The sequence below is a fragment of the Schistocerca serialis genome, chromosome 7 (genome assembly GCF_023864345.2).
Source record: "Schistocerca serialis cubense isolate TAMUIC-IGC-003099 chromosome 7, iqSchSeri2.2, whole genome shotgun sequence".
In the NCBI taxonomy this organism is placed as follows: Eukaryota; Metazoa; Arthropoda; class Insecta; order Orthoptera; family Acrididae; genus Schistocerca; species Schistocerca serialis.
In genome coordinates, this window is record NC_064644.1 from 161662301 (window position 1) to 161806479 (window position 144179).

Consider the following 144179-nt stretch of genomic DNA (forward strand, 5'->3'; position numbering starts at 1 on the left):
GTATTTCTTTTGCCTGTTGCAGTTATTCGCAGTTCAATACTCCCTTTGAGACTATGAGCAAACTCTTATTGTTTTAACTTATCCAGGTCCGGTCTTAATTTTCTAATTTTCAAATTTCTTCAGCTTTACTCTGCACTTCACAACCACGAAATTGCGACCAGAATTCCTATATGCTCCTGGAAATGTTATGCAGATTGAAATCTGCTTTCTGAATTTCTGTATTACCGTCATATCATCTAATTGAAATCTCAGGTGTCTCTAGGCCTCTTCAAGTGTACAACCTTTCTTTGTGATTCTTAAATCAAGGAGGGTCTTGCAGTGATTAAACTGTGCTTTATGCAAAATTTTCTACCAACCTGCTTACCCTTTCAGTCCTGTCCAGCAAGCCATGTTCACTTACTCGTACTTTTTTCTCTTTCTTTTTCTACAATCGAATATAATCTACCATTATGATATTTCGTCTGCCTTATCATAATGAATAATTTATATTACGTCATCATATATTTTTTCAATCACTTCCTCATACACAGAGCTAATAGGTATGTACACTTCTATTACAGTTGTGGATCGTAATTTTTTGTCATCTTTGGTATGATAATATGTTAACTATGTTGATCATAGCAGTTCATTCGCATTTTGATTTTCTTGTTCATCATTATACCTTCTCCTGCCATTACTCTTATTTGGTTTTGCTTTAATAATCCTGTACTCACCCGACAACAATCCTGTTATATCTGCCACCAGACTCCACTAGTTTCCACTATATATAATTTCAACCTGTCCATTCCACTTTCAATTTTCTTACGTACTTACCCGATAAAAAATCTACCATTCCACACTCCAGCCTGTAGCACGTCTGATTTGTCTTTCTTCTGATATTATCTCCATGAATAGTTCCTGCGTGGAGAACCGAATGGGGTACTGTTTTACTCCCAGAATATTTTAAAAAATAGAATGCCATCGTCAATGAACCATGTGGTAAGGCAGCATGTCCTTGGGGCATATAATGGTAGTAGTTCTCCTTTGCTTTCATCCGAACAGTAGTACCAACATACCATGGCCATGTTGGCTAATGGTACAGTCATCCAGGCTGATGTCCCTGTAACTACAGAGAAGGCAGCGACGACCATTTGTTGCTGTAGTCTCTCAACGGATACACTACTAATGTGGTTCCATTTACGGTTTGACTGTAATATTTGTATTTTCGAAGGGCGAAAGCCATCCCACTTGAGCAAGCTCCATGATGGTTGCAGAACGTTGACTAGTACTTCGTGATGCACCGAGTAGTAGTAGGAGTAGTAGTAGTAGCTTTATTCTTCCGTAGATCTCTTTTTACAAGGGTATAGGACATGTCAAAGTATTTACAAGTTTAGGCCAATTTAAAATAGGCTAATTCGTACACACATACATTTACAGACTTCTAGTTAGAGACAATCATTAGATCTACTTTTACAAATAACTTATTAAATAATGAAATGCACACTGTTCACTCATATCTCACTATCAGTCACTGCACACACTATTCACACATCGTTTCATAACATTTCACTCACTTCACACACAAACACACACACACTGGTGATCTCTGGGCCATTTTCTGTAGCACAACTTCCCATTTGATATCCTGAAAAACTGAGTCAACGTCCTTCTATAATGAGTGAGATGTTGAGCTCAGAAAGAGGAAGAGGTGTTAGTATTGTGCTATGCATAACTCTGGGGTAAGTTTTTCTAGAAAAGGAAAAAGAAGCAATAAAACGTAGTATGAAGGTGTTATGTCCAATGTTGGATGTTTTATGATCTTTATTATTATTATTTATTTGTATAACATTTTTTTTATCAAATTTTGCATTTGTTATACAGTCTATAGAGGTGCCATCTACATTTAATTTAACATTGTCATTTTCTCTCTTCAAGCCTAAATTCATGGCTTTACTTTTTTATGTTCTGTATTACTTTATCGCCTATTGACCAATCGTAAACTTCCTTGAAAGCTTCATTTGCTTTCTCTGCAAGGAGTTCTCTTGTTTTTGCAGATGCTACATTATTGCTGTCATCATCGAAGAGAATTTTTTCACCTTGAGTAACACTACTGGGAAAGTATATGAGGAATAGTATTGGTCTTAATATGCTACCTTGCAGAACCCCTATATTACTGTATTTTGGTTCTGATAAGTGTTTTACTAAATGTTTAGATCTATTTGAAGTATGTGTTATTTCTACTCTTTGTACCCTGTTTGATCGAAACCAGTCATCAGCTACCTCTCTTATTCCTAATGCTTCTAATTTATTTAATAGAATCTTGTTGTCAACTGTATCAAAGGCCTTAGAATGATCCAAAAATATGCCTGTGACACATTCATCTTTGTCAAGAGCATCAAGTACAACTTTTGTGAATTTTACTATGGCTGGCTCTGTATTTTTGCCACTTTGGAAACCAAACTGTGATTCGCTTAAAAGATTGTATTTATTCAGGTAATTCATTAATCTGTCTTTCATAATTGCTTCTATTATTTTTGAGAATGGTGACAGCAGGGAAATGGGTTGGTTATTTTCTGTGTCTTCTGCATTACCTTTCTTAAGCAAAGATACAACTCCTGCCTGTTTTAACTGCTCTGGAAATGTCACTGATGTGAAGGATTCATTTGTTATATTTTTTAAGGGGTCTTGTATAATCTCATTGGTACTTCATCGAAGCCTACTGACTTTTTATTTTTTATTTTTTGAACAGTTTTATTGACTTTATTCTCTGTGGTTGGAAGTAACATCATTGTATTTAGTGCAACATTATTTACATGTGTTATATTTGTTTTGGAAAATGTTTACTGTAACTTCTCTGCAATACTTGAAAAATGCTTGGTTTGAAGAACTACAGCTTATGGACGGAATATTATGCACGAAATGCTGGACTATGCCATAGTATACCCACTGCCTTATTTCACAGCGTTCAGATGCACTCAGGGAAGGGACTCACCTGACAAATTCGTGTCAGTTTAACTATCGCAAGGTTATATGGAATTTTTCATCCCACATTTTGCTCGTCCACTGCTCTAGAATCCAAAGCCGATGCGTTTTGCCCCACTTTAACAGCGGCGACTGTGTAGTTTCATAATTAATAGTCATTGTGCTACAGGTCGTCCATGAAACCAAAAAAGCACTCACGGAAAGCTGAATGGCATCCACCCTCAGATTTCTACTATACCTCACCAGATCGACTCTTGCATATACACTATTTCATAAAAAATATCCTGATACCACTGTGTAATACGGAACTGACCGCTAGATGTCAAAAGGGGCAGCTTCTCCCGCACATAAGAAGGCGGGGCGTATTGTGTTGTCAGTACAGAAGCGGTAACAGCACAATGGCTCGGTCAGGAGAGCTCATTGCCTTCGAAAGTGGGCTAATCATTGAATGTCATCTGATAACAAATCCATCAGAAACGTTTCAACCCTTCTAAAACTGCCCAAACCCACTGTTGGTGATGTGACTGCGATTGGAAACGTGAAGGAACAACGTAAACGTTAACTCCGTTCACAGACTCTGGCGGACCCAGCGGGACCGACCGGGCCCCGTGTCATCCTCAACCCACAGGCGTCACCGGATGCGGATATGGAGGGGCATGAGGTCAGCACACCGCTCTCCCGGCCGTAGGTCAGTTTACGAGACCAGAGGCACTACTTCTTCTCAATCAAGTAGCTCCTCAGTTTGCCTCAGTTTGCACCCCCCTTGCTAACAGCGCTTGGCTGACCGGATGGTCACCCATCCAAGTGCTAGCCCAGCCCGACAGCTCTTAAGTTCGGTGATCTGACGGGAACCGGTGTTACCACTGCGGCAAGGCCGCTGGCGTGAAGAAAAAAAGAACAGCTAAAGCAAGGCCAGACATACTTGATGTATTGACGATCAGGGACCGTCGAGCATTGCCGAGCGCGTTTGTAAAAAATCAGCTGGAAGGGTCACCCTGAATTCCAAAGTGCTGGCACCTGTCCAGCCATTACAACGGTTGTGCATAGGGAGTTAAAAAGAATGTTGTACAATGGTCGAGCATTTCCCCATAAACCACATATTTTTGCAGTCATTGCTAAGCAAAGCTTGAGGTGGTCTAAAGAGCAACGCTACTGGACAGCGGATGGCTCGACACGAATGTTCTGAAGTGATGAACCACGCCATACCCTATGGCAATCCGATAAAAGGATTTTGGTTTGTCGAATACCTGGAAAACGTTATCGGCCACCATATGCAGTGCCAACAGTTAATTATGGTGAAGGTGGTGCTATACAGTATGGATTTTTTTGTTTCGTGGTTATCGTTGCCGAAGGATATGAATACAATTTACAGCTTTGCATACTGCGTTCAGTAAAGGAGTCGTTTGGAGACGACGATTATTTGGATCAGCACGACAGTGCACTGCGTCATAAAGCGGCAACTGTGAGAGAATGGTTTGTGAAGAATAACATTCCTGAACTGGAGTGGTCTGCCCAATACCCCGATCTGAACCAAATGGAGCACCTTCTGGATGAGATAGAACACCCACTTCGCTCCATACTCCAGCGTCCAACTTCACTACCTTCTCCAGTTTCTGTTCTGGAAGAATCGGCTGCCATTCTCCACACACACACACACACACACACACATTCAGACACATCTTTGAAAGTGTCCTCAGCAGAGTTCAAGCGGTCACGAAGACGAAGAGTGGACACACTCCATATTTATGTCCATTAATTGATCTCCAGGTACTTCACATCAGATAGTGCATTAAGACATCAGTTCTTCCCGTCTGATAACGTCTATGGCGCCCCAGTTGATCTCAGGGTTTTGTATCTTTCTTTTGTACATTTCACGCCAATATCTCTAACTGCTGAACGTGCTGCCCTAATCTGCCGAAAAATGCAATTATATCTAGCCGGATCTCGACAATATGAGTTTAGGGGCAAAGACTGGCAATTACCTGCTACTGTAGATAAAGTCGAAGTTGTGCACTACATGAAACGTAAAAGAGTGGGATTTTTTGACTACAAGCCTATTTGAGTCACAGCTAGAGTCACTCAAGTTGTACAGATATTTGGAAATACAATGTATAGATAGAGTAAGTGTAGCAAAATAACCCTGGGTTCGGTGTGGGGCGGCGGAGGGGTGAAGTGGACTCTGCAGTAGTTGTCGTGGGGTTGTGGAACACTGCGGCTGCGGCGGGGACGGAGCCTCGCCGTCGTTTCTAGGTCCCCGGTTAACATACAATAAAATACGATACAATACAAGTGTAGCAAACGACAATGCCAAGTTTTATGTAAAACAAATAACATGCTACGATTCGTTGGTAACACCGTGAAATTTTAGTCGGTCCATAATAGAGATTAGTTACAGAGCACTTTTACGCCCCATACTTTAATGCATACGTATTAAAAAAAAAGGATGTATGTAGATATACAGGTATGTATATATGTTCCACATCTCCTTCTAAACCACTGGACCGATATCAACCAAACTTGATACACGTATCACTTACTGTCTGGAAATCATCGCTATGGGAACAGAACCACCTACCTATCAAAGGCGTGAGCGTGAAACTGCAGTGTAGCCCACGACGCGCAATTACTATACTTTAGTAATCTAGTGTTTGTGAATGAGGGCACTTAGAGACTTGCGGCAAGATTTACACGTGATGTCAAACCTTTACACTTTACCTCGCTTACGACGCCCTCAAAGAACGGGGAAAAGTTCGTCGCTTACAACATTTTCACTGTTCATGTAATAAAACTGTCGCATGGAGCATGACGTTTTAAATTGTTACTTTTTTACTACTAACTGTATTCGTGACACATTTTGCAGACAGAATTCACATATACCACTGAAGGTACAAGAAATATTTTATCACTGTACGACACATAGTTCAGGAGATATGGTTTCATAAACGCTGATGCGTGGAAAATTGCTCCGTGATGCCAACAGTAGCCACATAATTATGTCGGTGAGTGCATGCGCAAAAATATTTCATTGCACGACACATAATTTAGGAGGTATGAAACCAAATACTTGAGTCGCGAAAAATTGTAGCACCATGTATGACGTTTTAACGTATTACTTCTTTACTACTAACTCTATTCGCAAAAAATTTCGCACACACTATAAAATATACTACTGAATAGACCTGAAAAATTACTGTATATTATTTTACAGCACATAGTACAGAAGATATAACGTCATCAAAATTGAGTTGGAAATTCGATAGACATACAGGCGAAATATGTGTACAAATATGTTGAATATATGTGAAATATATTTGACTTGTGCACGGGTAGTGCCATGGTTAATAGCTCATCCTAAACCCTTGGAATGATTTCAACTAAATTTGGTACAATCGGGAAAGAAATATTGATTGTGGGGATAAGAACCACCAGCCTCATGTTGGAGTTAGCGTGATTACGTTGTGAGGAAAATAACGGGGGTCTGGGGAGGGGAAGGGAGAGATGCATAGAGAGCGAGAGGGAAGGAGAAGAAGGGCACAGATAGACGGGAAGAGAAGACAGAGAGAGGAGGAGTGCGAAATTGACTTATACAGAAAGGAGGAGATTGACAGAGAAAGGAAAGAGGAGGACGTGGATAGAGACCGAGGGGAGGAAGAGATAGGGAGAAAGGAGGTGAATAGGCGGAGAAGGAAACGAACATAGAAAGGGAAGAGGAGATGGATAGAGAGGGGAGGAGACGGACAGATGGACAGAGAAAGGAAAGCGTTGAAAGAAGCAAATGGACAGAAGGGGGGAGAGGAGAAGATTGATAGAGGGGAAAGAGGAGATGGGCAGAGAGAGGGCAGAAGAAGATGGACGGAGAGTGGGTGGAGGATGTGGTGGGCAGGGAGAGGGGGTGGAGGAAGTTGAAAGAGAGTGGGGAAAGAGGAGATGGACAGAGTGAGGGTACAGGAGGGTGGTACGAGTTGTCACAATGCTTGTTTGACTGACGAGATAAAATAAAAGAAATCCTAAAATTTCCTAACTGGCGGGCACTCCAAGAAAGACGCCGCATATATCGCGAGAACCTGCTAAGACAACTTCAAATAATGTTTATCTGGGCATAAACTGCGAATATTCTTGTTCGCTATCTACTTATGACGAAAAAAAAAAAATTAAAGAAAAGGCTTCGCGGTGGATAATCGCTTCGCCTGCGAAATCTGAAGTTGCACCTAATGCCAGGACTGAACGGTAACTTCCAGTTGTGGCTCCAGTCCAGATGGTATTTTCCGCGTAATATACATGTTACGGCGCTTCGTGACATTACAGGGAAGGCAGTTAAAGAGGAAATGTACCGGGAACGCCGGCGGATTCGGAGAACCAAAGCATAGTGCATGTCGCAAGGGCATCCCGTCTCGCAGAAGCCGTGTGCGCCTGTGCTGTACGATTTCCCATTGTTATTGGAGGAGAGCTGATTCTGCTTCAAGAAGCGGTTATGAAACTGGCCAGTTGTTTAGGAAGCACTCAACAAGTGGGTATTTCTCAGAAGTATTCACAGTAAACGTGATGAGTGAAAGCCACTAGTGAAACGGCTTATGGGGCCAAAAATCAAGGTCAATGCACATAGAAACAAGTGGATAAACAGGGGGTGCAACAAAGTCCTCCCAGACCATGATATACCTGACTTCCATAATAAATGTTCACAGGGAGCCACAGTTCTTAAAGTATTATTAAATATTTACAGCAAATCATAAAACAATATTTAATGCTGAAAATAAAAGCAAAACAGTCTGGAAGGTTATAACACACGAAACAGAAAACAGAAACACAATGACAATAATTTACAGAAGAAAGACAGTGGTCGGCCGCGATGGCCGTGCGGTTCTAGGCGCTTCAGTCCGGAACCGCGAGACTGCTACGGTCGCAGGTTCGAATCCTGCCTCGGGCATGGATGTGTGTGATGTCCTTAGGTTAGTTAGGTTTAAGTAGTTCTAAGTTCTAGGGGACTGATGACCTCAGATGTTAAGTCCCTTAGTGCTCAGAGCCATTTGAACCACTTGAACCAAAGACAGTGGTAAATCTTTAAATGATCTGCAGAAACTAGAGTATTTTGTGAATGAATATTTTTCAAGTATAACAGAGAAACAAAAATTCCCAGAATCGAATGTTACCCACTACAGACTATGAAGTCAGGAAAACAGTACAAAAATTAACGACATGAAGTCAAAATACAAGCCAGTTAACTAACATAATAAATGAGCCTTTCAGCTCAGGTTACTTTCTAGAGTATCTGAAACAGGCAAGAGGTATGCCTCGGCTAAAGAACGGTTAAGCAGAACATACAGAAAACTAGTGGTCAGTTTCTCTTTCTAAAAAATAATATAATACATTATCGAAGACACACAATGAATTACTCGAATAAATATAATTTCATCACTGAGGAATAATTCGGTTTCTGGTGCAGCAAAAGTACAGAATCAGCTATCGTAGAATTTATAAATGTGGTACTCGATGTGGTACAGAAGGATGAATGTGTCAGAGATATATTTTTAGCCCTAACAAAAGGTTAACAACATTCTACTAAAAATTAGAATAATTGGAAATAAAAGGATCTGTGAATGAGAGGTTCTGATCATATATGAAAAAGAATGTGCAGAGATAGATGTAGCACAAGATTAAACTAAAGCATAATTTTACTGAAACATTTGTCAATTCGCATGTATATTAATATAGGAATCCCTCAGGGCATCATCTTAGAACCAATGTTGTTTTTGGTTTACATCAGTGACAGACATGGGGAAAAATTCTTTTTGCTGATCCAGCAAAATCGTAATTACCAATAAAATAGTAAAATTCTTAGTGGAAATTGCAAATGAAACCCTTGGGGATGCCTGTATTTGATCATAACGCAATAACGTTACAATGAGCATAAATATGATAAACAGCATGTATTCCTTCTTAAAAATGGAAAGTAATTCCGTAAAATTAAATGTGAACTATTATTTCATATATTACATAGCAAATACAAAAGTTTAGTAATTAACATTGAAGGTCGCCTGAAGTGGAATGAACACACAAATGCACTAGCAAACAGAAGCGTCATCAGCACAATTTAAAAAGTCCTGTCATCAGTACGTCACAGATGCCTTATACACAGTCCAGTCACAATAATGTGCCTACCACCTGTGTTAGACGTCAACGATTAACAATCACTCACAGACGGCAGGTGCAGCACTAGCAGTGGAGAGTATATAAAACGTTTTGTAAAATGCGTTTTAACCATCATCCAGATCCAGGATGTAGGGTCCAACAGATTAGTTAAAAGCACCCCATTCCTATAAGGCGTGTCTGTGGGAAGGAGAGGGACAGGGAGGGGGGGGGGGGGGGGGGAGGGAGATGCGGCAGACACTGAAAATAGTACAATCGTTATCGTATTGCAGAAACAGAGTGACTTACCTGACGTGAAAAAGGGGTATGATCTTTGGCTTTTGGGTCAAAGGTTAAAGCAATTCCGAAACCGCTAACTGTTCCTGTGCCGCCATGGTTAAGGTATATCGTGAATGGCAAAATGCCGCTATCCAAAACCGGCGCTATGGCAGCTGTGGTCACGACTGGGGATAGATGACAGACGGTAGCGGTGACGTGTACAGGCGAATAGGTGTGCAACTGTTGAGCAACAAGGCGCCCCGATGAACCAAGGGGCTACCAACAATGTGTCCGCAACTACCGCTCAGCGAACGTTGCTGCGTATGGGCCTCGGCAGAAGGCGCCTGGTTCATGCACCCATGCTGATTGCTGTTCATCGGTGACGAAGGCTGGAATTTGCTCGCCAGTACCGCAAGTGGGCGTCCTTCTGAATGGTGACAGGGGGCCTTTTCAGATGAATCACGTTTTGTGCTCCATTGGACAGATGGCCATTGGCGTATACAGCATGAGACGTTTGAAGGCGACCCCCGTCGGAGGTTTGAGTTTTCCTTCGGGCATGAGTATGTGTGTTGTCCATAGCGTAGGTTAGTTTAAGTTAGATTAAGTAGTGTGTAGGATTAGGGACCGATGACCTCAGCAGTTTGGTCCCATAAGACCTTACCACAAATTTCCAAAATTTCTGAAAGCAAACATCTGGAACAATCGTCGGAAGATTCCAGGCCGGAGGAAGTAGCGTTAGAGAGTGTTTTCGCGGCATGGTCACGATGCTATCCACCAGCAGCACAATGCAACGTGTCACACAGCTCGCAGTGTACGTGTGTGCTTCGAAGAGAACTAGGATGAATTTAACATACTCCACTGACCACCAAACTCTCCGAATTTAAGCTGAATCGAGAATATGTGTCACTACCACGATCAGGCTCTTGGAGCCATGGATCCTCAACCGAGAAATCTGGCGCAGCTGGCCAAGGCACTGGAGTCGGCATGGCTTCACATCCCTGTCGGTATCTTCCAGTATCTTACTGAGTATCTTCCTGCATGTCTCGCAGCGATCCGCGCAGAAAAAGGGTGTTATTCACTCTTTTGACAGGTGGCCACATTAATGTGACTTGACAGTGTGGTTACATGCTACTCCTATATCCATTCCCTCTTTACCTACGGAATCATTAGTTAGGGTCTCATACACAAAACAAGGACACAAGTCATCAACCTGTAGAAAAAGGCTGCTATAATAATAGCTGAAGATAGTAACTGAGTTCCCTGTAGAGCTCTGTCTCGTCACGCTATGTGAGTATGTCTACCAGTCTGTTTATGTATATCAAGAAGAACATCAGTGATTAGTTCATAAACAGCAAGACTCAAGATCACGGAAGAAGAACCGTATTACTTTGAGTTCACCATGAGAAAACAAATAAAAAACACAATACAATATTTTGTTGCACGGAATAAAATTGTGCGGTGAATTACCCAAGAAGATTAAATGGACAACTCAAAACTCAATATTTATGATGCTGTTAAAACATACTTCTTAAATAATACACACATTACAGAGTCAAGGCTCTCGTATTTAGATAGCACAGAGTAGGAAATGGCAAAAATTAAAATTATTTACTAATACACAACTGTCATAGTCTATTAATCTTAATGTATAATCTTTTCTTGAGCTCAACATCCCATTCATTGTGGTAAGGCACTGACTCAGCTTTTTGACAGAGCGAATGAGACAACACCAAGAATTCAATAGGGCGGCGGAAATATCGTCAGAGTTCTGATGCCATCCGAAAGCGTGAGTGTGAGAGTATGTATGTAAGTGTGTGTGTGATGTGGTGTGTGTGTGTGTGTGTGTGTGTGTGTGTGTGTGTGTGTGTGTGTGTTGTGGCTGTGTAGTATGGCCACTGACCAGTGTAGTGATACAAATAAATACTATAAAAGTGTTTTTCTAGATAAATTTGAAACTTCTTTGTAATATGTAAATACAGCTACGTGAGTTAATATTTCTCTATGCAGGAGTTGCTTAATTTCTTAAAAAATTGTTTCCTTTTTCAATGGGGATGACATACTTGATATGGTTTCGTAAATATCTATGGATGAATAAGTAAGTAATCAACTAACAGAGCAAATGTCTGACTGGGCCATGTCACAAAAGCTGTTTTCAAACAGGTTCGGCTAGATAATCTACACACGCGCCAATGGTCGCTGGTGTACTTTAGTGTGACGGCGTTTAGTCTATATTAATCCGCCGGGCTGTCTAGTGGTACAAGAATTTTCCTTACTAACAAAAGGGAGAAGAGATTGTTGCGTACCGTTCCTTATCGCCAGACCGTGCAGCCCTGACATTGAGTAAATACTATCCCACTCTACAGTGCCTCACGGATTGAGACAAACTGCTGCTGATCATTCGTAAGTGCTTGTGCACTTAAGTAGAGTCGTGCACGGCGCAGGTTTCTGCCTGCTCAAACCGTGTCTCGTCCTCTGGCCTGCAAGGGGCCATACACCAGCCCGACGGGATGGCGAACTGATTTTCGTGCAGCCCATCACGTCAGCGGTTTGACTGACCAACTGGTTGCGCTGTATACGCTTCTCCCAGCACCCACCATTCCATCCCATCCACTGTACTGCGGAGCGCACTGCGTCTAGCTACAACATTAAAATTTATGGGGAAAAGTTATGATTGTTTGATGACGTATACTAAGTAATTCCTACAACGTCTCAATGGATTTTTACGTAGTGATTATCAGCGATTCCACCCTACAAGTTCCTACGCTTTTAATTCCTGCAGCACAAGCCCTATGATTCATTTGCGCTACTTGGAAATTCAGATGTACAATTAGCAGAATATCTCAAGACTGATGACATTTTGTAGTTGTTATTGCTATCACATACATTCTTCTAAACTATAAAAATACCTATGTTGGTATTGCAACTAGCTGGAGGTAAAAAATGGATAAACTGGCGCTAAAGTTAAGCATGCTAATTTGTGCAGCCAATGAAAACGTTGACAACCATCCCGTGCGTAGAAAATAGAAATGACAAGGAAGAGGATAAAGGCAGGTCTTTGCAGACAGGCGTAGAACGTAGAGATCTATGCACGTCAATAACAGCCGCGCGTTTGCTTGGAGCGTCAAAAATTGTTTCAGTACACAAACGGCGACATCGCAGCGACGATTGCACTGCGCCACTAGATTGGGAGGCCATCATTATGAACGTAGGAAGAAGAAAGATGTAGTGTGGCTGTTGGATAATGAAGCAGTGATCACAGCGAAGTGTCTGAAATAACAGAATATAATCATGTTAAACTGTTATTATCCACTGATGATTTGTGCATTTCTCTCGCCTGGTAGCAAAGCATTTGCTAGTTTGGGTGCATTTTAAGTTCTGATTGGCCACATTCTACCAAGAACAACACGACTAGAGCACAAACACAAAACAGTTTAACAGAGACACTTTACGGCATGTTGAAAAAGAGAGAGACAGGGAGAGATGGAGATATATACTTGCATGTGATAAACCACTTCCCTCGACAATTTCTCTCCTTCATATCTCCTCTGTGTCACCACAGGTGACGTGTCACTGATCTCATTTGTACTAAGATTGCAGTACACGCGAAATGCCTATTTGCTTTCACCGCCCTGAGTGGAATGCATACGTTCTAACTAATATTCACCGATCTTCTACAGTTGTAGGTCGTGAATCCGTTATCTTGAGGTTTGTAATAGACTCTCAGCGATATTGTATGAATAATGAAACTTTCTACTCGCCTTTTATTGGCAGAATACAAGAAACTGCACAATTATATTCCGCTTCATGAAACAGAAATACCGAGCGAGGTGCCACAATGGTTAGCACACTGGACTCGCATTCGGGAGGACGACCGTTCAAACATGCTTCCTCTCATCCTGATTTATTTTTTCCTTGATTTCCTTAAATCGCTTCAGGCAAATGCTGGGCTAGATTCTTCGAAAGGGCACGGCCGACTTCCTTCCCCGTCCTTCCCTAATGCGATGGGACCGATGACTAGCTGTCTGGTGGTGGTGGTTAGTGTTAAACGTCCCGTCGACAACGAGGTCATTAGAGACGGAGCGCAAGCTCGGGTTAGGGAAGGAAATCGGCCGTGCCCTTTCAAAGGAACCATCCCGGCATTTGCCTGAAACGATTTAGGGAAATCACGGAAAACCTAAATCAGGATGGCTGGAGACGGGATTGAACCGTCGTCCTCCCGAATGCGAGTCCAGTGTGCTAACCACTGCGCCACCTCGCTCGGTAGCTGTCTGGTCCCCTTCCCCAAATCAACCAAAAAATCGCAAGTCATTCCGGAAATCACAAATAATTTTCAATCTTCACACTTTCATAAAAAATAATCAAAACAATGAACCGTGTATTTGCGTGATTACTATCAAACTCTTCTGAATTACATTTCCAAATAACCAGAGATTGCTGTTTATGTCCTTAACTGACACCGACTATGGCAGATAACATGTTTGTCCTCTGAGACTGCGGAGCCGAACCACTTCGCCCGCCACCCAAGATAGGCGCGATCCGAAGAGCTCCGAAGTACTTCGTCTGCCTTTTTATGTAGAAACTGTTTACTATTCTACTTTTGAAATAATGGAATGATCGCCTGCTATTGAAAGATGATTTTATATGAAATGCAATTTAATTCACTGTTTAGATTACGTATTATTATAATCATATCCCCAATGGAGAACAATAAGCAGGTGATTTTCAGTCTTTCTTAGAGCTCTTCTTATTTTCCCAATATTTCTTCATTTTCTACCCGAAGGCCTCATTTCTTTCTTCGGTCCACTTTGGCCGGTATGGCATAGGTTCCATCTCTGGAATAAACTTCCACTTATCAATTTGCTTCTTAGTGTATCCCGGTCTAATGTGCTTGTTACGTCAATTTTTGCTTTTGTCAAATCCTTGTTAACTTCAGTTACCCAAGGTATCAATGCTTTAAAGGTTGTCATAGTCCAATAGACGTTTAGCTAGTCTGTTTCCAGGTAATCTGTTTAGGTGTCCATAGAACTTCATTATTTCTTCCTGATGTCAGTTTAGAAGTTTGACAGTTCTTCTGTTGTCTCGATGGTTTGCAGTTTGTATCAGTCTTGTGTATATCCTGGTCCCAGAATTTTTCTAATAACCTTTCTCTCTACTTTCTTAATTTCTTGTAAATCTAGGTTTCGATTCAATGAGAGTGTTTTGCTTGCGTATGTGACTGTCGGTTTGATTACTGTGTTTCAGTGTCTGATTTTAGTGCCTTTTGCAGGCATTTTTTGTCTGGACGCTTTCTTGATTTTCTGCAACCTGTTTTTTGTGCTATTTTTTCAAGTCCTGTTGTTTTCTTAGTTACAGTTCCCATTCTTTCATCACTTTTTCTAAAACTATGTTGAATAATACTGGCGAAATCCCATCTTCTTATCTTACTTCTCATTTTACTCCTTGTTTTTGACTAAGAATGATTCCGAAACTGCATCTATGAATTTAATTTTTGATTTGGTTTCTGACAGTGTTTGTTAGATCAATTTTCGAGTTTTGGTGTCTAGTCTGCGTTCTTCTAGAAAATTTCGTAGAGATTGTCTATCTATAGAATCGTATGCTTCTTCAACATCAACAAATGTGCAGACGGTTGGTTTCGACCTGCTTGCTTTAGTTTTTAAAATATTTTTAAGATTAAAGATTAGATCGCAAGCCTGCTTGGTAATCTGAAATTGTATGTTCTAGCTGTTCCTGTGCCTTCTTTTGAAGACACGCGGATAAAATTTTGTAAGTGACCGGCGAAAGTGAAATGTCTCTGTAGCTGTTTACATCTGATCTTTCTCCCTTTTTGTGCAATGGATGAATTACGCACATTCCCAATCCGGAATTTTTTCTGGCTGCAAATTTCTTGGAAGTTTTGAGTAATCTCTTTTAAGAAATTCTGACTAAGGTTCTTCTCTAGTCCAGCTACAGTTCCATCTTCCCCCGATGACTTATTATTTTTGAGCTTTCTAATGTGACTACAAATTTCTTCTTGAGCTGGCGGTAGTGAAATTTCATTCGTGTGTTCTAGCTGTAACCTGGGGAATCTAGTACTTGGTTGTGAGCAATTTAGAAGTTGTGAGAAATATTTGGATAATTCTTGACAATTTTCTTTGATAGTTAGTGCCAATTTTCCATTTTGTTTCCTGAAACAGAGGTTTCGTAAAGTGTATCCTATGATTTGATTTCCAAACCTTTTCGTAAAAGTCGTATGTTTTGTGGTTCCTAAAGTCATCTTCAATTGAGTTTAGATGTTCATTTAGATACTTTCTATTAGTTTGTCTAAGTGTTTTAACTGTTTGTTTTCTAACTTCGAAAAATTTCTTTTGTGCGGTTTCTGATTTGTCACAGTTGTAGTTTACGAAGGCTCCTTGTCTCTCTGCTATTGCATTATCACAATTGGAATTCCACCATGGGTGCTCGGATTTTTTCTTTAATGGGGTCATTCCTCTTGTTTTCAGCATAATTTTCGTTTGGAAAGATGTCTAGTTGCTTTGATTCTTGGATTTTTTGCAAAACGAATTTGGTAATTAGTGGTGTTTTCTTCGGTGTATCCTTTTTGGTGTGAATTTAAATTTGACTTTGGTAAGATAGTGCTCAGAGTCTATATTTGCCCCACTGCGGACATGAATTCCTTTTTGGAAATCATGGGAAATCGTAGCGTGGTCTATTTGAAATTCACCTACCTGAAGGATTAGGGATCGCCAGGTTTTTTGTTTCTTAGTGTTCTTTCGAAGCGTTGTTAACATGATTTTTAGATTATTTTGTTGGCACAACTCGATGTACTTGACACTGCTCTTGTTCGTGAATTTGTGTGCAGCGTAATTGCCCACTGTGTTTTTATATTTCCTCTCTTTACCAATTTGTGCGTTGAAATCACTGAGAAGAATTTTTATGTCCTCTTTCAGAATTTTGGACATTTCAACCTGAAGTTTTCCACCATTTTTTTGTCTTCTCGAGTTCTGTTTTGTTGTCAATGTTGGTATATATTTTGTTCGTGTGCTTAATTCGCATGGTCGTTAGTTTGTTGACGATCGGATTTACATTTGTAACAGATTCAAGGATGTCCTAATTCACATTAAGGGCCATGCCAAAGGATGCAGCTCCTTTGTATGTTTTCTTGTCTGTTTTGCTTTTAAAGATACAGTAGTTGTTGTAGTACGTTGTTCTCGAATCTGTGAATCTAGTCTCCTGAAGTGCAAGGATTTGAATTTTTTGTCTGTTGAGTTCTGTAGTAAGATTCTGAAATCTGCCAGTATTTATAAGTGTTTAGATGTTAAAAGTGCCAATATATGTGAGATTTTCGTGGAAATGTACCAGAGGACTCCGACTTTCTCTGTCGTACGAGCCCAAGCTTTCCAGAATCCGATAGCTTGGTTGTCACCACAGGGCGAGTGAACTGACCACCTGGGGTAATGTTAATATTACTTGTACGAATCATTCTGCTTGTAATTAGGTTCCAACTAACGCTGGTTGGATAGAACCATGGATTGTTAGTTCCTGGAGCTCAGTGTTCAGCTGCACCTCACACGGTGAATAGACGCTGGCCAGAGTACTGGTGGTTACCACACAGGCGTGTCACGACCTTTAAATATGCTTTACCTTTATTATAAAACTTGCCTCTTCTACCAGTTCCGATGATCTGCTTCTCCGCTTTCACTGCCACTGAGATCTTCCTCGTTATACTGGCAAGCAACCCTTACAAGTTACTATCAACCGGGCAAGGTGAACCAAGGTTCTTTAACAATGTGTTACTCCTCCCCCTCCTCCTTTTTCAACAGGACTTGTGACGGGCTACGGAAGATATTTAATAATAGAATTCTATCTTTTGGCACGCCGCTTCCGGACGCCGCAGCCAATTGGGGAGGAGGACCACAATATAGGCGGTCTTTCTCGTGAAACCCTTACCGAACAAACCATCTGTCATCGCTACCTCACATCACATTACTTCATTTCCCCATTTCTGCCTTCTCACCTGCTATAGGAAGGGCTTCTAGTAGTTGAATGTGATGGCTGCAAAGCCAGAAATGTTGCAACTTGCTTATACAAGGTGTTAGCGGTAGAGATACAGATATCGTAATAATTAGTACCGTAATACTCGTATGTATGCACTTCAGTGTGTTAGTTGTTTTTTCGCTACATCTAACAGTCTTCCCACAAACAGATCGCATAGTTTCCATCTTGAATCGTACCGGGGACCTAGAAACGACGGAGAGGCTTCGTCCTCGCTGTAGCCCTCAGTGGTTCACGTCCCAACAGGCTACAGCATTCCACTCACCCCACCGCCGCCCCACACCGAACCCAGGGTTATTGTGCGGTTCGACCCCTAGTGGACCCTCCCCGGAAATATCTCAGACCAGACGTGTGTAACCTCAAATGTTTGCATGGTAGAGTAATTATAGTGTACACGTTCGTGAAGCTGGGTTTGCGCAGCAATCGCCGACATAGTGTAACTGAGGCGGAATAAGAGTAACCAGCTCGCATTCGCCGAGGTAGATGGAAAACCGCCTTAAAAACCATCCACAGGCTGGCCAACACATCTAAACTCGACACTAATCCGCCAGGCGGATTCGTGCTGGGGACCGGGAAGCAGCGTACTAGACCGCGCGGCTAACCGTGCGGGCTTCACACAGTTTGCTACCTAATGCTTCCAAATGGTTCAAATGGCTCTGAGCACTATGGGACTTAATATCTGAGGTGATCAGTCCCCTAGACATAGAACTACTCAAACCTAACTAACCTAAGGACATTACAAACATCCATGCCCGAGGCAGGATTCGAACCTGCGATTGTAGTGGTCGCGCGATTCCAGACTCAAGCGCCTAGAACCACTCGGTCACAGCGGCCGCCTACCTAATGTTTTCTGCACAGTCGTAGCTGCGCCACGATGTGGACTATGCCTGTCAATATAGACTATCGTTTTGCAATCTTTTCCCCAGAGTTCAGTACCTGACCTGCTGCCCAGGAGAAAATAAGCATTAATGCCTTGCTTGTGCCAAGCGTACTAGGAAGTCTAACTAACATAAAAATATACCACTCGAAATAGCTATAATTATTAGTCTGCAAATTAAACGTTGGTCAGTACATTGTACTCAGTCATTAGTAATAATATCAGCACCTACACACCTAACACCCTATATGGTGTCTCTAGTGAACTTGATTCGCAGGGAATCTCTCACAAAACTTTTTACTCATTTGAAACCATGTGGCTCTCTTCTTAATCTCTGCGAGACGTTTCCAGTATTTCCCGCTATTTCTTCGCGTCTTCATTAAACAGTTCCACATCCAAATTGCTTACATCCATGACAGGCTGGCGACAGCTATTGCTGGGGTTGTGATGACGTGTTCATTGCCCAATTCTTCCACGCCGGTGCTGCTTGTCGGCGATCGGAGAGATAGCTTCGAACGGCAGTGGTTGGCGGGCGCTATCCTCTGGCCATGTCTTCGCAGCTTCACTGCTGTAGTGTGGCGTGGCTCCACTCTATCGCATGTACAGATGAAACGCGAGAGGAAGTGACGCTGTGAGCTCGCGACAGTAGTCGCTTGTGTGCAGCAGACGCGGTAGGCTGGATCGTCTAGTAACCAACGCTTCAAGATGGCAAAGCGAGGGGCTGGCAACACGGCCGGTCTTGTCCAACGGGCTGCGCTCGAATGTGCAGTCTGTAAGTGGGCACTGCTTTGACGTTGTTAACTTATCTTTGACCAACAATGGCAATGTTAATGTAGTAAGATCTTGGCACGTATGAAAAAGAAGTTGGGTGAAGGATTTTGATAACAGCATAAGTTAATTATTTGCAATCCTGTTTTTGGAAATTTATGGTAAGTTCCTATGGGACCAAACTCTGAGGTCATCGATCCCTAGGCTTACACACCACTCACTCTAACTTAAACTAACTTACGCTAAAGACAACACATACCTATGCCCGAGGGAGGACTGTAACCTCCGACGAGGGGAGCCACGCGAACCATGGCAAGACGCCCAAGACCGCTCGGCTACTCCGCGCGGCGCCCAGTGATTGTCGTGATATTAACTGAGAGGCAAATAGCCCTACAGAAGGGAACACATCACACCTGTGTCAGAGGTGAAAGCAGACTGTTCACTAAGCTAAAAAGAAGTCTTCGCAGTGAAGCTCGAAGTAACTGAAATGTTATGAAACAACTCTAATTTTCCTACACATCGTCTCGTAGTTGCTCCTCGATCTCATCATAGTGTTGTAGGCGGCTGAAGTGGCTGCAGAATCAGTAATTGGTGGCACCAACGACCTTCCCCAATGGCAAAGTGCAAATCAGCCATAAATTTCTCTAAATCCCTCTATACATCAGCTCTGGTGCCAGCAGGCCGTCGGCGGCTCTTGGCAGTGTCTGAAGTCCAAGATGAAGTAGAAAATGAAGTGTGAATGGAGTGATTTCTGATTCCATGTTTTGTATAAGGAAACCTCGCATGCCACATTTCGTGTGTCTTACTGTATTCAGGTTGGCTGGGATTCAGATCTTCAGAGTGCCAACAGAAAAAATTGGTCCTCAGCTCTATTCGGTTAACCAGTAATGTGCATTCTGTCATATCACACAGAAACAAGTCGTCTCACTCCCTCTCCGTGACCAATGAGGCGATCTTCGTCAGAGCATCTTTGTCTAACCTCTTGTTTATTTATATTAGCCAGTCCCTGTGATTCTCATACTGACGAAAACATATGGTTCTTGCAAAGTCAAGACGTCCAGCGTAATCTCATGCCTTCAACGCCCGAAAATTGCGAGCTCCATTCCATTTTCGAGATGTTTATCTGTGACGTACAATGCTTTGAGAGAAAATTTCTACTTTCTGCTTTTATGCGCTGTAGTGCCTTCTTCTGAAAACTTCCCTCGGCTTTCCCTTCTCCTTGGATGTAAAATGTTTTGTGGGAGGGGTCTTGCATCACAGGAAATCCTATCTCCGCCGTGCTTTCGATGTCCAAGCGTGGAAATACAAAGAGCTATCTGACCTGTGCGTTATTGACCTGCGTCGCCCTTAGACATTCTTCTGCAAATTGCTCTGATAATAGTGGTCTACTTTTACTCCTGTGGCAACCCGCGTGTTTCTGCACTGTCCAGAATGCTTTCAACGTTCTCTCTTTTTTCCTCTCATTTACACTGAGGTGACAAAAGTCGTGGGATACCTCCTAATATCGTGTCGAACATCTTTTTGCCCAGCATAGTGCAACAGCTCGACTTGGGATGGACTCAACAAGTCGTTGGAAATACCCTGCAGAAATATTGAGCCAACCTGCCTCTACAGATGTCCATAATAGTGAAAATGTTGCTGGTGTAGGATTTTGTCACGAACTGACGTCTCGGTTATGTCCCATAAGTGTTCAATGGGTTTCACGTCGGGCGATTTGGATGGCCAAATCCAGAATGTCTTCCAAACCAGTCGTGAAAAATTGTGACTACCAACTGAAATCGGGACTGATCTGACCAGGCCACAAATTTCCAGTCGTCTAGGGTCAAACCGATATGGTCAAGAGCCCATGAGAGGCGCTGCAGGCGACGTCGTGCTATTAACAAAAGCACTCGTGTGTCATCTGGTGCCAATTTCGCCGCACTGTCCTGACGGAATTTGGTAGTCTTTGCACACTCTTGACACTGTGGCTCTCCGAATATTGAATTCCCTAACGATTTCGGAAATGGAATGTCCCATGCGTCTAGCTTTAGCTACTATTCCGCATTCAGAGACTGTTAATTCCCGTTATGCTGTTTCCGGAGAAACAGTCGCGTCACAACTCCTGCGGGCCCGGGGTACACTGTACGCAGCAGAGGCAGACCAAACGGTTCCCGGCGTTTGTAAAGCACGCAGTCCAATGAGGCACCGCTTAAGGACCGAGGAGAGATCGAGGGCAGTTGTGTGCGGCAGGCCTCTGGCACTCATTTTCCGCCTACTAGTACTTTTAGTTTATTTTGACTTGAGATTATTTTAGGAAGAAGACTGAGCACTTATTTGTTATTAAAACTGCAAAATTATGAGACTGTTTATCCACTATTTTTAGTTTAAGCATATTTAAGGCTGATCACACAGAACATTGACTGTAATCGTTTAGTTAATTAACGATTTAAAATACCCCACTAACTATATTTCTAGTTAAAGTAGGTAGTATATCTGAAAATTCACTTAGGATACCGGAAGGTTCCACCTGAAATCCACTTTTGCGCATAAGAACGTACTTCCGGACTCTCTCAAAGCTTGGAACTGCAAGAAGTAACTCGGCTGACCATGAAGGGTCACCTGTCCTGACTCCTGGAAAAAAAAAAACCGCTACGAAAGACAATCTCCGCCCCGACACACACAACTTTTTACTTCCCATGTGGGCTGCAGGCCGACTCCTCAATTTCACTGGCGCCAGACCTCTTCAACAAAATAATTTTACATTCAGGCGTTCCAGCCGACCAGAATCAGGAACAGAAAGTAGGTATTTTCATTGGCCAGTTGCTATTCAGCCTAATATAGCTTCTGTAATGAACTGATTCCTGGCAGGTCCTTAAAGAATTTTTCTGTAACAGGTGTCGGAAAACAGCCCGTTATGGGGAATTTACTCGTCCTTTAAGTCAGCCTATTCAGCTCCGACTGACAGCTGTTTAGGAGGATTAGGGAGGGAACGGTCCACCATGTTCAGGCCGAATCATAACTTCCTTTTTCGGAAAATGACCGAGGCGACTACAACAGTGAACAGGGCTAGCGCACATGGCCGACATGAATTGATATGTTACAAAATTCCTTTATTTTCTATCCCTACTGTTGCTGTGATTTTAATGACCAACAGTGTAGTTCGAGAGAGTGTATGTAAGTCACCTCCAGGCACCCTTCTTGAAACTTCCTGTGTCTTTTCGAAGTGATGTGTTCTGGCGTGGATTCTTCGACAAGTCCACAGCCAATCACATTCCCCAGTCTTGTCTGGCTGAGCTGCTGCACCGAGGCTGATGGACATGGGCCGCTAAACTGTAATCTTTCGTTTTCTCTACAAATTATCCCAGGCTCAATATATACAACACTGGTCTGTGCAGCTAACCATTGTCTACTTCTCAACTCCCACTTGTACTCCAGTTTAGATAGTACTTACAGGTGTCAAAAAGCAACGGGCCTCATTAAAAAGCTCCACGCATTTTATGGACCTGTAGCTCATAATTATGTCTTTTATAAATAACACCCGTAATTTACAAAAATTGAATAAAGTGGGCTCTCAGATCATGGCCTTATGCACCTGTTTTTCAAGTTTTGAGGGCAGCATAAGTTGACTGAGTTGCAGAGACTATAGATTTAATCCAAGCAAGAAAATGTGCCACTCTCTCGGACTTGCTGACTGATTCATCAGGAACAGCAAACGGCTATGTGTGGAGTGAGGTCGGCTGCAGGTACTGCCGCCTATTTCCTGCTGCACCGCACCCAGTTCCATCTGCAATAACAATTCCGGGATTTGGTTCCGTGTCCTTTCCATATATGGATTGGAGACCAGTATTGGCAAAGTCTCCGAAACCGAAACGATAGGAGGAATCGGGACAGAACAAAGGAAGAAAGGGTGCTGTGAGACACACTTCGTCTGACTCCTCCACAAAGGCTCTACCAGCTTGGCCCGTTAGCTACGCTACAGCCAGCATGTCCTTCCACATTACGGAAGCACAGACCTTCTCTCTCTCACGGATAGCGCTCCTGGGGAGTATTTACTAGGAGAACACCTACATTTGCCGTAACTTCAGGTGTAACTCAGCAAAACGTATTGGGACCATTGCTGTTCAGGTTGTTTATAAATTATGAGAGGGGTTTAAAAGAAAAATTACGTGGATGAAAGTCTTTATTCAAAAGTAATTTCCAAAGACCTGAGTACAACTTCTCCCACTGTTTACCGAGCCGGAAAATTCCCTGTTCCCAGAATTCCTATGGCTGTGACAGGAGCCAGGAACGTAATCAGTTTTCACAAACACTGTTGTTTACAGATAAACTTAAACCTCTTTTTCCCTTTTCAAAGGACGGTTAGCTTTTTGTATCATTGCAAGTAAGGTTCGATGTGGCGACCAGCAAGTTCGGTGCACACATTGTGCTTATGAATGGTGTTGTGGTACAAACGCTCTGTCACATCTGGTATCTCAGCAGTCTGTCCTGCAGCAATCACAACTCGCACCACCAGATCTTCTTCTGTCTCTATAGGAGGCTCATAAGCCAAACTCTTCATTCGACCGCGAGGAAAAAGTCCAGTATAGTCATGCGACTGGACCAACTCAGCCTATCCATTTATATCCTATTCCTTGGTCAAGCTGTTCCCGAAGATGACGTGAAAAGTGAGCGGATGTGCCGTCATGCTGAAACTACATGTCCTGATGGACGTTCAGTGGCACAGCATTCAACAACATGCCAAATACTTGCTTTAGGGAAGTCAAGTAGATGGGATCCGTGAGCTTGAGTGGAAGTATGTATGTTACAGTCACATGACCACCCAAATACCTGCCCACGCATTGATACCAATTCTGTGATGGAATCCCTGGACATGCGTGGCGCGTGGGTTTTCGTCTGTTAAAACGTGATTGTTTCGCGAACTTAGATCACAATCTCTAGTAAATCTGCATTCATCTGAAGATAATGTGCCGTTACTAAGGCTCGTTGATGCAACGACGCAGAAACTACATACAGAACCCAACTCGTGATGGGTCATGCAGAACAAACGAGACGGTGCTGGGAGCAATATCCACTGCACGTGCAATTGCTCGTGTACTCGTTGACGGTATTCTCTTCAACGTGATGCAGTACGGCCTATTCCAGTACAGGTGTACGGCGCCTCATTGGAACACCAAGTCACCCCTGCTGACGAGAAGGTACCCTTTTCTCGAAGCCATTACGTAATTGTGCCATAAAGAGCTTGCGATGGAGTCGGTCGTTGTGGATAAGGCGACAAGTAGCTCTTCCATTACCAAGAACATAGTCGCACAGAAGGACGATGTCAGTGTATTCTGCAAACGTGTACTCAACCATGTTGCTCTATCACTCAAAGACATGTGATAGAGGCTCAAACCAGGGCACAGAGGTAGGACAGATGTCAAATGACATCAGCCGATCTGTTGTAAGCTGCCCCCACCTCAATGCTTATATTGTGCATTTATGTGTAAAAGTAATACACACAAAATTTCATCAACAAATATTTACTTTCAGAGGTCGATCAAGGGCACACAAGTTTTATAATATAAGGAAAAAATCATTCCCTTGACGAATTTGGGAATTTTGCCATTATAGCAACTTTTAAAAAAGTAAGGATCTGTTCTCGATGTTTGGATATAATTCGAAGAAGAAACTGTTTCTATTCCTCATCTTTAGTCACTGTTGCATTGCAGTTTTGGATCACGCAGATGACGCGTTCTGCTGTCATTTACTTCTTTCATCTGAGAGCAGGGGTGACGAAGTTCTTTGGATACTGAATGATCTGACATTCTGTGGGAAATAACTGTAGAAAGATGTTGATTTAAATCTTTCTGCTTCAACCAACACATCGAAAAAGCAAGTGGTCTGTTCTGTTATGGTCTGTTCTGTTACAAGATTCTCTAATTTCAAGTCTTCCAACACTTCCAACTGATTCATTATCTTGAGTGAACGAGGAAATCAGATAGCCTAGTCGTTGCAAGTTTTTCACCATGTTTTCCGTGTCCATGTTTCTACTCTATCATTAAAGATGGCCATGGCAGCTAAGTGCTCAGAGAAATAAAAATAATGCTTGAAAAGAGCCTTACATACCTAATTAACTACAGTTTTGATGGGATAATTCTGTGCAATAAGCCTGACATCATCGTAAGGACTTCTGATAATAATAAGCGCTTAATCCCGCTCTTTCACGCAAACAAGACTGACAAATGAAACCAAGTCAGTTATATTTTGGACTTCTCGTTGTTTTAGCTTAAAATGAGGTTAAAAAGAAATATTTTGAATGCATAAATGCCTTTCGCCACCCTGTGAGCACGATACGTTGGACCAGGAGCTCGTAATGCCTCACTAGTACGACTTTCACCACCAAGAATCAATAAAGATAATTCTAATAATTCTTTATAATCATCTCTTGGCTGTTGTACTTGTAGAGAATTTCTCAAGTAATCCAGTATTTCATCCGCAATTTTTTCATTACTAGAGCGTTGAATAGTTCGTCTAGTACTGCAGAATAATTACAGTGGTTAATTGAAGACCATTTTTGTTGAAAACGTTTGAACAGTGTTGTTTCTGGACTTGTAGAAGTACCAAAAGCAGAGGAAAATCCGTCTGATAACATTATTTCGAGAGCATGGTGACGGTAAGCAGCCCAGAACAACTCTGCACTGATTTCTTGGGTCTTTGTACGCGCTCCTACGTGAAGCACCGTGTTGCTTATAGCTGTTGTATCGAACACAAGTCTTTTGATTTTCGACATCAGATTCGACTCTTTAATTAAATTTGTACAAACTTGAGCCTGAGATTCACCAGTGCCCCGTTCTAATTTTGGAACTCATAAAAGCTCTGCTTGTCCATTTCCAGCAACAAAGACAGAAATTCGGTCAACATTTTTGCCTCAGCAACTGGTATAAGGAAGCATTTTGCTATCCCAATGTAAAAGAAGTGGGTCACATATTATTACCTTTCTCTTCCTCTCCTAAAACTGCTTATCTAGTTTACCTTCTTGATCTCCTGATCGAACTTCTAGGGATAGTTAAATCAGAAACATTATGACTTGGCCCCTGTGCAATGGCTCCAGCTACAAATGCTGCTCCACGATCTGGAAAACTCTGTCCAAAGCGCTAACAATCTTACGTGACTCGAATGTGTTTACATGTATATTTGGTGGTTCGGGAGGGAACATATGGAGCAGATGATGTTGAAGGTGTACTTAATGGTTTGGATGGTCGACATTCTTCTTTGTCATCAGCCAAGCAGATGAACATGATGATGATGAAGTAGCAGGAAGGATGATTGCAGCTTCTTTCGTGGATAAATTCATTTCTTCTTCATACCAAGCTCGCGTTATTCCATATCTTTTCTCTCGCTCCCTCTTCTTAGTTTTGCTGCTGTCTTCAGATCAACTCCTGCCATAGTACAAGAAAAGACATTTTCTCTTTGCCTTTGAAGAAATTGCTTGTCCACTTCATTTATAATCTCTTTTACTGTATTTTTCGTAGCAATATCAAATAACATCATTTTTTGGGTATATTTGTGTCTTTATTTCAACTTTTCTCTGTCTGTTTCTGTTCCTCTTTAACATCTACATCTACGTGATTACTCTGCGATTCACAATATAGTGCCTGGTAGAGGGTTCAATGGACCAACTTCAAGCTGTTCCACTCTCGAACGGCGAGCGGGAAAAACGAGCGCTTAAATTTTTCTGTGCGAGCAATGATTTCTCTTATTTTATCGTGGTGATAATATTTCCTTATGTAGGTGGGTGCCATCAGAATGTCTTCGCAATCGGAGGAGAAAACTGGCGATTGAAATTTCTTGAGAAGATCCCGTCGCAACGAAAAACGATATTGTTTTAATGATTGCCACTCCAATTCACGTATCATTTCTGTGACACTATCTCCCCTATTTCGCGATAGTACAAAACGAGCCGAGCTCCCCTTCTTTGTACTCTTGCAATGTCATCCGTCAGTCCCAACTGATGCGGATCCCACACCGCACAGCAATAGTCCAGAATACGGCGGACAAGCGTGGTGTAAACAGTCTCTTTAGTAGAGCTGTTGCACCTTCTAAGTGTTCTGCCAGTGAATCACAGTCTTCGGTTTGCTTTGCCCACAATATTATCTGTGTGATCGTTCCAATTTAGGTTATTAGTAATTGTAATCCCTAAGTATTTAGTTGAGTTTACAGCCTTCATATTTGTGCGACTTATCACGTAATCGAAATTTAGCGAACTTCTTTTAGTACTTATGTGAATAACTTCACACTTTTTTTTCAGGGTCAATTGCCACTTTTTGCATCATACAGATATCTTATCTAAATCATTTTGCAATTCGTTTTGGTCATCTGATGACTGTAAACGTTTAGATATTCCTCATTCAGCTTAAATAGTTTCCTCGCACATGAATCTATTCGCTGTGTTCGAGTCATTGCACAGTTTCACACTGAAACTGCACATTCATAGGTCAATTTATAACTATCTGTATGTGTCTTATGTGCCTGTAAGTGATGTAATTGAACGCTTGTGCGCATGTCTAATGCACGAGGTAATCTTTCTGTTGACAACTGATATACTGCATTTCCAAGGAGCCAGTTCGCAGGAGAAGATCTGAGACTAGTATTAGTAGTGGCGATATTCAGTTATTCGTACGCCTGAAAAAAAAAAGGACTTGAGCGACCACTCAATATAATTTCTTAAGCTCAAATTTTACGCAGCAATTATATTACCCTGAGGGATAAGAATAACGTATGTGAAGCAACAACTAGAACAGTTTCATCGTTTACCGTGCTATTGTGGACCACACTAATGATACAGTTATCTACAGTATAAGGAAGTACTTTTACTGATTGAAAGCAGCTGTACAATTATTTAGTCAGGATGTTGGGATACAACGTGTGTTTGGCCTTTAGTACGATGTGTGTCAGGCCGCTGTAGCCGAGCAGCGAGCTTTTACTCGCCAGACCATTGTTGCCAACTACGAGGGTAAGTCAATTATTATCCGCAAAGTAGTTATAAAATTTTACTGTAACCAAATAGGAAATTTACAAGAACATAATTTTTCGACATAGTCTCCTTGCGTTTCAACGCACTTGGTCCATCGTTGTACAGGCTTCCTGATGCCGTCATAAAAGAAGGTTCTCGGTTGAGGTGCGATCCAGAAATGCTCCTGATGAGACCCATGACCTCGCTGTCTGGTCTCCTCCCCCAAACAACCCAACGACCCAGGAATGCACCGCTTCTTTCACTGCTTCGTCCGAGTCAAATCGACGGCCCGTTAGTGCCTGATTGAGTGGATCAAGCAAGTGATAGAAGGGGCAAGATCGGAACTATATGGACGATGATCCTGTATTTCAAATTTGAGTTTCTGGAGCGTTTCAGCAGTGTGGGCAGCAGTACGCGGGCGGGAATTGTAGGTGCAACAACACAACACATTTTGACAGCAATCCTCGGCGTTTGCTCTGAACTGCAGGCTTTAGCCTGGAAGTAAGCATCTCACTATAACGTACACTGTTTATTGTTGTGCCCCTTTCCCCATAATGTTCCAGTACTGGACCCTGTGCGTCCCAAAAAACCGTAAGCATCAGTTTTCCTGGAAACGATTGGGTCTTGAACTTTTTCTTTCCCGGCGAATTTGGATGTTTCCATTCCATACTCTGCCGTTTACTCTCCGGCTCGTAATGATGGAGCCATGTTTCCTCACCTGTAATGACCCTATCTAAGAATTTGTCCCTTTCGTTACCATAGCAATCCAAATGTTTTTTGCAGATGTCCAAGGATGTTTGTTTATGTAACTATGTTAATTGTTTTGGGACCCATTTTGCACAAACTTTTTGAAACCCAAGTCTGTTCTGGATGATTCCGAATACAGAACTGTGACTAATTTGCAGACGATGTGCCACTTCGTCAATAGTTAATCGTCTGTCTAAGAGAATCATTTCACGTGAACGCTCAATGGTTTCTTCACTTGTGGCGGTAAACGGTCATCCGGCTCCTTCATCGTGCGTAACACTTTTGCGACCATTTCGGAATTTTTCAATCCATTAGTAGACACTCCGTTGTGGCAAAACACTATTCCCGTACTGCACCGAAAGTGTTCGAGGAATTTCGGCCGCTGATACGCCTTCCGACCACAAAAAACGGATCACTGAACGTTGCTCTTCTTTGGTGCAAATAGACAGCGGAGAAGCCATGATTAACAGCAAGGCAGCCATAACGAAACTAACATAGCAGCTTGAAAATTGCAAAAACATAACAACAAATAAACAAAGCATGCGTCATCAACATAAAACTACAGTACTACCAAAATAAACAAAAATATAACTAAATTGCCGATAATAATTGACTTACCCTCGTATATTCTAAGTATTGAAATTGCGTTCTATGATGAACTATCATTATGATTGTGGAGTTGTATTCTGCATGTCTAAACACCCCAACAGCCGAAGATTCTTGCATTTGTGAGTGCTAGTAGCGGGACTACTGAGCTGCTAACATTTTATCGAAATTTTATTGCAACTGAGATGCGATCTGGATTAAAAGCTACGAACATAATTTGGTATGAGGATGTAGCTATACATCGTGAGGTTGATGCCGTCTTCTGATCAGAATACTAGTTACTGAGTTATTCATGTTTGTTCCTTTTTTTGCTAGTGTCATCGTGAATTACCTTTTATCAATTTTAGTCGGAAGTTAAAAATATTAATTGTGTTGTGTAAGACAGTTCAAATGAGGAATCCGTGCCAAGTTTGAGGCCCTTCAGAGGGATAACACTAAATATAAAATTTTTTTGAAGGATTTAGTCATAAAAACAAAATGTTGTCAGTTCCAAAAATTCCTACTAGCACAGCTGTATAGATTGGAAGATGCGCTTTGCACTGTGTGGAAGACAAGTGGTCTCCTTTTAAGAAAAAATTCAGAGGTTAGATAGATGCCCGAGTGAGGTTAGAAGGAAGCATTTGAACGCTTCATTAGGAGAAAGATTGACCATTAAGACATCTCTGGAAATGTAAAAATCAACAACGATTTTTGCATGCGGTTCCTTCCCTCCATACGATCCAACCTAGAATGCTGCTCAACTTGAGGAATACGTGTCAGATAGGACTAAGGGATAGTGAAAGTGTGCAAAGAACGGATTTGACGGAAATGGCGAAACACCTCAACTGACAGAAGCTTGAAGGTACCAGGTGGTTATAATTAAAGTACAGATGCTCAAAAAGGTCCATTGTGTAATTATCATACGACAACAAAACTTTGTAGATATGCTAACGTGTTAATGCGTAATTGATTTTGGCTGGAAAAAATTAGTTCTAGTTTTGGACACCAGATGCAAATCTGGCGCTGTGAATGCAAGAAAGACAAATAGAAATTTTTCCGTAAGTAATGGATTAGGAATGGGACGTGAGCAGAATAGGTCAAACAAGTGAGAAAAGCATTGTGTTGATTCTACGAGGGTAAGTCAATTATTATCAGCAATTTAGTTATATTTTTGTTTATTTTGGTAGTACAGTAGTTTTACGTTGATGACGCATGCTTTGTTTATTTGTTGTTATATCTTTGCAATTTTCAAGCTGCTAGGTTATTTTAGTTATGGCTGCCTTGCTGTTAATCATGGCTTCTCCGCTGTCTATTTGCACCAAAGAAGAGCAACGTTCAGTGATCCGTTTTTTGTGGTCGGAAGGCATATCAGCGGCCGAAATTCCTCGAACACTTTTGGTGCAGTACGGAAACAGTGTTTTGCCACAACGGAGTGTCTACTAATGGATCGAAAAATTCCGAAATGGTCGTACAAGTGTTACATACGATGGTCCACTCAAACAGGCATTAAGGGGCCGTCGATTTGCCTCGGACGAAGCAGTGTAAGAAGCGGTGCATTCCTGGCTCGCAGCTCAACCGAGAACCTTCGACGAGATGCTGCATCCGTTAAATGACGTGATCACCAGTTCCCTGCAGCAGTTCCGATGGAAACTGAGCGACGTATATTGGACTTCAGATCAGTTCGAGACCCAGCATGTCCATGGTAAACACGTTCTTTCAGATATCCCCAGAGACAATAGTCACATATACTCAGATCACGTGATCTTGCAGGGCATGTGTCTGGAAAACCCTTGGAGATAACACGTTAGTGGAAGGCAGCGTTAAGCGGATCTTCTGTCTCCATAGAATATTGCCTGGTCGGATGTAATAGACTTCGATCCGTGCCAGAAACCAAAGTGCAAATTCAGAATGTTGCTGCGGGTCATGACGTTTCACTTGCTGCTGCGTCTGGATCTTGTACGAGTACCAGTGTAAATATAGACCGCAAAACTTTCTCACGATGGTGCACGAGTGCAAGCACTATTCGGAGCAAGTGCTGCATGGTCATTTAAAGCAAGAGCAACTCTTCAATAACTTCCACCACGATAGGAAGCCTTCCTCTTTCATGGGCATCAGCAAGGTCATTCGTGTTTTTCAATTTCATTATCATCTTCTTTAGACCATTTGATGACATGGGGCGTCTCCTCAGGCCTGTCAACCAGCGAGGCTCTCCCCATGTAGCACTTTAATCGCTGCCGTCCACTTAAAACAGTTTCACTAACAGCGGTCGGTCTCTCTTCTCAATAGCCATAGTGTTCATTCACGTTATGGCTGCCACATGACAGTGTCGATGTCTTACTGTCATACAAAATGTGTACAGCAGCAGATCTGCAACTAGTGACCAAAACTGGAACTAATTTCTTCTAATGTAACTCGGGTCCGCATTAATGCATTAGCATACCTACGAATTTCACTGCCATACGGCAATTACGGCCCACACTGGTCCTTCGTGAATAGCTGCGCTTTAACTATAACCACCTGGTGGATGTACATACACCGCGGAAGCCTACTAATCAAGTTTCAAGATCCGATATTAAATGAGGAATCTAGAAATTTACTAAAGTTTCCTGCGTATCGCTCCTATAGAGACCGCAGATACAAGATTAGACTAATCACAGGGATATTTAAGCAACCATTCTTCCCAATATCCATACAGGAATGAAACGAAGAAGCCCAGTACGTAATATAGTGGGAAGTGCCCTCTGGCATGCATTGGTTTGCAGAGTACGGATGTAGATATACAAATAAATAATTCCAAAGTCTTTTTAGCATCATTACCTCAGCATAACGGCTCGTAAAGTGTAAAACAGTGGAAGCCCTTGTGAGGTGTGTAGGTTGTTTTGCATTTTTATCAAACAAGGTTTACACAGACTGTCGTTTCTCCAGTTACCGCCCATTGTACGTAGGGACTGCAGCAAGTAAGTTACACATGTCGTTCGACGCTACGACCATTGCGCAACAAGAATGACGCAAAGTCAGAAGACAGCACATCGTCCGAGTTTCCAGCAGACACAGTTCTGCTGTGGTGCGGGAACCAGGTGCGTCAGTGTGGGAGTGACATGGCGCGACAGCTGGGAACGTACACTAGAGTCTAAGTACGCGGGACAGTGCGAATCGTCTAAATTACTCACAAATTCACCGTGAAATTCTGGCGATATATGCGCCACATTCAGTGTCGCAAGCAGCCGTAGTAAAATGATATCAACAGTTTGACCGAGGCCTCACAGACGACGGTGATACTGATCGAGAAGCCAAGATCTTGCCCTTACGATTTCCATCTTTTCGGAAAGAGATTTTGCAGCGATAAGGATGTTGATACAGCCGTTCTCGAATGCCTCCTCGATCAAGGAGCGGATCAGTAGTACGTTACGACCGTTGGTTACAGAGACCTGGTGACTACGTCGGAAAATTGTCTAATGTATCTGTGTCACTCACATTGAAATTTAGTGCAGCAGTCAATGAAAGTTACTTGACCAGCCACATTAATGTGTAACTCGCGCATTTTTTTTCTTTTTTTTGCGGATGTAGCCAATAACTGTTCGAATTGTTCTTTGACGTCGTCGTTGATGAGAATATTTCTTTAACTTTTGCCTAGACATATTCATTGTGCTTACCTTAGACATCTTGTGTTACTGAAGAAGGAATTTTATGTTGATAACAGGAGCCGTAAATCGTCACCATTTTGACTGACGTGTCTTACTTCCACGTTCGGTTGTGCCTATGGTTGGATGAATTGTTTGATACAGGTATTAACAACTGAACCCAAGAATGCCTTTAGTTTTAACTCATTCTTCCTAACTAAAATCTGGACTAAAATGAAGTTAGTGGAACGTGGTTTTTGAAGCTTCTTAAGCAAGAACACTTTTAACAGTAAATCTTTGTGATATTCTTTCTTTCTAATTTATCTGTTTAGCAGTTTCTTTCTTCATTCAGGGAGGACTTAAAGTACGTCGACAGAACTGCACTCCGTCGATGTAAGAAATCTCTGGAATATGTTGTAATATCTTATTTCTCTATTAGACCTTTCGTGTGCACACCATGTGGTCAAAACTTCCTTCTCGGAAGAGGTACAGCACTGTTCGTAAGTTAATGTTGTTTTTTGGGGAAGGAGACCAGACAGCGAGGTCATCGTTCTCATCGGATTAGGAAAGGACGGGGAAGGAAGTCGGCCGTGCCCTTTGAAAGGAACCATTCCGGCACTTGCCTGGAGCGATTTAGGGAAATCACGGAAAACCTAAGTCAGGATGGCCGGACGCTGGATTGAACCGTCGTCCTTCCGAATGCGAGTCCAGTGTTTAACCACTGCGCCACCTCGCTCGGTGTTCGTAAGTTAAGAAAGAGTATTTTCCTGAACATGTATTATTTGTTTTATGCTTCACTTCGACACTTCGTGAGCAGTTTACTGCATGGTCTCATGCATATCATTCGTTTTATGCACTGATAACAGGTTTACTACATCGTCGACTGAACGACGTGCGTTCCACGGCGAGGCGCGCTGTTCGTTGACGAATTTGAAGGGGCCTGCTGCGCGGCCAATAAGCATGAAATAGCTCTGCGCATGCGCGGCGCTCGGTCTCGCGAGCCGGGTTAAAAACACTGCCAGCACGCTCCGCGTGCGTAGTGAAACTGTTCCAGCATCGAAGCAGCATCAGCAGTCGACACCAAGATGGCCGAGAAGAACTTGACAGCCGTCCTATACAAGGCCAACGACTTGAGGCTGGTGAGTAGTAGCCCAGTTGCTGTGAATCCGTACAGAGTCGGACGGCGGTAGTTGCAGTCGTCATATTGATCCCAGAGAGGGGATGCGCTTTCTCTGTCGCCGTCGCTGCCACTTGCTATGCGCTTTGCATTCGGCGTTTCTCTGCGTCTGCTGACGATCATATGTGTCTGTCTTGTAGAAGTAGCAGTGCTGTATTCGCGTGCCACGCTGGTACCAGCGGAATCGGACGTCGTAAACAGCGTAGAGAAAACATGTACAGTACACGTGTTTCTGTCATCCATTTTATTCGCAAGGAGATGATACAACTTTTCTCCATACAAAGGGTTTGAAAATCGTAAAGTGCCTTAGAAGTAATTTAGAAGCAAACGAATACTAAATTGAAGTAAAAATCGTGTTTCTATTTAAAGTTTAATAGCGTTGCATATTCCGATTTGTTGGTATGAGCATCATTTCGAAGCCCCGTAACATTTCGTATCATACCGAAAAATTTAGTGTGTTTTCGGATTAGATTCGACAATTTGCGCTTCCGTTTATGCGATAGAAGCGCACACCACTCGAGTTATTTGTATGGTAGACGATTTGAAACACGGTTTCTTTATAGCTGCTGCGAGAAAACATAAGTTTTGCTCCTGTAATAATAGTTTATCAATCAAACAAAATATAAAACGAATGTAAATTTTGTGTCGAGAATTTGACGTTCTTCTCTCCGCTGACATTCCTTTGTGTTTTTAAATTCAAAGGAACTGCTGCATACTATTGAGACAAGTTTAAGAATATGAGGAAGTATAGACCTAAAACACCCTTCAACCACACTAGAATATTTTTCCAGTTGCCCAGAGTGATTTGCGACACGTATGCGATGGAGAGGGTGAATCCCCGTGATGTCGTGTCTTAACGTCTGTGAAGCTGAATAAAACATCTGATCAGCGTTTCCCCATTTATTCTTTTCTTATTCGTAAGTTCGTAAGCGATGGTTACAAATTAACATATTTCATCGTTCTAATACGTCAAGCATTTACAGCAAATGCAATGAGGACGTCGACTTAATAAAACATATTTTATAATGGAAAATCTCTCAAAGTAGAAAAGTTGAAGGCAAAATTAAACCTTTTCTTACTATGACAAGAACACCAGTCCATCCAAGAGTGCTACACAATTTATTAATGACGGTAGATCCAAGAATCAAGTTATCGAGCGAATTGTTGCTGTTCACTGTTTGAACGATCAGCTGGCTGCATAAGAATTACACTGTAGCCACCTGAAATGTAGCTTGATGAGGGACGTGATATTGCTATAGGCGAAAATAGAAAAATATTTACAATATTTTGCTTGATATTCCAGAAGCTGGCTGTTACAAATGGTTCAAATGGCTCTGAGCACTATGGGACTTAACATCTTAGGTCTTCAGTCCCCTAGAACTTAGAACTACTTAAACCTAACTAACCTAAGGACGTCACGCACACCCATGCCCGAGGCAGGATTCGAATCTGCGACCGTAGCGGTCGCGCGGATCCAGTCTGAAGCGCCTAGAACCGCACGGCCACCCCGGCCAGCTGGGCTGTTACATTACTGCCAAATATATAGTTAAGTTACATTATTTCTGTCTCGTCATCAATGTATCATCTCCTTGCAATGCAAAACGAAATATGAATACACTGTTACAGAATATCTAGTGTGTCACTGTGTTTGCTTGGGTTTATATCATAGAATAAATGAAAGGATTCAGGGTTCGATTCTAGTCGGTCCTATAGGTTTTGTTTTGTTTTGTGCACTTTAACATAACATTCATCTCTGGCATTGCTATGAGACTTTGATAAATATGACGAAATGGACTATGATTGGGTTTCCACGTTAAATTAAGCTCCCCCCCCCCCCCCTCCCCACACACACACACAAAATGGTTCGATTAGCCTGTTCGTTGGTTGAAAAAAAAGCAAGGACATACAATCTCCATTGGAGCAATTCGTGTAGTTAAGCTTCGTAGCACTCAGGTCAATCTTGGCATTAATAACAGCTTTCCTTACGTAGTATAGACTTGTCAGCACTGAGGAGGTGGAGCATATAGAATAATTTAAGACTCGATGCACAGAAAACATATTCAGAATATAATCGAAACATTCAGAATAATTCATAGATCAATTTTAAATTATTGAGAGAGTTTTGGACATATGTAACATCACGCATTTTAAGATGAACATTTACCCCAATTACATTAATGGCCATTTATGTAGCCTCGTTTCACCGTCTACAATCTCGTTCTTCCTATTATCCAGTATTCTCTCTGTGGAACGAGATATTACTTACTGAATTGTGTCGTAACACTACATTATTTGGTGAACTCCATTGTGCTCCCATAGCAACTGTGAGTACGCCGGTTTACCATAGTTAAAAGGTACACTTCATTCAGTAAGCTTCTGTGTGGTTTTATTACTGCAAGAACGCGAGATGGCTATCCGTGACTATCGCACTAACTCATTCTGTCTTCCGAATCACACATCCATTGTTTTTCTGTACGCACACTTCACTCTACTTGTTCATAAAAGAACAAAAAATTTCGATGATTCGATAGACCATTAATCGTCAGGTCCTATCCATTAATCAGCCTACTATACTTTGTCTCTTTCGATGGAATGCTAATCGTGCACTAAATATTAATTTTGAATTCATTAGGCAATAAAGTGGTAGAAAGCTGCAACAGCGTCTAAATTTCCAGTCTGTGCTTTTTGTCACAAATATTGATCTATGGAGAAATGCCAAAGTACGGTACTTGTTATCCGTGGGCGAATACACTACACTAACTTAATGCACTTACATCCCACTTGCATTATAATTGTACAGGGCGCTGTTGAACGCGGTGGCGTGTCTTCAGATCCACAACTAACGTATTGCAGCTGTAGACGAGATACACGAATCCCCTACTCGTGGAGTGCGAGAACGTATTGTTTGCCGGCGGAAGGGCGCGCCAAAGACAGCAGCGACCTTGGGTCACAAGGAAAAGGTGCTACCGCTACAACAGCCTTGTGGCGAAGTGACGAAGCCGTCGGCTTACCAATCGTGCCAAAGAAGCGAGGATGACTCTAGTGAAGTTTAAAGTTGCCCGAAAGATATGTTAGTTGTTTATTCTGCTTCAGAACACCCCCAGCGAATGCCACGTAAAACTGATTAAGCCGAAAACGAGTACAATACCAAATTGTACGGATGTTGACATGAATGGCGTTCTGAGTCCGTGTAGAAGGGGTGTTGCTTGTGGTGATGAGGCAAGAAGAATAGGTTGTGGCAGCACATCATCTGCTTCTTTCCATTAACATAAGAGGGTGGGGGCATCAACATTAGCGTTTCGGGTCGTACTAGAAGATCCCAAGGACTCCCTGAGAAGCTGCGGCGAGCGTTCGGATGTCAGCTATGATCTTGCAGCGCAGGTTGGTGAAAATTGAAGTAAGTCATCATCTCACCTCCCCTTTTCGTCCTTTTTATTCACTACGGATGTTAGAGCAGAGCTCAGAATGGAAAACCTAGAATGTATAATAGCGACCATGTGTACGGAGGCGGGGCTTTTCATAGGAGATGAAACCTTCGGCAAGCTCAATGAATTAAGGGAGCTGTAAGAAAAATGTGATGATACGACGGAGGTTTTTCCCTTTTATTATGCCTAGATATCGAGGTGGCGCAGGTATTAAAACATGGGGCTGTCCCTCGGAAAGGTACTGTTTCAGCGATTCCGACTTAGGAGATTTACATAGAGCATGAAATGAAAGACGGCAAGACCAGCATCATGACAGAGACACCAATTTTATAGGGTAGTGTGATTGAGGAATCTATTGAAACAAAGATGGTGGCAACATAATGAACTAGGACAGATCCTTCGGATTTAAACAAGACCTGGTCTCCCGCACTCAATTTATTAAGATCTCCCCGACCATCTTACCCAGCAGAGGAGGATATGCGTTTCACGGAATAACAGCGCGGGCTCTGAAAAAAGAGAAGCATTAAAAAGGACGTACCAGGCGCCGGAAGTCGAACTCAGTTGTAAGTAATCAGTAATCAAATAAAAAGTATCAGGCACCCCTGTGCAATGCGGGATTGACCAGTGAACAGTGATGAGGCACAGGTCCTGTACAGTAGGCGGGAAGTATAATCGTTGTCAAAAGAGAAATAGTGGAATGTGTCGGGCAGTAATGCTCAATGACTGCGAAGGTGGTCTTGTTATTGGATGTCGCCTGAGTAACTAACCTCTCAGGGACATTTCAGTTCATCTAAAGTTCTCAAACTCAATTATTAGTGATGTGATTGTGAAGTGGAAACGCTAAGGAACAACCACAGTGAAAACAGATCAACCAGGCCTCATGCACTGACCGACAGGGTGTACTGCGGGAGGATAGTTGTAAAAGATCGCGTGAAATAAGCGGAAAAAATCACTCTTGAGTTCAAAATGCTACCAGCAACCCAGATAGCGCAATGACCGTGTTTAAGGAGTTAAAAAAGAAAGGGATGGAGTGGTCACACATTTCTGCAGTCAGTGTTAAGCGACCCTTGACATGATGTTGAGAGCGACACCACTGGACAGTGAAAGACTGGAAACTAATTACATAGGGTTATGAATGACGCTATGCCCTGTGGCAATTAGATGTATGGGTTTGGCTTTGGCGAAAGCTTTAAGGACGTTACCTGTCAGAGCATGTAGTACCAACAGTGAAACACAGACAAAGTGGTGTTAATGCATGGTAATGTTTTCGTCGTTAGGATGTGGTCGTCGTCTTGCGCTTTAGAAAATGCTAAATGTGGAAGGATAAAACATTTTGCAGCATTGTGGCCTCCCCTTCACCAGAGGACATTCCTCGTTGCTCAGCGGGGAAAGCGCTCCAGTGTACGCCACATGTCAATGGGTACCCCTCAGGGCTCTGTGCTGTCCCCTCTTCTTTCTAATATCTGTGTCAGTGACATTCCCGTGCTCCGTCACTGCCATTTGGTGCAATACGCCAATGACACGGCGCTTTATACGACCGGCCGCAACGCTGATCAACTCATTGCTCGCCTCCCAATGCAAATGGACGCTACAGTCACCTGGTGTCGCTCCAATAAAATGGCCCTCAATGCCGCCAAAACCATGGCCTTGTATTTCACTAAGCGGCGCCCTGTACTCCGAAACAAGATCTCAATCGGGGGCGTCCGGGTCCCGTGGGGGTCCCGTGGGCCCAAGCTACCAAGTATCTCGGGGTATGGTTGGATAAGAAACTTTTCTTCGACCGCCACGCAGAATACATCGTCCATAAAGGGTTAAAGTTGTCAAAGGACTTGTACCCACTCTTCTCCAGCCGAGAGCTGAATTTAGATACCAAGCTGTGGCTGTATCACTGCGTTGTCCTACCCTCACTAACGTATGGTTCCCCTGCGTGGGCCACGGTTAGTAAGTCCCGGATGCTGACGCTCCAGCGCCTACAGAGTAAAGTTCTCAGGTGGAGTCTTCACGCCCCTCCACTCACCAGGATTGTCACTCTGCATGAGGAGACAAATACAGCCCTTCTCAAGACGACCATTCGCCGTAAGGCTCGCCAACTGCACACAAAAGTGGACTTCCTCGGTGAGACAATCGCTGGACTCCAAACCATCGGCACTATAGTTCCACGCCGCTGGCACCAACACCCCTTTCCGCTCACCATTCTGGAGGACTCGGATTCGGGATCTGACTGACGATAGGTCCAATACGACCACGTTTTTCTATTTTGTACAGTCGCTAGCAGTAGCCTGTTCACGTACACCCACTTTTCTCCTTTACCACAGAGTTGGCGCATTACTGGGCCCCTCCTCTGTCCTTCCACCGTCGGAGGGTGGCACGGAACTTAAAGTTCCACCGCCATACCTTCAAAGTGCTATGCTCGGCTGTTATTCAGCCGTTGCTTTGAATCTCCTTTTACTTGTCCACCGAGACAGTTGGACCGGATCTGGACCGGTGACGCTGTGTATTAGTAACCGGCAAAAAAAAAAAAACAAAAAAAAAGTACTGCATACAGTAGAGGAACAGTTCGGAGACGATGCTCGTTTGTATCAGCGTGACGGTGCACATTGTCAACTGTGAGGTCTGTGTACAGTGACATTCCTAAATGGACTGAACTGTTTAGAGTCCCGATCTGACCCTAATGGAAAACATATGGTATGACTTAGGACGTAAATTTCTCTCCAGACCCCAGCATGCAACGTTGCTACCTTCTTTGGTTCCCGCTCTTGACGAAGAATGCGCTGTCGTTTCTCCGCAACATTCAGACACCACACTGAAAGTGCCCTCAGCCAAGTTGAACCCATCATGAAGACGTAGAATGGACACGCCCCATATTAAGGTCATCTGATAGGTGTCTGGGAACCACTGATCAGACATTGTATCAGCGCAACACCACCAATAGTCCAGGCAAAGAGTATGCGTAACACAGCTCGCAGCATCTGAAGAAGACTGGATCAGTCGTTGAAATAATATGCCTGAAAACTGAATCAAACACTCAGCTGAACACCTGAAAGCACAGCATTAATCACCCGACAGAAAACCTGAGAGAACACATCTAACAGAATTTCTCGAGGAACTTAAATGCGACTCTTTTGGTAGTGAGGTTTCGCCGTTCTTACGAAAAACTAGCTGATAAACTTAAAGAAACGGCAAGCGAGAAAGACTGTATAGCAATTGTGATGGTACAGTAGCTCACTGAGATGACAAAAGTCATGGGATCAATATGCACATATACAGCTGGCGGTAGTATCGCGTTCATAAGGTATAAATGGGCAGTGCATTGGCGGAACTGTCATTTATACCCAGGTGATCAATGTGAAAAGCTTTCCGACGTGGTTACGGCCGCACGACGGGAATTAAGACAGAACGCGGAATGGTAGTTGGCGCTAGGCGCATGGTACATTCCATTTCGTAAATCGTTGGGGAACTGAATGTTTCGAGATTCACAGTGTCAGGAGTGTACCGAGAATACGAACTATCAGGCATTGTCTCTTACCACGGACAACGCAGTGGCCGACGGGCTCAGCTTAACTACCGAGAACAGCGGCTTTCGCGTAGAGTTGTCAGTGCTAACAGACAAGCAAACTGCATGAAATAACCGGAGAAATCAATGTGGGACGTACGATGAACGAATCTGTTAGGACGTGCTGCGAAATGTGACGTTAATCGGCTATGGCAGCAGACGACCGACGCGAGTGCCTTTGCTAACAGCACATCGCCTGCAGCTCCTCTCCTGGGTTCGTGATCACATCAGTTGCACCCTAGGCGACTGGAAAACCTTTGCCTGGTCAGATGAGCCCCGATTACATTTGGTAAGAGCTGAGGGTAGGGTTCGAGTGAGGCGCAGACCCCACAAAGCCATGGACCCAAGTTGTGAGCAAGGCACTGTGCAGTCTGGTTGTGGCTCCTTGATGGTGTGGGCTCTGTTCGCATGGTGTGGACTGTGTCCTCTGGTCCAACAGAATCGGTCATTAGCTGGAAGTAGTTAAGTTCGGCTACTTGGAGAAAACTCGTAGCCATTCATGAACCTCATGTTCCCAAACAAAGATGGAATTTTTTGTTGATGACAAAGCACCCATTCACTGGGCCATAATGGTTCGCAGTTGGTTCGAAGACCATTTTGTGAATTTGAGCGAATGATCTAGCCATCCAGATCGCCGACATGAGTTCCATCGAAGGGGACGTAACAGAGAGGTCAGTTCGTGTATAAAATCCGGTACTGGCAATAATTTCGCATTTATGGACGGCTGTAGAGGCAACATGGTTCAACATTTCTGCCGTCTTGAGCCCATGCCACGTCGAGTTGCTGCACTATGCCTAGCAAAAGGAGAGGGGGGGGGTCCGATACGGTATAAGGAGGTATCCGATGACTGTTGTCCCCTATTTGTGTTTCGCGCGTATGGTTAACGGGAATAAGAAAAGATAGATTGTGGTATGTACGGAGGTATACAGGCAGTCGTGTTTCCCTGAGTGGTTTTGACAGAAAATCGCTAATATTTGTACGAAGTATCGGCCAGCACGTAGAATATAAAAGTAGAAGTAGAGCTTCTCTGTCTCGTCACTAGGGCAGCAAATTGTTTGTCTGCGTTGTAGCTGCCGGCGCTGAGGCTCCTGCTAATTGGCCGGCCTTGAACGCCAGTACGTCTGCTGGTAATCAGGCGACCACTTACGTAAGCGGCGAGCCCGCGGTAGGGTCATGTGTCCGGGGTCAGGAGAGTCCCGACCCCCAATGCCGCGAATAGTACACTCAGATAACGAGGCTGTGCGCACTTAGCGAGCAATGAGAGGCAGGCAGCGGCTCTGTTGACACAGCTGTTGGCTAAACAGTAAGCTGACGCCCTGTCCGATAAGCGCCGCCGTAATAACACCATCGTTCCAGGGTTATCAGCGGATAACGCAATGTTGGCTCCAGCGCTTAATTACTCCACGAGGCTAGTAGCGGCTTTCAGTATTCTAAACAATTCCGCCAGATGGAGTGGCGTGAATTTCAGAAACAAGTTGCCCCACTGTCCATTTCCGTAATTATCCACAGCACCTGAAGAAGACTGCGAGTCACGCAGTTAAAATATCGTGCAGGAAAGACGCGAATAACCGGCAGAAACCCGATTAATCAACATGACAACGCTTCGCCAGGAAAGCCTGAAGAATTAAAAGTATTCATCTGTCGTCCACATGACACAGATACACCCACTAAGTTAACGAAAGAGGTGATACTGTACCTCACACACCGTGTTTACTAGGGGGGGGGGGGGGGTTTCAAATCAGCTCTTCCATAAACCGATTTTCCAATTCCAGTTCTGGTTCATCATGTACGCAGTCTAGTATCGGTTCTGGCTGCTGGATCTCAATTTCCACGATCTGTATTAGGTTGTATACTGGGTGGTTTTCGCTAAATGGGAACCAACTGCAGGACATGATCCCTGAGAGGATCATCACCATCCTGAACAGTTTCTAGCACCAGGCTGGGTGTGTTCACAACATAAGCAGACCATCTAGTCATGTTTTCTCACCATATTTCTGTGTTCACTTTGGTCCAACCCTCGCCTCATTTTTCAACACACCCCTCCACATCTTTCTGCTATTTACCCCTTGGACATCCTCTGTGTCGTTTCCATCGCATCTCTATTTCATGTATCTCCTTGGGAATCCTCTTGTTTTCCATTCTCTTTACATGCACGTACCATCTTAAGCCGGCTCTGAGCACTATGGGACTTAACATCTGAGGTCATCAGTCCCCTAGAACTAAGATTTACTTGAACCTGAGGACGTCACACACATCCATGCCCGAGGCAGGATTCGAACCTGCGATTGTAACGGTCGCGCGGTTCCAGACTGAAGCGCCTAGAACCGCTCGGCCATTCTGGCCGGCCCATCTTAAGCGGTGATATTGCTATTCTGCTCTCTCAGAAGGCCAACCCAGCTTGTGGCAGATGGGAACACTGTAAAGTAGGGCGTGGCCTACAGGGGTGAAGTACAGTGAGGACTTCGAGTAACCTGGGACGGGTACGTTAGCTGTGAAGGCACATTAGGAACTCCGAAACGTGGCGGCTAATGAGGTTCTGACGTGGCTGTGATAGGCCTAGCTAGCCAACAGTGTTAATCAACAACCAGCTTTCAACAACGGAACTAGCCTCAGAAAGGATGAATATAAGACAACTACAATGAGAGGATGACGAGCAAAAAGTCATACTGGAATTTGTTCGAAAATTTGTTCGAGGCAATGTACATGCACTTGAAGGTGGAGATGAATGAACATCGACAGTGTAGGTTTCGATTACTGATAGCACACTTGAGAAGACTCCAGACAACTTGGAACGTTTTGTCGGAACTAGTGTTTTAGTTCCACACTTCAGAGAGAATTGTAATGAAGCACCATCATGCCGTAGGTATATTACCCCTCGTACTTCTTTCAGAAATGGCACTCCAGACCGTCACTCCTAGTTGTCGAGCCGTATGGCGAGCGACTGTCAGATTGGTAGCCCACTGCTGTCCAGGGCGTCTCCAGATACGTCACCGAGCGAGGTGGCACAGTGGCCAGCACACTGGACTCGCATTCTGAAGGACGACGGTTCAGTCCCGCGTCCGGCCATCCTGATTTAGGTTTTCCGTGATTTCCCTAAATCGCTCCAGGCAAATTTCGGTATGGTTCCTTTGAAAGGGCACGGCCGGCTTCCTTCCCCGTTCTTCCCTAATTCAATGACCTCGCTGTCTGGTCTCCTCCTCCAAACAACCCAACCCCCAACCCAGATACGTCTTCGCAAGTCATTGGGGCTCAGCTCGAAGTTGGACTTATCACAGAGGACAGTTCAGTCAATGAGATTCCAGGCTGAAGACCTGTCTGGAGACGCTTCTGACAGCTGTGGGATCCCAACCTGAGCGTCGCCTGCCATACAGCCCGACAACCAGTAATGATGATCTAGGGTGCTGTTCCATTTCATAACAGGACCCTTTAGTTGTCATCCGCAGCACCCTTTCAGCACAGCGGTACGTCGACGATATTCTACGCCCCGTTTTGTTGCCCTTCATGGCAAGCCACCCTGGGCTTACATTTCAGCAAGATAATGTCCGCCTGTACTCACCAAGAGTTTCTAGTGAGTCTTCGTATTTGCCAAACCCTAACTTGGCCAACAAGGTCGCCGGATCTCTTCCCACTTGAGAACGTTTTGATGCCTTATGGGCAGGACCCACTAACGAGCTCGGGATTTTGCCGATCCAACGCACCAGTTGGACAGAATTTGGCACTATATCCCTCAGGAGAACACCCAACAGCTCTTATTAATCAGTGCCAAGCCGAATAACTACTTGCATAAGGGCCACGGGTGGACCAACGTGTTATTGACTTGCTCGGTTTGTGAATCTCTTTTTCTTGAATGAATCATTCAGTTCTTCTAAAATTTGAATACTTTTTCGTCCGTAGGCATATATCATATCTAACAATTTCTGTCGCTTTCAGATAATGCCTTCGTGATGCGTCGTTTATTTTGTTTTAGAGTATATTGCCAGAGGTCAAAGACCAAAATCGTCGGACTACTGGGGATGAAAACGAGAGCTTTTGACCTACAATCTGTCACTTTACCACTTCTTTCTGTCTTTGCTTTCTATCTGTTTCTTCGTTGTTTTCCTTCTTCATTTCTGTGCGGACATCGCATGATATCTCTCATATTCCACCGATAAAACCTTTACTCAGCTTTTTAATACAGAGTCCCATACCGAACAAGCTGAACTACCGTGCCGGCAGTGATACCTCGGAAAACTGATTCCAACAGTAGTGTGTGCCACTAACAGCAAAAAGTACGAGGCGTGTTTTTTTAAGTAAGTACCGTTTTGAAATTAAAAAAAGACGTGCTAAGATATCTCAATAATTTTATTTTCACATGAAAGCCCGTACCTTAATCTACGCACTGACGCCATTACAGTCTGATTCTTCCTTGTTTGTGTACTGATTTTTTAAGATGCCTCCGATAATCGTGAGTCCCGCCGACTGTGAAGTAGGGGCTGTTATAAGATTTCTTAGTGTCAAAAGCCTAAAAGCGATCGATATTCGTCATAAGATCTGTACAGTTTACGGAGAAATCATTATGAGTGATGGAAAGGTAAGAAAGTAGGTGAGAGCATTTAAAGGTGGCCGCACAAATGTGCATGGTGAACAACGGAGTGGACGTCCTTCGGTCGTTAATGAAAGTTTGGTGCAGGAAGTGCACAATAAGGTGAGAGAAAACAGACGCTTTACGATTTCCTCCTTACGGGATGACTTTCCTAATGTTTCTCGTAGTGATTTGTATTGTGCGCCGTTGGGTACCGAAAATGTTGACGGATGTGCACAAGTCCAAACGTTTAGACAGTGCATTGAATTTCCTTGAGCGGTACCACAACTACGGTGATGATTTCTTAAGTCAAATTATTACGAGCGATTAAACATGGGTGGCCTACGTCACACCAGAATCAAAGCAACAGTCCATTGAAGTTGAGCAAGGACATCGTTTTGCTGAAAGACAATGCCCGTCTGCCTTTGACGAATCAGACCAAAGATCTTATCACATCTTTTCTATGGGAAACTCTAGATCATCTTCCGTACAGCCCCAATCTTGCGCCTAGTGACTGCCATCTGTTCCTGCACTTGAAGAAACATCTGGGCGGTCAGTGTCTTCAAGACTATGACGAAGTCAAAACAGTGGTGATGCAGTGGTTAACAATTCAGGCGGCAGACTTCTATGAGGAGGGTATTCAAAAATTGGTACAACGTTATGACAAGTGCCTCAATATTGACGGAAATTATGTAGAAAAGTAGATTAAGGTACAGGCTTTCATGTAAAAACAAAATTATTGAGATATCTTAGCACGTCTTTTTTTAAATTTCAAAACGTTACTTACTTAAAAAAACGCCTCGTAATTCATATGATTTAATAATAAATCAGCCAGATAAATGGCGTCCTAATGACGACAAATGAGTACAGTTTTCTAACACAAAACTAGGGCACTCTGCACCGATCTGCTAAGCCTCACTGTGTTCCACCAGCAAAGCATTGTCTGCTTTCTCTTTAACTCCCTATTTCACTACTCTCAATCTTCATACTCCCATCACAGAAAGGTTTGCTTAAAGAACTAAAACGGTATTTACAAAACAAGACTTTCATCAAAAATACTGACAGTGGATTGAGAATCGGTGCACCGGCCTCACATTCCAAATGAGGTATGTTCAAAAACTGGCTGGTTTACATTTCGCATTGTCTATTGAACTGATACCAGATGGTTTCTTTAATTCAACGTAGCCACAGTTATGTCCTTTTATAGTCTTAATCAGTAAAAGTTTACCGTCTACTTCATATAAAAAGAATGCAATTTTCAATCTCGAATTACTTTCATTTAATGATGAAAAACTATGATTTCCATAGACTGTACACTCTCACAGGAAAAAAATTCTCTTGCCTCTTTCTTTGATTATCGCGTGACATTTACCGAGACCGTAAGTACGGCACGTGGATGGATTAAAAAAACTTTTTTGATAAGGACACTGCGGCAGACTTTTAGGAGTTTACAGAGTAAGTTGTGTCACTGTCTGGCAGGACACTTGAAGAGTTTATTCAAATAGTATTGAAATGACCTAAATATTTACTAAGAAACAAGAAAAATTATATTGTTTGCTTCCGTTATATTAACGTGCGTGATTTTCCGCCTCATACACAAAATATTAATTACAGTTGTTCTCTGAAAAGACATAACATCTAACCTCTGAAAAACTTGTCGGATTTTGATAAAAAGCAAAAATATTTAGTAAGACACACGTTCCTGGTGTTTTAAAGTACTCTGAAATAAATATTCAGGGAAGTGTTTCCTATCTACTTCTGTTGACATGGTCTGTCAAACACTGACGTAAAATTCAGTTAATGTCGTAAAATACTTAAATATGCCCCCCCCCCCTCCCCGCCAATGGGATAACACTAAGTACACAATACATTACGCACCACTCACTTTCTGGAGGAAAAAACAAGTCGTGTAAAACACATTGGTTTATGTAAGATCGTTTACATAGAATAAAAGAGAAAAGCTGATGAGAGTTGACAAGGTGAAGCGTAAGAAGCTACAACGTCGCTCTGTAGATAATTCTGCAGAGAGAACGTCCCATTCGCAAACTTGCTATACCCTCATCAACTTCTACAAGAAAATAGAGATTTAATTGGTTGAAATTATACGCTCTAACTTATTTGTGAGCAACTTTTAGATAACTGATGGGAAATGTTTTTTAACAAACATGATCGAAGCTATATAATGCTTAATTAAAATAAACTGAAAATGCAGGAGATATGCTGGTGGGTTTAGTGGGGTGGAGGAGGAGGAGGAGGAGGGGGGGGGGGGGGGAGGTTGGGGAGAGAGACAGTGTGGAAAGTGTAGGGAAGGGCAAACCACTTAGTCGACAGTATCCTGAATGTTCTAGATGGCAGAACTGACGACTGGGATTGTGTGATAAGTGGTGCATATTTCATTATAAAACTTACTAAATAACATACTTTGTACGACGGACTGACAGGATATTAAATAAAAATCTAGTTGTAGATAACACTAATGAAGGAGGCAAAAACTGAAATGACACAATTTTAATGTTCGTATACATTTCAACAAAGAATAATGTACGTTGATAACAAGTTACGTAATGTAAGAGCTCAATTTACAGACTGACCTGAATGTATTACAGTATTGTGCTGGGCACGATGGTTCGTAAATACGTGCTCGTGCTGCTAGTATGTGTTGGTGTAGCCTTGTGTTTAATGAAACTGAAACCTTATCCTCTGCCCTCATTTCCTGCCGTGGAACAGGAAAAAGTTTCGTGGCTAGCGAACGTCATTCGACGGACAACGAACACACCAGTAAAGTTTGAGCCTTCTCGCTATGTTTGCCGCCAACGTCAGGCTAGTTTCCGTCCTCGTCATCTCATGCATTTCGTTTCGCTATCATACACTCACTCACATGGCGTGCTAAAAATCCGAAATACTCCCAAGGAGAGATCACACAGATAGTGAGTAGACATTATACTAAGGGAGCTAAACCTGTGTAGCCAGACAGTGGTCATAAAATCATATATATATATATATATATATATATATATATATATATAATTGAAAATAATGTTCAAGACAAGTATCTTAATTACTACACCATCTCGTCTATTTTTCAAATATGCGGTACTGCATTACGAACACCTCTTCCATATTTACTTCAGTGACTTTCGGCACCCACCGAACACTGAAACATTGGTTATTCGTTGACAATGTCAATGGGAGATAACCGATCTGTTGATTTAAAACGTGTTGCTAAAAATGACAAGATCACAGATTTTCTTTATTGATTAGCGGTATCGGCGCACTGTCGAGTCAGCTTCAGATCAATCTAACAACATTTTAGACTGATATATGAAACTATCAGCCTCGACTGCGGTAATGAAACCAACCTTTACCTAGGTTTCAGCACAAGTAATTGAGCCTTCTTCAGAACATAAACCTGATTCTATAATATGTGTACGAGGGCGTGGTCTAAAAATAAAAATAAAACAGCCGGAATAGGCGTCTGGACCATGCCCTCGTAGACATGTTACAGAATCAGGTTTATCTTCTGAAGAAGGCTCAATTACTTGTGCTGAAACCTTGGTAAAGGTTGGTTTCATTACCACAATCGAGGCTGATAGTTTCTTATATGTTAGATTATCACGATTGCTGACTGAGCTGCAATGTTGAAAATACTAAAATTTTAGACTGATACGAAGATGGCTCGGCAGTGAGCCGAAACCGCCAATCAATAAAGAAAATTTGCGATATAACATACGATTTTTATCCATACATATTTGAAACAATGGTGGTCAGCATTATAACAGCCACCGCGCCATACGACACTGGATTCCACCACGCAGAATTATATATAAAAAAAAAAAAGGCTCTGAGCACTATGGGACTCAACTGCTGAAGTCATTAGTCCCCTAGAACTTAGAACTAGTTAAACCTAACTAACCTAAGGACATCACAAACATCCATGCCCGAGGCAGGATTCGAACCTGCGACCGTAGCGGTCCTGCGGTTACAGACTGCAGCGCCTTTAACCGCACGGCCACTTCGGCCGGCTGCAGAATTATGTACAAAGGACCGATGTGCACCACTGTAATGGCGTCATACGTGGGTTGAGAAAATGTGTGTGAATTTCTAAGTGACCAGACTGCTGAGATCATCGGTCCCTAGTCTTACACACTACTTAAAGTAACTTATGCTAAGAACAACACTCATACCCATTCCCGAGGAAGGACTCGAACCTCCGGCAGGAGGGGCCGCGCAGTCCGTGACATGGCGCCCCAGACCGCTCGGCCACTCCGCGCGATCATACGTAGGTCAGAATAACAAAATAATTGACAAGCGAGCACAGTTGAGCATGGGAGGGAGCTTTGACTGTTAGCCATTTTTTATGCGTGCAGTCCGGCTGTAACAGGTATAACTAAGCAGTTCAGTACTGGGTACATTCATACACTCACTGTGAATGCCTAATCAGTTTTCTGTGCCCATTCCGCTACTAGCTTCTGACATTTGCTCCAGACTTTCACCATGGAAGAGAGAGACCGCACTAAAAGGTTTTTCAAAGAAACTGGAATTTTTCTCTATTTTATACTTTATTTACAACCGAAAGAAATCATTGCACGAAAATCATATCGTGGGAGATTCATCTCAAAAACTGCCTTTGCGACAACGCACTACTATGCGTTTATGCCCGTCACCGTCTGCCCTAGCAGATGATCGCGTGCTGTAGCAGATGACGAGTCGTCCGACAAAAAACCGCATAGCGAACTGTATGCATACGAGGACAAGACTGTCCTCTACTGCGCGCCTCTTTGCCGCTGCTGGTGGTATTATTCCGTAAAACATGCTATATGATGCGTTCCCTACTGTCGGCACTCCCCTCGCCGTCACAGAGCTTTCCACATGACGAGTGCAGCAATTTAATGTTCATTTGGTGTTACGTTTATGTTTCAGTTATTTCATTATCAGAACTTAATGGCTTGCCGTAGTGTTACCAGATGGGCTCACGGCACTTGAAGGCATCAATAGTGAGTCGGTTGTGTGTGTCTGTAAAGCGATCAACAGTGCACGTTCTCGCGACGCCAGGGAGAGTCAGTAGGCGAGATTGATACCATACTTCAGAGCAACATGATTCAGCGGCCACCCCACCGAGAGTGTAGTATCTGCGTCACAGAGCCCGTTAGATTAACAGCGAGTGCGGCAAAATCCGGCATCCAAACCACAGCGGCACCACACGTGCGGCCGTTAAAGACTGTAATCCCAAATGTGTTGAGATTAGCTTCACTTACGGTACTACCGTTCCACTGCTCTTCCAAGTCCTTGGCTGTCACTGACAGAATTACAATGTCATCGGCGAACCGCAAAGTTTTTATTTCTTTTCCATGGATTTTAATACCTACTCCGAATTTTTCTTTTGTTTCCTTTATTGCTTGCTCAATATACAGATTGAATAACATCGGGGAGAGGCTACAATCCTGTCTCACTCCCTTCCCAACCACTGCGTCCCTTTCATGCCCCTCAACTCTTATAACTGCCATTTGGTTTCTATAAAAATTGTAAATAGCCTTTCGCTCCCTATATTTGACCCCTGCCACCTTCAGAATTTGAAAGAGAGTATTCCAGTCAACATTGCCAAAAGCTTTCTCTAAGTCTACAAATGCTAGAAACATAGGTTTGCCTTTCCTTGATCTAGCTTCTAAGATAAGCCGTAGGGTCAGTATTGCCTCATGTGTTCCAATATTTCTACGGAATCCAAACTGATTTTCCCCGAGGTCGGCTTCTACTAGTTTTTCGATTCCTCTGTAAAGAATTCGCGTTAATATTTTACAGCCGTGACTTATTAAACTGATAGTTCGGTAATTTTCACATCTCTCAACACCTGCTTTCTTTGGAATTGGAATTATTATATTCTTCTTGAAGTCTGAGGGTATTTCGCCTGTTTCATACATCTTGCTCACCAGATGGTAGAGTTTTGTCAGGACTGACTCTCCCAAGGCTGTCAGTAGTTCCAATGGAATGTTGTCTACTCCGGGGGCCTTGTTTCGGCTCAGGTCTTTCAGTGCTCTGTCAAACTCATCACGCAGTATCATATATCCCTTTTCATCATCATCTACATCCTCTTCCATTTCCATAATATTGTCCTCAAGAACATCGCCCCTGTATAAACCCTCTATATACTCCTTCCACCTTTCTACGAGGATAATGGAATGTAGTCGAATTAAGTCGGGTGATGCTGAGGGAATCAGATTAAGAAATGAGACACTTCAAGTAATAAAGGAGTGTTGTTATTTGGCGAGAAAAATAACTGACGATGGTCGAAGTAGAGAGGAGCGTTTCTGAAGAAGAGAAATTTGTTAACATCGAGTATAGATTTAAGTATCAGGAAGTCGTTTCTGAATGTATTTCTATGGAGTGTATCCATGTATGGAAGTGGAACGATAAATAGTTTGGACAAGAAGAGAATAGAAGCTTTCGAAATGTGGTGCTACAGAAGAATGCTGAAGATTAGATGGGTAGATCACATAACTAATGAGGTGTTGAATAGGATTGGGGGGAAGAGGAGTTTGTGGCACAACGTGACTAGAAGAAGGGATCGGTTGGTAGGACATGTTCTGTGGCATCAAGGAATCACCAATGTAATATTGGAGGGCAGCGTGAAGGGTAAAAATCGTAGAGGGAGACGAAGAGATGAATACACTAAGCAGATTCAGAAGGATGTAGATTGCAGTAGGTTCTGGGAGATGAAGAAGCTTGCACAGGATAGAGTAGCGTGGAGAGCTGCATCAAACCAGTCTCAGGACTGAGTACCACAACAACAACAACAACAACAACAACAACGGTACTACCTCAAGTTCATATTTTTTTATTTTGCTTTGAGTACTGGGGCAGATTAGCCTCGTTTAACACACCTCAACAACATTAAAAATTTCTCGTAGGGTCTTGAAAAGCTGTGTAAACTGATTCCTCACACTCTCGTGTGTACTCGAAACGCCTTCATGAATGGTGGGGATTACCGGACCGACTCGACTGAGAGTGTTTGTTCGTGGACATTTTCATGGAAAGTTACCTTTGTAAATGAGTTCTGCGATTATTGATCCTCTTAACGCTCCAATAACGGAACTGTCTAGTGTCAAGACGTTTATTCTCACATTGTTCCCATGCTCTACGCGTCCATTTTATGCTCCAAGCCTAGAAAACTCGCGGCATCCGCCGGTCGTGCTCAGTAAACACAATTATCACACCTTAATTGTTGCACGCTCATTGGTTCCTATGATTGTTCCCAGCAAAAAGTATCATTTCGGTGTCTGCACGATGTCAGTCCTGTTGTAGCGATCTGCGATTTGATGTTGCTACGAACGTATGCCCAGTAAGATAACGCGCTATTTCTTATGTCACGTTAATCAGTGTATTTTGTTAAATACTTATATTGCGGCCATTCTTCCCGGCCATTGTTGACCTTGATCATGTTGTAGTTGTAGTTAACTATTACATTGCCAGTAGTGGGTAATAATGATTTTAACACTATATTCCTGGATCGAATCATTCTGAATATCCATTTTACCTCCAAGGCAGATCCCATAATAATGCTTCATTCGTGGTCCTTAATTTTAAGTCATCTCTTTATAACCCGCCTTATAAATGCGTCGCCGGCCGGAGGGGCCGAGCGGTTCTAAGCACTACAGTCCGGAACCGCGCGACCGCTACGGTCACAGGTTCGAATCCTGCCTCGGGCATGGATGTGTGTGGTGTCCTTAGGTTAGTTAGGTTTAAAAAATGTGTGTGATATCTTATGGGACTTAACTGCTGTCATCAGTCCCTAAGCTTACACACTACTTAACCTAAATTATCCTAATGACAGACACACACACCCATGCCCGAGGGAGGACTCGAACCTCCGCCGGGACCAGCTGCACAGTCCATGACTGCAGCGCCTTAAACCGCTCGGATAATCCCGCGCAGCAGTTAGGTTTAAATAGTTCTAAGTTCTAGGGGACTGATGACCTCAGAAGTTAAGTCCCATAGAGCTTAGAGCCATTTGAACCATTTTATAAATGCATCCGAAAACTGTTGTTTTCACTACTTCACTAAGGTTTATCCCATAATTTCTGTTTTGCCAGTGTAATTCTTATACTGTCACTAAAAAAAAAAAAAAAAAAACAAGATAAAAGTGGGAAAAGGAAAGAACCGAACGATCTGATTGCATGACTAAAAAAAATTACGTACGAAGCCATTAACTGGTTGCTGTCTATGTTGCAGGAAGAGTGGCCAATCCCGGAGCCGAAGGAAAATGGTGAGTCTATCTTCTCTATATAATAAATTGATGTCGCCGTCTCGTGTCCGTCTGTATATGCAGGCTAATCTGATGAACTGCTGTAAGGAACTGGAGCTGATTTTGGCTAATAAATACATTGATTCACGAGGAAGGTTTTTATACGTAATTTATAAATATTTCGTACAAATTGTCTGAATTTTGATGAATAAAAGTTAAGTTGTGAAAACGATGCCATTGCCACCTAATGAACAACTGCCATAAAACGAGAAAACGGTAATACCTCGAGAACGCAGCAAAAGGGGTCTAATTCGCATCTGTTGTAGAGGGCTAGTAGTAGAGTGTGGTTGGAAACCGACGGTTGTCGAATCGAATCCCAGCTGGGTCTCTTTTTTTCTCACGCCACCTTTTAACCTAACATTCTTCCCTCAATCATGTGGACGTACATATTTCGATTTTTTTTTAATTTTATTTACACGTCAAGCTCCGTAGGACCAAATTGAGGAGCAAATCTCCAAGGTCATGGAACGTGTCAGTACATGAAATTACAACATAGATGTAATAACAGATAAAAATAAATGTTCATAAACCTTAAAAAGAGCCAGTCGATAAGTTTAAGTAAACGCTATCAGCAATACAATAAGAATCAGCTTAATTTTTCAAGGAACTCCTCGACAGAATAGGAGTGACCCATTATTAAACTCTTCAGTTTCGATTTGAAAGCGCGTGGATTACTACTAAGATTTTTTAATTCGAGTGGCAGCTTACTGAAAATGGATGCAGCCGTATAGTGCACACCTTTTTGTACAAGAGTTCAGGAAGTCCGATCCAAATGCAGGTTTGACTTCTGCCGAGTATTAACCGAGTGAAAGCTGCCTATTCTTTGCAATAAACTAACATTGGTAACAAGAAACGACAATAAGGAATATACATAATGAGAGGCCAATGTCAAAATACCCATACTCGTAAACAGAGGTCGACAAGAGGTTCGTGAACTCTCACCACTTATTGCCCGAACCGCCCGTTCCTGAGACAAAAATATCCTTTTAGAATGAGAAGTTACCCCAAAGTATAATACCATACGACATAAGCGAATGGAAATAAGCAAAGTAGACTAATTTTCGTGTCGAACGATCACTCATTTCTGATACCGTTCCAATAGTAAAAATGGCAGTATTAAGTCTTTGAACAAGACCCTGAACGTGGGGTTTCCACCAAAGCTTACTATCTATCTGAACACCTAGAAATTTGAACTGTTCAGTTTCACTAATCATATGCCCGTTCTGTGAAATTAAAACGTAAGGTTTTGTTGAATTGTGTGTTAAAAACTGAGTCTTACTGTGATTTAGCGTTAGTTTATTTTCTACAAGCCATGAACTGAAGTCATGTACTGCACTATTTGAAACCGAACCAATGTTGCACACAACATCCTTTACTACCAAGTTAGTGCCATCAGCAAACAGAAATGTTTTAGAGTTATCCGTAAAACTAGAGGGCATATCATTTATATAAATAATGAACAGGAGTGACGACAATTTCAGAATTCCAGTTTCTGCTTCTGTCAGATAAGCAATCGCAACTGTCACTTTCAGTTGCAGACTCTTCGACCAATGAGCAGTGAATTTCTCAGCTTTTGAACTGTCCTTATAAATATGACCAATAAGCAAAACATATCCACATCTCGGAAGTAGTCTGCAAAAATGAGTCTGCGACAAAGAATTGCGGCAATGGGTCTCACCAGTTCATCACAGGGCGTACTAAGCTTCACAAGAGCAGTATTGTAACATCAGCTAAATACGAGGGCCGTTCAGAAAGTAACCTCCGGTTGATTTAAAAAAATACACCAGGTTAAATAAAAATATTTTAATATATACATCTTACAACTACATCTTTGCACTATTTTTCTACATAGTCTCCATAGCGATTGAGGCACTTATCGTATCTCTTCACAAGCTTTGAAATTCCTTCTGCATAAAAATCACCCGTTTGTGCCTGGAGCCAGCCTGTGACCGCATCTTTGAGCTCTTCTTCGTCATCAAACCGCTGTGACCCGAGCCATTTCTTCAAATGCATGAAGAGGTGATAATCACTTGGCGCCAGGTCTGGGCTGTAAGGTGGATGGTTGATAACGTCCCACTTGAAGGACTCAAGAAGGGCCGTTGTTCTGCGAGCAGAGTGAGGACGGGTGTTATCGTGCAAAAAAACGATACCGGAAGTCAGCATACCACGGCGTTTGTTCTGTATAGCCCGTCGTAACTTTTTTATTGTTTCACAGTACACGTCTTCATTAATGGTCGTACCACGTTCCATGAATTCAACCAACAACACCCCTTTGGCATCCCAAAACACCGTTGCCATCGGTTTTCTGGCAGAAAAATCTTGCGAGGCTTTTCTTGGTTTGGTAGGCGAATTTGAATGTGCCCACATCTTTGATTGTTCTTTTGTCTCAGGGTTCACGTACTTAATCCAGGTTTTGTCACCGGTCACGATTCTGTTTAACAATGGTTCTCCTTCGTCCTCATAACGTGACAGAAAGTCTAATACAGAGGCCATTCTTTGAGTTTTGTGGTGGTCGGTAAAAATTTTGGGCACCCATCGTGCACAGAACTTACGGTAACCCAATCTTGCTGTCACTATCTCGTACAAGAGAGTCTTAGAAATCTGTGGAAAACCAGTAGACAACTCCGACATTGAGAAACGTCGATTTTCACGAACTTTTGCATCAACTGTCTGAACGAGTTCGTCAGTCACCAATGATGGTCTACCACTCCTCTCTTCATCATGAACGTTTTCTCATCCACTTTTAAATAAACGTACCCATTCACGGACGACTCCTTCACTCATAACTCTTGGTCCGTACACGGCACAAAGCTCACGATGAGTAGCTGCTGCAGGGTATCCTTTGGCTGTAAAAAACCTTATGACAGCACGCACTTCACATTTGGCGGGGTTTTCTATTGCAGCACACATTTCAAACTGCCACAAAAACTAAACTAGCGCAGGTACGACGTTCACTCGACCACGGCTTGATGCCGACTGACCTGTTGAGTGCGTGAATGCACAGATGGCGTCGCTACTCCCCCCACAACCCGCACTGTGACCAATCGGAGGTTACTTTCTGAACCGCCCTCGTATATAGTTCAGCGCGTTTTTTTTCTTATTTTTTGTTTTATTTGTGCCACGTCAGCCAGCCTCCGATACATAGTGAATCACGCCCACGCATACACACCCACGATTCGCGTTCAATATTTACATTGATTGTAACGTATCACTTTCGTCACGATGTGCCCCCAGAATTGCTATGGGATCGACAGTTCGATATACAACACGTAACATTCATGCCTCCAGACAGATCTCCTGCTTTGCGCTGCTTACATCGCGTAAGTCACACGAATTCGATGATACTTTTCACTTAACGTTTTTCTCTGAAATTTAGTCTCAACTCTATGCAGTGGACCCCTAAGCAAAATACGCTACGCCACACAAGTCATCTAGACGTCTGGCCGACCTGCTGGCAGAGTAAACAATTGAAGCTTCTAAGTCAATGCAATCAAAAGATACGCTCATTTGTCACACATGTTGATACTTAAAAACTCACTCTTCATAACCTATGGGTACTCTCCGTTGAACTATAATCTTGAAATTTGGCAACAAGCAATGTTTCACACAACAAGAAATGAAAAAAAACAGAAAATTGTTAATTTGTTGTTACAGCACGCGAAAACATATTTCTTTTGTCATTTGTTGTTAGACTTCAAACTTAAAATTAAAGCAGTCTCAAAACTTTTAGAATTCCCGGGACGGATATCTTGCCAGTATCAAGGTCGATAACAGGCAAAAAACCTACAGTTTCTCGATTCTCAGGATAGATGAACTGCCTATGTACGTAATGAAGTTTGTACGGAACCGTCAAAGCGAGAGTCCAATATTCTTACTGGACAATTTATCTTCTATTTCTCTCTCCAGTGAACACAGCCTCTTCACGATTGTCATCTCCGCATTACGTTTGCATCATTTCGTTTCTCTAGTGACTTGCTTATCAGATGTAATCTCAATAGGAGATACTTGAAAGAGGGTCGCTTATCTGAGACTTTGTCAGCTGCGTATGATGATGAAATCGTTATTTATGTTTCAAGCTGCTGTGATCTGTTGGTTACAGATGAGAGGCTGCGTAAGCCTTTCTTAATCTTTTTGCCTCTCGTGCCAGGGGTTTCCGTTGTTTTATCAGATAAGTATGTTACATAAGTAAAGCGTCTCTCATAGTTGAGCTAATTACTGCTGAATTCATAGTTCGTAACACCGCAGCCAATATGGAAACCTATTCGAGCTTCCCGTATTTCTCTAATCTTGTGAACCTTGGTTTGTGTTATAGAGGGCCGGCCACTGTGGCCGAGCAGTTCTAGGCGTTTCAGTCCGGAACTGCGCTGCTGCTACGGTCACAGGTTCGAATCCTGCCTCGGGCATGGATGTGTGTGATGTCCTTAGTTAGGTTTAAGTAGTTCTGAGTCTAGGGGACTCATGACCTCAGATGTTAAGTCCCATAGTGCTTAGAGCCATTCAAACCACTTTTTGTTATAGACGTCACGTCCGATTTAACCCAAAATCAATATAGGAGTTTTTTCGCAGCCACCACTCACTACTGATCATTTCGAAATACTCTCTAAGCCAGAAAGTACCACGAAGGAAATATCCGAATGGGACGTAAATCGGTGGATGTGATGAACGTGTATAGACAAACAAATGTTATAAATTCAGACGCACTGCCTGATTTACTTAAGAGAAACAACTTCACTAGTTCAGCAAATGAACAACGCAGTGGTCTACTTCTGGCCCTTATGCAGTAAGTTATTCGGCTTGGCATTGTTTGACAGAGTTGTTTGATGTTCTCTTTGAGGTATATTGTGCCAAATCCTGACCAATTGGCACGTTAGATCGTCAAAATACCGACTGTTTGGAAGCCCCTGCCCATAATGCTCTAAAATTTCTCAATTGGGTAGAGATCCGGTGACCATGTTGGCCAAGATAGGGTTTGGCAAACTCGAAGACAAACTAGAAACTCTCGCTGGATACGGACGGACATTATCTTGCTGAAATGTAAGCCCAGGATGGGTCACCCTGAAAGGCAACAAAACGGGTCGCAGAATATCGTCAACGTACCGCTCTGCTGTAAGTGGCTGCTTAAGCGTTTCTTAATGTTTTTGCCAGACCTTGTTGTCGGGCCTTATGGAGGGCACCAGGTTGCTATCTACCGCTTTCTGGGGTGTCTCCAGACACTTCTTCGCTCGTCATTGGGGCTGAATTCGAAACGCGACTGATCAATGAAGACAGCTGTACTCCAGTCAATGAGATTCCAGGCTGAAAAACGTGTCTAGAGACGTCCCGGACAGCGGTAGGATTGCAACCTGACTGTCGCCCGCCATACGGCCCGACAACCATGAGTGATTCTCTACGGCGCCATTTGTTTCCACAGCAGGCCCCCTTTGGTTGTCATCCGCGGCGCTCGGCACCTTTACAGCACAGCGGTATGTTCACGAAATTCTACGCCCCGTTTTGTTACCCTTAAGGGCAAGCCATTCTGAGCTTACATTTCAGCAAGATAATATCCGCCCATACCCGGCGAAACTTTCTAGTTTGCCTTCGTGTTTGCCAAATCCTGCACTGGCCAGCAAGATCGCTCAATCCTCCCCAATTGAGAACTTTGGCAGCACTATGGGCAGGGCCCTCCAACCAGCTTGGGATTTTGACGACCTAATGTACCAATTGGACGGTATTTGGCACGATAAATTGTTTGCATAAGGGTCACAGGTAGACCAACGTGCTATTTTTTGCTCGATTAGTGACGCTCTTTGTCTTGAAGTAATCACACAATGTTTCTGGAATTGTGATAATTTATTTGCCTGTGCATTATATCACATCTACCGATTTCCGTCCCATTCAGATAATACCTTTGTGGTGCGTCCTTTTTTTCCTTAGAGTGTACTTTACTGCAGAACCCGCCGTGGTAGCCGAGCGCGCTAACGCGCTGCTTCCTGGACTCGGGTAGGCGCGCCAGCCCCGGATCGAATCTACGACAAGGGCCTGTGTGCCGGCCAGCCTGGAGGTGGCTTTTAGGCTGTTTTCCACATCCCGCTAGGTAAATACCAGGCTGGTCCCCACGTTCCGCCTCAATTACACGACTCCCAGACATCTGAACACGTTCGCACTACTCCATGAATTACACTAGTTGCAGACGGCAGGGGTACACTAAATCAGTCCCGGGGGGGGGGGGGGGGAGGGGGGGTACGGGGTGGCAGCAGGAAGGGCATCCGGCCACCCCTTTCCACTATGAAAATAGACCAAAATAGCAAAAGTCACATTATTGTTTTCAGTTTGATGCTTCTTGTTCCAAGGACTCGTCAGATGCACACCTTCATTACATGGATCTGATGATAGGGACCTGAACTACGAAATAAATGTTACACGAAACTCTTATGTCTAAACGTTTTAGTCTGAGTATCCCAGTTTCAAACAATCAAGTGCAAGTATGATCCAAATCATACCAACTAGACTCTCTCCCCCAATTCTCCGTTGTCCTTTGTTAACTGACTTTCGTCGTCCACCTTTTTTTAATCCTACTCAATCATCATTGTAGCTTCCCGGTTCACACGTCTATTTTCCTCCAGACATTCATTTCGAAGGCTAAACTTTGCTTAATCACAGTAGAAAGTAAAGTGTAAAGTTAGAATGCAGTACTAACCAGCGAAAGTAGGACAAACCTGCAAAAATTTTAACAGCATTAAGTGCATGGGTGCTATGACGACGAATTAAAAAACACTCGGTTCCCTTAATCAGAGCTTAGTTTCCGAAATATATTGCGGTTATTGAGTATAAATTTTAGTAACTTATTATTACTGATTTTGTTTTAAAAGTGACTGAAAACTTGAGACTTAGCATATACGTGAAGAATTTCTCATTAGGTTTTGTCATTTTGTTTGTCTAAGAAATTCACACTTCAGCGGCTACTTGGCATTGTCTTCGTCGCCAGACATAAACAACTCCTCGCTTTTCGCAGACGTCAGTTGCTTGCTGTAGAACTAAGCACGTTACAAGCTTTCTAGAGGAGATAAAACTACGTTCTGAACATTTAAGAGCAGTTGCCACTTCTACACTACTGGTCATAAAAATTGCTACACCAAAAAGAAATGCAGATGATAAACGGGTATTCATTGGACAAATATATTATACTAGAACTGACATGTGATTACATTTTCATGCAATTTGGGTGCATAGATCCTGAGAAATCAGTACCCAGAACAACCACCTCTGGCCGTAATAGTGGCCTTGATACGCCTGGGCATTGAGTCAAACAGAGCTTGGATGGCGTGTACAGGTACAGCTGCCCATGAAGCTTCAACACGATACCACGGTTCATCGAGAGTAGTGACTGGCGTATTGTGACGAGCCAGTTGCTCGGCCACCATTGACCAGACGTTTTCAATTGGTGAGAGATCTGGAGAATGTGCTGGCCACGGCAGCAGTCGAACATTTTCTGTATGCAGAAAGGTCCGTACAGGACCTGCAACATGCGGTCATGCATTATCCTGCTGAAATGTAGAGTTTCGCAGGGATCGAATGAAGGGTAGAGCCACGGGTCGTAACACATCTGAAATATAATTTCCACTGTTCAAAGTGCCTTCAATGCGAACAAGAGGTGACAGAGACGTATAACTAACGGCAGCCCATACCATCACGCCGGGTGATACGCCAGTAATGGCGATGACGAATACTCGCTTCCAGTGTGCGTTCACCGCGATGCCGCCAAACACGGATGCGACTATCATGATGCTGTAAACAGAACCTGGATTCATCCGAAAAAATTACGTTTTGCCATTCGTGCACCCAGGTTCGTCGTTGAGTACACCATCGCAGCATAGCGTGGCCTACTCGTTACCCCGATTTGAATCCCATAGAGCATGCCTGGAATGCACTAGGGACACGGGTTGCATCTCGTCAGCATCCACCAACCACTCTCTAAGACTTGCGAGCAGCGTTGCAGGTAGAATGTACGTTATTGGCTCAACATGAGATTGATGACATGATTCACATCGTTCGTCACGCCTGTATTGCTGCCAGACGTGGTCAAACCCCGTACTGAGCACATTAATGTGTGTGTAAATCCGTTAAGTTGGAAAAAACAAAGAACATTTTTGTCTACCGTTATGCATGTTGAGTTGTTTACTTTCTGTATTCTCTATACTGTTTCTACATGATTATACTGTTCTGTCGCAAAGTAAATGCAAACTTGCAAAATTTCGGTTTGTTGCTTTAATTTTGGACATCAGTGTATCTTCTGACGAGATGTTTTCTGTAAGATTATGTAAGACTAGACGTGGTCTGATGATTGCTTAGAGCTTGCTTCAGACTGGTTATGAGTGAGGCGGAATTGTTTATCTGGTCTGTGTTAATTTCATTTGAAACAGGTAATTAATTTATGAGGGCGCTGTGGGACTATCTCGATCTCCAGAAATTGAGATCACACTCGAGTTGTAGAGTTCAAAATTAAATCCGACCTCGTATTACACATTAAGACAGCACTAAACCACATGACGTTGTTTGTTGCATTACAAAATGTGATAGAGAGTTTGTATTGATTTTTGTTGTTAATTCTTCTCTACGTTGTCATTATGCAGTTTTATACGTCCCTCCCACCGTTTCTTGACCTTACGAATGCGTTGATTGTAAAATTCTGCAGATTTTGCCTTAAATCACCTTTCCACTTCATTAATGGCGTTATCTACGTCGTCAAATCGACGACCACACAACGGATTCTTCATTTCTCGGAACAGTAAAATTAACTTGGCTCGAGATGGGAAGAATAAGGCGGACGTTGCGAGGTCTTATCGCCACATAGCTTCATTTTATCAACTGAAACAAGCCAGTGCAGTGTCAGCCAGACGACGAACGCCTCCGGAGAGCATACGCGGCGTTTCTTAATCAGAGCTTCTCGTAACTTCTCCAGAAGATTGCTCCTATATCTGCCAGCGATGATTTGATCCTTGGCAAGATATTATGTGAAGATGACTCCACGATAGTCCCAAAAAACTGAAGGCATGACTACCCCCGGCTGACTTTGCATTTGGGTCTTCTGTCAGAAGCATGTAACCACTTTGGAAATTTCTTTTCCACTTCGACAGTGCGGCTGGTTCCGGCGGAGGTTCGAGTCCTCCCTCGGGCATGGGTGTGTGTGTTTGTCCTTAGGACAATTTAGGTTAAGTAGTGTGTAAGCTTAGGGACTGATGACCTTAGCAGTTAAGTCCCATAAGATTTAACACACATTTAGGCATTTGAACATCTTTTTCACTTCGCAGTAGAGCCATAAAAGGGGCAATCATTTCCATAAACAGCCGACATCTCATCACAGATTTCTCGGGCACTGCTAGCTTTCAAATTCAGGAACTTCGTCACACTATGAGCCTCAATTTTCTCCATTTTACACCTCAGTGAAATTTGACACTCCCTGTAACAGAAAAGGACAAAATTAATTGAAATTTTGAACATCATGCCCTGGGTGATCGATGATAATATTGATAAAATGTCCGGGAGATAATGATAACTTTACGATATCCCCTCGTATGTCTAGTGATGTGTTTGTTTGTACTGACTCGGGTATTGTGCCACCATTCTCGACAGTAGTATCAATTAACTTGTAGCATCGACACAACCTATCAGATAGTGCTTCAGAAAGGCTCCACATTTCTCTCTGATTCGATCTCCAGAGCAGATTTTTATTTCAGTTCCACAATACCTTCTAAATAAATTGGTGACGTGACAATCATTTGCTGTTTTTGGCCATTATTATTCGTTTGTGGAAGCAATTTTACATCTCTCTAATGATTTCTTTATGGTGTTGCACTTTTCTCTGCCAAGCGGTGCAGAATCTTGCTGAGCTCATGACGGTTCATATGATAGTATACAGTTATTGCGTTCGTGACGACATTTACCGTTCTTCCCAGAACGACGTAAACACCATCTTACTGCGAAGTAAAAGTGAAGTCTCGTGGAAATTGACGTTTCTGCCTAGGCAGATCACTGTTGCATGGATACAATGTGGCAGTACTTAAAGGGAGAGAGAGGAGAGAGAGAGAGAGAGAGAGAGAGAGAGAGAGAGAGAGAGAACGTGCAATATAAGACAACGGTTTTAGTTACAAATGCTCTTACTTTTCTCTACTTTTCATTTCTAGATGCATGTGCTTAATATATCAGTTTTCCGTTGAGCAGACTCCGTTTCTGGAGTGCTACCTTCTTACTCACAGACTACGGCATAACCTTTTTATTTTGGTTCGAAATGTTTTACAGAAACAGATTTCTTTTGGGGTAGGAAGAAATGAGAATCAGACGCTGACAAACCTGATGAACAGGGCGGATAACGCATCAGTTCATACATCAAAGCCCTCTGTCTGCCAGTCATCTAAAAACCTCTGTGAGCAAGTACACAATACAGAAAAAAGATAATTTTTCTTGTCCAAACCGGGCTTCTTCGTTTGTGTTTTAGCCTTCAGTCAGAACGGACAATTTGGGTACTATCAGTGAATTATTATTGGTAATCAATGTGACAAATTCCTGTGATCACAGAGAATACTAGACTTATCGTTTTCGGCTAATGAACTTTACTCCTACTCCTTTGAGGTGGGCCACTGCTGCTTGATTGCATTTCCGCTTCTCATCCCACTTACGTACCAGTACCATCCTCACTATCAAATCCTTGGAGGATAATCGGCTTAATTCTTTTTAAAGCGCCTTAAATAATGCTGAAAATTCAGTTTCGCATTTGCTATTGGTCAGTATCCAACAATTATGGCACCTGCAGGGGCTACACAAAAATGTGGAAACACAAAAAAACACATTACCATTTCTAAGACGATGTAGGAAAGGCGTTGACATTTAAAACAGCTTCCAGTGGTCTCGGAGTGATAAATACAGGTCCTCTACGGTTTTCAAATTAGTCTTATAGCATTCTTCCAGCAAAATAGTGGAAAGTTGAGGTAATGATGATGCAGGTGGATAGCGATCAAGCACTCTCCTCTCCAAGCTAGATCACAAAGGTACAATAACATTGACAACTGGCCATTGTTGCGGCCACGGGAGATGCGACAATTCGTTCTCGTGCTCACAAAACCGGTCCAGGATGATGCAAGGTGTGTGAACAGGGGCCCTGTCATTCTTGAAACGCATAATCAGTTGTACTGTAGTATAGACCTGATGAGCCAAAATGGTCACATAATTCTTGGCAGGAACAAGACGTTGCAGAATAAAAATAGGACTCACGGAATATGACGATATGGCTGCTCCGATAGTCACCCAACCCCCTCCATGTTTCATCCTTTGGACGTAAACTCGGCTAGAAATCGTAAACTGAGTGAAAGAAGACCATCCGGCCAAACGAATTTCTTCCATTCCTTTATAGTCCACGTTTTTTGGCTTCTGCACCATGTTTCCTTGTTACGGATATGGGCATTTGCATCACTGGTGACTGGTTTTGAAAACACAGCACGCCCTGCGTATGGAATGCTTTCGTGTTGTTTTTTTGCACAGTTCACGACTGCGACATTCAGTTCTGGAGTAACTTTCGCAGACTGTCTGTCCGCCATCACTCAGCACACACTTCCGATTGCGTTGTGACTTGGGGACGATGGTTTTCCGCTTTCGAGCTTCGAAATGGCGCCTCTTGAAACATCGCCGGCCGTTGTGGCCGAGCGGTTCTAGGCGCTACAGTCTGGAACCGCGGGACCGCTACTGTCGCAGGTTCGAATCCTGCCTCGGGCATGGATGTGTGTGATGTCCTTAGGTTAGTTAGGTTTAAGTAGTTCTAAGTTGATGATATCAGATGTTAAATCCCATAGTGCTCAGAGCCATTTGAACCTCTTGAAACATCAAACACTTCCAGCACCCTTGTCCACGGAAGCACGTACTATACGACCTTAACAGTTTGCCAACGTCCGATATAAAGCACTCATAACCACTCAAATTATGTTCTGAACACGTCCTACAAACCTCATTGAAGAGGAGGAGGAGATGATTAGTGTTTAACGTCCCGTCGACAACGAGGTCATTAGAGACGGAGCGCAAGCTCGGGTGAGGGAAGGATGGGGAAGGAAATCGGCCGTGCCCTTTCAAAGGAACCATCCCGGCGTTTGCCTGAAGCGATTTAGGGAAATCACGGAAACCCTAAATCAGGATGGCCGGAGACGGGATTGAACCGTCGTCCTCCCGAATGCGAGTCCAGTGAGCTAACCACTGCGCCACCTCGCTCGGTCCGCATTGAAGACATTGCACAGGTGCCGTTCGTGGTAAGATACAACAGTGCAACCTCCAGACTTGACTAGCATCTGCATTCACTGTATGTTCAAGCATACGTTCCTCGCGGTTTTTCGATATTTTTCTCAAAAGCCTGTAGCTGCCTGACGCCGATCTATCTCTTTCTTCTGATACGCCTGTAGCGTCAGTTAGTTCATACACTTTTGGTCGCCTATCGTCCAATACAAAATTGTATGTTTCTTAAGTGTTTTCATCAGGGGATATTGTTTTGTAACATTTTAAGTGGATCAAATTTGGAAATTTGTGGGAAGTTCTGTGAGACCAAACTGCTGAGGTCATCGATCACTAGGCTTGAACGCCACTAAATCTAACTTGACCTAACTTACGCTAAGGACAACACACACACCCATGACCGAGGGAGGATTCGAACCTCCGACGGAGGATAGCCCCGCGAACCGTAGCAAGGCGCCCAAGACCGCACGGCTACCCCGCGCCGCAAAATGGAACAATTCTTAACTGAAGTACGGTCACGTTTCAGTCCGACAGCTGTCTTAAGGGTCGAAAGTGGACTCCTAATAAACCTTACCTAACTTGGGCTGAAATTGCATTGACAGTAAACCGCCTGAAGCCAAAATTTTGTGACAAGCATTATTACAATTTATGGATATCGACGAAACACACGCGACATGACTGCTTGAAGAGGTCATATTCACCAGAATATTCCCTATGGCCTAGGTAGGTTAAACGATACTTGATTTTCGCAATACGTACCATGACAACAAAGTTCTAATGACCAGCGTCGTCTCTGTGGCAGATCGAGAAACATTCACCTTGCCCTCATGATAACACAGTTCATTCGTGAAACACATATTAGTACCAGTACATTTCATCAAAGACTAATGGAGTAAATTATCCCGATACATCTTTCAGCATTCTTCGCATTACTCACTGTCTACTTGTGTGTCTTCTCATAAATCGACAAATTAGCCTAAACAGCCACCCGGGGTGGCCGAGCGGTTCTAGGCGCTACAGTCTGGAACCGCGCGACCGCTACAGTCGCAGGTTCGAATCCTGCCTCGGGCATGGATGTGTGTGATGTTCTTAGTTTAGTTAGGTTTAAGTAGTTCTAAGTTCTAGGGGACATTTGAACCTAAACAGTGAGGATATCTCTCTCTCTCTCTCTCTCTCTCTCTCTCTCTCTCTCTCTCTCTCTCTCTCACACACACACACACACACACACACACACACACACACGCACAAAACTGGTTCAAATGGCTTTGAGCATTATGGGACTTAACTGCTGAGGTCATCAGTCCCCTAGAACTTAGAACTACTTAAACCTAACTAACCTAAGGAGATCACACACATCCATGCCCGAGGCAGGATTCGAATGTGCGACCGTAGCGGTCGCGCGGTTCCAGACTGTAGCGCCTAGAACCGCTCGGCCTATCCGGCCGACACACACGAAACAGTCCTCAGTAAATGTACCTACTACACTGTCTTGGAAATGATCACGATAGTAGATAAGATGTAAATGGATCGTGTTCCCTTAAGTGTGGAGAGGGTTACACGCCCATCAGATTCTTTTACTTCTGCGTTATCTGCGCCAAAGTGTTTCTGGTAAATGCCTGACTTCACCTGTTCTTTACAGATGGCGTAATGAAAGATGTTGTAATCAAACATAAATGAACGTCTATACTAAATGGAAATTTCCCCAGGGTCATTGCTTAAAGCACCTTCTCGCGATAACGCACAATGCTACCGTTCGATGCTGATGTGAGAATAATACTTGAGCTGCCTTTTGCGTTATCAGCGATACCTTGGCACAGATTACAGAAGTACTTTCGTGTCACACGATCGTCACACCCCGAAATAATCTGCATAGTAAGTAAATGTTACTTTTCGTCGATAACAGCTCTTCCAGTCGCCAGATAACAACACGTAGACATTAAGAATTTGCTTGTCCGTACAGGTTGTCTTAATACAGATACCTGTACCGGATTCAGTGCGTTTTATTGGCACTTAAAATCTCATTAACTATGCAACTTTTTTAGATGCTTTTACTGAACAAAAACCCAGCTTTTCGATGCGGTGGAGAAATTGCTTAAAATGATATAGATTCTGAAGTATACACAGGTTTCCGTACTGGGACGGGACGGGGGGACTCGCAAAAACAGCATTACATAGGGACAGTCTGGAGTAGCTCTCAAGAAAGTGGCGAATATTGCAGTGTTGGAGAACGCCACTGCATAAGAAACCAACAGCGCTGCCAATTCACTTGGAAAATTTTTACTTAACACACATTGGCGTGTTTCAGTGGTTAATCGGTGTTGGGAAGGGAGAGAAGATAACCAACATAACTGTGGGGAAATATAGAAAATGTAAAGTTACTAACCAGTAACTTTTTTTAAACAGTTACAGATTTTATGTTCAGTTGTTTTACGGAGAAAAAGTGCATCAAACTCTGTCCGTTACCCCGTCAACATTCTGAATTTTTAGGAGCAAAGATTGTGGAAAAGTGAGTTGTGAAATAAACATTGTTGCAATCAAAAACGGTGTTGGGTTTACTTAGATTTCACACTAAACATAAGGAGTAAACTCCCAAGAGTAGTGACCCCGACGTGTTAAGAAAACATGATAGAAAATGAAGACTATAGATACTCCTAAGAAAAACGCTACAGCTCTAGGAAAAGTTGACATAGACTACGACGGTATGAAATTGCCGCCATTTTGTGTTTGGAAACCCGAAATCTGTTTCTACCAAGGTGAAGGGCAATTTCTTATCGCCTGGCATAACAAATGAAACTGCACAGTTTAGTTGTTTACGTAGTCCAGTCACATTGTGACCATCTCCTATGTTCGACATTAGCGTGCAATAACCGCTCACAGAACGCAGGTGGCAGCACTAGTAATTGAGGATATGTGAAGTGTGTGGGGAGTGGGCGTGTTGGGGGCGAGGGGAAGGAGGAGATGCGAAGAACATTACAGTCGTTTTCGTAATGCAGAAACAGAGTGATACGTCTGACATGCAAAAGGGCATGATCGTTTTCTTTCGGGTCAGGGGTGGAAGTTTGTAAACTGTTCGGATGCCGCCATGCTTAACGTATATTGTACTTGGCAAAATGGCGCTACCCAAAACTGGCGCGCCGAGATAGCTGTGGTGCATCATGGGCCGTAGATGACAGGGGTGAACAATAGCTGTGGAGATGTGTATGGGGACATAGACAGGCTACTGTTGAGCAACTGACCACCCAGGTGAACCAAAGGGCTGCCAATAGTGTCTCCTCAACGAGCGTTCAGCGAACGCTGATCCTCTGCTTCAGGCTTCTGGTTCATGCATCCATGCTGACAGTTATTCATCGGCAGTGAAGGCTGTATTTTTGCACACCAATATGGCAAGTGGACGTTCACTGAGTGGCGAATGACGACCTTTCCAGATGAATCAAGTTTTTTGTTCCACCTGACAGATGGCCATTGGCGTGTAAACGAGGGAACGTTATGATCTGGAGAATGTTTTCGTGGCATTCCCGAAGCGAACTCGTCATTCTGGAAGGCGCAATGAATTAACACAATGCCTCTATCCTTGGGGACTAAGTCCATCCCTACATGCAGTTTGTTTTTTTCCTCGGCACGATGGCACCTAACAGCAGGACAATGCAGTGTGTCACGCACCTCGTAGTGCACATGCGTGGTTCGAAGAGCACCAGGATGAACGTATTTCCCTGGCCACCAAACTCCCCGATTTTAATCCAATCGACAGTATGTGGGAGTACCTCCATGGGACTCTTCGCACCTTGTATCCTCAACCGAAAAACTTAGTGCAGCTGGCAACAGCACTGGAGTCGGCATGGCTCCATATTTGTCAGTACCTTCCAGGACCCCACTGACTCTCTTCCTGGAGTTTCCGCTGCGGTCCGCGCTGCAACAGGTGATTATTCAGACTTTCGACAGGTGGTCACATTAATGTGCCTGGACAGGGTATTAGCGCAACTGGAGCCACGATTTCGTGTAAACGTATGGGATTTTGCTGCTAGTCCCGAGTGAGTCAAATTAATATTCCTTTGCTACAGAGAGACTCTAAACAGTGTTCTGGAGAATGTTTTTGTTGTTGTTGTTGTTGTTGTTGTGGTCTTCAGTCCGAAGACTGGTTTCATGCAGCGCTCCATGCTACTCTATCCTGTGCAAGCTTCATCTCCCAGTACCTATTGCAACCTACATCCTCCTGAATCTGCTTAGTGTATTCATCTCTTGGTTTCCCTCTATGATTTTTACCCTCCAATACTAAATTGGTGATCCCTTGATGCCTCAGAACATGTCCTACCAACCGATCCCTTCTTCTAGTCAAGTTGTGCCACAAACTCCTCTTCTCCCCAATTCTATTCAATACCTCCTCATTAGTTATGTGATCTACCCATCTAATCTTCAGCATTCTTCTGTAGCATCACATTTCGAAAGCTTCTATTCTCTTCTTGTCTAAACTATTTATCGTCCACGTTTCACTTCCATACATGGCTACACTCCATACAAATACTTTCAGAAATGACTTCCTGACACTTAAATCTATACTCGATGTTAACAAATTTCTCTTCTTCAGAAACACTTTCCTTGCCATTGCCAGTCTACATTTTATATCCTCTCTAGAACTGCAGTTAGACGAAATGAAACCAGTTTAACTTTTGTTAAAAATGAAACGAGGTTATACGGGAAAAATGTCAATAAAAAATTTTGAAAACTTCATTGTCAGACTAACTTCCCAGCCATATTTTAACTATTTCTGAAGAAGGTGTAGATAAATTGGCTTTCATGACAGTCTGAGTCATGGGCGTACAATCAGTTAATGAAGTTCAGTCAGTTCCATCACAGAAGTTGTCATCAGCTACAAGTTCTACGTTACATTTAGATGAGTTGTGCGCATGAATCGACGAAGAATAAAGTCAACTAAGAAACACAATGAGAAAGAACACTGTTACTGCCATTTTCCTTTTGGCACTGATTGCAAGCCAAAATAATGTGTCCAGCGTTGCTACCGGGAAAATCGGGTGAACGGGAATGTTTTACCACACATGTTGTTACATGCCGGCAATAATCGTATGTCTGTTGGAGATAGTACTGCAGAGCTCTTGTTAGTGGTAGCCAGCGGAGCAGATGTCTGTCCTACCTGCAACAAAAAGATGGTAAGGATAAAGCGGCTGCATAGAAACTGTTGGCAGCAAATAGGTCTCCAATTCCAGTCTGTGGCTTAAAGATGCTTAATACTGACCTCGGATTAAGACGTTATTTTCAATGGTCATTATCAGGTACGGTACGTCAAAAGGCATGTTAGACGCCGATTTTCGTCATAATTTTCACATCCTCGTCGATGTTTAAAACAAAATATTAGTAACAACACTCAGTTGGAAACGAAAGGGAATGTAACATTTATTGAAGCAGCTGGTTCGCTTAATTTATTTCATATCTGCTGCGAATTTTCGGAAATTTTAAAGAAATTTCTTGAGTTAACGAAACCCCATGTCGAGCTAAAAGAAGTAAAACACTGTGTTCAGCATTATATCTCAGTATCTAGTGGCTCTCTAGCCATATGCAAGTCTCGTAGATTAGATCCTCACAAACTGTATATTGCGAAACAAGAAATCTAGTAAATATGAAACCACTACATTATTCATCGATCTAAACCGCAGTGGGCCTGTCTTCTAAACTTGGTCACAAAACCAGAGAGCCACTGTCGTGTTTATGGAGACTGTCGCCGTCTAAATGACTGTACCCTCCCAGATATCTATTCAGTTTCACGAATAGGTATCAGCATGATCCGTCATGGAAAGAAAATACACACATCAAAAAATTTTTTGCATCACCTCGGTTCCGAGATTTCCGGAACCTGTACAGAAAATTGGAATAGAGATCAACATAAACATCATTTCCACCCTTTTTGTTGCTCGTGGAAACCACGCGTTGCATGTTGTACCAGCACACAGCGAGACCTTTAGAGGTGGTGGTCCCGATTGCTGTACACATCAGTACCTCTAAAACCCAGTTGCACGTCCTCTTGCATTGACGCATGCCTGTACTCGTCGTGGTATGCTATCCACAAGTTCATCGAGGCACTGTGGGTCCAGATTGTTCCACTCCTCAACGAGGATTCGGCGTATATCCCTAAGAGTGGTTGGTAGGTCACGTCGTCCATAAACAGCCCTTTTCAATCTATTCCAGGTATGTTCGATAGGATTTATGTCTGGAGAACATGCTGGCTACTCTAGTCGAGCGATATCGTTAGCCTGGAGGAAGTCATTCACAAGATGTGCACGATGGCGGAGCGAATTGTCGTCCATGAAGACGAATGTCTCGCCAATATGCTGCCTATATGGTTGCACTATCAGTCGGAGGATGGCATTCACATATCGTACAGCCATTAAGGCCCCTTCCATGACCACCAGCGGCGTACGTCGGCCCCACAAAATGCCACCCCAAAAAGGCGTTCAGCGTGATCGGGTTGCATCCAAACACATCTCCGACGATTGTCTCGTTAAAGGCATATGCGACACTCATTGGTGAAGAGAACGTGATGCCAGTCCTAAGCGTTCCATTCGGCATGTTGTTGGGCCCATTTGTACTGCACTGCATGGTGTCGTGGTTGCAAAGGTGGACCTCGCCATGGACTTCGGGAGTGAAGTTGCGCACATTTGAGTCGTAACACAACGTCCTGTGGCTGAACGAAAAGCATTATTCAACATGGTGGCATTGCTATCAGGGTTCCTCCGAGCCATAATCCGTAGGTAGCGGCCACCCACTGCACTAGTAGTCCATGGGCGGCCTGAGCGAGGCATGTCATCGACTGTTCCTGTCTCTCTGTATCTCGTCCATGTCTGAACAACATTGCTTTCGTTCACTCTGAGACGCCTGGACACTTCACTTGTCGAGAACCCTTCGTGACACAAAGTAACAATGCAGTTACGATCGAACCACGATATTGACCATCTAGGCATGGCTGAACTACAGACAACACGAGCCGTGTACCTCCTTCCTGGTGAAACGACTGGAACTGATCGGCTGTCGGACCTCCTCCGTCTAATATCTAATAGGGCTGCTCATGCATGGTTGTTTACATCTTTGGGTGGGTTTAGTGCCATCTCTGAACAGTCAAAAGGACTGTGTCTGTGATACTATATCCACAGTGAGAGTCTATCTTCAAGTGTTCTGGGAACTGGGTTTACGCGAAATTTTTTTTGACGTGTGTATTATGTTTTCGAAGTTAGATTTCTGAAAAGCGTATTAACAGATCTCACTTGCGGAAGAAGATGAAGAAACAGCTGCAATTACAACTCCGTTTACCCTCGAAGAATTTAGTTTCATACCATTCAAATTAAGCAAATTTCGGAAATTTGTGAAATTTGTTAACGAAGTACTGCAAAGATTAAATTTATGTTCTGCCAACAAAGAGGACATTCAGATTGCATCTAGTTCAGAGGAAGAAGACTTGAAACACTTAAATGCACTTTTCGAATGTTTTGGTACGTATGGTCCCAGCATTAATCTTGAAAAATCTGTGTTTGGCACTCAGAAAATAAGTTTTTTTGGGATACATCATTACGGCAGAAGACACCAGACCAGATTTGCCGACAGTACAGACCATTGCCGTCCAGGAACAGTGAAAAAACTGAGAGCATTTCTTGGCATGCCTAACTTCTATCGCCAACATTGGAAAGTTGAGCTTTCTGGTTATAGGCAGGCCAATTGGGCTCAGCTGAATGCTGTGTCTCCTCTGCCAGTGGCGTTGTTGGATGCAGTATGGAAGGGCATGTGGTCATCACACCACTCTCCCAATCATTTTCAGGCTCTTGACCTCTGAACTGCTACTAATGGGTTGTGTAGGTCCTCAGTTGGTCTCACAAGTCTGGAAGCACCCCATCCCAGTCTCCCCACAAAGGAAAAATCCCTGGTACCACCAGAAATCGAATCCAAGTACTCCACAAGACAATCAGCCAGGCTGACTTCTCAGCTTTGGAGGTGAATGAAGACATATAAAACATGCTATACAAAACCAAGCTCTTCTATATGACTATTGGGAAGAAAAAAAAAAAAAAACAAAATACACATTGACTAGATACCAGAGGCAACAGAACAATTTGAAACATATGGGGAATTTATTGCCCGAACTTCCCTACTAACTTTCCCAAGTGTGGAGCATGGACTTGCTTGCATTGTTTGTGGATGCATCAAACTTTGTGTCAGGAACAGCCTTACAACAGAAACACTATGTAATCTGGAAGCCTTTTGGCTACTTTTCAATGTTTTCCCTTGGCCATAATAATTACTTAATTCATGATTCAGAAATACTAAGTATTTACTTATTATCAATAAAATTTGAATATCTCTTGCCAGGAACAACATTTTCTGTATACACAGAACTTACACATTCAACCAGATGAATGAAAAGGCTTCACCAGTGTGAGTAAATCATCTCCAGTATATTTGTGAGTTCATTACTGATTTTCATCTTGATTCATGGTTCTTCACCCCCATGAACCATGGACCTTGCCGTTGGTGGGGAGGCTTGCTTGCCTCAGCGATACAGATGGCCATACCATAGGTGCAACCACAACGGAGGGGTATCTATTGAGAGGCCAGACAAACGTGTGGTTCCTGAAGAGGGGCAGCAGCCTTTTCAGTAGTTGCAGGGGCAACAGTCTGGATGATTGACTGATCTGGCCTTGTAACATTAACCAAAACGGCCTTGCTGTGCTGGTACTGCGAACGGCTGAAAGCAAGAGGAAACTACAGCCGTAATTTTTCCCGAGGGCATGCAGCTTTACTGTATGGTTAAATGATGATGGCATCCTCTTGGGTAAAATATTCCGCAGGTAAAATAGTCCCCCATTCGGATCTCCGGGCAGAGACTACTCAGGAAGACGACATTATCAGGAGAAAGAAAACTGGCGTTCTACGGATCGGAGCGTGGAATGTCAGATCCCTTAATCGGGCAGGTAGGTTAGAACATTTAAAAAGCGAAATGGATAGGTTGAAGTTAGATATAGGGGGAATTAGTGAGGTTTGGTGGCAGGAGGAACAAGACTTCTGGTCAGGTGAATACAGGGTTATAAATACAAAATCAAATAGGGGTAATGCAGGAGTAGGTTTAATAATGAATAAAAAATAGGTGTACGGGTAAGCTACTACAAACAGCATAGTGAACGCATTATTGTGGCCAAGATAGACACGAAGCCCACGCCTGCTACAGTAGTACAAGTTTATATGCCAACTAGCTCTGCAGATGACGAAGAAATTGATGAAATGTATGATGAGATAAAAGAAGTTATTCAGGTAGTGAAGGGAGACGAAAATTTAATAGTCATGGGTGACTGGAATTCGAGAGCAGGAAAAGGGAGAGAAGGAAGCATAGTGGGTGAATATGGATTGGGGGACAGAAATGAAAGAGGAAGCCGCCTGGTAGAATTTCGCACAGAGCATAACTTAATCATAGCTAACACTTGGTTCAAGAATCATAAAAGAAGGTTGTATGCATGGAAGAATCCTGGAGATGTTACTTGGTTATGAACTGTAGATTAAAACTGAAGAAACTGCAAAAAGGTTGGAATTTAAGGAGATGGGATCTGGATAAACTGACTAAACCAGAGGTTGTACAGAGTTTCAGGAAGAGCATAAGGGAACAGTTGACAGGAATGGGGGAAAGAAATACAGTAGAAGAAGAATGGGTAGCTCTGAGGGATGAAGTAGTGAAGGCAGCAGAGGATCAAGTAGGTAAAAAGACGAGGGCTAGTAGAAATCCTTGGGTAACTGAAGAAATATTGAATTTAATTGATGAAAGGAGAAAATATAAAAACGCAGTAAATGAAGCAGGCAAAAAGGAATACAAACATCTCAAAAATGAGATCGACAGGAAGTGCAAAATGGTTAAGCAGGGGGGGCTAGAGGACAAATGTAAGAATGTAGAGGCTTATCTCGCTAGGGGTAAGATAGATACTGCCTACAGGAAAATTAGAGACCTTTGGAGAAAAGAGAGCCACTTGTGTGAATATCGAGAGCTCAGATGGAAACCCAGTTCTAAGCAAAGAAGGGAAAGCAGAAAGGTGGAAGGAGTATATAGAGGGTCTATACAAGGGCAATGTACTTGAGGACAATATTATGGAAATGGAAGAGGATGTAGATGCAGATGAAATGAAAGATACGATACTGCGTGAAGAGTTTGACAGAGCACTGAAAGACCTGAGTCGAAACAAGGCCCCAGGAGTAGACAACATTCCATTAGAACTACTGACAGCCTTGGGAGAGCCAGTCCTCACAAAACTCTAGCATCTGGTGAGCAAGATGTATGAAACAGGTGAAATACCCTCAGACTTCAAGAAGAATATAGTAATTCCAATCCCAAAGAAAGCAGGTGTTGACAGATGTGAAAATTACCGAACTATCAGTTTAATAAGTCACAGCTGCAAAATATTGACACGAATGCTTTACAGACGAATGGAAAAACTGATAGAAGCCGACTTCGGGGAAGATCAGTTTGGATTCTGCAGAAATGTTGGAACACGTGAGGCAATACTGACCCTACGATCTTAGAAAATAGATTGAGGAAAGGCAATCCTACATTTCTAGCATTTGTAGACTTAGAGAAAGCTTTCGACAATGTTGACTGGAATACTCCCTTTCAAATTCTAAAGGTGGCAGCGGTAAAATACAGGGAGCAAAAGGCTATTTACAATTTGTACAGAAACCAGATGGCAGTTATAAGAATCGAGGGGCATGAAAGGGAAGCAGTGGTTGGGAAGGGAGTGAGACAGGGTTGTAGCCTGTCCCCGATGTTATTCAATCTGTATATTGAGCAAGCAGTAAAGGAAACAAAAGAAAAATTCAGAGTAGGTATTAAAGTCCATGGAGAAGAAATAAAAACATTGAGGTTCGCCGATGACATTGTAATTCTGTCAGAGACAGCAAAGGACTTGGAAGAGCAGTTGAACGGAATGGACAGTGTCTTGAAAGGAGGATATAAGATGAACATCAACAAAAGCAAAACAAGGATAATGGAATGTAGGCGCATTAAATCAGGTGATGCTGAGGGGATTAGATTAGGAAATGAGACACTTAAAGTAGTAAAGGAGTTTTGCTATTTGGGGAGCAAAATAACTGATGATGGTCGAAGTAGAGAGGATATAAAATGTAGAATGGCAATGGCAAGGAAAGTGTTTCTGAAGAAGAGAAATTTGTTAACAGCGAGTATAGATTTAAGTGTCAGGAAGTCGTTTATGAAAGTATTTGTATGGAGTGTAGCCATGTATGGAAGTGAAACATGGACAATAAATAGTTTGGACAAGAAGAGAATAGAAGCTTTCAAAATATGGTGCTACAGAAGAATGCTGAAGATTAGATGGGTGGATCACATAACTAATGAGGAGGTATTGAATAGAATTGGGAAGAAGAGGAGTTTGTGGCACAACTTGACAAGAAGAAGGGACCAGTTGGTAGGACATGTTCTGAGGCATCAAGGGATCACTAAATTAGCATTGGAGGGCAGCGTGGAGGGTAAAAATTGTAGAGGGAGACCAAGAGATGAATACACTAAGCAGATTCAGAAGGATGTAGGTTGCAGTAAGTACTGGGAGATGAAGCAGCTTGCACAGGATAGAGTAGAATGGAGAGCTGCATCAAACCAGTCTCAGGACTGAAGACGACAACAACAACAACAACAACATGGTTCTTTACCATAAGACAAAAGATAAACTAAATATCATTTCTATTGATTGACTGAAGCCAGCTCATTTTCTTCCTGATGATGAAGAAGCATATGAGCATCCAAAACCACCGAATCAGCTGCCAACTGACCAGGATACAAAGTGTTTCCAAGTGCCATACAAAGATATGAGATCAAGCTGGGTGTGAAATGTCCTACCCGGCTGGCAGGCATAATTGAATGACACCCATACATGGTGTTGGGGAGTAGTGTGGGAATACAGGAAATGTAAACAGTGGCTAAAAAGTAAATTATTTATTTAAAGTGTTTTCAAATCGTATGTTCATTTGTTTGCAAAATAGGTCTTTAAAGTAGCTTATGAAATTGTCTGCCTTTTATTATCTGGTTTTTTAGTAGCAAAGATAGTGGAAAAATGAGGAGTGATGTATGAAATAAAAATATGTCATAGTCAAAAAGATGTTTGGTTTAGTTAGAATTTGTACTAAACATAAGAAATAAGCTACCATGACAAACAACTTGGATGAGTTGCATCAAGGTATTAACTACTGGATGAAGAATGGAGAACCCAGACTGCAGTGATCCAGTGGTTGAATACTGATCTTTCTGTTGATCACAGGCTGTGGAAACAATTTTGAAACACAGGTTTAGCCTTACAATTTTAAATGGTCCAGTAATGAATGTCAAGGGCTACAACATCCATTGGTGGCTGCTATTTTTTACAGTGGACTGAAAGGAGATGATTGGCTCCATAGAAGGCAAAGACAGTTATTCTGCATGCTAGGTCATGGCATCAGTTTTTTAGGATACAGGTGGCACAATTTTAAGTGATTATATTGAAAATGATTAGCTATCAGTGGCGAGTATTATGCAAACTTATTGCAGCATTTGAGTGATGATATCAAGCAAAAATGGTTGCATTTAACGAGAAAGAAAGTTTTGCAGCATGACAATGCACCATATCACACATACATTATTGCCAAGGTGAAAATCAATAGTTAAATTTGCATTGCTCCCTCTTGCACCCTATTCAGCAGATTTAGTCCCTTCTGATTATTTTCTGTTTCCAAACTTGAATAAATAAGTTAATGGTAAGAGATTTGTGAAAAATGGAGAGATGAAATCTGCAGTAGACAACTGATGACATTTATGTTTTGTTCCAATTGATCTGTAGTGAGAAGATCCTCCAGGATGTAGAACATTTCAGAGAAACAAGAATACATGATGATATCTGTAAACAGGGTATTGAAGCTACTGAACATTGCTGGGAAAACTGTATTGGGCTGAATGGAGTCTTTGTAGAGAAATAGTTTTTTTTTCACAAAATTTTTGTCTTTTCTTTCTTAGGTTGGGTACTTTTGGGACAGCCCTTACAAATTCCTGTTATTAAGTTATATACAGTACTATGCTGTTCATACATGCATCTTATAACTCCTACCACACATAACCAATTTTTCCTGGGTCTAGCTGATTTGAGCATTATTACTGAGTTCTTTCTTGTGTTGGCGATAGCAGTCAATATATGTAATGAAACCGAAAACCCCAAGAAAGCAAGCCACAAATGCAGACCTAGGCCTCTGAAAATACATTTATATGCAGACAGTCAAGGAAAGAAATTAAGAGATGTAGTTGAGAACAATTAAAGCCACAATATCTCAGCCACAATAAAACCTAGTGCAAAATTTAAAGATGTTGTAGCAGGTTCTTCAGCAGCAGAAGATATGGAACTGGCAATTTTTCTGGCTGAATCAGATGACATAGTGAGAAATGAAGGAAAAGACTTCTTGTTATCATTAAAGAAGAAACTGCAGGAACTACAAAATACGAAAACCCTCATCTTTTCAATACCATGTCGGCATGATCTTCCATCCTGGTCTTGTGTGAATGTTGAAGTGATAATAGTAAGTGAAGAAATGAAGAAAATTTGTAAATACTTTTAAAATGTCTGTTTTGTAAACATAACTAAGTTAGGTACAAGATGACACACTGCTCGTGGTCTCCATCTGAATCAACTCGGAAAGAAGTATGTGAGTAATGAAATCGTAAAAGTAGCCAATGAGTTAGGCATAGCAAAAATTGATAGCTCTGAGGCAATACTACTTAGATTTAGGGAAAACTCTTTTTCAGAGGTAGCAAAGAAGGGCTGAGACAAACAGGTTTTCCCAGATTCACACTAGATGACCAGATTAAAGATAAGAATAATATAATAAATGTCGGTAACAAAAGAGAGAAATATAGCAGTAATGACAATTGCCCCTATATATATATATATATATATATATATATATATATATATATATATATGTGTGTGTGTGTGTGCGTGTGTGCGAGTGTGCGAGTGTATACCTGTCCTTTTTTCCCCCTAAGGTAAGTCTTTCCGCTCCCGGGATTGGTATGACTCCTTACCCTCTCCCTTAAAACCCACTTCCTTTCGTCTTCCCCTCTCCTTCCCTCTTTCCTGATGAGCCAACTGTTTGTTGCGAAAGCTTGAATTTTGTGTGTATGTTTGTGTTTGTTTGTGTGTCTATCGACCTGCCAGCGCTTTTTTTCGGTAAGTCACATCATCTTTGTTTTTATATATAATTTTTCCCACGTGGAATGTTTCCTTCTATTTTTTATATATATATATATATATATATATATATATATATATATATATATATAATGGAAGGAAACATTCCACGTGGGAAAAATTATATATAAAAACAAAGATGAGGTGACTTACCGAACAAAAGCGCTGGCAGGTTGATAGACACACAAACAAACACAAACATACACACAAAATTCAAGCTTTCGCAACAAACTGTTGCCTCATCAGGAAAGAGGGAAGGAGAGGGGAAGACGAAAGGAAGTGGGTTTTAAGGGAGAGGGTAAGGAGTCATTCCAATCCCGGGAGCGGAAAGACTTACCTTAGGGGGAAAAAAGGACCGGTATACACTTGCACACACGCACATATCCATCCACACATACAGACACAAGCAGACATATTTAAAGACATATATATATACTTACAAATGCCAATAGATAGTTACTTTCTTCAGATGTAGCTGTCTTCTATTTCTCAGACCATGACTCAGTTTGGGTAAAAATAGGTACAGACATGCCCAATGTGGACTATAAGGAGTTTAAAGAGCCTAAAATAGTCATCACAAGACCAATAATAAAAGAAAAATTGTCTACTTTTATTGTCTCACTCAGTAATTATGACTGGTCACATAAGTTTAACAATAATGCCCAGGGCTCTGCCAATACATCGTTCAATAGATTTTTTCACTCTTTATTAAATATATTTGAGACCAACTGCCCTCAGTAAAAATGTAAAGTTAAACCTAAAAGTAACAGTAATAGACACAGGGATAAGAATCTGTGGTATACTGCTCAACTAGCCAATATGAAAAAGAGGTTGTTGTTGTATAGAAATTCTTACAGACTTCAGAAAACTGATATGGCTAAACAAAGGTACTTAAGAGCACAAAAGGAATTAAGTATGCTTTAAATGAGGCCAAAAACAACATAACGTAGTCAGCATTGAGTCATCAAAAAATAAATGCAAGAAAGCATGGACTATAATAAATTCAGAGACCAAAAGCAAGCAGAAAGCTGAGGTAGAAATTTCAGCAGATGAATTTAATAATTACTGTATAAAATCTGTTAACCAAATTAGTGAAAGCATTGGGAGGCCAAAAGAAACTGTAGCTGATCTCATTAGATATCATAATGTAAACTACATCCTGAAAGATAAATTCCTTTTAACAGAGGTCACACCAGATGTTGTTTTAACTATTGTAAATAATTTTAGGCCCTCTGATAATGAAGATACATATGTATTTCTTGTAATATGTTAAAAAAGATAATTTGGCACATAATATATCCTCTTACTAAATGTATAAACAGATGTCTAATTGAAGGAGTATTCCCAGGTGTATTAAAATTATCCAGGGTAGTGCCCATTTACAAGAAAGGAGAGAGAAATTTGCATCTAGCTATCATGCAATATCTCTGACACCTATTTTAGCTACAGTTTTGGAATCCATCATCAACTCCCAGTTGTATGACTATCTGACATGTAATAACATTATTACTGTGGTACAATTTGGCTTTAGGAAAGGCAAATCCACAGTCCATCCCATTGACTCCCTGGTTAAAAAAGTGCTTAATGATTATAAAGGAAAAAAATTTTGCTCAGGTTACCTTTTGTGATCTTAGCAAAGCCTTCGATTGTGTGGAGCATATTTCACTCCTCAACTAGTTTACTATGAAATCACAAACAGTGAAGTTGACAACATTTTCAAATCTTTTCTCAGCAACCGTAAACAAATTGTTTGTGTTGTTAAACAGAGATCACAGCTAGCTGAAGTTAAGTGTGGTGTGCCACAAGGCTTAGTATTAGGACCTCTGCTATTTAACCTAATGACAAATGATCTACTATCTTACTTAAATACTCACTCCATTCTCTATGCAGATGATACCACTTTTTTGAATATCAGCTTACACATCGATATGCTCCTAACTGTGGCAAATGACACAATATCACAAGCATAAGTCTGGTTTCGAGCTAATGGGTTCCTGCTTAATGAGAGTAAAACTCAAAAGATTGTATTTAGTTTAAGAGATCTGCCAGGAACAGACTTCATGGATAGTGTTAAGTTCTTAGGTATTGTTATAGATAGTAAATTGACTTGGGAGCCCCATATTAAATACATTAGTGCAAGGCTGTCTAGAGTGCTGTATTTGTTAAGGAATTTAAAAAACCATGTACCTACGGCCTATGTAAGACTGACCTACTTTGCTTTTTTTCAAATCATTATATCTTATGGGCTTTTCATATGGGGCAATAGCTCACACCTTCAGGACATTTTGGTACTTCTGAAGAAAGTAATTCGAATTATCACAAACAGTGATAAACTGGCTCACTGCAAACCACTGTTTATCAACTTAAAAATATTAACTGTAATAAAGATGTATATTTACACTGCCCTACTGCATATAAAGAGCAACCTATCAGAATACCAGTGTAGAAGAGATGTACAGTCTCATGGGACCAGTAATAGTAGCCATCTTGACATACCTTACTACAGATTATCCAAGTCATTGAACAGCTACGAAGTGGTGGGTATGAAGATGTTTAACAAACTGCCACTAGAATGTGTGGAAGCTCCATTTGATTTATTTAAAGACAAATTATTAAGTTGGTTAACTGCAAATCCTTGCTAATCACTTCAGGAATTTTATGACTGTGAAATATCGTAGTGGTACCGGTTTGGAGAGTACAGCATAAATTCTTTAACTGAGTAATTTATGATGCAATGTTTTCATATTATTTGATTATAAATATTGTATTTTACGGAAAACATATTGATCTTCAACCCATGGATATATGCTGTATAACTTGTATATATGTAACTTGACTTTGTCAATTGCTGTAATAGCTAAACGACAATAAAATTTCATTCATACATTTAGTGGCTCAAAAATTATGCATAACTGGCTTATAGCACTTTCAGAAAGAACAAAAGTGAATGGCAGTATGTGGAATTCTTGTCTGAAGGCCTTTACAGCTAAGGTGTACTACCAACTTCACCATCACAACATGGATAGTAAAACATTGCTACCTGTACATACTCCGTTGCTAGCCTCCCCCTCTCTCCCAATATCGCAACCCTCAGAACAACATGCTACATCATCCTCAAAAACGTTTCCACTTCCCTTCCTCAACTATGTTTTTCTAGGCAGCCTTGAAGATGTCAAAATTAATATCAAACATATTTGGGGAATGGTGGAGGGGGAGAATGGATTATTTTTATCTAGTGGCCTCTTTTACTCTGAAAAATTGTGCGCAATTTTACAAAAGTTTTCTAATGATATTTTAGTCTTTGTTCCAGTAAAATGTACTGTGCATCATCTTCGAACACTATGCAGTTCTGTAAAGTTAAATGAAACCTTCACATGCTTTCAAACTGCTCTGAAAAAGACTTTATAGATTGACATTTCAGTCATTCACTTCTTAATTTAATATTTTGTGACAGTTTGCTTTCATGACAAATGCTGAATAAACAGAAGTAAGGGAAACAATTACTAAAATGTGTTCCTCTTTTTCCAGAGGTACTTCTACGTATGGGTTGTGTGAGCATATGTGGCTCTGATGTGCATTATCTAACAAAAGGTCACATTGGCAACTTTATTGTGAAAGAACCAATGATCATTGGTCATGAAGCATCTGGAGTTGTTGAAAAGTTGGGGCCTGGAGTAAAGAATTTGAAAAGGGGTTTGTATTCCTACATGTGTTTTACTTTATTAAGAGTTTTGTTGTGCAAACATATTTTAATTAGGTGTGTGTGTATTCTTGTCATATAGTTAATTGCAATTTACATAATTTCAGTCATTAATGACAACTGCATGACAGTGATAAGATCATAATAAGCATTTAGTAATGTTCTGTTGCCATTGACAGGTGATCGTGTTGCCATTGAACCTGGTGTGCCTTGTCGGACTTGCAACTTCTGCAAGGAGGGACGTTATAATCTTTGCCAGAGTATCTTCTTCTGTGCTACACCACCTGATCATGGAAACCTCTCAAGATTCTATGTTCATGCTGCTGATTTCTGCCACAAGTAAACATGAATTTCTATAAATAGATGTCAGACATATTTTGAAACAGAAAAATGGTTGTGCTTTAAAGCACAATTCATAGAAGTTCTATGATCTTCATTTTTAGTGTTGTAATGCTATTTGTATGGAAGTGAGACTTTTCAAACACACAGACTGATTTATGGAGTTTTTCTAATTCTTCCTCCTTCCACACACCTATCAGTTCACACTTACTGAGAGAATAATTTTTGACCTGATACTGTGTATAAAATCACAGGGGTTTGTACAATGCCACACTTCTTGATACTTGGTATAGAGGAAAACTATGCTTTACAACCACAAGATAAAGACTGAATCAGTGGTACTTAGATGATGTAACTGTTTGGTACATGGCATAAGAATACTCTCAGAAGGCCTACGAAATGATGTTAATGACTTTAAAATATTTGGAACTTACTCATTCATTTCACTTGGCTGAAAACCATCACTTCTTAAGGCCCTGAGTTCCTTAAACTGACTTGTGATGTGACACAATACATATCTTTCATCATACAGAATTCTTGTTAACCAAATTAGCTTCTTCTTTATCTACAACATTTGAGTAATCTTTGTGTTTGTAACTCATTGCATTTTATTTCCCGGTCCTATCTTTCATAGTCAGTCCTATCATCATAGTCAGTTTGTTTTCCATGCCAGTTAATGTGAAATAATTATTTATGGTACCTCCATTCCATATTCCTCAATTAGTTTTTTCATCACTTTTCATGGAAATGTGTACTAATTCCGGAAATGACTGTACCAGCTTCCTTGTAATTTTACTTTCTATTTTGTGCATCACAGGTGGTAGTTATAGCTTCTTACTAGTTAGCCTCATGATTTTTTGTTACATCTGGTGATGGGTAAATGAAGCTGCAGAGATTAAAATGTTCATTTATTTTTATAAAGTTTGTGCCAAGGTACATTATCTGATTGATCTGTTTGTTTCATGTTAAGAGTTAAATACTATCCAGTAGATGCTACTTTTGACTGCAACTAAATAGCAGCACAAGCTGATTGATAATGCTTGGTATTTTCGTCTTTATACAAATCTTTTATATCTTAAAGAGATGCTTTTTGGTTTGAAAGTAGACATAGTATAAGAATCAGTAGCTGACTCTGTTAATCTCCAAAATTCATATACAGTGAGGTCATTATATTCGGAATTATACACAAGATATAGTTTCCTTTCATCTTATTTAAGTATTTTCTTTTTGATTGTGACGGTTGAGAATTATGGGCTTCATCATTTGTTTGTCTTTTAGCTTCTAAGACTGATTTCTGTGTGAATAAGCACTAAATCTGAAGGCCCAGAAAATTGATCTGATATCTGTGGGAGCATTTGGCCACAATCCTTCTGAAATATCTTTAGTACGAATAACTTGCTAGTGAGAATAGCCTTACTTTCCATTGTTCTAGATTCTTCAGCATTCTTAATGTAATCATGAGCCAAGGAAAATCCATTCTGCTGTTCTTTCGATGTCCTCTGTGACAACTGGTTCAAGGATATTGTGATGTAAAAGTATTTTTACTGTGATAGCATGTGCATCACCACACATGTATATGAAAGCAGGTCTTATCAGAAGTGCTGAATAGCATGTGATAAGGCTACACTTTTAAGAATACTGACTGTGTGGCCTGTTAGTATCAGCCCCCCCCCCCCCCCCTCCCTGTTTATCAGGTATATACACAACAGTGCCACCAACCTGGCCAGGCCTGCAGTTCAATTTGCTCTGTAATATGTACTCTTTCATGTTGTTGTTGTTGTTGTTGTTTTTGTTGTCAATCCAGAGACTGGTTTGACGCAGCTCTCCATGCTACTCTATTCTGTGCAAGTTTCCTCATCCCCAAGTAACTACCGCAACGTACATCTCTCTGACTCTGCTACTTGTATTCATCTCTTGGTCTTCCTCTATGATTTTTACCATCCATGTCCTACCAACTAATCACTTCTTCTAGTCAAGTTGTGCCACAAATTCCTCTTCTCTCCAATTCTATTCAGTACTTCTTCATTAGTTACATGATCTACCCATCTAATCTTCAGCATTCATCTGTAGCACCACATATCAAAAGCTTCTATTGTCTTCTTGTCTAAATTATCTATCGTCCATGTTTGACTTCCATCCATGGCTACACTCCATACAAATACTTTCAGAAAAGATTTCCTGACACTTAAATCTATACTTGATATTAACAAATTTCTCTTCTTCAAAAACTCTTTCCTTGGCATTGCCAGTCTACATTTTATATCATCTCTACTTCGACCATAATCAGTTATTATGCTCCCCAAATATCAGAACTCGTCTACTAATTTAAGTGTCTCATTTCCTAATCTAATTCCCTCAGCATCATCTGATTTACTTATACTACATTCCATTATCCTTATTTTGCTTTTGTTGATATTCATCTTATATCCTCCTTTCAAGACACTGTCTATTCCGTTCAACTGCTCTTCCATGTCCTTTGCTGTCTCCGACAGAATTACAATGTCATCAGCAAACCTCAAATTTTTTATTTCTTCTCCATAGATTTTAATTCCTACTCCAAATTTTTCTTTTGTTTCCTTTCCTGCTTGCTCAATTTACAGGTTGAATACCATCAGGAGTAGACTACAAACCTGTATCACTCCCTTCCAAACCACTGCTTCCCTTTCATGTCCCTCGACTCTTATAACTGCCATCTAGTTTCTGTACAAATTGTAAATAGCCTTTCACTTCCTATATTTGACACCTGCCACCTTCAGAATTTGAAAGAGAATATTCCAGTCAACATTGTCAAAAGCTTTCTCTAAGTCTACAAATACTAGAAACATAGGTTTGCCTTTACTTAATCTATCTTCTAATATAATTTGTAGTGTTAGTATAGCCTCATGTGTTCCAGCATTTCAATATACTCCAAACTGATCTTCCCCGAGGTCTGATTCTACCAGTTTTTCCATTCGTCTGTAATGAATTTTGTTAGTATTTTACAGCCATGACTTATTGAACTGATAGTTTGGTAATTGTCACACCTGTCAACACCTGCTTTTTTTGGGACTGGAATCATTATATTCTTCTTGAAGTCTGAAGGTATTTCACCTGTCTCATATATCTTGCTCACCAGGTAGCAGAGTTTTGTCAGGGCTGGCTCTCCCAAGGCTATCAATAGTTCTAATGGAATGTTGTTTACACCTGGGGATTTGACAGAGCACTGTATGAACTAAATCAAATTGATTTAGTTCATACAGTGCTCTGTCAAATTCTTCATGCGGTATCATATCTCCCATTCATCTTCATCTATGACCTCTTCCATCTCCATAATATTGCCCTCAAATACATTGCCCTTGTATAGACCCTCTATATACTCCTACCACCTTTCTACTTTCTCTTCTTTGTTTAGAACTGGTTTTCCATCTGAGCTCTTGATATTCGTACAGGTGGTTCTGATTTCTCCAAAGATCTCTTTAATTTTCCTGTAAGCAGTATCTATCATACCTTAGTGATATATGCCTGTACATCCTTACATTTCTCCTCTAGTCATCCCTGCTTAGCCATTTTGTACTTCCTTTCGATCCCCTTTTTGAGACATTTGTATTCCTTTTTGCCTACTTCATTTACTGCATTTTTATATTTTCTTCTTTCATCAGTTAAATTTTAATATCTCTACTGTTACCCAAGGTTTTCTACTAGCCCTCTTCTTTTTACCTACATGATGCTCTGCTGCCTTCACTACTTCATCCCTCAGAGCTACCCATTCTTCTTCTACTGTATTTCTTTCCCCCATTCCTGTCTATTGTTCCCTTATGCTCTTCCTGAAACTTTCTACAACCTCTGGTTCTTTCAGTTTGTCTGGGTCCCATCTTCTTTAATTTCTACCTTTTTGCAGTTTCATTTTTAATCTACAGTTCATAACCAATAGATTGTGGTCAGAGTCCACATCTGCCCCTGGATATGCCTTACAATTTAAAACCTGTTTCCTAAATCTCTTCCATGTACACAACCTTCTTTCTTGATTCTTAAACCAAGTGTTAGCAATGATTAAGTTATTCTCTGTGCAAAATTCTACCAGGTGACTTCCTCTTTCATTCATTACCCCCATTCCATATTCACCTACTACTTTTCCTCCTCTTCCTACTATTGCATTCCAGTCACCCATAACTATTAAATTTTTGTCTCCCTTCACTATCTTAATAATTCCTTTCATCTCATCATACATTTCTTCAATCTCTTCATCTGCAGAGCTAGTTGGCATATAAACTTGTACTACTGTGGTAGGCATGGGCTTTGTGTCTATCTTGGCTACAGTATCGCGTTCACTATGCTGTTCATAGTCACTTACCCATGCTCCAATTTTTTTTATTCATTATTAAACTTACTGCTGACTTAACCCTATTTGATTTTATATTTATAACCCTGTATTCACCTGACCAGAAGTATTTTTCTGCCTGCCACCAAACTTCACTAATTCCCACTATATCTAACTATAACCTATCCATTTCCCTTTCATATACAATAAATAATATTGTTACTGATATTTATTTTCCCTACTCACTATGCATTTGAATTTACTTTGATGATGACTCTTGCATTATGCCATGTAGTAGTTACATGGTGAACATGTAATTTCCTTTTTAGTATTTCCTACCTTTAGTCACCATCAGCTATGTACTTGTTTTACTTCTTTTGTTAATTACATTTAAATGTCCACATACATGTTAGACTATCTGTCCTGGATTCTTTCACATATTATGTACCCTCTGTAGTCTTGTATACTATTTTCTTGGCTGGTCATCTCTAGCTTACCTCTCCAACCCATTTTCCAACAAGTGGAAAATCCAGCTACTCTTGCCTGCAACTAGGTGACCTGTCCCTGCTTCTGCATTCCTGTATTACTTCCCTGTAGACCCAACATTGACTCATATGGCACATAGTAGTGCTTTCTACATCTACTACATGATCAACATCTATGTGATTACTCTGCTATTCACAATGAAGTGCCTGGCAGAGGGTTCAGTGAAGTACCTGCAGGCTGTCTCTACCATTCCACTCTCGAATGGTGTGCAGGGAAAAGCGAGGACCTAAATTTATCTATGCAAGCCTTGGTATCTTTTATTTTATCATGATGATCATTTATCTCTATGTAAGTGGGTGCCAACAGAATGTTTTCGCAATCGGAGGAGAAAACTGGTGATTGAAATTTCATGTGAAGATCCCGTCGCAACAAAAAACACCTTTGTTTTAATGATTACCACTCCAATTCACATCTGTGGCACTATCTCCCCTATTTCATGATGAAACAAAAGAGCTGTTCTTCTTTGGACTTTTTCAATGTCATCTGTCAATCCTACCTGATGCGGATCCCACACCGCACAGCAATACTCCAGAATAGGGCAGACAAGCATGGTGTAAGCAGTCTCTTTAGTAGACCTGTTGCACCTTCTATGTGCTCTGCCAATGAATTGCAGTCTTTGGTTTGCTCTACCCACAACATTATCTATATGATTATTCCAATTTAGGTTATTTGTAATTGTAATCCGTAAGTATTTAGTAGAATTTACAGCCTTCAGATTTGTGTGACTTACCGCGTAATTGAAATGTAGCCGATTTCTTTTAGTACTCATGTGAATAACTCCACACTTTTCTTTAGTCAGGGTCAATTGCCATTTTTTGCGCCATACAGATATTTATCTAAATCTTTTGCAAATCGTTTTGGTCATCTGATGACTTTACAAGGTGGTAAATGACAGCATCATCTGCAACCAATTTAAGAGGGCTACTCAGATTGCCTCGTATGTCATTAATATAGATCAGGAACAATACAAGGACTATAACACTTCCTTGGAGAATGCTGGATACTACTTCTGTTTCACTCAATGACTTGCTGTCTGTTACTACAAACTGTTACTTTTCTGATAGGAAATCACTAATCCAGTCACACAACTGAGGCAATATTCCATAGGCATGCAGTTTGGTTAGAAGATGCTTGTGATGAAGGGTGTTGAAAGTTTTCTGGAAATCTAAAAATATGGAATCAGTTTGACATCACCTGTCGATAACATTCATTACTTCATGAGTATAAAGAGCTAACTGTGTTTCATAAGAATGATGTTTTCTGAATCTGTGCTGACTATGTGTCAAAAAATCATTTTCTTCAAGGCAATTCATAAAGTTTGCACATTACATGTTCCAAAACCCTACTGCAAATCGAAATTAGTGATATGGGCCTGTAATTGGATTGCTCTTATTTCCCTTTTTGGGTATTGGTATTTTTAATTTTCTTTTGGATTAATAGCAATTCCCTATTTCTTGATTTGTTTAATGGGAGTTTGTTGAAGAAAATTGTTCCAGAAAACAGAGAAGCATTCTGATTCTAGACAAGGAAGCAAAGTTTATACAAAGTTATTTCTTAATTATTGTATTGCGGTTGAGTAAATCACACCTCAGTTGGAATTTCAGGTAATAAAAGATAGCATTTTGCTCTCATCACACTAGTGGCTGTGATGTTCCTGTTTAATAGTCTGCACTTGACCCACTGTGGAGCCACATGTTTTGTCTGTCTGTCTGTGATTGCAGAGCTGCACTCTTCACTCACCAACAGGTAGGGCTGTCTTTTAATCTGTCCAGAAATATTTGATGTGAATTTATCACCTGTGTTGTGGATCATTATTATCCAGTTTCATCCTAGATAGCATTCTTAGATTCATCCAGTTAAATGTTCTCCTTTCTGAGCACTTACAATTTTGACAGGTTTGTTAAGTGTGAAAATTTGTCATTGTAGAGTAGATTATCAACCATTTCTCACTGAGTCTTATCAGGTATGGGTCATACAAAATATTGCTTGAAAGTTTCATAATCTTGTTTGTAAATTGACTGCACTTTTCTATTATCATAACCACTGAACTTGCCTGTGCAACCTGCTTTACCTATGACTGAGCCTATTTGATCATTCCATTTTTATGCCTACAAATTGCTAAACCCGGATATTTGTGTGAGCTGATGGATTCCAGTTGTGACTTATTGATACTGTTGCAATAACATACTACTTTTCTGCATTTTGAGAGATGAAAAATTTTACATTTCTGTACGTTTAAAGTAAGCTACCAGTCTTTGCACCACTTTCAGATCTTATAAAAAAATCTGTCTCAATATTTGTGTAAATGGTGATAGATAGTTATATCATCTACAAAAGTCTGATGTTACTGATAATATTGTCTACCAGTTTATTGATGTACAGTACGAAAAGCTATAGTCTAAATACATTGCCATGGGGCTCATCTGAAGTTACTTTTACTTCTTGGGATGACTCTCCATCCAAGATAAAATGCTAATGTATTACCTGCAAACAAGATATCCTCAGTATAGTAAAAAAATTTCAATTGATGGTAATATCATGGTATTTCCAATAAAACAAATGTTGGTGTTTTACTGACTGTAATGCTTTTTGAAAACCAACAAATACTGCATCCACTTAATTGCCTTGATGTTAAGTCGTCAAGATACTATGTGAAATAAGTGTGAGTTTAGTTTCAGATGACCCTTGTTTAACCATAATACAGCACAGATCCTCCAAACAGAAAATGTTTCCTATTATTGTTGTGCAAGTCACATATGTCTACAAGAAGGGTAGCAGGAGTAATCAAAACAACTACTGTCCTACATCACTGACATCCATTTGTTGCAGAAACCTAGAACATACTCATATTCTGAGCTCAAACATAGTGATACAACTTGTGCAGAATGATGTTCTGTATTCCAACTAGCATAGGTTAAGAAAACAGTGGTGATGTGAAACTGAACTTACAGTTTACTCTAATGACATCCTTAAAGTCACAGATAAATGCTTCTGGAAAGCATTCGACTCTGTACTATGCATCACTTATAAATGAAAGTACATCATATCATAGATAAAAATTTTGTCTTGAGTATTTCTTGTTAGGCACTATGCAGCATATTATCTTGGATGGAAAGTCATCATAAGATGTAGACGTAATTTCAAGGATGCCTCAGAGTACTGCATTGAGACTGTTGCCATTCATGTTGTATAATGGCTTGGCAGACAGTGTTAATAGTAATTTCAGACTTTTTGTAGACAATGCAGTTATCTATAATGAAGTACCACCTGAAGTAATCTGGACAAATATCCAATTATATCTTCGTGAGATTTCAAACTGGTGCCAAAACTGACAACTTGCTTTAAATGTACAGGAATGTATTGTGCAGTTCACAAAACTGGAATTGATCAAATCATACAGATGCCTGAGTATAACAACCTGTAGGTACAGGAAATGGAATCAACACATCTACTAAGTCACAAGTAAAGGAGGTTTTAAAGAGAACTGGGAAAATTCCATCAGTCTATAAAGCAGATTGCTTACAAAACACTGGTAAGACCCAACCTAACATATGGCACAAGTGGTGGATCCATACCAAATAGCAATAACAGGCAATATTGAACGTATGCAAAGAAGGGCAACATGAATGTTGGCAGGTTTGTTTGAACTATGGGAAAATGTCACAGAAATGCTGAAAAGCCCTCAGCTGGCAGACACCAGAAGAATGATGACAACTATACTGCAGAAACATACTTACAAACTCTCAAGAAGCAGTGTTAAGGGAAGAATCTAGGAACAAACTATAGCCTCCTGTTTACTGCTTCTACAGTGACTTTGAAGATAAGAATAGACTAATTACAGTGCATGCAGATGCACTAAAGTAGTCATTGTTTCCACATTCCGTACATGAATGTAATGAGAAGAAATGCTAATAAATGGTACATGTATGTGTTACTTATTTTCATGTGTATATATACTGGCTGTACTGATAATTAACTCCTGTTGAGTATTGGCTTACCCAACTGTCTGTTTATGAATTTAGCAAATTTATGAATGAAATTTTCCTTTACATACAAAAAAGATTTGAGTATGTTACTAGTGAGACATTGGGTGAGAAGCTGAATAGCAGCAACCTCATTTAGTTCAGTTACATGCATGTTCCATGGACCATAATTGCAGTCCCTCATTATGGTGTGGAAAGAATCAGTTTATAATTATAATACACTGTATCAGTAATTGTAAATATGTGTAATGTCTTCTGCTTATCTAACTTTAAATATTATTGTAATGAAAAAACCTGCATTAAACTGATTTAGTGTATATCTAGGGAATTCACTTAATGTTCATAACTGAATGCACTGCATTTGGATAATTGTTCCTACTCTTAAAATTAATCATTTGAGACAAAGTTGCATTATATTTATTGCTTTTATGTTTTAGATTTTTCTCAGCTGTACACTAGAACACATACTATTTCTTGCATATTTTTAGGTTACCAGACCATGTTTCACTTGAGGAAGGTGCACTTCTTGAACCTTTCTCAGTGGGTGTACATGCGTGTCGCCGAGCTGGTGTTTGTCTTGGCTCGAACGTCCTTGTTCTTGGAGCTGGTCCAGTTGGTCTGCTGACCTTGCTTGCAGCGAAAGCTATGGGAGCAAGTAAAGTGATAATTACAGGTAATTACCCATATCATTAATGGCGCACAAATATGAATGGTGACTATCTCCTTCAATCCTCACAAAAAGAAGTGCAACCACACCATGAAGTGTTGGGAGAGTGGAGGGGGAGAGAAGGAAAAAGAAAAAGATTGTTGGAATTTCCTGCCATATAAAACTGTGTGCCAGATTGAGACTCTAAGTTCGGACCACTGTCTTTTGCGGGCAAGGGCTCTCTTATCTGAGCTACCCAAGCATGACTCACAAGCCACAGGCAAAATGCTACTTTCACTGGTACCTCATCTCCTACCAACCAAAGGGACTTGTGGAAGTAAGGCTTTGAGGACATATTGTTAGTCATGTTTGGATAGCTCAGCTGGTAGAGCACTTGCCCTCAACAGGCAAAGGTCCAGAGTTCAAGTCTCGGTCTCACACACAGTTTTAATCTGCCAGGAAGTTTCATATCAGCGCACACTCCATTAAAGAGTGAAAATTTCATTCTAGAAAAAAAAATTTTGGTTACATTTTGCACTTGGTAATCCTTCACACAAGATGGGGTATCCTGCCTGTTCATAACAGATCAGAAGCCGATTCGCATGATAATTCTTAAACAGTGTTTGGTACCTTTCCATAAAAACAAAAGTGATTTACTGAGTTATTATGTGACAGTGGATGAAACCTGCGTTCAGTATTTCACACCAGAACTGAAACAACAGTCAAAACAGTGGTCAGAATGCAGCTCTTCAGTTCCAGATGGGGTAAAGACAACATAATTGGTGAGGAAAGTCAGGGCAATGGTATTTTGGAATGCAAAAGAAATCCTGTTAACTGACTGTAAAATAGGTAAAACAGTAGCTCTGAAGTATTATTGAAATCTTATAACAAATATGGTAGCATAAATTTGGGAAAGACTTAGTCTGTAGAAGGAAAAAGTCATCAGAATAAATTTTCATCAGTAGTGGAGTATATGCTGATTTGAACCTTTATGGCAGATTAAAACTGTGTGCTGGACCGGGACTTGAACCTGGGTGCTGTGCCTTTTGCTAGCTAGTTCTCTACTCACTGAGCTACCAAATATGATTGACAACCAGCCCTCACAGCTTTATTTCTGTCCATACCTCACCTCCTATCTTCCAAAACTTCACAGAAGTTCTCCTGCATATGTTCTGGGACTATCACTCAGGTGGTAGAAGGTATATTGCAGAGAAATGGTTTAGCTACAGTCTTGGGGATTATTTCTAAATGTACATATGTACTATATAAGCCACCATACAATGCATGGTGGAAGGTACGACTACTACTACTACTACTGTAGCCATTTCTGTTCCTGTTCTACTCGTGAATGTAGTAATGGAGTGATGGAAAAGTGACTATCTATATGCCTCCATATGAGCCCTAATTTCTTGTATCTTATCTTTGTGCTCCTTACATGAAATATATGTTGGTGGCAGCAGAATAATTATGTAGTCAGGTTGAAATGCCAATTCTCTAAATTTTCTCACTAGTGTTACTCAAAAAGAATGCTGCTTTCCCTTTGGGGATTCCCATTTGGGTTCCCAAACCATCTTCATAATGCCTACTGGTAACTAATCTAGCAGTTCACCTTTGAATTGCTTTGATGTCTTCCTTTGATCTGACCTGGTGCAGATCCCAAACACTAGAGTAGTACTCAAGAATAGGTCACACTAGCATCCTACATGCAGTTACCTTTACAAATGAACCACACTTCCCCAAAATTCTCCCAACAAACTGAAGTAAAACATTTGCCTTTCCTACCACAATCGTCACATGCTTGCCCTGTTTCATATTGCTTTGCACTGTTACAATCAAATATTTAAATGACTTGACTGTGTTAAGCAGAGCAATGCTAATGCTATATCTGAAAATTTCAGTTTAGTTTTTCATACTCATCCACATTAATTTACATTCCCAGAATGAAGATTCACTCTGCAGCAGAGTTTGTGCTGAAATGAAACTGTGTATCAGACTGGAGTATTTTTTTCAAACTAAGAAGCGATTGTAGTGTTAGAATAGTATTTTGGATGAACTGTATTAATGTTAAACAAGAACATGTTGAAAATTAATTTAAAAAAAAAAGAAAAAACAGCATTTTTCATTTCCACTATCAGGTTGAGAAATATGTGGACCATCCTTGCACAGCAATAGAGAAAGTACTTTACAACCTGTTTACCACTAGACTTGAGACATTTGCCGTATTATGGAATCAACAGTTTGTCTTTGTGTCAGGTGTATGCCACATGGTGTACGAACATCTGGCTGTATCTATTTGTCGCTAGGGAAACCTTGACCAATAACAAATTTCTTCATGTTGAAAGAAAATGGTCTGTGGGAGTGAGATCAATAATCAAACAACTGCCACTACAACTTGTACAGACAATATTTCTCTGATTCATGACAGTAATTACTCAGATAAAGGTCAGAGAACAACTCTTATACTGGGTATAACACACATACTATTCTGAATGGCCTGTCACAATTTTCAAGTAGTGATCAGTGTCCTCTATTTCTGTGAACAGGTGACCAGTGAACAGAACACCTTATATATCAGCAAGCACATCAATACATTCTGTTTGTATTTGGTCTGTGTACTGTGCTTGGTTTTTCAATTGAAGTGAGCAATCAAATCACAGTACTGGCACAGAAATGAGTTAGCTACATGCATATGATTTCTGTTCTAGTGTTAGGTGCTTCATCACAGAATCCCTGTAGTAATGCTGGGATGCTGTTGGGAAATTGTAATAGTATAATGATACTTTTCCACTACAGACCTGCTTAAAGCTCCTGACTGATAGTGGATGGCTCCTTACTGTGTTCTTTTCTATAAAAATAAAGACTCGCTTCTTTTATGTGATTTAAGTAAGGCATTTGACTGCATTTCTCATGACACCTTACTTGCTAAACTCAAATTCTATGGAGTACAAGATTCTGCATTGGCAGTAATTGAATCATACCTAAACAATAGGAAGCAGTTTGCCTCTGTCAGAAACAGAGACTCACAATTGCTAGAAGTAGAAGTTAAGACAGAAGTCACACAAGGTTCTGTCCTTGGGCCCTTCTTTTTTATAATTTCAATCAATGATTTACCCCACTGTATCCCCAATACTGTTATTTGTTATGCTGATGACACAACTTTGCTTGCTCAGCATGAGAACATATCAGTTCTGCAAGATATGATGCAAGATGGCCTGGAAGCAGCACTAAATTGGTTCTCATCAAATACACTGCTTTGCAATCCTGATAAAAACCAACAGATTATACTAGGATTGTCAAAAGAGGTAGAGGTGAAAGCAGTTAAAATTCTAGGAATTCATGTAGACTCTAAGTTAACATGAGAAACACACATCAACCATACCTGCGCAAAATTGTCTCGAGTTACGTATTTAATGTGGAAACTGAGGAGCCTGTTGACAAAAGAATATTTAAGAGTTATTTATTTTGGACTGTTTCAGTCACGTATAGAGTATGGACTGCTGATATGGGGACATTCTCTTCACATCACTGAAGATCTAAAAATTCAGAAGAAAGTGATAAGGGCAATGAGCAATTCTGGTAGATCAGAGCACTGCCGGCCACTGTTCATTCAGCTGAAAATATTAACAGTTATTAATCTTTATATATACACCTCAGCATTGTATGCAAAAAACAATATAGCAGATTTTGAAATGAGGGAAAACATACACCACCATAATCCCAGAGGCAAAACAAAATTAGACATACCTAGGCACAGGCTGACAAGAACAGTCCCATCTAATCAATAGTCCAAAAATATTTAATAAACTCCCATTTTCTTCTCGGTTGGCTCACATAAGTAGCTTCAGGAGCAAACTACTAAATTGGTTACTAATCAATTCTTTTTACAATATAGCAGAATTTATGAATATAAAATTAATCGACATTAATTTTTAAGTATTTCATTATGTGATGTCACTGAATGTGTTTAGCTTATGTTATGGTTTATGTTGTCATCTATGGGCACTATTTGCAATGCTCATTTAGCTTTAAGGTACTATTCAAGGAAAATGTTATATGATATCCGTATAAATTGCCTATTCCACCTCAGGTGGTCAATGGTGAATAAAGAATCTGAAACTGAATACTAGCAGAAAAACATGCAATTGTCCATAATTCGTTTTGCCAATTTTATATTAGAAACAAAACTGGTTTGTTATATAATATTGAAAAAATTTGATTTACATGTATTCATGAAAACACCTTTGAAATTGTAGAACAGTCTTACAAAGAAATATGCATACTGTAGAAGTGCAGTTGCTTTGCATATCTTAAACATGATTTTGTAAACATCCTCATGGCATCTCCAACTCATAGCTCTGTAGATGGATACTTTTTTCACCAACAGGCATTTGCTCTTCACAGTTGAAAGCTGACAAAAGCACTGTCCAGTGTCAGGGATTTCCTAAAGGTGACTGGACTGTAGGAGTGACTTAATAGTAAAGAATAAATGTATTAAAACTTCATATATGATGCAGTATTTTTTTTCGTGCATTGCAGTGTGTGTGATATCATTGCTCCTGAACTATGTGTCACACAATGATATAATTTTGCAGGTGTATTTAGCAGCATATGTGGATACTGTCTGAAAAATTTACTATGGATAGCGTCAGCATCACAGAAGCAATAAATTTTAGGCATCATGCATGATGTGACAGTTTTTCACACCACATTGTTTATGACACCATATCTCTTGAACTGTGATAAGTACCCCCACAGTGACCATTGCCTGACAATAAGTGATGTGTACCAAGGTTGGTTGAAATCAGTCCAGTGGTTTAGGAGGAGATGTGCAAAAATCTCACACATTTTTTAATATATACAATTTGAAAACTAGTAGAGAAATGTCTGCACAGTTTCTTGGCCATGATACCTTGTCCACACTAGACACAGCTAATGGGAAATTTAGATTGGCAATAAGGATCAGAAAAGTAATCAGAGCTGCTGTTTTAGAACATTACAACAATGTTACTATGAACGAACAGGAATTGTCAACTGTCGCATACAGAACCCTTAGCATTGGTCTCTCACGCATGAATATTCATATTTTGCACTGCATGAACTACAAACGTTCAGTGGTGTTAACAACTTCCTTCCTCTATAACCCTCTAAGATTGCTGCATGATGTGCACAACTTGCACTATCATGCATTAGCAAAAGGTCATTCCGAAAAACCCAAAAAATTGGTCCTACATAGAATTACTAAGTGGGTGAAAGGTTTCTACCAAGTCACTCATCGACAAGTCTGTTGCAGTGGTAGGAGACAGTGAAACCTAAGACAGAGTTTTAAATTTTGCATTTAAGAAATCATTCAAACAGTAGGATTGTACAGACATACTATTGTTTGATTGTAGTACAGACTTCTGTATGGAGAATATCAAAATGGACATCCCTGGCATTAAGAAACAACTTCCAGAGTTGAAAATGAATGTTATAGGTCTGGATCGAATCACAATTCGGCTTTACAGAGAGTATTCTATGCATTAACCCCTCATGTAGCTTGCATTTATCGTGAATCTCTCACCCATCACAAAGATTCAAGCAACTGCAAAAAAGCACTGGTGACTTCTTTCTATAAGAAGGGTAAAAGAACAGACCCACAAAATTATACATCAGTATCATTAATGTTGGTTTGCTACAGAAATTTTGGCCCTCATCTAAATTCCAGTATGATAAATTTTCTTGAGACAGATAAACTTCTGTCCACAGATCGGTGTGGATTTAGGATGCATTGTTCATGCAAAACTCAGCTTGCCCTTCTCTCACGTGACATCTTATGAACCACTGATGAAGGACAATAGGGAGAGTCCATATTCTTAGATTTCTGGAAAGCATTTGACATAGTGCCATGTTGATGGCTGCTATTGAAAGCCTGAGCATACAGAAAATGTTATTGAACATGTGAGTGGCTCAAAGACATTTCAAGCAATAAGATCCAGTTTGTTGTCCTGGATGGTGAGTGTTCAATCAAGACACAAAGGTATGATGAGTGTTCATTGGAGACAAAGGCTTCATCAGGAGTGTCCCATAGAACTGTGATATAGGACTCTTGGTCTCTATATTCATAAGAAATCTGATGGACAGAGTAAACAGGAAACAAGAACCTAATAAAGGGCTTTGCCAGAATGACAGGGATCAGTATCACACAATAAAATGTTATGATAAAAGGAGATAAGATCACTCCCTGATTAAGTCAAGTCACATCAAATTGAGCAGCAAAATATTATCATTTGCTGATGATCCTGTAATGTCATCAGTCAGTCAGTGACTGGCAAGTGTTGATCACAGACAATGGTATTACCAGGAGTGCCCCAAGGAAGTTTGATAAGACCACTCTTGTTCTCTATATACATAATTTATCTAACAGATGGATGAACAGCAATCTGCAATTGTTTGCTTATGACACAATAGTATATGGGAAAGTATTGTTTTGAGTGGCTATAGAAGAACACAGGATGACATAGGCAGAATTTCTATTTTGTGTGATCAGGGGCTACTTATCCTAAATGTAGAAAAATGTAAGTTAATGCAGATGAGTAGGAAAAATCCTGTAATTGTTTGTTTAAATAAATGCTGAAACAACCATGAGCATTGACTACAGTATTATAGGTGTGCTGCTTTACACAGTAGCGTTGATTAAATATCTTGCAAAGTGAAATGAAGTGGGGCAAGCACATAAGTGTGATAGCAGGGAAGGAAAATAGTCAACCAGTTTATTAGGAGAACTTTAGGAAAGTGTAGCACTTATATACAGGAGACAGTGTTTAGAACATTAGTGAGACACATTCTTCAATACTGCCACCACATCTGATTCAAGGAAGACATCAAAGCCTTTCAGGGTCATGCTACTTGATTTGTTGCTAGTAGGTTCAGCTAACACACAAGTATCACAGAAATGCTTTGTGAACTCAAATGGGAACCAGTGAAAGGAAGACAACAATATTTGCACAAAACAGTACTGAGAAAATTTAGATAAATGGAACTGGCAGCTGACTGTAGAAAGATTCTGCTGCTGCCAATATATATTTTATTTGAGGGCAGCAAACACAAGATAAAAGAAATTAGGGATTGTACAGAGGTATATAGACAGTCGTTTGTCCCTTGCTACATTTGCAAGTGGAACACGAAGGGAAGTGACTAATAGTGGAAAAAGATACCGTCCACCACAATATGGTGACTTTCGAAGTAGGTATGTAGGTGCAGACAGACATTACCCATATCCCACTCACTGAAATATACATATACCTCTTTAATGTCTTTAGGATAAATTGCAAAAATGTTTCTTTTTTTTAAGTTTGCATCTTGGAAACCACTTAAGTTTCTTATTTCTATGTTTTAGACATAGTTGCACACCGTCTAGAATTAGCTAAGAAATGTGGAGCAGATTACACGCTAGTCATTCCTAAGGGTGCTACAGTGGAACAAGTTGCAGAAAGAGTCAGAGAGCTGCTTGAAACTGAACCACATATGACCATTGATTGCTGTGGTGTTGACTTCACAGCAAAGCTTGGACTACAGGTACTCAAATATATCTTGTTTATTGAGCAAAAAATTTGTTCTGAAGTAATAACATTCATCAGACTAACAGGATTATTAATTCTGAACAACAGGTTACACGCCCTGGAGGTGTTCATTGTGTAGTGGGCATGGGAGCTGATCAAGTTACTCTTCCAATGGTGAATGCAACATTCCGTGAAGTCGACATTCGCAATTGTTTCCGATATTGCAATGAGTAAGTACTACAAAAGTATCTAATGTTTCAAAATATTTTGATCAAGATATACCGTACTGTCACACTTTAAATAAAAGTGAGAAGAGTAAGATGTGGGTGGCTGTAAATATAAAATTTCTCGAAGTGCCTCATGAGTACTGTTCTGGCTCAAGCTAATGGTAGCTAGCTTTAATATGGATTACCTCATTTGATTTCCAAAAATATGTTTTCCTAATAAAGTTTTTTTATTTGCTAGTATTGAACAGAATATTTTTTTATATGTACTCTAAACTGAAGTCATAGTTTCATCGTTAACTATTAACTGATGGCAATTTTTTGAAAGTTCACCTAAATGTCAAGTTTTACTCCCATTTTTGAAGCCCTTGTACAAACTTCCAATCACAAAAATTAATCTGTTTATTCTACCAAGTGCTGCAATTTGTTCTGTTCTGTGTATAAGAGAGAACAATTTGTCAACATGAATAAGGAATTTTTTCAAGTTAAATTTATTTTTTTAGTTACTTAAATGCTTAGTTTGGCTATAATGCTAATGAATTTCTATGCTTCAGTAACAACAGTGCCAACTAAAAAAAATTAACACACACTGGTGTGCAAAATTTATGGACAAAAGTAACTTCCATATGATCACAGTCAAGTAACATAGCTTGATGATGCTTAGATCATACATTGAAAGAAGTGCTTGAGTATAGTACTGAAGGTAATTGAAAGAAAAATGCAACAAAACAAACAGAAATGACACTTTTATTCAAATAACACTGTGGTCACTGTGATTCATGGTGGTATTTTGGTCATTACCAACAGCGGGACATGATTCTTAATATTGTGTGTGATCACCATGGATGGCAATACATGTTCTGCCATGTGCTCCCATGCTGGCCACCAGGTTGGAAATGAGTTCTTCTGGTAGGGCATTCCGTTCCCACTAGCACAGTGGATAACTGCTGGATGGTCAATGGTGCTTGTGAATGTGCTGCAGTACGTCTCTCCAACATCTACACACATTCAATGGAACTGAATTTGGTGAAACGAACGGGCCAATCAACTTGTGTAATATCCTCTCACTCCAATGCCACATCCTCCTGGGCAGTTTAATGTGGTCATGCATTGTCATTCATAAAAATAAAGTCAGTGTTGAATGCATCCTTGAAAAGATGTATATGTGGAAGGGGTAGAGTGTCATGATAATGTTGACTGGTGAGTGTACCATATTCAAAGATTTGGAGGTCGTGGACCCATACAATATTATGTTTCCCCACACCATAACACTTGGAGCACCAAAATGATGTTCAACAATGCCAGATACCTTCTCATACAGTGGCAGGTGCAAACATGTAATGCAGCTAGGAACATTGTTGAACAAGATTGGTTAGGTGGTCCAGGTGTTATGGTGTGGGGAGGTATTTGTTTGTGATCCCAAAGTGTTGGAACATGGTACACTAAGCAGTCAGTGTTATCATGACACTGTACTCTTTCCCCATGTGCATCTTTTCAGGGATGCATTCACTCTTGATTTCATATTTATGGATGACAATGTGCAATCACATTGAAGAATGCATGTGGAGGAGCTGTAGCAACAAGGGGATATTTGGTAAATGGATTGATTTGCTTGTTCCCCTGACTTAAATCCCATTGAGCACATGTGAGATGCATTGGTGCACATGGACATGCTGAAATATATCTCTGTTAAGACCACAGGGTAGTTTTCACCTGTGCTGGGGGTGGATTGGAACGTCCTACCACAAAAACTCATCACCCACATTGCGGTCAGTATGGGAGCACGCTGCAGAGTATTCAGTGTCATTTGTGGTGACCACACTCTTTGTTAAGAACCATGTAGCATCATTTGTAATGTCCAGGGAACCATCTTCAATTGCAGTGACTTCAGTGTAATTATTTTGTCTTTGAATAAGTGTCATTTCTGTTCACACCTTTGTGTATTTCTTTCAGGTACCTTCTGTACTATACATCAGCACTTCCTTCTATGTATGGTGCAATTATCATTGAGCTATGTTACTTGGTAGTGACACATCACACAAAAGTTACTTTCATCTTTCAGTTTTGCATACCAGTATAGTTCTGACATAATACAAGGAGTAGTCATAAAGCTCTATTTATCTACTCAAAAAAATTAAATGTAATTGATGCTGAAGAGAATGTTATTGACCAATTCTGTGGAGATTTGAAACAATTACTGCTGCTGACACAAAAAAAAATGATGTCCTGTTCATAGTTGGAGATGGGAACTTCACAGTGTAAATTCAAACAGTAGAAGATGTAACAGGATAATTTTGTTTTAGTACGGTATATGAAGCAGGACAGAGACACCCAGAAATCTGCCAAGACAGGTTGGTGGTTATTACTACCATACTGTTCCAGCTAAACAAATGAAGCCTATACACCTGAACTTCACCAGACAGCCAATACTGGAGTCAAGTTGATTACACACATTGTAATCAGAAGTGGAAGAATACTATTCAGTCAACTGAAACAAGACCTGCACCTGATTGTGGATCAGATCATCAGCTTTTAATTGCAAATTTCTGGCTGAAACTGAGAAAACTGACCAAAGCTCTTCTATCTTACAGATAGAAGAATACCTTCTGATTATGCAGTAGGAGCCAAGAACATATTTAATGCATTAGAGTTAGAAGACAAAAACCCACAAGAGCTGTGGACAGAAGTAGTCGGCACTGTCAATGAGGCAGTAGGAAAACTCATTACCAAGAAGAAATATAAGAAGGCCAGATGTCAATCAGCTGAGGCACTGAAAATTGCTGAAGAATGAAGGGAGACATATCAGCAATGTTTAAGTTAAATGAAAATTTTTGAAAATTGGCTATAAGAGATAAGAATATTTTCTTAAATGAATAGTGCAAAGAAGTTGAAGAAAATAGCTGGATGGAGAAAACTTGGGATCTTTACAAGAAAATTCAGGACATCAAAGAAAATCTCAAGTGAAAATTGGAATGATAAAAGATGGAAATGATAAAGATTCAACAGAAGCAGAGTACATTAAAGAACATTGGGAAGAATATTGTAATTACTGAATCATGAAAGGTTGCCAGAAAAAGAGAAATATGACTTAAGTATGAATATTAGCAGTAAGCTTTGTAACTTAGGTAGAGATGTACAGTGCAAATTGTTTTCATCAGTCTATTAAGAGTTCAAAAACATTGAGCAACTGCTGACTTCATGCCCACTGATTGTGAACTGGAGATAAGAAGCGATTCTGTCAAGTCCTATTTGTAAGTAAACTCTCCAAATGATGTATATAGAGGCTCTCAAATGCCAAACAAGGCAGAGTCCAGAAGAGTTTTCCAGTGAACGATTGTAGCCATGGAAGCTCACAGCAGATACTATGTAAGTGAGCATCAAACTCAAATAATTTTGTGCACTGAGAAGGAATTGCAAAAGCTTGCCTATACTTACCTCTGGGATAGGGTTATAGGTTTCCATTGTACATTAGTGTACAAGTATCTATGTCTGTATGTTACTTATATTATTATCAGTACTTGAACCTAAGGGTTCAGTTAATGCAATACTATCTGGCAATTTAATAGTTCGTAGTCTGTAACACCATGCACTACTGTGTGTACCTGAATCTTAATAAAGCTATAGGCAAAGGTGACAAATTGGTTTTAAGCCTCATCTATGTTTTTACACTTACTGAAGTTATAAACTAGTATCTATGCTGTTCTGCATGTTCACTGCAATAATATGAACAGGAAATAGAAAGCAGACCAGTAAGCCAACACACAGTCTCATTTTATTTATCACCACCATATCTAACTCAGCTTAAAATCTAAGTCTTTCTGTACCATCTCCAACCACAGAGACTTGAAAAATCTCAGCTTGACCCCATCACCTTTCACTCTTGTATGCAGCTGCTCATGTAAAGGCTGATCTCAAAATCCCACGTCACTTCTGATATGAGAGTGAGCTTCTAATGTATGTATGTCGCAACCCACTGCAGGTTGTGACAATATGGAGATCTATATAAGAAAGAACTACATAATGATGATGATGGAATTAATCCGATTTTAGAACCAGAGCCAGATATTTTAGAGAGTGAAGTCAAATGGAACTTAGAAAATATTGATAAAAACAAGGCAAGTGGACATGATTGAATTCCAGCAGAGCTGTTCAACATCATTGGAAAGAGTGCAGTGAAAATGTTGCATTCAGTGTGTCAGAAAATATGGAGAACCCAGCAATGGCCAAAAGACTTCAAAAGCCCAATGTTCATTGTGATTCCAAAACAGGAACTTCCAAAGACTTCAAATTGCTAAACAATCACACTTACCTCAAGTGCTAGCAAAGTCATGCTTAAAATCTTACAAAATTGACTTCAGCAGTATATAGACAGAGAACTACCCGAAGAACAAGCTGGATGTCATACAGGAAGAGAAACCAGAGATCCTTTTGCCAACATCCAATGAATTGCAGAGAATGCAAGAGAATTCCAGAAAGATGTTGTCTCTGCTATATTGATTGTGGTAAATACTTTGACAGGATCAACCACAATAAATTATAGGAAGTACTAAAAAACATGGGAGTGCCAGATCACCTGATTTATCTCATACAGGATCTATACTCAGATGGGTTAACATTCAGAAAAGAGTGAAGGAAGGTGACATATTGTCATCTAATTTATTCTGTCTGTGCTCAGAGCACAATATGAGGAGGAATGCTAAGTTAGCTGAAGAAGAAACTGGAATTAAGATAGCTGGGATAAATACTCTGATGGAAAAGGTCACAACACCAAAAAATAATTAATGTAGGGCAATAAAATTGCAGGAATACTTTTTTTAGGAAGTACGTTTAAGTGATTAACATTCCAAGATCACAGATTAATGTAACACAAGATAAGACATTGAAAATGTGAAATTCTTATACATTAATAACCACTGTAACCACCAGAGTGTTAGATGCAAGCATGCATATGTACATGCATTGTGTTGTACTGGTGCAAGATGTCAGTTGGTGAGATGGAGCTCCATATCTGTTGAACTTGGTCAGTCGATACATGGATGGTTAATGCTGTTTGTGGATGACTCTGGAGTCATTGTCCGATGATGTTCCACATGTGCTTGATTGGAGACAGATCTGGAGATCAACCAGGCCAAGGCAACATGTCAACAGCCTATAGAACATGCTGTTTTACAGCAGTGGTATGTGGGTGAGTGTTACCCTGTTGGGAAAAGACCCCTTGGAATGCTGTTCATGAATGGTAGCACAACAGATTGAATCATCAGACTGATGTACAAATTTGCAGTCTTGGCATGTGGAATAATCAAGAGAGTGCTCCTGTTGTCATACAAAATCACACCCCAGACCACAACTCCAAGTATAGATCCAGTTTGTCTAGCATGCAGAAATCTTGGTTACAACCCTTCAACTGGCCTCCTTTTAACCGACACACAGCCACCGCTGGCACAGAGACAGATCCAGCTTTCATCAGAAAACAAAACAGACCTCCACCCTGCCCTCCAGTGAGTTCTTGCTTGACACCACTGAAGTTGCAAAGGGCTATGGTTTGAGAGGAGTGGAATGCATGTACAGGGCGACTAACTCAGAGCTGTCATTGAAGTAATCCTTGTACAGGGTGACTAGCTCAGTGCTGTCATTCAAGTAAGTGATTTGTAATAGTATGTTGTGTCACTATGGTGCCAACTGCCATTCAAATTGCTGGTGCAGATGCTGTAAGATGCTGTATCACAAGCAAGAGTCACATGCCAAACATGATTGTCTCCTTTCTCAGTAGTGCAACATGGCTGTCTGGAGCCTGGCCGTCTTGTAACTGTAAATTCTCGTGGCCACTACTGCCAGCAGTCATGTACAGTGGCTACATTCCTGCCCAATCTTTCTGCAGAAGGAACATCCAGCTTCTTGTAGCCTTATTACACAACCTTGTTCAAACTCATTGATGTGTTGATAATGGCATCTTTGTTGCCTTAAAGACTTTCCTGGCTAACATCAACTCACGAAGTCCAGTTTCTCAGGTAGCTAACGTTCATGACTGTTACAACATTTATTTAAATAGACCTGGTTTGCATTTTCATAATGACAATACGAGCACCACTCTCATGCAATTGATGTAGAAACACACCTATCAACTTTTGTTTATGTTGCACAGTTCCTCCTTGGTGCTGCAATTTTTTTTTCCATCAGTGTGTAAATAACCTTAGTTACGTGGATGATACAGTAGTGATGGCAGAAAATGAAAGGGTTGTAGATCCCCACGCTGAGGGTGAAATAAGAAAGCAAATGGCTAGTCCAATGGTGAATATCAAGAAAATGAAGATCAGGGCAACTACACTTATCACTTCATGGCATGTAAGAGGAGAAAAAATGGCAGTAGCTTATTTGTTCAATTATCTCTGCTCCCAGATTTCTGCTGATGATGGTGACTGCAACCAAGAAATCAAGTGAACTTACTAATTTGCCAAAAAGTAATGTGCAACCTAGACAATGTTTTGTGAAGTAAATACATAACTTTTAACAACACAGATCTGTATTGTAAGGGCTATTGTCATTAAAAATGTGATGTATCAATGAAGTCTAGGGCCATAAGAAAGGCTCAACAGTGTGCAATAGACACCTTTGTTTTGTAGTGTTGAAAGTAACTCCTCAGAGTTCTATGGACCACAAAAAGAACAAATAGATCAGTATTACAGCAAATAAAATCAGATTTCTCCTTGGGAGGTCTGTTATTGAAACAAAAAATGAACTGCTTTTGTTGGGCACATTATGATAAGATATGATTCGCTGGGAAAGATGTTAATGATGGGGAAGATCGAAGGCACAAGGTGAAGACAGAGGCCAGCAAAGGAAAGGATGGGTGAATGGCATCACAGAAGTCGAGGATTCCAACCTGGGAAGTCTCCAGGAGAAAGTACAGCACAGAAGGAATTGCCATGATTTGGTTTATGGGGTCACAGAGAGTCTGAAGAGAGGGGAGTGGGAGGCACATGTCTAGGAAATCTCAATACCATACGACCATGACTGTGGAAATCTACCTACAGATAGTAGTAACCTTATTTATTCCATGTGATAGTTAAAATTAACCTTATTTATTCCAGGTGATAACTAAAATTGTGTGTCCTCTCATAATTTTACCCCAAAAATTAATTTGCTATCAATTAATTATCTGAATGATTTTTCTTTTTGCTATTTTCAGCTATCCATTGGCCTTGGAACTTGTTGCTTCTGGTAAAGCGAATGTGAAGCCACTCATTACTCACAACTTTACATTGGAACAAACTCCACAAGCTTTTGAGACTGCAATATCTGGCAGCGGAAATCCAATCAAAATAGTTATTCACTGCAATAAACAAGGATAAGAAAAGACATTTACACTGAAACCTGTATTAATTGTTATTATTTTTGCATATTGTTCAATGATTAATAAAATTTTATTTTTATTGACTTGTGTGCTTTTAAATTTTGTTTCATCATAAAAAAAAAAAAAAAAAAAAAAAAAAAAAAAAAAAAAAAAAAAAAAAAAAAAAAAAAAAAAAAAAAAAACACACAAATCCCTATTTTCATCCCAAGTCTTGTCAAATGATGACATATTTCAGTATGAATATGGAATATGTCAGAGCTAGCACCAGACCAAGTGATGGACTGACTGTTTTACCAATTATTTTGGAAGTAAAAGACAGAGAGAATGATGAGACTGAGAACAATCATTTTAAAAATTTCTTGGTGGCCTGCTACGGAATTATAAGTCTTCAGATATGTTGCTCATGTTTAGTAACAAATGAAGTAGGCCTAACATCTAAATACGTTTCTGTTGTACAGAGCAACCAGATGTAAGTCATTTCTTTAGATTTTGACTTGGCTGTCACATGTAGCAGGTATTATCTATTCTCATCTGTTACATTAGTTATCACTTTATATGTCATTCTTAAATGTAGTTGTATTGTATTGTATTTTATTTTATTGTTTGGTCCTGTTGTCTACAAAGCAGCTTTTGCATAAGACATTGGACAAGTAAAGCTGTAAGTATACAGCTGAAAGTCATTTCTAGACATACTTATTTAATATACTTATATGGATATCCATATAAGTATATAGTGCTGGCAATACCAGCCATGACCTTCTTCTTCTGTGCAGATGCATACATATTCCCTGAACTCTTACGGGACTTGGTAAGAACGTCTTCCATGAACAATGAGTATTTTGGAGTGGGACACTACAAATGTAGTGTGTGGAAATACAAGGTGAGAATGTGGGTCTCGTGGGAGGCGTGTGTGAGATAGTCCCTGCAGTCACGCTATCCTCTGTGCCCTCGGTGGCTCAGATGGATAGTGTGTCTGCCATGTAAGCAGGAGATCCCAGGTTCAAGTTCCGGTTGGGGCACACATTTTCATCTGTCCCCGTTGACATATATCAATGCCTGCAGCTGGGTGTATTCATATAATTCTAGTTTCATACTTATTTAAGGCTACAATAATTTACTTTATACATAAGTATTTATATAAAACCTTTGTACATTTAAATATTCTTCAATGGAGTAAAAGCAGTGATGTAAATATGACTTTGAGATTTTCCAAAGGTATTGACCTCAGTAATAGCTTTTATGTTTTCAGGAAGTTTGTTATAAAGCTTAACTCCCATGTGAAAAGTACTTTTTTCGCACAGAGCCGTGCTGATTTAGGTTAAATGTAAGTTTCTGTTCTGTCTGGTAAAGTGATCATGTATATCACAGTGTTTCTGCAGTCTGCAGACCTTACTTGTTGTTGTTGTTGTGGTCTTCAGTCCTGAGACTGGTTTGATGCAGCTCTCCATGCTACTCTATCCTGTGCAAGCTTCTTCATCTCCCAGTACCTACTGCAACCTACATCCTTCTGAATCTGCTTAGTGTATTCATCTCTTGGTCTCCCCCTATGATTTTTACCCTCCACGCTGCCTTCCAATACTAAATTGGTGATCCCTTGATGCCTCAGAACATGTCCTACCAACCGATCCCTTCTTCTGGTCAAGTTGTGCCACAAACTTCTCTTCTCCCCAATCCTATTTAATACTTCCTCATTAGTTATGTGATCTACCCATCTAATCTTCAGCATTCTTCTGTAGCACCACATTTCAAAAGCTTCTATTCTTTTCTTGTCCAAACTATTTACCGTCCATGTTTCACTTCCATACATGGCTACACTCCATACAAATACTTTCAGAAATAACTTCCTAACACTTAAATCTATACTCGATGTTAACAAATTTCTCTTCTTCAGAAACGCTTTCCTTGCCATTGCCAGTCTACATTTTATATCCTCTCTACTTCGTCCATCGTCAGTTATTTTGCTCCCCAAATAGCAAAACTCCTTTACTACTTTGTGTCTCATTTCCTAATCTAATACCCTCAGCATCACCCGACTTAGCTCGACTACATTCCATTATCCTCGTTTTGCTTTTGTTGATGTTCATCTTATATCCTCCCTTCAAGACACCATCCATTCCATTCAACTGCTCTTCCAAGTCCTTCGCTGTCTCTGACAGAATTACAATGTCATCGGCGAACCTCAAAGTTTTTATTTCTTCTCCATGGATTTTAATACCTACTCCAAATTTTTCTTTTGTTTCCTTTACTGCTCGCTCAATATAGAGATTGAATAACATCGGGGAGAGGCTACAACCCTGTCTTACTCCCTTCCCAACCACTGCTTCCCTTTCATGTCCCTCAACTCTTATAACCGCCATCTGGTTTCTGTACAAGTTGTAAATAGCCTTTCGCTCCCTGTATTTTACCCCTGCCACCTTTAGAATTTGAAAGAGAGTATTCCAGTCAACATTGTCAAAAGCTTTCTCTAAGTCTACAAATGCTAGAAACGTAGGTTTGCCTTTCCTTAATCTTTCTTCTAAGATAAGTCGTAAGGTCAGTATTGCCTCACGTGTTCCAGTATTTCTATGGAATCCAAATTGATCTTCCCCGAGGTCGGCTTCTACTAGTTTTTCCATTCGTCTGTAAAGAATTCGTGTTAGTACTTTGCAGCTGTGGCTTATTAAACTGATTGTTCGGTAATTTTCACATCTGTCAACACCTGCTTTCTTCGGGATTGGAATTATTATATTCTTCTTGAAGTCTGAGGGTATTTCGCCTGTTTCATACATCTTGCTCACCAGATGGTAGAGTTTTGTCAGGACTGGCTCTCCCAAGGCCGTCAGTAGTTCCAATGGAATGTTGTCTACTCCGGGGGCTTTGTTTCGACGCAGGTCCTTCAGTGCTCTGTCAAACTCTTCACGCAGTATCGTATCTCCCATTTCATCTTCATCTACATACTCTTCCATTTCTATAATATTGTCCTCAAGTGCATCGCCCTTGTATAGACCCTCTATATACTCCTTCCACCTTTCTGCTTTCCCTTCTTTGCTTAGAACTGGGTTTCCATCTGAGCTCTTGATGTTCATAAATGTGGTTCTCTTATCTCCAAAGGTCTCCTTAATTTTCCTGTAGGCAGTATCTATCTTACTTATTAGATTTATTTTAAAGAATAGAAAGGATTCCATAATGTATACACATAGTAATGGAGGAATACCAGATTTCTTAAACAGATGCTCACAAGAGTCTCTAGGCTAGCACCCAAACAAGATTCTAATGGCCCTTTTTTGTAGTTAAAAAGTGCTATTAGCTGTTTTAGAGTTTCTGCATAAACTGACCCCACATCTATGATGAGAATGAAGGTAGGCATATGCATTCATTACTGTTTTCTTACTACAGCATGATTTTAGTGATCATACAAGGTAACATGTTTTGCTCAGTTCTGCATTGAGATATTCAATATGCATATTCCATTTTACATTACTCTGCAGCCAAATTCCGAATAATTTGGTTTCAGTACTGTTACCAACTAGTCATTGATAGAGACCAATGGGATAAACATGCCTTTGTTAGGGGCATTGTGGAATTTTAGTGCAATGGTTTTTTTACTGTTTATTACAAGCTTGTTATTCTGTCCCGAGGTGCTAAGTTGTTTTGTGACCTTGATTACTGTTTGCTGTAAGTGTTTATTGCTATCCTCTTTTAGTAGAAGTGTGGTCTCATCTGCAAATACGATTATTTTATGTGCATCAACATCTAAGTTTAGATCATTTACATTCACAAGGAACAGAAGGGGTTCCATTACTGATCCTTGGGGTACACCACAGTTAATTTGTTTATAATCAGATAAGTGTTCACATAAAGTTTTTATTTCAATATTTGTGTGCTTGATGTACACTGTCTGGTTATGATTAGTCAGGAAGGAAATGATCCAGTTGTCTGACAGACCTCAAATACCATAGTTCATAGTTCTAAACAGAAGACTGGGCAATAGTGTGTGGTACCTGAGCAACAATGGTATGAGTCTATGTATCAATTTCTCTCTTTGATCACATCCACACATATTGTTATAACTATAGTGAATACTTCATTGGGGTGTTTGCATTTGTATCCAGTGAATGTGATTATACTGACTGTTTAATAATCTATGGTTGTTCTGTCCATCAGTTCAAAGTTAAATTTAGTTTCTGATTGTGACCACAGATTTGTTTTATATAGCTCTCTGCAGCATAATGAACTAGCATTAATTTCACATGAAGAAAAGTACTGCACTAACAGTTACTCATCGAAAAATTAACAGCAAATGCCAATTATGACCATGATTGGGAATATATCTGAATGCAGTACAACAGTCTGAATTCATAAACATGCAGCAGTAAATAGTGTGTTGTTGTTGTAAGAAACACAAATGACCTTCCACAAGAGCAGATCAATGATAAAGGAAATTTCATGAGATAAGCAATTCAGAATCTTGCATCCTTGGTAAAATCAAAATGTATCTTACTACACTGTTCGACCTGCTCCAAAAAGGAAATATTTAAAAACCACTATCATTTTTGTTCCAGCAACTTATCAATGTGGTCAAATTATTTAGTTAAAAGAACATCATGGGTTCAGTGAGAAATACGTCAGTGAGAAAGCTTTCGGATGAGTAATGTTTCTGATTACTCTGTTTAGAATAAACAGCAATTTAAAGATTGGTGACTAAATAGAGTGCTGTGTGGACAATGACCATACAATAAATAAAATTGGAAGAAAGGTAAGCATTGGCCACAATTTTGATGATTTATTAACAACAAAATCGATTTTTGATTGCACAATGATCATCTTCAGTGCTTTGGTGTATAAAGCTATGAAATGATCACAATATCGTTTCATAGCTTCTGTTACTGCTAATAACTAGACACCAGTGCCTACAAGCTTTAATTTATTCACTAAAGCTCTGAAGACGATCATTATGTGATCAAAAATTGATTTTTCTGTTAATAATTCATCAAAATTATGGCCAATTCTGACCTTCCTTCTAATTTTAGCAATTTAAAGCGTAGTCTGATATAATTAGATAGTCCTGGTGATAGTCATATTGTTTAGGGGATAAGTGCCAGACTTCTGGGTTCAGTCTGTGACAATCACCTGCTTATTCTTTTGTTGCTTGTCCTCGGTGACAACGTACTGCATTGCTCTGCTGAAACATGGAGTTTGTAGCTCGAACAGTCCATGGGTGTACTGTCGGTCCATAGTGTCCAACGGGCACAATATTTCGGCAATCAGACATGTCGCCATCATCAGGTGCACTGATGCACTGAGCTCCTGAGGGTGGGTGGCCGTCCTAAATCCCCTTCCCCCTTGAGGCGTTCTCTCCACGGTCCGTGCCCGTGGCCACACGTCAGCGATCACTGATAGGCTGGCATCAGCCTCTGTGGTGGCGTCGGTGTAACTGCCTCGTCTGCCATGGTCACTCATTCGTTTCCTTTGCTGAGCCTCTTTTTAATTAGACTCAGTGCTGGTTCCCATGCCTTGCTGAGGTTATAGCCGCAGTCTCTGTTGATGAGTCCGTCCCTGGTACGAATTTCGATAGCCTCTCTAACGACACTGTCCCAGTATTTAGATGTCTGTGCCAAGACCCTGGTATGTTGGTAGTCCATTTTGTGATTTTCAGACAAACAGTGCTCTGCGACTACCAACTTATTGGGGTACATAAGTCGAGTGTGCCTCTGATGTTCTCGGCAACGACATTCAATGGTGTGCACTGTCTGTCCAATGTAAGTCTTCCCACACTCGCAGGGAATCTGGTATATGCTGGCCTTCTGCAAACCGAGATCGTCTTTGACACTTTCCAATAATGCTCAGGTTTTATTGGGCGGGCAAAAGACACTTCCTACTCGGTGTTTCCTCAATATTCGTCCTAGTTTCCCCAATAGTGCACCAGTATACGGTACATTGGTGGTGGCTCTCTCTTCCTCTGTGACTTTGTCCATCTCCACACACTGTACTGTAGAGGTGGGGTGGAGAGCACATCTGATCTGCCATTCCGAGTACCCGTTTTTCTGAAATACAGTGTTGAGGTGTTCCAGTTCATGGGGCAGACTCTCTGCGTCCGAGATTGTGTGTGCCCTGTGCACCAGTGTTTTTAGTACCCCATTCCTCTGTGAAGGGTGGTGGCAGCTATTTGCATACAAATAAGTGATGAATCTTACAGGAAGATCAACACTGACTCCACAAAGAAGGTGGAGAACAAGACTAGGGCTCTTCTCAAGCACGCGGATTAACCAGAGGGTATCACCAAGAAATTGACACCTCAAGGACCTGTACCGCCAAGACTTTATGGATTCCCTAAAGTCCACAAAGAAGGGGTGCCGTTACGCCCAATTGTCAGCAACATTAGGGCACCTACATATTTGCTGGCCAAATATCTGGCAGAACTAGTAAACCCTTACGTGGGTAAATGCCCTAATCACGTTCGGAATTCTATGAATTTCGTAAAATGTCTCGAGACCTTCAAGCTGAAAGACTCAGATATCCTGGTGAGTTTTGACATTGTCTCGTTATTCACCAGTGTGCCTCTTTGAGAGTCAGTTGAGCTCATTGCACAGAAATTTGACAAGAAGACAACCAACCTTTTCAGGCACATTCTGACCTTCACGTATTTTCTGTTTAATGGAGAATACTATGAGCACACAGAAGGAGTCACAATGGGGAGCCCACTTTTGCATGTGGTCACGAATTTCTATATGGAGTATTTCGAGGAGGAAGCTTTGGCATCATCCAAATGGAAACCTACTTGTTTTCTATGTTATGTTGATGACACGTTTGTGATATGGCCCCATGGAAGGAACAAGCTCCTAGACTTCCTTACACACCTGAATTACATATATCCGAACATCAAATTCACTATGGAGACCAAAGTAGAAAGAAGTTTACCATTCCTGGACGTCATGGTCAAAGAAGAGCAGATGGCACCCTGGGCCATGGGGTAAACAGGAAGAAAACGCACACCAACTTGTATTTGCATGCAAATAGTTGCCACCACTCTTCACAGAGGAATGGAGTAATAAAAACACTGGTGCACAGGGTGCGCACCATCTCGGACACAGAGAGTCTGCCCCATGAGCTGGAACACCACAAAACTGTATTTCGGAAAAACAGGTACTCGGAATGGCAGATCAGACGCGCTCTCCACCCCACCTCTACAGTACAGCGTGTGGAGATGGACAGTCAGGAGGAAGAGATAGCCACCACCTATATACCATATACTGGCGCACTATTGGGGAAAATAGGACGAACATTGAGGAAACACCGAGTATGAACTGTCTTTTGCCCACACAATAAAACACGAGCATTATTGGGAAGGGTCAAAGACGTTCTCGGTTTGCGGAAGGCCAGCAAATACCAGATTTCCCGTGAGTGTGGGAAGACTTAGATTGGACCGTCAGTGTGCATCATCAAAGATTGTTGGCGAGAACATCAGAGGCACACTTGAAATATGTACTCCAACAAGTCGGCAGTTGCAGAGCACTGTTTATCTGAAAATCACGAAATGGACTAGCAACATACCAAGGTCTTGGCACAGACATCTAAATTCTGGGGCAGCATCATTACAGAGGCTATCAAAATTGGTACCAGGGACAGACTCATCAATAGAGACTGTGGCTATAACCTCAGCAAAGCATGGGAACCAGCACTGAATCAAGTTAAAAAGAGGCTCAGCAAAGAAAATGAACGAGCAACCATGGCAGATGAGGCAGTTACACCGACCCCAGGGACCTCAGGAGCTCAGTTCGTCAGTGCACCTGACGATGGCAACATGTCAGGTCACAGAAATATTGTGCCTGTTGGACACTATGGAGCAGCAGTACACCCGTGGACTGTTCGAGCAAGAAATACGCCGAGAGAAGTTGAAGAATCACATGGAGTTTCTAATTTTGACACTGACTACCGTAAATAATGTAGCCGACAGGCGCACAGTTGTTTCGCAGTTGTTTACTTTCACTGTTCACAATCCTACCCCCCCCCCCTTTAATACACAGTTATAAATGGCTAGTGGTTATTGTTTAACTTTCAATAAGCCTCATTAATAGGTTGCAGGCAAACATTTGCATACTGCTACAATAGTTTACTGTTGAACATCTATGAGCAGTAAAAGCCTAACCACACAGTTCACTGTTTTTATAGAATTATAAGGTATGTATGGAACAGACACTGTCATTATTTTAACACATGGCATATTGGTGTAACACTTACTTCACAGTTAATTTGATGCATTGTTGATGATCTGACTAAACACAGGTTTCTTGTCTGAAACTCGGCCATGGACTGACTGTCTCAGGACCAACAATCGGGCCCTTATATATCCTCACAATAATAGTCACTGAAACTACACATTGTTTGATGTTTAATTTACAGAAATTACAATTAAAACTTAACTCATTTGATTAACTGAATACATCGAAAAATTGGTACTTTTCAACAGTTTCTTCTACTACAAGAGTTATGCCAAATTATTTGTTTATATTATGAAAGTAATAAATACAGTTACACAAACAATACTTTTGACAAAGCTGGTAATTAGTTTGGAATTAGTTAAGGGCTGGCTTTGCTAACATATTTTCGAATACAGCCAAATAAATACTTAAAGAATGCTAGTGTTGCGTCATCCGAAAGTTAATAATTATTATAGAATTTATATTTGTTTATAAGTCAACAGTATAAATTAAGTTACAGAACAATTACTGATTTTGCCCTCTAATGAAAGATATTAACTAGGAATAGACAAAATAAATTAGAAAATCAATTACATACATGAAACTAAGCACAAAATTAGATCTTGTGTTGTTTTCTTTAAAACTGAGGGCCAACCTTTCTCTTTTATGAAAATGCAGATTATATTCATGTATGTTAATGATAATTAGTTAAAAGTGAAAAAAATGAATTTCAGGAGGCAGATGGAAAAACAAGAGGGGAAGTAAAATCATCCCAGTTTGCTTCATCACAGCACCCCCCTCATTCAATTGACCAGATAGATATTGCAAATAGCTAACTGGGCAATTCAATGACCATAAGTGACACCAGGAATTGGTCTTAACAATTTGCACACAAAAGAATATTACATAACAAATCTTATCAAAACTACAGTACAAAAGGTTTTTCAAATTTACACTTCCTTGAACTGGCCATAGAAAAATCTCCATACTAAATATTTACATACAGTGTATTGTACAATGTCACAAAATATCCACAAGTTGTACTTTTAACAAAAATTAAGCATCTTCATCATAAGAGATGTCCTTTTTGGGTAAGTGAAGATTACATTCTAAGATACATATCACTTGATACAAGTCCTGTCTTGCTTAAAATAATAAATCTTCATGCGTTTGAATAAGTTAAATTACACTGCACATTGCAGTTCACTTTTTAGAAAGAAAATTTCCCTTGCTCAGTGTATATTTTTTTTCACAAGCACTTTCACTCTTTTAATGAGCTTTTATGCATTTTCTCACCAAGTTATCCATAGCTTCAACAGGTCCAAGTGACAGTTATAAGGAAATGCACTGCGATCAGTTCCTTTTAATGTGGCTCTCATCTGCTGCAGTACATGGAAAAAATTAGAAAAAATACTCTATTTTAGCACACTTACTTTTACTTCTAGCGCAACTCTGGGAAAAAATGTCTAACACTAATGGCAAATGATAGTCATTACATCATAAATAAATGCATTACATAGTTCTCATAACATTACAATAATTAGCACTAAATTTGACTGTAGTACAAACGGTGTGGCCTAAAAAACTTTTTTTTAATTCAAGTGTGCATTACACTACAAAACATTACTCTAAGTCATAACTGTCTGACACTGGTTAAATCTGAAAGACTTGGGTCTCTTTCCCATTTGCAACATCTCACCTTAGTGTCTAAAATATGTACATCACTTCTTGCAAAAACTCAAGATGTGCAGTAGCATAGATTTACTAATCATTACTATATGAAAAAAGGATAGTCACCATCACACAACTTAATTACTACTCAAATCAAAATAACGGGGATGGAAGTAGTACCAAGTCATTGACCTATTTCTACACTCTGAGTACTACTCTCATTTACCCAGAAATTAAATCCTCATAAAATCACCAAATGTTACAAAATAGTTGACCTGTCAGAATATTCACATCAGTTTAGCATCGCAGTTATCAGTTAATCAGCAAACTTATTGTTCTTTGTTCCAGTATTACCACTTTCTTGACTGCTTCATTATCTAATAAATAAACACCTACTCTGCTTATTTAATGTGTAATTGATTCTACTGAAAAACGCTCCACAGTAAGAGATCCTTATGCTAAGGCAAACTTAACTCTCATTACTATTCACTTTATTTCATCAAATTGCTTAATATTCTAGTCTAAAGGGCTACTCTTTCCACGCACATTACTCCAGGAAATTATGTTTAAAGTTGTAATTACTTAATGTTATAAAAGGCTGCACCATGACACACTTCTATACGTAGATAGTTATCTCAGTATTCTGACTGCACTGAACACAAACACTTCTATTATACCATAATTAATATTAAGACATAGTATCCAAGATGGTTTTACTGCATCCTCTGCTGCTGCACCAAATTATACTAACTTCACACATGAGCTGATTACTTCAGATGTTAATTATAGTCCACATATGCTGACACCTTTCACAGTCTGTTTATCTTACCTCTTTGTTTGACAGAAATTCTTTAATCATGGTACCAATTTACTTTCTTCCATCCTCTTATGATTTAATTACTTGTAACTAACACAACATACCATATTACACACAACACTGGAGAGACTTTTTGTAACCTATCCCTATACTAAAGTATCCTACTATAAAAAAAATCACATAAAAGTCCAAGTAGCGTGCCTCTGATTCACTTATAAACTGCAAATAGGATACGAGAAGAGTTTTACTGTCTCAGGAAACATGAAAAATGAGACAGACACTTGGGGTAAGCATTATTGACACATAATGAATCCAACACAGAATGTTGAACCACCTACTTGCTAAGTGCACAAGAAATTAGTCCCAAATATTACATCAATGCTGAGATTTTGAATCACCAACAAATTGCACTCCAACAACTGTCCTGCCAGTTTCACAGTTAATAATACCTCTCATTTCACACTCTGATAACTTACAAGTAGCACGAATAATTTTTATTCCAGACACATACATCATTACTATACCCTCTGCGTTCTTAATAGATTCAAAATTTGCTTGTGTAATGCCATTCAAATCACTACCATTGTCCAGTAAACACTTTACATGTATACCTTTTACACTTGCTGTTATTACAGGGTGCCACACTTCCTCTTTACATATCATGTGATCTTCTTCACACAACAAATCCTCGTTAATCTTTTCCCTGAAAAAACTATCATCCTCTTACCAGACCCACTGTCACTTTCTCTATGCTTTAGATTATGTGCTTCTTCCACCTTTTTCTCTATTTTGACCAATTTTGAATATACATTTTCATTTACGTTTTCCAGTTTTTCCTCTACCACTACTGCACACTTGGTTTCTACCTCTGTTTCTAATTCATTTCTAATCTGATTAATTTGGTTCTCAAGTTTAACCCTATCTTCAGCACATTGTTTTTTGGAAACCTACACCTTCCTACTATTGTCATCACAAAGCTTCTTTCTCTCTTCCACACTTTTACTATTCATTAATTTTAATTTCTCATTAGTATTATCACAATCTTTAACTGCTGCCTCAAACTTTTTATTTAATTCTGAAAGATTAGAGCTGACTACCTTAATCTCCTGTTTAATTTCTTCCTTCAATTCATCCTTTAAGCTAACCAGTTCTAATGCTATCAGTTTTATTTTCCACCCTGCTAATGTCTTCTTTCATACACTTACTACTCATAATTTGCTTTAACATTGCTTCCAATTTTCCGTCTGCCATAAACTGTTACCCTTGCTGATTTTCACTACTAGATTCCTGCTCCTTAACCTTAATGATTTCATCCACTTCAGTACTGTTTTTGTCCATTTTGCTCACATCACCACACAACGTAGATGACACTTTTATCATTTCATCTACAATAGGACTTTGGTCCTGATCATTCAAAGTTACATTCATGTCTGATTTATAAGCACTATTGTCTACTGAACCAGACCCGTGTTGTGCCTTGTCTCCCATCACACAGCCTCATTCATTAAGGCCACTCATTATGCATCACTTAATATGAAATGGCTTTTGCTATGAAATTAGCTTCTTTTTTAATCACATGTCTGCTGCTTGCTGTTGCTGTTGCTGCTGCAGCAGTTGTCATCCCGATTTATCATCTGCTGTAAGTTGTAATTCTTTTGCCGAGGCATCTTGTTTATCTCTGTCCGCTATGTCCACCTGCACGCCGCTTGGTTGCTCCAGTATGCAATGGCTGCTTCCATAGAACCCGCTTGCTGATTGGCTGCTCCCCTACCTTGGCCATAAAACCCCAGGGCCAATTGGCTGTTGCACCTCCTCCATTTAAAACTATACTGCAAACTGCCCAAGTTCACATTTCACTGTCAAAGTTTGTGAGTCCTAATTTATTGTGACCATGTACAACAGTCCTCACATTGAGGCAACAAATGTGACAATCACCTGCTTTATTTTTTTCATTGATTGTCCTCGGTGTCGATGTGCTGCGTTACTGCACTGGCTGAAATATGGTGTTTGCAATTTCGACACTGACTACTGTAAATAACGTAGCTGACAGGGGCTCAGTTGAATTTCATAGTTGTTTACTTTCATTGTTCACAACCCCCCTCCCCCCCCCCCCCCCCCCAGCCCCGCCCTATATACACAGTTATATATAGCCAGTGCTCTATTGTTTAACTTTCGATAAGCCTCATTAATAGGTTGCAGGCAAACATACACATACTGCTACAATAGTTAACTGTTGAACATCCACAAACAGTAAAAGCCTAACCACACAGTTCACTGTTCTTGTAAAGTAATAAGGTACTTATGGAACACACACTGTCATTGTTTTAACACATGGTACATTGGTGTAACAGTTACTTCATGGTTAAGTTGATGCATTGTTGTTGATCTAACCAACACAGGTTTCTTGTCTGAAACTGAGCCATGGACTGACTGTCTCAGGACCAAAAATCGGTGTTGGGGATGTGTAAACAAACATTTTCCATTGTGTATAGTGGCACACAAGATATGATGTGCAGAGTGCATTAGACTCTGTGGAATACACATGTAGCATGTTTGTTAATGGGCAACGTAATATATTTGCGTAGCCAAATGTATTATTATGTGTTGCGCAAATAAAGCAAAAATTTATTTTGTCCCTTAAATAGTTTTTACTTGTCATTTAGCTGTGTTAATCTGCATAAACTACAACAATCAGGCCTATATATATCCTCACAATAATAGTCACTGAAACTACACATTGTTTGATGTTTAACTTACACAAATTACAATTAAAACTTAACTCATTTGATTAACTGAATACATCGAAAAATTGGTACTTTTTAACAGTTTCTTCTACTACAAGAGCTAGGCCGAATTATTTGTTTAAATTATGAAAGTAACAAATATAGTTATGCAAACAACACTTTTGACAAAACTGTTAATTACTTTGGAATCAATTAAGGGCTGGCTTTGCTAACATGTTTTTGAATATAGCCAAATAAATACTTAAAGAATGCTTGTGTTTTGTCTTCCGAAAGTTAATAATTATTATAGAATTTATATTTGTTTATAAGTCAACAATAGAAATTAAGTTAAGAAAAAATTACTGATTTCACACTGTAATTAAAGATATTAAGTAGGAATAGACAAAAAAAATTAGAAAATCAATTACACCCATAAAACTAAGCACAAAATTAGATCTCATGTTATATTCTTTAAACCTTAGGGCCAACCCTTCTCTTCAATGAAAATGCAGATTATATTCATGTATGTTAATGGTTTAAAAAAAAAAAAAAAAAATTTTAAGGAGGTAGATGGCAAAACAAGAGGAGAAGTAAAATTATCCCCGCTTGCTTTGTCACAAGTCCTCAGGCAGTTGGCTCTCAGCTGTGTTGTGAAGCAGACATGTGCGGTGCTCTGTGTGGCACTGAATGAGCAGGCCATTGTTTATTTGTGTGGGTAGTGGTACTGTAGTGTAAACAAATCACCTTGAATGACGATGGTGCTTCCATAAACAAAGGCCACAATAAAATTAATGTTCCATTCCCAGTATGCACAATCTAAGACATACAAAGTAGAGCATTTCCTGCATGAAGTAATGCATGTCGATCCACAGGAACTCCTCGATATACATCTTTCAATCATCTCCAGCACAGTTTACCTGAAATTTGTCAGTGAAGCAATGTGTGAATGGCTTATTCCTCATTCTACCAATGGATGTCATTTCCTCCACTTGGACAGCTATGTGTCAGTAGGGACTATCGACCATGCAGACCTCAGAGTTTGGAACATATTAATCTTCAAGCTGCAATTAGAACTTCCAGCCATGCTTGTTGTAGACACCTTGTGGTCTTATGGGGAAATGCTAAATCATGAGGAAGAAAAGTGATACATGTTCAAGACACGTTCTGTTCTGAACGGAGTGCATTGGGTGTGAATTGAACTGTGAAAACACATCCCATCATACATGGCATTGGTAGCTGTTGAGTGATAGTCATTTATGATGGTCAACAAGGACTTGTTTGGGTCATAGATAGGAAGGGCATGTTCGCTCTAAATGCCTGGAGCAACACCTTGTCCAGATACTATGTGCAGACACAATGCTTACATCACAACCACTGATACTGCCTATCACATAAATTAAGGCAGCGAGGAACATGACGGACACGGATATTGTTCCATTCCAGTTACCAACCCTCGTGGGCCAAGTTTCCCCACTTATGATGCCACAGCCTGAATCGGTGCCACTGACATGCTCAGCAGTGGTAACCAAGTCTGCACTTGCATCTGGATGAGGAAGGAGAGCACTTGAAGATTGATTAAAGCTCAGATGCAGATCATGATCCACATAATGCAGACATGTGTTCCTGCATGCAAAAGCCATTCAAACAATGAAAGAAGAGGAGGCTTTCCACAGGAAATGCTTTCCAAAATGGCGACACATTGCAGGAAGAGGAAGACAATCCCTCTGCAGCTTAAGCTGAGGACCTCACTCCAACGGCACTCAAACCACTGATGAGCCCACTGGCAAATTTTGTGGCTAAGATCATCTGTCGCCTAATGTACCATGCATCCAGCATGGTGACTGGGTGTCTGAGATGGAGGTGGAAAGAATGTTGTCAGAATTGAGTGACATCTTGTCTCAAGGAAACAATATGTTACAGGTGACAGAGACAGTCAGATAGATGATGTGGAGCTTACTGGCTTAAACAAGTGCAGGATATATCATCGTACTATCCAATGAACCAGGTTTATCAGATAGGTACAGTCAATGTCAAAGACATTAGTTCTGCGATCAAAGCTCAGCTGTTGAAGGACATGATCGGGTGGCAGACACTGAAATCATGTTTTTCCAAGAGGTACTGCCTGATCTGCACCTGCATGTTTATGGATACATGTCTTGTGCCAAACCAACTACCAACAATGGTTGTTGGTTGTGGTACAGCCAGACTACTACACGATGGTGGATGGCACAGAAGCAACACATATTCAGTATTTGCCATCAGGGCGAGACGTTGCACTCACCAATGGGGCAGTCCACCTTCTGAATCTGTATGCCTCATCTGGTACTGCAAAGTGTCAAGAGCAAGTGATCTATTACTCTACTGAGGTAGCTCCATTGTTTCAAGGTGATACAGAACACTTAGTGGTGGGCAGGGCATCTTATGCCCTGAGGATACGATCCCTCGCCATGTCTCAAGTATGGCCATTCATGCGATGGTCAGGGACCTCACTTTTCATGATACATGGTCAATAATCCATGGTGACCGGTGCAGATATACACACTTCACCAGCCACTGGGCCAGCATGTTGGACAGGATTTAAGTTTCCCGTGGTCTTTGGGCAGCGACTGTCGATGCCGAGCTGTGGCCCACTGCATTCACTGACCATCGTGCTTTCATCTGCTCCATGAATCTGCTATGACAACAGGAGTGCTGTCCTTGAAGACTCTTAGTGTCAACATTCTTCAGGGGGAGGTTTGCCATCTAGCCGTCACTGATACCTGGCACAAATGTGAACGTTGACATCATACCTATGACTCTTTGATACAATGGTGGACACTGCACCAAACCAACTATTTGTTTCATGCTCATGGCATATGGGTGTGACAGGATGTTTTGGCATTGATTGACCTCTGAGTTTTACTACATGGTTTTGATGGAACTAATGTCGCAACGAACTTCGCCAGAGTGCCAAATGGCCATCCACTGGACACAGGCACAGCTTCTGCAGATCACGGTTATCAGATTGGAAGGCATGCAGGTTCAAGCAAGATGGCAAGATTCCACCCCAGAAGAATGTGCTTTCCTTTATCATCAGAGAACAGATAAGTCTCAGAGGCAACTCATGATGGCACTTACTGCAGCAGATGGGCAACATACTGACAGCCACTACCATCCCCTGTGTTCTCACATGTTATTACTGCACTCTCTATCTGGCAAGTCAATGGTCTGACAATAACATGCTGCACATCCTACCACCTTTGGGTAGATGCAAGGAGATGACACATTCTTGGAGGCCGTCATGCTAGCGGAAATGCACATGGCCCTGTCGCAGGGCATGAGAAACAGATCCCCTGGACCTGATGGTCTTCTGCTTGAATTTTATGCACCTTTTCTGAAATGATGGGGGAAGTTGGATGGCAGATGTGTTGTGAACTCCTAGATCTACACTTCCAAATCCCCCCTCCCTCCCAAATTTTAGGAGGGCATGGTAATCCTTGTGCCAAAACCAAATGGGGGAGGGGAGGGGGGGAGGGGGGGGTGTGCAGAGCACAAGATTGCTGGCCATTGACATTAGTGAATTTGGATTACAAGCTGATTGCGTGCATACTTTGTGCTTTCCTCCCCCACTACTGTAAAGGATGCCATTAACAATGACCAAACATTTCTGGTACATGACAGCAATATACAAACTGTGTTAAACTCTTACACATATGTGATGTCGCTCATGTCGTTGGCATGTCACTTCTGGCAGTTGATCTAGACCATGCATTTGACCAAACTGAGCATGATTTCTTGCATGCTGTCTAAGAAAAATGGGTCTGTTTTCAATATCAGCAGGTGTGGTTCTCCGTCTCATCCATCAAGCCCCTTCCACTGTCTTAGTCAATGGCTACAGATCACCACCACTCACTATTGAGCATTCAGTGCAACAAGCCTGCCCTCTGTCAGCCTTTATTTTTACTGTCACCCTCAAGCCTTCACTTCATGGACTACAGCAGCATTTGGAGGGTATTTGTTTCTGTGGTGTGCATTTTAAATGTTGTGCCTACATGAACAATTTACTTTTCTTGACGAGGTTGCTAGAAGATATATGTAAGGCGATCACATGGTTTCAATGCTATGGTGAGGTGGCCAGGAGCTGTATCTACCTGCAGAAATCACATTACATGGATGTGGGCAGAGGACTGAATATCCGTACACCATTGCCCATTAACAAGGCCCCGATGATGAAATGTTTGGGAGTGGCCTTCCATGGGAGTGTGGGGCTCACAGTAGCAGCTACATATTGCAGACTATGTGATATGATCAACACACAAGTTCAACTCCATACTTTTTTTGAACACTTGACTTGGTCATATGGGTACATTTTGCCAAAGTCTACCTCAGCCCAAAAGTTAATCATTACACATACTTCTCCCAATACCCACTATGTTGGATGCCAAGTTCCAGGTGGCCTCTGGTCATCTTGTCAGCAGTGGTAGGGTGTTCAAGACCTGTCACATGATGCTGATGTTGCCCTCACATATGGGTGGCATTGTAAAGGTACACATGCAAATTAGAGGGTGCTCTCTCTTTCTGCAGATGATGCATCACCTGCATGCTTCAGACAAGGATGCCCTCACTGGTACACTGATTGAGGAGGTGGCACTTCAATCCCTCTACCCAGCAGTTCCTGTTGGATATATTGCACTACCACTGTGTCACATTTGCACCTATCTGGCATGAGTTATGTTGGATGTCCTGCTGACCACGTGGGTTCCTGGACCAAAGATTTCTACCAATACTTTCAATGGACACTGCCTGCTAATGTGATTGAATGGTTACATGTGGTGGCTGGCTGGAAGCAAGTCTGGAGTAACATGCACTCACCTTTCCTTCCCTCTGCAGTGAGGGACCTGTGGTATTTTATAACTACTGAAATATTCCTCAACTGACAATGTTTATACACCATACATCTTGCTGAGGGTCCTCTCTGCCCCAGATGCGTTCCTCACACATCCTATGTTTGCACTGCTGCGATGGATGCTCCAGTCCATAGAACCCACTGAATTGATCCATCCCAACATCACTTACTATCTCACTATTTGTAATAACGCCATGGTGTAGGTTAAAGGTATAGCATATTTATACTTTTTTAATGCAGAGTTGTTAGATTTTTGGTGCTATTTAATGAGAAATTTCACTGTTTCATGGTACAAGGCACTGTATGCTTCACTCTTTGTGAATTACATGGGGTCATTGTTAATGCACCCTCCAGACCATTGGGATGTACCAGGTGTGAGAAGGGATGGAAGATGTAGCATAGGGTAGACTGATGAGTGATATCAACGGTAATTATAGGGTGTTTAACTCACTGAATGAGATGACAACCTGGATATCCCACTGTCTGGCTGCTATGGGCAAAAAAAAAAAAAAAATTTGATCGTTGGGTAGTACCAAAATTTTTGTTTCATTTGTCACCTCTTTCACCTCAGGAAATCAATTTCTCTGTGACAAATGCGAAGTTACAGCATAGTTCAGACTTATAACTGGGTTATTGGTGCCAATATGAGCCATAACTTAACATGAAGGCATCCTGGACTCTCAACAGCCACAGGCAAGACCTCTTCCACACCCGGGATGAGGCCCCCTAGTAGACATGCAAAGTGGCCGTTGATTTTTTTCCAGCCTGGCGCCCTATTTCTTTAAGGAGCTCCATAATGCACATAATATTGTAGCTCCCAACAATTAACAAACCCATCCCCAATGACTTATAACTGGGTGGGTAAGTCAGTTCAAAAGATGGAGGAAGACAAGACATAACATGAAATAGGACTATGTGAAGTAAAGCATTGTGGCGTCATAGTCAACAGTCTAGACAGTTGTAACTGTAACTCAGAAAAACAAAAATTTCTCAACCAAAGTGTCAGGAATATCTTCACAGATAGTATGTTGTGGTAACATGAACTACCATTACCTTTGAAAATGCTAGTTTCTTTAGTTAATATAACTGATTAAAATTAAATTTTGTTTCAGATATACAGAGGAAAGGCTATGTAGCATCCAAATCATTGGCACTTTTTTGTCTACTGGCATGAAGTGATGTAGTGTTAGTCACCTGATCATTGTTTCTAGTAGCTTGCATTGAGCTTAAGAAGTTTGGTACTGCAAATCCATGTCTGAAAGGTAACAGGGCTTGTTTGTGTTTTCTTTCAAATTTTAGTATTGGAATGGCTAGGGAGTATGTTTGCTTTATGTAGCAAGAGGAGCTATCAAGATCACACACAGCTGAAGACACCATTGGCCAAGGTCAGCCATGTTCTATCTGCTACCTTGGGTGCACACTGATGTGGGGAGACCATGCTGCCCTCAGGATGAGTGGCAGGTTTTATAATGTTCGCATCACTTGAGGTGAAGAGGAAGATGAGAAACAGCCGTCTCATCTCATACATTTCACCTATGACTGGATAAGTGGCCACTGCTCCAGAAGAGTATGGGTAGGCACTGGGGATGGGTTTGTTAGGTGTTGGGAGCTATAATATTACGTGCATTATGGAGACTCTTAAGAAAATAGGGTCCAAGGCTGGAAATAAAACCAATGGCCACTTTGCATGTCTACTAGGGGGCCTCATCCCAAGTGTGGAAGAGGTCTTGCCTGTGGCTGTCGAGAGTACAGGATGCCTTCATGTTTAAGTTATGGCTCAAGCTTGCACCAGTGAGTCCTGTCACTGGGTTCTGAAGCTGTTCTCAGTTTCTCTATGTTGTAAAGCTCTGTGATTCTCTTGTTAATGTCTTTTCTGTTTATTTTTGTGGCTTTCAGACAATTAGATTCAAGTATGGGAGCTTTATATACAGAGCATGCTTCATTTGCCAATAAACTTGTCCCTGTGCTTTGTACAAATGTGTGTTTCATATCCATTTCGAATATTAATGTTAAGGATATAGGGTACTTTTCTGGCTCAATATTATGTAAAAATCAACACCTTTTTCTTTCAGGCACTGTGTTTATAATGTACAGTATATGTCTTACAGATTTTTTCTTGATGTCTGGTAATGCAGCACACTTTCTAAACAAATTAGAAGTATTCTGAATATTATTTTAACTTCTTAGGGTTATTTAAAAAATTACAAAGAATTTGATGCAAATTTCTTTTTCCACAAAACATCCTCAAATTGAGGTACCATTTAATTCAATGTTATACATCGAAGGAGACCAAATTTTTACCAAACATGCATGACATGATGGCTGAGGTTCTAGACCTATTTAATTCCAACTATTATGTATATTACAAGGATAAAAAAATATCACATTTTGCATTTTAATTTTTATAATTTTTTTCCTAGTAAAAATGTTATTTTTTCTATAATTTAGTTGATTCTGCAATAAAGCTTAGGTCTACTACATAAGTATGGACTATTGCAAGTTACAGAAAAAAATTAGTGCTTTATAAACTTTATACATAGAACCCAGTTTGTTGTGCTGGTTGGTGACTGTTCATTTGAGACAAAGCCATGGTGGGTGTCCATTGGAGGCAGAAGCACCATCAAGAGTGCTCCAGGGAACTGTAATAAACTGCTTGTGTTTTCTGTATACATAAACAACTTGATATATAGGGTAAGCAGAAATCAGATACCTAGTAAAGGGTTTTCTACTACTCTTCAAGCATACTGGCTGGCTTTGCTAGATTGACAGTGAGAGAAACCATACAATATACTTCGTTTAGTTATGGTGTGTGCAACAAGGGCCAAGATCACTCCCTGACTAAATAAAATTGAGCAACAATTGGCAACTGTTCACTGTGATGCTGTAGTGTCTCTCTTGAGCAACTGTGGTATGATACAGGATGACCTACATTGTATTTATAATTGGTGTGATGAATGCCAGCTTGTTCTAAATATGGAAAAGTGCCAGTTAATGTAAATGAGTAGGAAGAACTATCCTGTAGTCCTCAAATACACTTTTAGTGGTATGCTGCTTGAGACAGTTGGTTGGTTGGTTTAAAAGGAGGGGAATGGGACCAAACTGCAAGGTCTTCAGTCCCTTGTTTCCAGTAGAACAATTACCCAAGGGAAAGAAGAAAACAGAGAAGACATGTGGCACAATAACAGGAGAAAGGAAGAACCAGAAGAATGACAGAAGGACAACAAACACTACAGTGGACAAAACAGTGGAAGAAATGCACAGAGAGACACCAGAAACAGGGAGAAGAGATTAAAAACAAGAAAGCAGATTACCGTCCTTGCTGACCATGAGAATAAAAAAGGAGAAGCCAGCCACTCTGCAACACATTAAAACCTCCACCCTAAAAGTCCTAGGGTGGAGGACACAGAGGGACAAAGGACATGCGCTAAGACTCAAATCAAATGATAAAACCCACCCTCACAAAGAAAATGTAAAACTAAAGCTGCTGTTGGGGCATTGTCACCCAACACTGAAGGTAGGGTGCTGGGAAAGTTAAAAGTCCGCTGCTGAGTGGCTAAAAGTGAGCAGTCCAGCAAGAGGTGGATGACTGTTATTTGGGAGCCACAACGACATGAGGTGGGTCCTCACGACAGAGGAGGTAGCCATGTGTGAGCTGTGTATGACCAATGCAGAGGACAACTGATTCCCTGTGAGAAGCTCATGGGGAAGACTTCCACACATTCACAGTCTCCTTAATGACATGCAGTTTGTTGTCCATACTGTTATGCCACTCCATCTCCCAAAGCTGAAAAACCTTGCAGCATAAGACAGAATGCAGGTCAGTTACAGAGATGCCCGTCTCCAGGAGTGGTTTCTGCGTAACCTGTTTGGCCAGCCTGTCAGCAAGTTCATTGCCTGGGATTCTGACATGTCCTGGGTCCTGGGTTCCACACAAACACCACTGAATGACTGGACCATTCCAGGGCAGAGATGGACTCCTTTATGTTCGCTACCAAAGGTTGGTGAGGATAGCACTGGTTGATAGCTTGTAAGCTGCTCAGGGAGTCAGAACAGAGAAAACAAAGCCAACATTATCATCAGCCATCAAACCATCAGTGTAAACAACTTCAGAATTGAGAGGAAGTGACAGTGGAGAGCAACAGGGTTAATGGAGTGCTTAGGGCCATGCAAAAGGTCCAGACAAAGCTTTGACTGAGTTGTACACCATGGAGGTTGAGCCGTGCTCTCTCCCAACTATGCATTTTCTTGAACTTTGCTGTCTATCTGTGTTTGCTTTCCCACCCTCGCCGCGGTTATGTCGTGGTTCTTCTTCCTTCTACGTGTGGCACCCGTGATGTGTATCTATATTTACGCCATGTACCATCTTTGGTTTGGTGCATATAGTTTCTGGCAAGGGGGTCTGGAGGGAGTCGGTAGGTTGTTGCAGACGAGGGAAGTTATCTCCACATGGTGCAGTCGGCTGTGGCTGCTGGCAACCCCTGCGCAGTGTTGGAGAGTGTAAGGAGCTGTCCGATTGCTACAAGCTTCGTGGTTCGCTAATCCAGGACGTCAAAGTTGAGTAGTGGTTTCAACTACCCAAGCCATGTCTATTCATGTTGTGGTGGTTCGCTTCGGTAGTTTGCTGTTGGGGAGGATTCTGGTGAGCAACACCGAGTGGTTCTACTGCTGAGATTTAGCCACCATGCAGTGCAATCAACTATTTTGGTCAGCTACGATTTGAGTGCACCAGTGGAATTTTCTGTCTTGTGGCTGTAAGTGTTCTGGTTACCTGCCCTGGGCACTGACGTAAATTCAGGCAGTGTTCTTTTGAGTGAAGTTAACTATTACCATCTTTGAAATTCAAGTGTACCAGCGGAATTTTCTGCCTAGTGGCCGTTAGTGTTCCAGTTACCTGACCTGGCCACTAATGTAATTTCAGCAGCGTCCTTTCGTCACCTGTTGTCACTGTCCAACATGGTGTGTAATTTTGACAGCTAATACATACTCCATTGTGGATTATCACGTTTGTAACATTGCTGGTTTGAATTCTCATGTAATGATTGAGGGGAAGCAAGCCGTTGTGTCGGTCGGTCTGTGGCTGTCCCCTGGTTGGATCCCGACGGATCAAGTATAGTTGGGCTTACCACCTATCTCACCTAAGTGAATGAGGGCAGACTGACCTCCCTGGAGGCTTTCTGAGTGCCACCAGTGTTTAATTATCTGTTGTCAGCTATTTTAAATTTTAGGCTTATGGTTATTTGTTTCGTTTTCTTAAAATTTTGTAAAATTAATTTTTTAAATATATGTTTCGAGCTTAAATACTACAGACTTTGCCTTTAAAGATTATGGTGATATATTTTAAAAATTTTGAAGTTTAATTGTGGCCCTCAGCCATTGGTATTGCACCTTGCATATGTTGCTTCTTTAAATTACTGGATTTTAAGATTTCTTGTTGTTAAACATGCTGGCCTTCTGCCTTTAAAGGTCTATGTTAATATATTCTGAAGTTCTGAAATTTAATTGTGGACCTCAGCCGTTTGGGTTGCACCTTGCATATGTTGCTTTTTTGGGTTTTAAATTACTTTATTGCTATCTTAATTGAATTTTTGATTTTTTAAGATTTCTTGTAGGCCTTCTGTCTTTAAAGGTCTATGGTAATATATTCTAAATTTTGGAATTTTATTGTGGTCCTCAGCCATTTGTATTACACTTTGTGTGTGTTGTTTTTTTTAATTATTTGATTGCTATCTTAATTGGATTTTTATCTTGTTAAGATTTATTGTTGGTGGCCTTCAGCTGTGAAAGAGTTGCATTCGGTAAAGATTCGGCTATGTGCCGCTTTGGTTGTAAAGGTTATTAAATTACAATGAATGACAATTAGAAGCAGAAACTGACCTCAACTCTTGGCCCTTTCTACAGTCCTACTACCTGTTCTGCCCAGTGGGTATAGTGGACATTTCAGAGGTGTATGTGAATGGACCTCAAGTAGAGGTGGTAAATGGGAAGGACTCCAGATGAGAGAGAAAGGATCGAACATGAACCACAATTGTGTGCCCTGACTTGGGCCACCCATGCGGGAGATGAACTGCCATGGGTGTGAAAAGGAGACGGTAATTCGGATGCTCAGGAGAACTACAAATGTGTGCAATATAATTGGTGAGCAGTTGTGCACTTTGGATCCGCAATGGAGGGACTCTGGCCTCCACCAGGACACTAGTCACTGGACTCATTCTAAAAGCTCCCATTGGTAGGCAAACGCCACAGTGGTGCACTGCAAAAAATGGAAATGAGCATTTGGCGTCATTGGCCGGGAGGCCCCTTTGGGGCAGGTCTGGCTGCCTTGGTGCAGGTCTTATTACATTCGACACCACATTGGGTGACCTGCATCCCAGATGGGGATAAAATGATGATGAAGACAACACAACACCCAGTCCCTGAGTGGAGAAAATCCCCAACCCAGCCGGGAATTGAAACTTGGCACATAGGATGGCAATTCGTCACGCTGACCACTCAGCTGTCGGGGCGGACAGTGGTGCACTGGGTTCAGTAAACACAATGCTGAGTGCACCACTGAACCATAAACCAGACTCCCATAGTCAAGGCAAGATTGAACAAGGGCTCTATAGAGCTGCAGCAGCATAGAGCGATCTGCACCCCAGTTGGTGTTGCTCAGGCAGCGGAGGGCACTGAGGTGCTGCCAGCACTTCCACTTAAGCTGATGAAGGTGAGGTAGCCAAGTCAGTCAGGCATCGAAAACCAGTCCTAAGAATCAATATGTCTCCACTGCAGTGAGTGGATCGTCATTTACCTAAGTTCTGGTTCTGGATGAATGGTACAACGCCAACAGAAGTGCACGACACATGACTTCGAAGCTGAAAACTGGAAGCCATGGGCTAAAGCCTATGACTGTGCCTTGTGAATGGCTCCCTGTAGGTGCCTCTCAGCAACACCGGTACTGGAGAAGCAATATGAAATATGAAAGCCATCTGCATACAGAGAAGGGGAAACCAACGGCCCTACAGCTGCTGCTACACCGTTAATGGCAACTAAAAATAGAGATGCACTCAATATGGAGCCCTGCAGAACGCCATTCTCCTGAATACTGGGGAACAATGAGAGGCACCAACTTGGACATGAAAAGTATGGAGCGACAGGAAATTTTGGAGAGCCCACTCATACAATGTGGCAAGGATATGATGTCGCCAGGTTGGGTTGTATGCTTTACATAAGTCAAAAAAGACAGTTACCAGGTGTTGGCATCTGGAAATGACTGTTCAGATGGCAGACTCGAGGGACACAAGATTATCAGCAGAAGCCGTCCTGACATGGAGCCAGTAAGCCACGTGACTCCAGGACCCAACCCAACCACCGACACACCATACGTTCCAGCAGCTTACAGAGAATGTCGGTGAGGATGATGGGCCGATAGCTATCCACATCAAGCAGTTTTTTACTGGGTTTTAGCACTAGAATGATGGTGCTATCCCACCATAGTGATGGAAAGATGCCATTGCACCAGAACAGAAATGAATGTTGTAGTGACTTGTTCAATCACAACATCGGTGGCACCATGTGGGCGACATTCAGCAGTGACAGCAGAGGTGAAGGCTACCGAGTCTGCCTTGTTTAAAGCCCATCTTGGTAGGAAGATGGGGAAGTGGTCGTCATGTGCTCTCCAGTGGATAGATGGGATAAGTCCTGGGCTGCAAATTGATAAATCAATGGCCGAGTAACTACCATGAGCCACACTGAAATGAGTGGCGGCCCTAGTATTTAAGAGGTAGAAGCCGAGTTGGGACAGTAAATTTTCGACATCTCTGCCATGGCCAGTAAGCATGGTGCTACCCCGCAAGGGGTTATAGGTGTTAAAATCTCCCAAAAGTAGGAACGGTTTAGGGAGTTGATCAATCAGTGCAGCCAATAAGTTCAGGGGTCTTGTATTCCATGATTTTCTTTTCTTGCTGTGAAATACCGCAGTCTGGTGAGCAAGGGGAGTGATGCTCTCTGCAGTTGACACAGATTGGTGGTGGGACACATTGAGTATTGGGATGGGATGGACGTCCACAATCTCGACATGTGATGCTGGACGTACAGCGAGAAGACATATCGCCGAACTTCCAGCACTTAAAGCACTGCATTGAGGGAGGGATAAATGGGTTGACATCACAGCAGTAGACCTTCACCTTGACCTTCTCTGGCAATGTGTCACCCTCAAAGGCCAAGATGAAGACACTGGTGGCCACCTGATTATCCCTTGGACCCCGATGGACATGTTGGACGTAATGAACTCCTCACTCTAAGCGGGCACGCAGCTCATTGTCAGACTGAAAAAGAAAGTCCCTGTGGAATATAATACCCTGGACCATATTTAAGCTCTTATGAGGCATTATGGTAACAGAAACATCCCCCAGCCTGTCACAAGCAAGTAATGCCTGTGACTGGGCAGAGGATGCCCTTTTTATCAAGACTGATTGTGACCGTGTTTTGGACAAGCCCTCCACCTCCCCAAAACTTGTCCTCTCAATGTTCTACAAAAAACTGCGTCTTCATTGAGACAAAGAATTCCCCATCAGTTCTCGTACGTACGAGGTACTGGGGCGAATAAGGTTCGCTGCCATCCTTAGCCTGGCATTCCTCCCATGGTGTGGCCAAAGAGGGGAACGATTTAGGATCATACTTCCTTGCAATGTACTGAGACTTGGAATGCTTAGAGACTGCTGGTGTTTGATCACCAGCAAGTGATGTCGTTGTACACTTCATCACGCATCACCCCCCATGATGCCACCCACTCTGACCAGGGGCCCTCCCCATGGGTGCCACCCAGCCACAGCAAAGGCAACCTGGCAGGATGGCCATTGCCATGAGTCCTGACCCCCAGGGTGATGGGCATCTACTCCTCTACTCCTTGGCATACATGGGGAGTTAATGGCACAGGTATCAGCAGAGCAATACCTGTGTAGTCAGGGGGCTGTAACCATGGCGGCCCCACCACAATGGACTGGCTACCATGCTGGATATGAGGTGCAAGGAATCATCAGCACAGAAAACGACACTGCATAGTGGGTGGAGGCAAACACACCCAGGAATGTGTCCTAGCCAAAGAGATGGAACATGAGCGGGACTGCAATGCCACGACAAGAAAGTGAGCTAAAGATCTCACTGCATGATGCTCACTATGCACCGTGTAAGGTGTCATTCCCCAATTGGCTGGCTCTTTGGGAAAGTTTTGAAAAATGTATGTCAAACCCTACAGGGGACCATCACATAAAGGCCGAAATATGTGAGACTTCTTTTAGTCACCTCTTACGGCAGGCAGGAATACCTCAGGCCTATTCTAACCCTCAGACCCACAACGGGGGCTCGACACAGTCATGTCCACTAAGTATGAAGTGGTAATGTTACAAAGGGACATGAATGGCATGAATCCGTAAAGTTCAGTTGTAGTGGAGATGAACTGTGGGCTTTGGTTTATTAGGAGAATTCTAAGAAAGTGCAGTTCAACTATAAAGGAGACTGCCTAGAGGTCACTTGTGTAACCCATTCTTGAGTACTGCTTGAGTGTTTGGAATCCCCACCAGAGAGGATTAAAGGAAGACACTGAAGAAATTCAAGGGTATTCTGCTAGATTTGTTGCTGGCAGGTTGATAGCAATCCGTTAATACCATAATCTCAATCAGTGAATGGATACACAACACAAAACTAGACATGATGAACTAAGGTAAATATTTGCCATTCTTCTTTTGGATGCATACAACATGCATGCTACCATTCTTAATTTTTCAGTGGATCACATACAGTTTTCTCACGATTTTTACACTTTCAGAAGAGTATGAACAATATACCACCCATAGTGCAGCAAGCCCTTGGCAGTCTTATCTCCCAATATGTTCTCCACCCATTGTAGAACCTGCTGCTTTACATTCTGTTACACATTTTCAAGGAATGTATTTCACTATACTAGTCAAGTGTTCAGCCAAAATGTCTGAACCATTCATATTGCTCATATGCTGGAACTTTTGACTAGCAGGTCCAGCACATCTGGCTGATGACATCTACATACATACTCTGCAAGTCACCATATGGTCCAAGGCAGAGGGTATTCTATACCTCTGTTAGTCATTTCCTTTTCTGTTCCACTTGCAAATGGAATAAGAGAAAAAACAACCATCTGTGATGTCACAGTTAGGTTCAAAAGAAAATTAAGGTTACAAGTTCATGTCCTTTTGTACAGTGAGAGCCAGTGGCAATCTAGACAACTCAGTGCCCACCTATCATGATTGTCAGACATATAGGCACTGAGCTCTGATGAATGTAAATGATAATTATGCAAATTCTAGATTTTCTGCATGAACTGTGACTTTATTTTGAATAACTAAATTCCACATAGCAAGCTATGAAAATCATAACATCTCAAGTTAACATTTGCAAAGTATTGTGCAAGTATTCAATACGCAGACAATAGGTGTGTATTCTCAGTAGCACATGTGAATGCCATACTCTGAACAGAAATTTAATTGTCATTTGGTCATTACAGCAATAGACATCAGGCATATAGTTCAATATAACTGTTAATTCAAAGAAAGCGGGAGGCATGTCATTAATACTACAAAATTATATTACATTTGAAATAACCATTTATGTCATAGAATGGGTGAAGAACTAACCACTTGTACAGGTTTTGTTTGAATGCTTGTTCAGGTAGTTCTTGTACATATTGTCGAAGCTTATTAAATAATTTGTGCCCCATCAGTTCATAGCTGTTAAGTGACTTTGACAGTCTGTGGTAAGATGTATAAAAGCATCTGTTCCTTCCTGTGTTGTAGAAATGTATATTTTCTCTATGTTTTGGATCCAGTAACTTCTTTATTGTGTGGAGTAAAACATAGTAAATATATAGGTTTATTACAGTCATGATTTTTTGTTTGCAGAACAATGGTTTGCAGTGTGCTTTACATGGAGAACCGATAATTACCCTAATGGTTTTCTTTTGTAGTATTAGGATGTCACGCTCTGAACTCGAGTTCCCCTATAAAATAATATCATATGTTAGGATGCTTTGGAAAAATGCAAAATATGACATTCTACTGCCCCTATATGAACCATGGACCTTGCTATAGGTGGGGAGGCTTGCATGCCTCAGCGATACAGATGGCCGTACCATAGGTGCAACCACAATGGAGAGGTATCTGTTGAGAGGCCAGACAAACGTGTGGTTCCTGAAGAGGGGCAGCAGCCTTTTCAGTAGTTGCAGGGGCAACAGTCTGGATGATTGACTGATCTGGCCTTGCAACACTAACCAAAATGGCCTTGCTGTGCTGGTACTGTGAACAGCTAAAAGCAAGGGGAAGCTACAGCCATAATTTTTCCCGAGGGCACACAGCTTTACTGTATGGTTAAATGATGATGGCGTCCTCTTGGATAAAATATTCCGGAGGTAAAATAGTCCCCCATTCGGATCTCCGGGCGGAGACTACTCAAGAGGACATCGTTATCAGGAGAAAGAAAACTGGCATTCTACGGATCGGAGCATGGAATGTCAGATCCCTTAATCGGGCAGGTAGGTTAGAAAATTTAAAAAGGGAAATGGATAGGTTGAAGTTAGATATAGTGGGAATTAGTGAAGTTCAGTAGCAGGAGGAACAAGACTTTTGGTCAGGTGAATACAGGGCTATAAATACAAAATCAAATAGGGGTAATGCAGGAGTAGGTTTAATAATGAATAAAAAAATAGGAGTACGGGTAAGCTACTACAAACAGCATAGTGAACGCATTATTGTGGCCAAGTTAGACACGAAGCCCATGTCTACTACAGTAGTACAAGTTTATATGCCAACTAGCTCTACAGATGACGAAGAAATTGATGAAATGTATGATGAGATAAAAGAAATTATTCAGATAGTGAAGGGAGACGAAAATTTAATAGTCATGGGTGACTGGAATTTGAGAGTAGGAAAAGGGAGAGAAGGAAACATAGTGGGTGAATATGGATTGGGGGAGAGAAATGAAAGAGGAAGCCGTCTGGTAGAATTTTGTACGAGCATAACTTAATCATAGCTAACACTTGGTTCAAGAATCATAAAAGAAGATTGTATACATGGAAGAATCCTGGAGATACTAGAAGGTATCAGATAGATTATATAATGGTAAGACAGAGATTTAGGAATCAGGTTTTAAATTGTAAGACGTTTCCAGGGGCAGATGTGGACTCTGACCACAATCTATTGGTCATGAACTGTAGATTAAAACTGAAGAAATTGCAAAAAGGTTGGAATTTAAGGAGATGAGACCTGGGCAAACTGACTAAACCAGAGGTTGTACAGAGTTTCAGGGAGAGCATAAGGGAACAATTGACAGGAATTGGGGAAAGAAATACAGTAGAAGAAGAATGGGTAGCTCTGAGGGATAAAGTGATGAAGGCAGCAGAGGATCAAGTAGATAAAAAGACGAGGGCTAGTAGAAATCCTTGGGTAACAGAAGAAATATTGAATGTAATTGATGAAAGAGGAAAATATAAAAACGCAGTAAATGAAGCAGGCAAAAGGGAATACAAACGTCACAAAAATGAGATTGACACGAAGTGCAAAATGGCTAAGCAGGGATGGCTATAGGAGAAATGTAAGAACGTAGAGGCTTATCTCACTAGGGGTAAGATAGATACTGCCTACAGGAAAATTAAAGAGACCTTTCGAGAAAAGAGAACGACTTGTATGAATATCAAGAGCTCAGATGGAAACCCAGTTCTAAGCAAAGAAGGGAAAACAGAAAGGTGGAAGGAGTATATAGAGGGTCTATACAAGGGCGATGTACTTGAGGACAATATTATGGAAATGGAAGAGGATGTAGATGAAGATGAAATGGGAGATACGATACTGCGTGAAGAGTTTGACAGAGCACTGAAAGACCTGAGTCGAAACAAGGCCCTGGGAGTAGACAACATTCCATTGGAACTACTGACAGCCCTGGGGGAGCAAGATGTATGAGACAGGTGAAATACCCTCAGACTTCAAGAAGAATATAATAATTCCAATCCTAAAGAAAGCAGGTGTTGATAATTTTGAAAATTACCAAACTATCAGTTTAATAAGTCACAGCTGCAAAATACTAACACGAATTCTTTACAGACAAATGGAAAAACTGGTAGAAGCCGACCTCGGTGAAGATCAGTTTGGATTCTGCAGAAATGTTGGAACACGTGAAGCAATACTGACTCTACGACTTATTTTAGACGAAAGATTAAGGAAAGGCAAACCTACATTTCTAGCATTGGTAGACTTAGAGAAAGCTTTTGACAATGTTGACTGGAATACTCTCTTTCAAATTCTAAAGGTGGCAGGGGTAAAATACAGGGAGTGAAAGGCTATTTACAATTTGTACAGAAATTAGATGGCAGTTATAAGAGTCAAGGGGCATGAAAGGGAAGCAGTGGTTGGGAAGGGAGTGAGACAGGGTTGTAGCCTGTCTCCAGTGTTATTCAATCTGTATATTGAGCAAGCAGTAAAGGAAACAAAAGAAAAATTTGGAATAGGTATTAAAATCCATGGAGAAGAAATAAAAACTTTGAGGTTCGCCGATGACATTGTAATTCTATCAGAGACAGCAAAGGACTTGGAAGAGCAGTTGATTGGAATGGACAGCGTCTTGAAAGGAGGATATAAGATGAACATCAACAAAAGCAAAATGAAGATAATGGAATGTAGTCGAATTAAATCGGGCGATGCTGAGGGAATTAGATTAGAAAATGAGACACTTAAAATAGTAAAGGAGTTTTGCTATTTGGGGAGCAAAATAACTGATGATGGTCGAAGTAGAGAGGATATAAAATGTAGCATGGCAATGGCAAGGAAAGCGTTTCTGAAGAAGAAAAATTTGTTAACAGCGAATATAGATTTAAGTGTCAGGAAGTCATGTCTGAAAGTATTTGTATGGAGTGTAGCCATGTATGGAAGTGAAACATGGACGATAAGTAGTTTGGACAAGAAGAGAATAGAAGCTTTTGAAATGTGGTGCTACAGAAGAATGCTGAAGATTAGATGGGTAGATCACATAACTAATGAGGAGGTATTGAATAGAATTGGGGAGAAGTGGAGTTTGTGGCACAACTTGACAAGAAGAAAGGACCGGTTGGTAGGACATGTTCTGAGGCATCAAGAGATCACAAATTTAGCATTGGAGGGCAGTGTGGAGGGTAAAAATCGTAGAGGGAGACCAAGAGATGAATACACTAAGCAGGTTCAGAAGGATGTAGGTTGTAGTAAGTACTGGGAGGTGAAGAAGCTTGCACAGGATAGAGTAGCATGGAGAGCTGCATCAAACCAGTCTCAGGACTGAAGATGACAACAACAACATGACATTCTAACATAATCTTTAGGTACACAGTCCATAAGTCGCGATAGCAAATACATCATTCTAGACAATTTACCACTAATATATTGTACATGTGGACTCCAGCATAATGTTTCATCTATATATATATCCCTAAAAACTTAACACAAATAGGATCATCTGACGGAGGCTTGCCTTTTAGACTAAAAACCATCTGATGTGTTTTGTTGTCATTCAGTAGGTAGCCATTTGCTTTAAACCAATAGAATACTTAAGCCATTGTCTCTGCAACACAAGCTTTGAGGCTACTGAAATCATTACTACAATGAAGTAAAGTTGTATCATCTGCATATAGTACTGTCATGGACTCAATGAATGATGGCAGATTATTAATCATTATTAGGAACATAAAAGGCCCTAGTATACATCACTGTGGTACACCTATTTTAACTAATCCAATACTGGACTTTTCTTTACCTACACAAACAGCTTGCTTGCGATCCTGTAGGTACGATTTTAATAGTTTAAGGCTGTTACCTCGAATGCCGTAATACTCCATTTTTTCTAGGAGTATTTTATGCTCTACACAGTCAAAAGCCTTACTTAGATTGCAAAAGGCGAATTGAGCAAATAATTTATCCTCAAACACTTGATGTGTATGTTTGACTATCGAGTCTATAGCATCAACAGTTGAAAAATTTTTCCTAAAACCATACATTGATTCGCTAATTATTCCTGCATTTTCAAAGTACACAGATGACTGTTGGTGTATTACACATTCAAACACTTTACAGAGAGCTGGGACTATGGCAATTGGTCTGTAACTTTTTTATATATTGGGACTACCGTAGACACTTTTAGCTCATCAAGAAAATATCCCTCATATATACACTTATTTATGATGTATGTTAAAGAATACACAGTACAATCTACTACTTTTTTTTAGAATGTTACAAGAAATGTCATATATGTCTACACTCTCAGATGATTTCAGATGTTTAACTATTTTTAAGACGAGACTAGGTGCGACCTCAGAGAAGGTAAAGATGCTTGTAGTCACTAGCAGTTTACAGACATTTTTTGAAAGAACAGTGATAGCATTTCCTACTTCTTGCACTGATTTAATAAAGAAATCATTGAATTTCTGAGGCCATATACCAATTTTTTTATTTCTTTCATCTTTAGTAACACTATTTGTTAGTTTCCATGCAGATTTGCATTTATTTGTGGAATTCTCAATGCTGTAGAAGTTGTGTGCTCTTTTGGCTTCCATGAAGGCTTTTTTGTACTTATTCCTGTATTCAACATAGGCTGATCTGGCATGGTCGGTCTTCAGATTTTTATGTATACTGTGCAACAACATAAAGTGGTTTTTCAGATTTATTAGTTGTGCAGTGTAGCATGGGTTTTGTTTGTTTATGCCGTTGCCTTTGTCGATTATTTTGCATTTCTTTATCAGAATGCAGGCACTGAATTGTGTCAAAAATGCTTTGAAAAACCTTTCAAATATTAGTTTTGCTGCCAGATCTTTACATAGACCATAATTTGTGTCACCAGATCATTAGATAAGATTAGATTAGATTAGTTATTCATTCTATAGATCCATGCTGAGGAGATCCTCGTGGATGTGGTACATGTCAATATTTCTTTTTCTTTCTTCCTTTTTCTTTTTTCTAAGCTGAAATAACAATACTAATAGTATGAATATATGCAACACATCATTTGTTTCTATTAAAAAATACATCAATGAAGTAGAAGGAGTTGGCCACTGGTAAGTCTTCCAGGCTCCTTTTAAACTGATCTTTATTTGTAACTAAATTTTTTATGTTTGCTGGCAAATTATTGAAGATGAGTGTTCTTGAGTAGTGGACCCCTTTTTGAACTAAAGTAAGTGCTTTTAAGTCCTTGTGTAGATAATTTTTGTTCCTCGTATTATAGGTATGAACTGAGCTGTTTGTTGGAAAAAGAGATATATTATTTAGGACAAATTTCATTAAGGAGTAAATATACTGAGAGGCAGTAGTTAGTATATCCAGTTCTTTGAAGAGATTTCTGCAGGACATCTGTGAATTTACTCCACAAATAGTACATATTACATGCTTTTGAACTCTGAAAACTTTTGTCTGACTTGAAGAGTTACTCCAAAATATTATACCATATGACATTATGGAATGAAAGTAGGCAAAGTATGCAAGCTTTTTCATTTTTATGTCGCCTATGTCAGCTAACACTCAAACTGTAAATACAGATTTGTTAAGGTGATTCTGCAGTTCTGTGGGTTGCTCCTCCCAACTGAATTTATTACCAAGTTGTAATCCCAGGAATTTAAGACTGTCAACCTCTTCTATCTGCTCTTCTTCATACTTTATGCATATGCTGGGTGGAAACCTCTTACAGGTTCTGAATTGCATATAGTGAGTCTTTTCGAAGTTTAATGTCAGTGAGTTGGCTTTAAACCATTTATTAATATCCATGAAAATATCATTAGCAGATCTTTCTAGAACTA

At 41.0% G+C, this 144179-nt stretch overlaps 1 protein-coding gene across 1 annotated transcript; it reads left to right on the forward strand.

The window, feature by feature from the left end:
- The first annotated feature begins 33958 nt into the window (after nt 1–33958).
- Nucleotides 33959–109182, forward strand: LOC126413317 (sorbitol dehydrogenase-like). The gene is made up of 8 exons (XM_050083216.1): nt 33959–34101; nt 53902–53935; nt 84004–84168; nt 84355–84514; nt 93829–94013; nt 101362–101540; nt 101633–101754; nt 108935–109182. The coding sequence occupies exons 1-8, from the start codon at nt 34048–34050 to the stop codon at nt 109095–109097; spliced, it is 1062 nt and encodes a 353-aa protein (XP_049939173.1). The 5' UTR covers nt 33959–34047; the 3' UTR covers nt 109098–109182.
- Nucleotides 109183–144179: the final 34997 nt, after the last annotated feature.

What these genes read in the sequence shown, in the direction of transcription:
- LOC126413317 (XM_050083216.1), top strand. Translation starts at nt 34,048, where the DNA reads ATGGCCGAGAAGAACTTGACAGCCGTCCTATACAAGGCCAACGACTTG. An exon ending in GCTGCTGATTTCTGCCACAA is followed by an intron (nt 84,515 to 93,828) that starts GTAAACATGAAT and finishes GCATATTTTTAG; the next exon opens with GTTACCAGACCATGTTTCAC. An exon ending in CAGCAAAGCTTGGACTACAG is followed by an intron (nt 101,541 to 101,632) that starts GTACTCAAATAT and finishes TCTGAACAACAG; the next exon opens with GTTACACGCCCTGGAGGTGT.